Raw genomic sequence first — 144,179 nt, 5'->3', positions numbered from 1 at the left:
ACTCAGATTCCTTACTACCCGTTAAGTGATCATATTGGTGAAGCCATGCGTGGGCCCCCCATCTCATGTCCTTCTACTCTTCTGCCCTCAGTCACCACGCTTTGCCCCTAAGCTTTTTCTCAACTCTCTGAATAGTACAGGCTCACCTCAGCCTTGTGGCCTTTGCACTAGACCTTCCCTGATGTCGAGGTCTCTTCCTACGTAGCCTCCTACATCTGATTTCTTCTCATCATTCAGATCTCAGCTGAAAGATAAGCTTCTCAGGAAGAATTTCTCTGACCATGTCTCTACCACCACTCATCCTCTCTGTCACATTACACTGCTGTATATTCTCCCCAGGACTTCTCATTACTTGACATTATCATATACATACATTTGCATGTTATCTGCCTTCCATAAATACGAGTTCCATGGAAACAGAAAATGTAGCTGTCTGGTTCACTATTTCATTTCTGGAGAACAGAATATCACCTGTCACCCAGGAAGTACTCAATGAACATTTGTTAGATAAGAAAAACTCAGTAAGAGGCTACCAAAATCATACCATTCTAAGGCTTCCTCTGGACTACCTCAAAGCAACTGTAGGTACAGGATTCCAGATCTTTCTTTCATTGTCAAAATTCATAACATCTTATTACTTTGTAATTTACTATTACCGTACTCCAAGAGAAATATGCAGAATTTTATGGCATTCCTTGTAAAGAAAAAAAAAATCTAAGAACTTGGAATAATTAATACTTTCCTTTGCTGGGAGTTAAATTTATATCAATATGCTTTAAAAAACTGAACTCTTAAGTAACCCATGCCTTTATATAACTACAAAGGGCACTATGAAAAACAATGTAAGTTCATATATTAGGAAGAAGGATTGAGAGAGTCATTCAGAGAATAATTCAAACTACCTGCTATACTGGATTAAATTAATATATATTAGCTGTAATTGATAATGATAGTTTAAAAGCAGTGACACGAAATTCTCTCAGAAATAAAATTAATTGTGACAATCTCCTCATACTATTCTGATGATTTGGATCTTCAAATAAACCCCATAGTGCTCTAGCTGGACAGACACCAGCCACACCTCAAAAAATCATTATATACTGTGCTTCATTAACAGAACCATAGCAAATGTTTATATAGCATTTATTATATCCCAGTTTCTATTCTTATATGCACTTCACCTATATTAACAAATCTAGTCTTTATGATAGCCATTCAGAATAACTGTTCCTATTCCCATTTAATAGACAAGACTAAGTAACGTGCTCAAGATGAAACTTGTCAGAGCCAACATGTGAACATAAGCAGTCTGTCTAAAGGTCCACACTCTTGACCACTGTGTGATGCCATTTCTCATGCAATCCTCTTTTGGATGAAAAAGAATTACATGTGGGTCGAATAGAGTCCAATGTAGCTAGTGGAGCTGGAGAATTTTGAAGTCAGATGCAGAAAATCTAAACATTGAGAAATAGAGAACTTTTAAATGACTCAAAGAAATTTAATTGGATTCAAAGGGATTGTCTTAGCTCAGGTTGCTCTATAAAAACACCGTGGAGTGTGTGGATTATAGTCAACAGAAATGTGTTTCTCACAGCTCTGCAGGCTAAGAAGTCCGTGACCAAGGCAGCAACAGATTCTGCTGTCTGGTGGGGTGTCCTGTGTACTCACATAAAAGAAGGGAACAGGGAGCTCTCTGGAGTCTCTTTTGTAAGGGCACTAATCTCATTCATGAGGGTTCCACCTCAAAAGGCTCCACCTCCAAATACCATTGCACTGGGGATTAGGTTGCAACATATTTTTAAAAAATATTTTTATTTATTTATTTCACAGAGAGAGAGAGAGAGAGAGAGAGATCACAAGTAGGCAGGCAAAGAGAGAGGGGGAAGCAGGCTCCCTGATGAGCAGAGAGCCCGATGCGAGGCTTGATCCCAGGACCCTGAGACCATGACCTGAGCCAAAGGCAGAGGCTTAACCCACTGAGCCACCCAGGCACCCCAAATTTATACTGTCTTTGTCTCGCTCTCTTCGTCTTTCTCTTTGCTAAGAATTTTAATCTTTTGGAATGTACCCAGGGTAGGAGGGCAGCTGGAAATGAGGAACATTATGGAATAAGGTGTACCAGTCCTTGATCCTGTAATCTCTTAAATTGTGCTAATCTCCTATATTTACCAAAGATGGTTGATTCCTCCGTACTCTGATTTATACCACATCCTTTCAAAAAATCACTGTATGTATGTTCAGGTCAATAAGGTTATTCTGCAACTTACTATCAAGGAAACAGAATGATATCAGGGAGATAATTCCTGTTCTAACGATCTTCAGAACTGTTAGTCTAAGTCATGAATTGATAGTTGTGAAAAGGGTTAACTAGAAAATTCTACCTAAGCCATCTTTACAGGCTACCTAGATAATTTTGTGGTACCCAGTGCAAAATGAAAATGCAGGTGTCTTGTTCAGAATTATTTAGAGTTTCATATGATGACTGCTGTGCTATGAAGGTTTGCATTCCCCAAAATGCATATGTTAGATTATTAATGCCCAATAGAGTGGTATTAGGAGATGCGACTTTGGAAAGGGATCAGGGTTCTGCCCACATGAATGGGGTTAGTGCCGTTATAAAAGAGGTCCCAGAAAACTCTGTTGCCCCTTCCTCCCTGTAAGGGCATGAGAAGTCAACACCCTGAAAAACACCCTCACCCAATTTTGCTGGTTCCCTAATCTTGGAGTCTGAGACTCCAGAACTGTGAGAAATAAATATCTATTGTTTATAAACTACTCGGTCTCTGGTATGTTGTTATAGCAGCCTTAATTGAGCATTAAAAATGTGTAGGGTTCTTCCCACCTTGCATACCTGTGAAGCTGGCCCTTGCATATTTATTATAATGGACTTAAATTCAGGATATTCCTTAGACATTCTTATACTTTTTAAAATACAATGTCATTATTAATATCTCCCTTCTTTCTTTATTATTAACAAAGAAATAAATTAAAAGAAATGTAATTCTAGTAATCCCAGGACTGCCAGTGGTATTTACCATGGACAAACTATAATTCGACCAGAAAAAATTAATGTGTATTTTACTAACAATTAAGATAAGTGGAAATCTTCTAATTATTGGACTGAAGACAAATCTGTAGTAAAATCTATAAAATAGTTGTTAATATTTGTACCATGGAAATAATTTTATTTTTATAAAGTTTATCCATTAGACTAATTGGATGCATCTCATTTATAACTATGAAGTAATGAGAATGAATAGTGATAAAAGTATTTTTTTAATTTATGATTTCTCAATAAGTAATAGTATGATCCTGAAAATGTTAAAATATTTTTGTATGTCTTTTTAAAAAATATTTTGTTAATTAACTGATAGATTGAGAGAGAGGGCACAAGCAGTGGGAGGGCAGAGCCAAAGGGAGAAGCAGGTTCCCCGCTGAACAGGGAGCCCAATGTGGGACTCTATACAGGACCCCAGCATCATGAGCTGAGCTGAAGGCAGATGCTTAACCAACTGAGTCACTCAAGTGCCTCATTTTTGTATGTCTTCTTTCTCATTTCTTAAAGAGCTTCAATTTTTCTCCTTTTATCTCATGGGGCAGTGGTGAGGATAAAATGTGAATTCCGCGAAAATGTGAGAAACATCATACAAATAAAGTAATTGCAATACTATTGCTCTTACTAGTATTGTAGTTTTATTCTTATGTCACTTCCTAGCCCTTAAATACCCAAGATGGAGCCAGCAAACTAAACTTGTGCTATTTGAAGTTTTGCAAGGCACTTTTAACTAACTTAAAGAATCAGAGGGAAAAATTTTTTTTAACTGATTTCTAAATTCTAGTATATGTGACATACCTTTCTGACCAAGATAGTTTCAATCATGTGGCCCTGTCAGTGGTGCCTAGCATATTTTTAGGTGTGTAGTACAAAGTACAATCAGTACAACTTTGTCTTCTATTACCCCCATCATCGCCTTTTTTTTTTTTTTAAGATTTTACTTAATTATTTGAGAGAGAAAGAGAGTGAGAGAAAGAGAGAGCATGAGAGGGAGGAGGGTCAGAGGGAGAAGCAGACTACCCATCAAGCGGGGAGTTTGATGTGGGACTCGATCCCAGAACCCTGGGATCATGACTTGAGCAGAAGGCAGATACTTAACCAACTGAGCCACCCAGGTATGGCTCCCTGCCTCCCCTCCCCCCTCTCGCCCGCCGCCCTTATCTCACTAGAAGGTGATCCTTTGCCTAAGGGGATGGGGTAATTAATGTTCAAATATTTTTTTAATTGCTTTTGACATATTACTTTAATAATCAAAGTACTTAAGAACTTTGAGTTCCACTTACTGAGCATGCTTTCTATTGCTACATTTTGATTTGCCATGCCTTTGCCATTTCTGTGCCTGTATTCCTTGAAATGACAGTTTAAGCCTCCTAATTTTTCAAAGTATCGGTAGTTATAAAAGAGCATTGCAGGTTCAGATTTTTCATATGTTGAGTTAACACCATTAGATACTGCCATGAAAGCAGGTGAACCAGCATAAATCATACAATCATACAGCTGGAAGAAAACTCCAAAGGTCACATAGTTAATTCTCTTGACTCCACATAGACTGCCTTGAAATTAACCTAGACAAATAGGTGTCTGTCTAGGAACTTAAAGGTCAAATGGCATCATGAATGCATGAACACTTCTAGCCAACTGGCGTACAAGGTGATATTTTCGGTAATTTAAGTACAGAATCTTCATATTGGCTTAGTCATCTGAACATAGGAATATTTCCATTTTGACAGTAGTGTAGTTAGTAAAAGAAAGCAATTTGAAATCTAAAGATTTTGTTGAGACTGGGAAAAGGAACTACATATGAAATGCCTGTATCCATTATCTATTGCTATGTAACAAACCACCACGAAACTTAATGACTTAAAATAATAATAACAATTTATCACCTGCGATTACCAAATTAGGGCAGAGTTCAGTGGGAATGGATCATCTCTACTCCCTGTGGTGTTGACTGGAGCAGGTTGACTTGAATTGCAGGACCCAAAATGGCCTCACGAATATTTCTGGCACAACAGATAGGATTGCTAGAATTAGTGGAGTAAGCTGAAACTTTATGTCTTTCTGGCCTCTGCAGAAGAAGAATCCTAACTTTTTTACATGAAGACGTACTATCCAAAGGACAGAAACGGAAGATCCACACCTTTTAAGAACCAGGGATGCTTCTCGTGGACTGTCACAACTGCTGTATTTCATTGATCAAGCAAGTCACAAGGCCAATGGTCACTATTAAGAGAAGTAGAATATGTCTTCATGTGAGAAAGGCAAGGATGTACAGAGAAGGGTCGAATTTGTAAGAAGAAATTTCGGTAAAATCGACCATGATAAATCATGCCCCTCTCAGGTGAAAAATATACTCAGTCCCTTGAACACCTCCCCAAACACATCGCATCATAGCCTACGACTTGAAGTCTGGTATCTTCTGATCTGATCAGGACTGGCCCTGGATAGTGCTTCCTGGGTTCAAGTCCAGCTTCTCTGGAGGACTGAGAATTTAAAAGGCTGGTTATCTGCTCCTATTACTAATCATGAGATAGGGACAGGACAATAGAGACTCCCTTTTAAAGAGTAGAAGAATAGGAAACACATAGCAGTCTATGCTCAGTAACTCTTCTGAAATCAAGCTGTTGCTTGCTCTTAGAGCCCTCTGTGTCTGCAGACAGGGAATGTTCTCTGAATACAATCCAGTTCTGGCCTGTGATACATTGTTCCATGGATAGCCTTGACATGTGACTGCATCCTCTGAGCTATCAGCTTTGTTCTCTGAGATGTCATTCCTTTATCATAAGAAATAACTATGTGTGGGTCACCTGGGTGGCTCAATCAGCTGAGCATCCAACTCTTGATTTTGACTCAGATCATGATCTCAAGGTCATGAGATAGAGACCTGAGTCTGGCTCTGTGCTCAGCGGGGAGTCTGCTGGAGATTCTTCCTCTCTCCCTCTCCTCTTCCTGGCTCCCTTGAGAGAGAGAGAGATGAAAGAAAGAAAGAAAGAAAGAAAGAAAGAAAGAAAGAAAGAAAGAAAGAAAGAAAGAGAAAGAAAGAAAGAAAGAAGAGAAAGAAGAAAAAAGAGAAAGAAAAGAAAAAAATATTTGCTGTGAAGTAGGCTTTCTTCCTGATACTAAAACAGCCGTGGACAGAAGCCCCTTTTCATTATGACCTGTCTTAATCTCTATTAGTCCAAGCTTATACACTTTTCTAATAACTTTGTATTAAGTTAGTGTATGAAATTATAGTTCATCTTATTAGACAAAACCATACCCACAATGTCTTCAAGATAAGCCCTTCTCAACTTTTGACTACAAACCATGGCTCTATTGGACATTGCCCTGAATATTCATATATATATATATATATATATATATATAAAATGCTGGGAGAAAACAGGATAAAACTCAAGGCTTTCTGAGGTTTCAAAAAGAGGTCTTATAAAACACCTTTGATTTGATCTGTTTACTGGCAGTGCCCTGAATTTGATCTTTGCCTGAGGCTATTTTTAACTTTGAGGCTGGGCATTAGAAAAAAATAAATGATTTTGCAATCTAGGAAGTCCTCAGGTGGAAATATTTCCTCTTAATCTTGTTTCAAAACTGCATATTTTCTTTCTTAGCTCACCACTGTCCTATATTTTATCAGCCATGGTAAAGAAAGTCAATTGACACTTTAGACATTCTGTCTAGGTACCTTCTTTGTCAGATATATTTTCTACATTTTACGCTAAGTCAATCAGTAGTTTTGCCAATATTCTCATCAATACAGAGCGCTGGTTTTCTCTCCCTTGGCCTCTTAGTGCAGCCACTTTATGGTTTCTCCAGCCTCTATCAACAGTCTCCTCTGCTCATCCAGCCCAGAAACCCCTTGGTTCTAAGCTGATACCACGTATTTTAAGTTTCTGTTATGTAACACTCTATTTCCATGTATCAGTGTCTGTTCATTTACGTATTACAGAGTAAAGAACCAACGAATACTTAGCTACTTAAAACAACCTTTTTTTTTTTTTTTTTTTTTTAAGCAGGCTCTGCTCGGGGTTCGAGCACAGAGCCCTGTCACACGGGGTTCGATCTTACAACCCCCTGAGATCACGACCTGAGCTGAAGTCAGGAGTCGGCCACTTACCCAACTGAGCCACCCAGGCACCCCATTTCCCACAATTTTATAAGGAAGACTCTGAAATGGGCAGAACTTCTGCTCAATTTCACGTTAGCTGTTGTCACTTAGCTACTTAGTGACTGTTGCATTTAGCTGGAAACAAAGTTGACACTGGAACATGTAACATGTCTTTAGTCACATTTCAGTACTGCAGACAGGGTAGATAGAATGTCTGGTATTTGACTTGGCTTGTCTGTGGATGTTTCCTCACAACTCAGTTGTCTGATCTGAACTTCTTCGCACCGCAGCTAGATTTCCAAAAGTAAAAGCAGAGGCTATTAGTCTACTGGAGACAGAAGTGTAGATCTGCAGAATATCTTCACTACATTCTTTTGGTAAAAGATGGCTGCAAGGCTTGGGGTGCCTGGGTGGCTCAGTGGGTTAAAGCCTCTGCCTTTGGCTCAGGTGATGATACCAGGGTCCTGGGATCGAGCCCCATATCGGGCTCTCTGCTCCGTGGGGAGCCTGCTTCCTCCTCTCTCTCTCTGCCTGTCTCTCTGCCTAGTTGTGATTTCTCTCTGTCAAATAAATAAAAAATTAAAGAAAAAAAAGATGGCTATAAGGCTAGCTCAGATTCTAGAGGAAGATACCATAGCCATGTACCGATGGGACTATGGTATGTACACACAGAGATTGAAGAAATTCTTTGAAGTTATCTTTAAAGATAATCTATCACTTAATTTGCCAATAGGATTCTGGACATAGAGTGAGTGACCAATAAATGTCAGTTGTCTTTCTTCAACACCGATCAGATGATGTATATGTTAGTCCTTTATAATGAGCATATTTATTCATAATAATTTAAAAAATAAAATGAATTTTACTCTCTCAGTTACTTAGTACAGTAATCTGGTTTTCTGTTTTAAATTTCACGTTTTTTTTTTAAATTTTATTTATTTATTTGACAGAGAGAGAGACACAGAGAAAGAGGGAACCCAAGCAGGGAAAGCAGGAGAGGGAGAAGCAGGCTTCCTGATTAGCAGGGAACCTGATGTGGGCCTCGATCCCAGGACTATGGGATCAAGACCTGAGCGGAAGGCAGTCGCCTAATGACTGAGCCACCCAGGTACCCAAATTTCTACTTTTTAAATAAAGAAGGAAGGGGTGCCTGGGTGGCTCAGGTGGTTAAGCATCTGCCTTCTGCTCAGGTCATGATCCCAGGGTTCTGGGATAGAGTTGTGCCTTGGGCGTATTGCTCAGCAGGAAGTCTGCTTCTCTCTCTCCCTCTACCCCTCCCTCCCTTCTCAAGCTCTCTTTCTCTCTCTCAAATAAGTATATTTTTAAAAATCTTTTAAAAATTTCAAAAAATAAGGAAGGAATATTTTCAGTGACAAATGATTTTGAGAGATCAAGTAGTATGATTACAAAGATGATCCTCGATTTTACGATTCCACAATCATTAGTGCGCTCGTCCTTTTATATGTCCTAAAGCCTTTTCCATTACACTGAGGAATAAAGGAGGATATGAGATAGTAGAATCTGTGAATAACAGCTCCTCAAAATTTAGTGCTTAAAATATTACAGGATGTGGGGAAGAGAGAGATTGTGAAGAGGTGTGTTGCTGCTTATATGTAAGGAATTTAACTTCTGTGAGCTTCCCATTCTCCCTTTGTTCAATCTTTGATTATATTACTTGTTCTAGACAATAAGGGTATGCCCTGTGTAGATGAGATGCAGTCATCTAAGTAAGCATGTGGGTGTGATACAGTCACCATCTATATGTTATATAGCTTATAGGTAACACCCGCAGATAAAATGGGGTTTCAGACAAAGATCATATGGACTGATTTTTTACACTTTTTTTTTTTTAAACACAGAGATTTCTCTTTTTTTCCTTTTTTTTTTTCCTTCTGAACAGTTTATAGGACAAACAATTTCTAGTTAAGTGCATCCAGGAGTACTGACATCTTATTCTTTTGGTATCAGCCTTCAGAGGCGTTTCAAAGACTCTGGAAGCACTGATGGTTGGGAAACTCGAGGGAAATACCGACCACGTCAGCAGCAGCTCTGCGCGCAGCGTCAGTCGCCAAGGCCACCGTGGTTCTAGCCACGTAGTCTCTACCACTGGGCGAGGAGAAGGGGCCCTTTCATCTTCATGAGTTTCAGAAGCATTTCAGAGAGTACGCTCAAAGCTCTGTGTGGGCCATACTGAGAAAGAGAGCATTCGAATGTGTTTGCAGGAGTGAGGCGGAGAGACCCCTCTGGTCCCCAAACGCTCCGCAGGGAGCTGCAAGAGAGAGCGAGCCTTGTGTTTTTGTCATTTCCCCACATGCTTCGCTCAGGCTACACAATGTGTTCACAGAGCCGGGAGGAAAGACCAGGCACTGAAAAGGATCCGGGGGTAGGGACCAGCGTAGTCATCCTTGCCAACTCCAGTCTTCAGTGAATCCAACTCCGCGCATAGATCAGAAGCAGTTTAGAAAGATTACAACAGTTCAGTTCAGGTGACCGAAGAGCAAAGGCTGAACGACGTTCCTGGAGAGGGGAGGTGAGCCAGAGAATGCGGCTGGAGGTACAGCATTAGAGGGAAAGAAAATTTTTACGAACTGGCCTCTGGGTTTACATGAGCGACGCGCCAAACCCGAAAGGGGCGGATCAGTGCGGGATTGTTGTTGATAATCCGGTCTTATCTGTGGAGGCTTCACTCTGAGACAGATTTCTTTCCCGTTCATATTAAACATTTCTACCCTTATAAATAACTTACCTCCACCAGACCAGTGTTTTTTACTTCACATACAAATTTAATTCTGCTGTCCATACTCTTGAATCTTCCTCAAACTTCCCTCTCCATTCTTAGATCTAATTCAGAAATATATACAATCAAAGGCACAAAGGAAAGAACATGGGAAGTCACATAATTATAGCAATATTAGCATCCATATTTACTACATAACATGCAGACAAATTCATGGGAATCATAATGTCTAAAATTTCCAAGACCTTGCAGGTTCAATGCTTTTATTTTTTTAGTTTTTTGTATAAGGAATTGTGAGTTAGATGAAATAAAGCAACTTAACCAATGTTAAAAGTTCAAGAAGTGACATATTTAATTTAAAGAATTACACACTATGGGGCGCCTGGGTGGTTCAGTGGTTTAAGCCGCTGCCTTCGGCTCAGGTCATGATCGCAGGGTCCTGGGATCGAGTCCCGCATCAGGCTCTCTGCTCGGCAGGGAGCCTGCTTCCCTCTCACTCTCTCTGCCTGCCTCTCTGCCTACTTGTATCTCTCTCTGTCAAATAAATAAAAATCTTTAAAAAAAAAAAAAAGAATTACACACTATGTCATAAAATAGTATCTATTTTGCCAAGCTTAAATTTTGTCACATAACATCGAGAATATAAGAAAGGATTTTTGATGCTGTAAAGAACCATATTTGGATTGTGAGAAAAACAGACTTTAGAATGAATGCTTGGATCTCCAGTGGCAGCAGCATGATTTAGGTCAGTGAAGAGAAGTAGTTTGGCCTTCCAAACCAACACGTTTAGTTGAAGATAATAAGATCAATTCATTTAAAAATAAAAGTATATTTATGCCTCCAGGAATATGGAGCAAAGATGCTTTTTCCTATTTCTCTCTTCCTAAGTTATCTTTAGTTTTAGTCCAACTAAAAGCCTTGGACATTATATTTTTTAAAAATATATATATATAAAAAAAGAAGATTAGAGATAGGAAGAAAGGCCAGCTAGAAACCGTAGGACTTAAAGAACAGCATGGTGGTGGTGAGTTACCTGTGTTTTCTTTTTGTCTTATATCACACACTCGAAATTTAAAAAGCTGTCAACCTGGAAACACCAGTGGACACAGAAAATGCCCCAACAAAAGCTGCTCTCTAACCATGGGGCTAGGAAAGAATTTTTAGACTATAAAAGCGCAATTTTCATTGTACAGCACAGAAAAGTCTAGCCCCACTTTACAACGTCAGCAAGGACAGAATGTGTATCCTGGACTTGTAACTGTCAGACTTGAAGGAGGCCTTTGACCCCCACCCCGCTGGAGTCAGAGAAGGCCAGGTGGGTGGAGTCCCTGTCAGTGGAGTCCACATGGGGAAACTAGACTTCCATCTCAGCAAGCAGCAGCAAATTGCTCCTACCCCAAACACTGTGCCAGTGTAGACCACACGTGGAGACAAAACTCCCACCCTGCCCAGCAGAAATGGAGAACCATTCCCGCTTGAGTGTCATGGAAGTTGCATGGGAAATCTGGACTTCTGTCCACTAAACAATAACTCAGTGGCACCCCTACCTCTTTCCCTGCTAGGTCTATGGCAGAAACAGCCTGTGACAAAGATGGTGTTAACATTTCCCTCAGCATGACCAAACTTGTAACAGGTTTCTTCCTGCCTTTAGGTTCTTGACCGCCCTTTCCTTTGCATTTTCTTGAGAAAATTTTTAACTCCAAAATCTTCCTCTGTCCCTTGGAGACATAAATATTTTATTATTATTTTTATTTTATTTTTTTAATATTTTGTTTGTTTATTTGAGAGAGAGAGAGAGCACAAGTCGGCAGAGTGGCAGGCAGAGGGAGAGGGAGAGGCAGGTTTCCTGCCAAGCAGGGACCCTGATGTGGAGCTCGATCCCAGGACTCTGAGATCATCACCTAAGCTGAAGGCAGACACTTAGCCAACTGAGCCACCCAGGCACCCTGAGACATAGAAGCATCTTGCCAGTTTTATAACCCAAGCTAGTAATTCTCTACGACTTTGGGAGCCATCCCTTTGAAATCTGCTCATCAAGGAAGAGAGAGTTCCCATCCTCCAGTCTCTGTGGATGGATAGAAATGTAACTTTGTTGGGAGGGACTCCTGGGTGGTTCATCAGTTGAGCGCCTGACTCTTGATACCAGCTCAGATCTTGATCCCAGGGTGGCGATTTCAAGTCCCATGCTGTGTGTGGAGCCTACTTAAGGAAAGAAAAAAAAAAAAAAAAAAAGAAGGAAGAAAGAAAGAAAAACAAGCTTGATTTAATGGGGTGCCTTGGTAGCTCAGTTTGTTAAGTATCCAACTCTTGATTTCAGCATTTCAGCTCACGTCATAACCTCTCTCCCTCTCCTTCTGCTCCTCTGCCCCCCAGCCCCACGTGCTACATGCTCTCTCTCTCAAAACAAAGGGGAAAAAAAAGAGAGAAATACAATATAGGTGTATAGATTGGTAACTTGCTTCGAACTATAAAGCAAGTTCCTCTTAGAAAGAATCCAGAAAGTTTGCTTTACTTTTGGGTAAAGCTGATTAGAGAGTACACGTGGTCTAAGAGCCACTCCCACCCCCAGCTCTTGAAGACTCCCCAGTCCTTTCTTTCAGAGCAGTTGAGTTTAGACTGTATCTTAGTTTCTCTCCTCTGTTGCCTAACTTAGTGCAATTTCTGCTTTAACCCTGGCCGAAAACATGCTGTCCGTAACATAGTACAAAAATGTTTAGGTTTCAAGCAAAAATCACACATTAATATGAGAACCAGGTGGATTTGAAGTGAAAGTGAATGGAAGATAATGAATAAATACTGGCAGCAAGATGACAGAAATATTAGAAAATATCTGATAAATAATTTAAAATAACCATGGTAAGCAGAAAGAGTACTTCATTGGACAATTAAGAACACACTTGAAGGAGGAGTGCCTGGGTGGCTCAGTGGGTTAAAGCCTCTGCCTTCAGCTCAGGTCATGATCCCAGGGTCCTGGGATTGAGCCCCGCATCGCATGGGGCTCTCTGCTCAGCGGGGAGCCTGCTTCCTCTTCTCTCTCTGCCTGCTTCTCTGCCTACTTGTGATTTCCGTCTGTCAAATAAAAAAACAAAACAACAACAACAACAACAACAACAACGCTTGAAGCAAAGGAAAAAAAAAATGGAAAGTTTTACCAAAGAGTTGAAATTATCAGCCCCAAAATAGAATATATAAAGATTGACCAAAAGAAAATTTTAGAATTGAAAACAATAATCAAAATAAAAATCCCGTGGATGGTCTTCTCAGCAGAATGGAGGTGTAGTATTTTTATATATTTTAGAAACTTTGTGCTGTTCATCCTTATTTTACCAAATACTTGAAAGAGGAATACTATAACTGGCCTATGAAACTAATGAGGGAATTTGTTAAAATAAAAATGAATTGCTCTGGAAGTAGGCCCCACCTATATGAATTTGCTCCATTTAATTGGATTGATGAAGGTTTTTAATTTGGTAAAACTACCATTTTAGGTTTGTACAATTATCATAATGTATTGGCAGGTGCTGTGTTGTTTTATGTTTATCACTTTAATATTTCACAGAATATAGGACACATAAAATTGTTGGTACAGAAGATAATTAGATGGTCCATGGTCTTAACATTAAATAACACTGTATTATAGAGAGAAAAAGATATTTCTCTTTATTTTTATTTCTGGCTTCCTTAATTGCTCAGAAAAGATATCTCTGTTGAATATCACAATTTATAATCTTTCCCTCTTTTAACAAAGTAATGCTTCAGGCTCAGAATCTTCAGCTGGAACAATATTTAAATATTTAGGCAGGATTTTGTAGTACTGCTTTGTTTTCAAAGAGTTTACTTTTTGGGTTTCTGTTATTATGAAAAAAAAATCCTTGTTTTCCATTATGATGAGGATATAAAATTTCCTTTCAGAAAATACTTTTAATTTTTTTTAAAAATTCAATTTAAATAAAAATAATAAGCCAAAAGAATGCATATGAAATGAAACTCATGATGGCATTATGCTAATGCAGAATATTAATTATTATGCATTAGCTCATTGGGTCTCCCATTAATTATGAGATTAATGTCTCAGTTTCACAAGTGCAGGAACTGAAGCTAAGTGCTTTATTCCAGGTTTCACAGATAGATACAGATAGATCCTGTATCTTACACACTCAGCTCCTTGGCTAGGGCCCCTCCTTTAAAACGATGCCTCCACAGATGAAGAAGTCACTCTTCTCTATAGGAATTCTAGTTCAGATTATGTGGTTCGTTGTCTCCAACATTGATAAAATGATTGTGGGAATCTTACTTGTTTCCTCTAGCAAAAATATACAATTTTTAGTAGAAAACACTGAAGTGAGATTATTAAAAAAAAATCATAATCTCCTTAAAGGACACCTCAGATGAGCTTATTTTGTTGATCATTTTAGTGTGGATCATTTAATAAAAAGCAAGGCAGGCAAATAACATAAGGGATTCTCATGTTCTTTCTTATAAAGAAAATGAAGATGCTATTAAATTAAAAGAGAAGCCTTAAATAAATCTAAAGCTTTGCATTTAATAAATGACTCAATGAAATCTACAAGATTGAAAAGCATGGGCTGGATGGGTTAGGAGAGAAAGCAAAGGAATATATTTGCATAAGTTTTATTCCAGAATTGAATTAAATGTTACATCTTCTGAAGGCTCAGGGCAAAAATCACATATATACCTATGATCAGGGAATTGAAATGGATAGCTTTTATTATTCAAAGAAGACTGTGATATTAATCAAAAGAAACCAAAGAGGATGCATTTCAGTTATTTGATGAGCATATTTGGACAGATCTTAATGCACACAATGGAGATAACTATATAAAAATTTCAATTCCCTCTTTCCTGACTCTATTGATGCATAAATCATTTTTGTTTGAGATATTCATTTAAGATGTTAAAGCCTTTTAAATTGTCTTATAAAATTGTAGAATTACATGTAAAAGGATGTTTTTAATGGATTGGCAGTTACCAAAATTCCAAATCCTAACTTCTGAAAATAGTTTTTGGACTCTTTTATAGAAAGTCATAAAGACAAAAAAAAAAAAAAAAGATATCTGTAATTAATTGTAATTAATTTTTCACCAAAATTTATTTAGGTATGTTGCTTTAAAATGACAAAAAGCTCAGCCCACATGAAGAAAATAACTAGTCTATTGTGCAAAAAGGACAAGGAGAAAAGGAAAATTCATTATAAAATTTCAGTAACTAGAGTAAAAATTTCCTGAATCTTTACTCTTCTCAACTCAGTGGTATCCTTAGGATTCATGCTGTATTATTAACTTCCGAATACATGGTCTTAAACAGGCACGGGTATAGCTTTGGATAAGTTTAGTAAAAACAATATTGGTAAAATACCCATCTAGAAGGTACATACACTGGGCAGTACAGTGGATCCCCTTTACTTAGGAGTCCATATTAATAACTGCTTTGTTAAATACTGTGGTGCAATCCCATCTATATAATAGATGTGAGACTCTAAGACCTTAAAATCAAATTCATGTCATAAAGAAGTAAAACAAGAAAAATTAGCATAATATTAAAGCACTAAATTCTCCTTTATTCTATAGAATAAGTATATAAACTAGACTTGTTTAGTGTAAGTATAATTTAAACATAATATCGCCATTCTCTTAATTTTGTTCTGTTCATCTGCCTCCTACTCTGTAGCCTTGTGTCTCCAGTAGACCTTATGACTTTCTTCAGTTTTATACTTACCACTTTCTTTTTAAAAATATTATGATTACATATATATGAATCTTAAATAAAATATTATTTGTTTTTACTTGTCTTAGATCTTTATACAAATGACATCATCCTATAGTTTGTAATCTGTGACTTTTTCCCTCCATAGTATCTTTATAAGATTTTGTTATTGTTTTTGGTGGTAATTTCATTTTTCATGATAATATTCCATCAAATTACTTGCCATAATTTACCTTTAAATTTTGCTTCTAGTATTTAGGTTTGTTATTTAAAGTATTTGCTTTAGCAAACTGTGCTACTGAGAACTGTCCAGTGCATGTTCCTTGATGTTCATATGCTAGAATTTCTCTAAAATAAGTATATAAGACAATGATGGATTTATAGGATATTTTACTACCAATTTAACAAAATATTGTCAAATTACCTTTCAAAGTGTCCTGCTTATTTATCTATCATCCCCATTGTGAAAGAGTTCTCTTTGATTTACACTGTATAGTATTATTTTTTATTTTTTCATTTCCTTCATGGTGTACTGTGATGAAAATATGAATTTTAATATCATTGGATTTATCCAATGATATTTTTGTGATTAGCTTTATCCTCTATTGTTAAAGAAACAAATTGGTACCAATATTTATCAATGTGCACTTCCATTATTTCTTCTAAAATAATAAAATTATCATTTACATTTAAGTTTTTAATTCTTTTTTTTTTTTATTTTGCAAGGAGTCAGATAGGAACCCCAAATACTATTTTTCTCATGGAAATACATAATTTTCTCATTTTTATTTATTGAACATTTACTCAGTAATCTGAACTGTATCTATGCCTCTGTGTATCAAAATATTATTTCTGAATGAATAGATTAAATATTTTTCAGTAGTTCAATGCTGTGATTTTTCAGGCATTTAATTATAGTGACACACTAATATAAACACAAATTATACACAATAATATAGCAAGTTTCTTATATTACCTTTATCCATTATCACAATTTATTAAAAAAATTACATTTTAGTCTCTTATCGAACCCATTAGTGTCTTCATCATTATACCAGCCAATTTTTGAATAATAGTATTACAAAGTACATTCTATGTTCTTCCATTGGAGATGTTTGATATACTACACAGCAGTTTTCAAATTCATACATGATGCTGTCACATGAAAATTCATCTGAAATATCACAAATGCCCATTCACATGCCCTAAAACCATTATCTTCAAAAGTCTTGTATACATATGCATTATTTCCTGTTATCAGCAATCCACAGTAGGGTGATACATTTGTTAAAGTTGATGAGCCAACATTGGTACATTGTTATTAACTAAAGTCTATAGTTTGCATTAGGGTTCTCTCTTTATGTTGTACATTTTATGTTGTGACAAATGTATAACAACGTTTATCTGCCATTACAGCATCACAAAGGATAAATTCACTGTCCTAAAAGCCCCTATTGTCCACCTAGTGATCTCTCCCTCCCTCTTCTGAACTCTTGGCAACTACTGAACTTTTCACAGTGTCCATAGTTTTGCCTTTTCCAGAAGGTCTTATAGTTAGAATCATAGAATCACAGACTATACAACCTTTTCAAATTGATTCTTTCAGTCAGCAACATGGATTTGGGTCACTACCATAGATTTCATTGTACCATGTTCATTTTTTTAAATTGTTGAATAGTATTCCATTATAAGGATATACCACTGTTTATCTGGTCACCTACTGATGGACATCGTGGTTGCTTCTACGTTTTGGCAGCTATGAATAACACGGCTAAAAACACTAGAATGTAGGGGCGCCTGGGTGGCTCAGTGGATTAAAAAGCCTCTGGGCTTTTTTCCCAGGGTCCTGGGATCGAGCCCCGCGTCGGGCTCTCTGCTCCACAGGGAGCCTGCATCCCTTCCTCCCTCTCTGCCTGCCTCTGCCTGCTTGTGATCTCTGTCTGTCAAATAAATAAATAAAATCTTTAAAAAACAAAAAACACTAGAATGTAGGTTTTTGTGTATACATAGGTTTTTAACTAATTTAAGTAAACGTCAAGCAAGCATGATTGCTATGGGTGTTTATTTAGTTTCGTAAAAAAGTACCATGCTGTCATCTAAAATGCCTGAGCTATTTTGCGTTCCCACAATGAATGAGAGCTCTCCTTGTTTCACATACTTGCCAGCCTTTAGTGTTTTCAGTGTTCTGGATTCTAGCCATTCTAACAGTTGTGCAGTGGTATCTTGTTGTTTTAATTCGCAATTCCCTAATGATATATGATGTTGAGCTTTTTTTCATATGTGTATGCCATCTGTATGTCTTCTTTGATGAGGTGTCTATTTGGGTCTTTGGTGAATTTTTAATTTTTTAATTAGGTCTCTTGTTTACTTATTGTTGGGTTTTAAGACTTGTATATTTTTGGTACAAGTCCTCTATCAGATTTCTGTTTTGCTAATATATTCTCTCAGTCTGTGGCTTGTGTTTTACCTCTTTTAAAGTGTTGTGATTTTTTAATCACATAAATGAACTTTATCCTTGTTATCATTTTATACCAATCATTATTTTTGTCTGTGTTTACCTTTTTATTAACCATCCCTTCTTTCCCTTTGGACTGTCCTTCTGGGACTTTTTTTTTTTTCTTTTTCTCTTGAAATGAATTCTTTAAAATATATTGTCACAAAGCCAGTTTGTGGTAATCTAAGTTTTACCTTTCTAAAAATGACATTTTGCCAGAATTATCCTTTTAAAAAAGATTTTATTTATTTGAGAGGAGGGGAGAGAGAGAGGGAGAGAGTGAGTATAAGAGCTGGGGTGGCAGGGGTGGGGGGCAGTGGGGAGAGGAAAGCAGATTCCCTGCTGAGCAGGAGCAGGGAGCCCAACACGGGGCTTGATCACAGGACACTGGGATCATGACCTGAGCTGAAGAAACTTAACTGACTGAGCCAAGCAGGGGTTCCCAAATTTCTCCTTTTTAAACACATTGATTTGAAACCATTACTTACATGAAGGAGTTTTTCTGACTAATAAACAAATGTTTTTAAAGGTTAATGTCCCCTCTTTTTTCTGTCTTCTAAATCTCATGTGAGTTCTTCTCACTGGTAAAATCTAATCTAGAACCACCTGAGCAAGGTGACTCTTAAAAATACAGTTATTTGTTTCTCCTGTGCCATGCCAAGGATACTTAGAAGCAAATGATAAGATACCACGTAAGCTGGTACATGTAACGATAAGGCTCACAGAAAAGTGACATTTGAGCAAAGCTCTGAATGATTTAAAGAAAAAGAAATCATTAAGCTGTCTGGAGGAAGAACATACTGGCCATAGTGCAAGGATCCTGAGGTGAGAACATCCCTAATATGTTCTAACAAAAGCTAGGTAGTCATTGTGGTTACCACAGAGTAGGCAAGGGTGAGAGTAGTAGCAGACATATTCAGAGAGATCATGGGAACCAGATCTAGCTTTTATTTTGTTTCTTACCCTTAGTAAGGTGGGAATCCTTGGGAAGGTTTTGAGCAAAGGAGAGATATCACTGAAATAACAAAATTATTTTGCCTTAATTGGTAAACAAAAATTCGTCTTCACAAATGAGGAAAGTATAAGTGTCAGAAAACAATTCTACATCTCAGAACATGAGTTGACGTTTTTAATAAACAAAAGCATAAATGTTTACCATCTTTTTTTTTTTAAGATTTTATTTATTCATTTGACAGACAGAGATCACAAGGAGGCAGAGAGGCAGGCAGAGAGAGAGAGGATGGGAAGCAGGCTCCCTGCTGAGCAGAGAACCCAATGCGGGGCTCAATCCCAGGACCCTGAGATCATGACCTGAGCTGAAGGCAGAGGCTTTAACCCACTGAGCCACCCAGGTGCCCCATAAATGTTTACCATCTTGAAGTATATATATTTTGGTTATTTTTCCACTAGGTAAACAACATATAGGCTCATGTGTGACCTCAACACTGCCATGTGAACGTGTTGTAATAAATGATGATACTGATGAGAAAGATGATGATGATGATGCTGGTAATACCACCAAGTGTCCCTATTATCATATGATGCTGGTTACTGATTTCCTATTTTATGTATATATGAATATCTATATCTATATCCATCTATTTATTTCTGTCCATATCTATACATGAGTTCTGTTGGCTTTAATACAAAATACAAAATCAGTAACCAGACTACCATAGTAAATAATAACCTTTTACATCACAAACATACACATATTTAATTTTAAGAATATAAATATGACATAAACACTTTCAAATATGAAGTAATAAAGTAGCATATCCTATACATGTGGACTTAGTACAGTTTGCATCCTGCTTCCTGACTTACTTGTGATTACAATAAATTTCTCTCATTGACCTACTTCAACATGCTCCACATATCACTTTTCCCCTTGAGATTATGATGCTACATTATGTAGGCCAAATAAAAGATTCTTTTCAGAAACACTGGAAATCTCATCAGCATATTTACATACTTATCACAGAGGATATGCTACATTGCCTAAAGTTTTAAAAATAATAATGCAGACCACTTAGCTAATGAAGATACAGTCTGAAAGCTTTTTATTTCTATATAGTAAATTGCATTTTAATAGCATTCCATTTATTTAATAAGTTTTTTTTGTAACTTTCATCTAAGTATAAATTCTCTAAAAGTTCAAAATTAAAATATTATTTAAGGGAAATAGTATTTCAGTAACAATTTCAGTCATACTGAGCCATATTAAATCCAATTGCTAAAAAATTCTTCAGAGAAAATTTTTTGTAATGAGATAAAATTTTCTAATTCCTGTGCTCTCAAAAGAAGAAATTGCCTCTATGACATTTTAAGAAATATTATAACAATTTTACAATTTTCTATAATTAAATATAAAACTAAGAAATGAGAAGAGTAGCTAGAGAATTTTTTTTTACATCTAAGTATTTGATGACACGTAGTATTTAATAATATTATCTGCCACATTATTTACCCTTTATTTAATCACTCATGACTGACATAAATAATTTGTTCAGTATACATCATAATTTCTATTTAATTGGTAGATATAGACCATGATGAAAGAAAGACGATTTGTAAGTTTTGGTAACTGATTGTACTAGTTATGATACTAAGTCAATGGTTATGATATTAATTCAATTAGGAGACATAAATAGGAGCAGAACACAATTAGGTACTTTTTGAGGAAAACACATTCACTGTTTATTAGCTTACATTCACACATTTTGTTTGTTTGTTAGTTTGCTTTTAGGAGACTTTTGCACAAATGCCCCAAACTGGAAGGGCTCCACATGACCAAATGGTGAATGAATAAACAAGCTATGACACAACTATCCTGATATGGGCAACACCGGGGAGGAGTCTCAGATGTATTAAGTTACAAGTTGTATTATTCTATTCCTTTGACATTCTGGAAAGGCAATACTGTGTTAGTTCAATTGTTTCTAGTTGCTAGCCACAGAAACCCAAGATGAAATAACTTGAGAAAAATAGTTATATTATCAGGAAAGAACTATGGAAACAGGGGACTTTAAGAAGAGAAATTGATTGCATCTTAACACAACTTTTTCTGGGTACTAAGTTTGCTCATCTTTAGGTACATGTCAAGGGTTTGACTCACCAGGATCACTGGAGTAGAACAGACAAATGAATACTAGTTTGAACAAGCATATAAACTACACTCTTAATAGTTATGTTTCCATATGCATATCCATACAATGTACATCTACAAGAATGCTATCATTAAGTCCAAGATGAATTTGAATTAAATTTTTAACCATCAACATAACTATTACCATGAAAGCAACATTTGAATAAAAAAAAACAACTAATCTTATCAGAATTTGCTGAAGTGCCTAATATATTAGTAAAAGAAAGAAAAACAATGTAATTTAAATACAAGCACAAGAATTTCTCAACAAGTTATTGCGTATTATAAGGAGATTTACTATGCCTCAGCTTCATTCTCGAGTTAATTTGTAGACCACCTAAACTTAAAGATTTTGAATAGTTTAAAATAAACGATCCTTTATTTTATTAACATAGGCCAACCTTTATATGGTTTACGTAATTCTTTCAGAAAGGAGACTAGTGAAGGAATTGAGGTGATTCCTATTGTCTGTCAACCATCAGTGATTGAACTGGATGGCCATCAGTACCTAGGAGCAGCCAAAATTCCTCTGTTTCTGTGTTCCTCTGGTCATTAATTACAAATAGAAGAAAAGATGAGAAGAAATGAAATAGGTATATTATAAACAACAAATCATTATTTATCAAATATTAATTAAATTAAAATGCTATCCAAAACTAGCTGAAAGGGTAGGTTTTAGTTCTTAAGTTTATTGATGATTGTGTGGCTATGTATACATGGCACTAAGAAAAGTCTGCATTGATTCTCATGGACTCTTATAGGTGATTATTAGTCAGAATGAAATGTTTAAACATATTTAGCACTTCCAAGAGCCTCATAAAATGTAAGTTATAAATAAATATATGCTGAATGAAGAAACTTAAAGATACCAAGTTTGACTATCAATACTAATACTTTTGAAAAAATTTATAAGCATTTAGAGTACCAAACTTAATAAATAAGATTGATGTAGCTTTCGTATATTTATTGAAATTTTTATAATTTTCATAATTCCATGAGTGGGGTTTATTAATTCTGTATCTATAATTAAAGAAACTGAGATTTGGAGAATGAAAGAGATTTCACTTAAGGGTATTTAATATCTCCTCTTTGAAAATAGGTTGTTTATAAACCTGTATGATAGCCAGACTAGGGAAGTAACTTGCATTGGGACACATCTTTTTACTGTCAAGCCAGAAGATGGACTTTAAGGATATTTGGGTATTTTTGAAATACAAGTTCAACCTGCTAAATTTCTGAACATACCACATTACCAAAAATCAATTTATCTATTGCCTCTGATACCCTCTTTGTTTCTAAAACTCAGAGTAGAAAAATATCATGCATCATGAACATTTCTCATAAATCCTAGACATTTCCTCATGGCTTTCAAGTCAATCACAAACCTGGCCTAACCTTCTTAGTTACTGAACTTGAGAGATTATGACTCAAGGAAGCCTTGCTCTGTGCAGACATCAAAAAAAGAAGTTGTTGAAGAAAATTGGAATTTAGTTACTTGATCTTTGTGAGATTGAGATCTAATCCTTTCCTTTGCCAGAGTCAATGGACAGTTGTCTAAACTTCAACTTATTTTTAGAGTGATATATAGCAGAGATGTCAAACCCCATGAAAATATTTTTTATAAAAGACACAGAACAGAAACCACACATCCAAAAGGAATATGCTATGGCCATTTTCTCACTGGCTAAACTCAACTTTATAAAGGCAAAGAGGACAAAAGTAGACTATTATAGCATCAGGTATTGGAAACTATTTTCCCCTAATGATGCCAATAAAATTAAACCAAAATCATACATATAATAATCATTATCAAGCAAGTACATGACAGTTTAGTTTAAAACGACTTTGACTTTATAATAATACATATGTAGAAGACCTTGAATAGTACATTTAAAAGCACGAGAAATAATACAAGTAATTGGTGTAAGGAGAATTGCCTTTGAGACTTAATGGTTTTTGATAGTGATGAAAACATATTGGTTAATAATTTCAAGTCTTTATATACAAGGCTCTGTGAATCATGATTTCATATAAACCTCAGGCAAATCCCATATGGCAGGTATTGGCCATATGGCAGGTAATATTTCCATGCCCCGTGTATAAATGAATAAAATGAGGCTGCGGTTTTTGATTTTTTGTTTTTTGTTTTTTAAATAGCCCAAGTTTTCAGAGTATATGACACAAGTAGTGCTGGAACCAGATCTCACAGAAGGGCCAGAGTTCTTAACAAGTTGATATGAACAAGAATTCAGAAAAATGTACAAAAATGAATTATAAATCAACAGAGTGAGTTAAAGAAGATAAAAACTAATGAAACAGAGGACCAAACGCTATTAAAATAAAACATAATTCTTCTGAAAGTCACACAAGACAGAATGTACATGAGAAAAACCAAATTCTAACAAAGAGAAGTCTTTGGTCACAAGGAACTTGAATGACGACAAAAAGTGAAAAATACTAGAGAGAGAAGCTAATAGATATGGAAAAAAAGAAACTTGATTTTGGAAAGAAATAAAACAAACAGGAAAAGCATTCAAAACTAAAAAATATTTAAGATTTCCATATAGGAGAAGGGAGTTGGGGGAACTTGGAGGGGGAGATGAACCATGAGAGACTGTGGACTCTGAAAAACAATCTCAGGGTTTTGGAGGGGTGGGGAATGGGAGGTTGGGTGAGCCTGGTGGTGGGTATTATGGAGGGGACATATTGCATGGAGCACTGAGTGTGGTGCATAAACAATTCTGGAACACTGAAAAGAAATTAAAAAAAATAAAATTAAATTAAAAAAAAAAAGGAAAGCCAAAGGGGGGAAAAAAAAGATTTCCATATAGAGAAAAAACTGGGTAAACAGAGTGAGATTATATTTTGCTGCAGGAAAGTTGTGAACTGGGTGTGCTAAACTGAAATGAACCTGGAACCATGTTCCTGAATTTCTTGAGCTCCAGAATCCAAAGCAGAAAAGAAGAATAACCTCTGCACTTAAGCTAATTCAGAAAATTCATTATTTGTGACTATGCCCTAGAAAGAAGGGAGAGAATGAAGCATTTCTTAAGGAAATCCAGGCAATTCAGTCAAGAAAAACAAAAATCACAATGTAATGGCAATGATGACCAAAACATTTAAAAAATAAAATGTAGATTAAACAACTGTGGACATTGTACTTAGAACTTAGTACTTAGTAATCATTATATGTAAGAAAGGCAATAAATTGGCACCTGTGTGGCTCAGTTGGTTGGGCAACCAAGTCTTGATCTCAGCTTGGGTCTTCATCTTGGGGTCATGAGTCCAAGCCCCATGTTGGGCTCTACACTGGGTGTGGACCTACTTAGAAAAGAAAAAAAATTGAAAATTAAAAAAAAAAAGAACGACAGGGGCGTTCAGTGGGTTAAAGCCTCTGCCTTCGGCCCAGGTCATGATCCCAGGGTCCTGGGATCGAGCCCCGCATTGAGCTCTCTGCTCAGCAGGGAGCCTGCTTCCTTCTCTCTCTCTGCCTGCTTCTCTGCCTACTTGTGATCTCTGTCTGTCAAATAAATAATCAAAATCTTAAAAATAAAAAAAAGAATGGCAATAAGGAAAAATATGTACTCAGAAGATAAGTTGGTGACTCAGATAGTTTGATAATGTCTAAAATTGAAAAAAAAAACTACATGTAATATATAAATATAATTTTGTTTTTATTTAGAAAAATAGATTCTCATGGCACAAACAGTTTGAACAAAGGACATGATTTGTATCTAGCATGTAAAAAAATTATCTAAAAGGTAAAAAGTCATGGAAATATTAAATTCCTACCTATGTGAGTTTCCAAGAACTTGGAAAAATTCACAAATATTGTTTTAAAAGAAACTTCTTGAGTCCAACATTTTAAGAAGTTTAAAATAATTTCTCTGCACACTCTAAAAGAGATTCTTTAAAAAGCAGTTGTGTTGTTGAAGAAACAGTTGTTGAAATTAATGGATATTTTCAGATCTCATTTGTGTGATTTCAAATAAAATTAAATTCATCACTCTATGTTTATAAATTGAATGTCTGTCCATCTTTCTATTTGTATTTCAGTAGACTAATTGAAAGATGTTTGAGCAATATTTACCCAAAGATAATTATGCTGGTTCTTATCAGAGTTAGGGTGATTTCATTTTTACTTTTCTATACTACTTGAATTATCATGAATATATATTTCATCTATCTAAATAATTTACCATTTTGATATAAAATAAATAAAATGACATCGTTTTTTATTATAAAATGAGCCCATTATGATGAAATATTTATAAGGAAATTTGGGGTTTATCTGTTCCTAAAGTATTGAACCAATTATCCAGATATTTAGTACAAGAATGGCCTTGCCAAAACAAAGCAAAAATATTGTTCACAGTCAGCATAATGTATATTGATTATCTTCACAAAACATCAACTTGGGTTTTGTTATGTATACCAGCTGCTATAAACCATCAAGTCTCACTGTAAATAATATAGTCAACTCATCCATGTGTATGATGCTTGATCATGAAGCAAATCTACCACACTCTTTAAAGACTATGGACATTCGTTAGTTATGTTCTGACATAAGCGTTTTGCCAAAATGCCAAGTAGCTACTTTATTTAAGCATGAATTGAATGACTCTTTATCCACTCTAGACTCCACACTCAAAAGAGAAAGGACGCAAAGATTTTATCTCTTATTATAGACATTGTTCCACCATTGGTATCAGTTGTGGGGTCATTTATTCTATTAATGATACTACACGTTTCCATCAGAATCAATTGGATGAATAACTAACTACTGTTCAAACAAGGTCATTCTCCCATTACTGAATGCCTTAGCCTCATTAATGATAATGGGCGGGAGGGCTGCTGGCCCGCATCAGCATGAAATAGGCTTAGTGGGAAACATTCAAAGATCAACAAGAAAATTACAGCTTTTTAAAAGTTATTATTAAAGAATTCATTCTCTCGAAGAAGCAAAAGTCAAAGCAATTAAATGGCCTGTTTTTACTGGCGATCAAAATATACATAGTCACTGGATAGTACTACATTCAAAAGTTCAAAAGAAATAGTGTAGCTCTTTTATTTTTATAGCTGCCTATGTAATACAGGGGAAGGAGGAAATGGTTTCTTACCCTCCATCTTCCAACCCTATTTATGTTTTTGCTTTTTAATTCAAGGTTGTATATTTTGAGTCTTAAGATAGTACTAAACTTGGGTGTGCTTTGTTCCTGGCCTAAGGCTTTTCCACAGAAGTGTTTTATTTTTAAATGTAGATGTGAATTGAACCAGACACAGATGGGGGGTTAATGGATTGCAAGTCCTCATTGTGTGGAACTGAAAGCTTCTTTTAATAAGGTTCCTATTAAACATTTGCCAGTTGCTGCCTGTTTATGATAATTCAATTGAGCTGAATGTTAATTTTACCTTAGAAATTTAAAGCACTGGTTCTCAAACAAAATACATTAGGATCACCTGGGGTGATCCTTCTACTTCTAAGTCTCAAGCTCAGTGATTTTGATTTTTAGTGGGGCCTGAGATCAAGAAAATTTAAAGTACCTCAGAAGAGGGCCACATTTTGAGAAAGACTGGTTTAAACTTAGACGTATTAACCTTCCATGATGTATTTATTGAAACAAAAAATTACTAGTCCTTTGGCTTTTTAAGATCTAATTTCTTGTACCACCTTCCTTGTCCTTTCTCCCAAACTTCATTTTTGATCATATGTTTGCCAACAAAGCAGAAGTATTACTAAACTTAGCTAATATTTCCTAGGAGAAAAAAAATCATAGTACTGATTAAAAAAAATCAATGAAGTCATACATAATATTTTTGAAGGAAATAACTTAATGTTTACAGGTGTTTGCCTCATAAAGTTCAACCTCAAGCATCTTTTTTTTAACAAGAAGAAAATTTGGATTCTTACCGATCCAGATGGTCAATTTCATTTCCTGTATTATCATGAATATATAGATAGCTTCCTTTTATAATTTCTAATAAAAATTAATAATTTCTGATAATTAAAAAGTTTTTTTTTTTAAAGATTTTATTTATTTGACAGAGAGAGACAGATCACAAGTAAGCGGGGGGGTGGGGGGGGCAGGCTCCCCGCTGAGCAGAGAGCCCGATGCGGGGCTCGATCCCAGGACCCCGAGATCATGACCCGAGCCGAAGGCAGAGGCTCAACCCACTGAGCCACCCAGTTTTTAGGCAATTCCAGGAGTCACTTACTAACTGTGGAATATCCTGCTTATTAATTTAATGTTTAATCAATTCTTTCAAAAAATCGTTGATAACAACTCTTGTAGGACTGCTATTACTCTAGCTAAAATCACGTATGTAAAGCATTTAGCACAATTACCAGTATGTGTGAAATACTCCGTGAACACCACCTGGAATTAATATTATTTTCATCTTCCTAATTATTAATAAAATGTAATTTTGTGATTATAATGAAAATGTTTATACTTCATAGATTGTTTGAAGAAACTAAACATTTTTCTCTTACTATAAAAAGCTGACAATTTCTTTTTTACTTAATGATACATCTACTGTATAAAGGGTATATGCCCTGCTTCTCGATTCAAACTAGGACAAATAAGGCAATGGCAAATCAATGCATAAGTAAATGGCATTCTGACATGACAGATAAATAGGCTCAAGATAGAAACAATTTTGTGGTGTCATGGTTATCTTTACAGTAAATTTAAAAATGACTGTGAAAACAATGAATTCTGCATTTGTATTTCTTAAGCTGGAACACGATGGAGGCATCATAAGAATGAAAGAGAAGGTAGTGTCAAGGAATGATAAAATGTGGTAGAATGGTCTGTTCCTACTACAGTTTGTACCTCTAATAGCATGAAGGCTGCTGGACCATCTAGCTTAAGAAAGCACCACTTTAGTTTCCAGTGATACTTGTACCAATTTGAAAAGAAAATCAGAAGTGAATCAGAAATTACTGAAAACAAGAAGATTCAAACTATTCATTTTGAAAAAGATTAAAAACCAAGAGAACACTACCAGAAACCCCATTAACTAAAGTGAGATTTCCTATTATTCAACACAAATTAAACCAGAAACATAATCAAGTTAAGAGGATGTTTATGTTGAAACTTGCTATTTCAATTTTCTTCCTTGATCTTGTGGCTGATACAAGTACTCAAACTGATACACGGCATTTGTTGCTGTCCCTTTTCCTGAGTATCATTAAACACATGGACTTTTATGAATTCAATGTGCTGCAATCCCTTGCAGTTATTGTTTTTAAAAACTTTAGCCTGTGGGAAAAGTTGACAATGCATTATAGGCTCATCTTATATATTCTCACCCCAGACCTGTAATTCAGCTATTTCCCAAGAAGGTCTGGAGGAATAGCTGACTACTTCTCTCTACTATTTCAGAGAAATGTCAACATTTCAACTGACAGATGCATCTAGACAGGAGGCTGTCAGAGGCTAGTACCCAAAAGAATCTCCATGGGAGGGTCTTGAAAATAAAAAAATTCTAAGTTTGTGTGTCTGAATAGGCACCTGATAATTCAAAAATTTAACAAACATCCGCAGGTAATTCTGATGGTGATGATCCATACTTAGGAAAATATTTAGGAAATCTGTTGGAATGTTAATAATATCCAGGTAGTTCATAGACTAACGGACCCCATTCTGCTATCACTTCTCAAGCCTGTTGAGTTCACTATTCATGATTGCTGTCTGTGTACCTCTTCATGAACAGGCTACCACAGTCTTGTCAGTCATCTTCCCCACTTTACCATCTATTCTAGGTAATCTAGGCTTCAATAATCCTGTGGATCCAATCATCTCCTTCAACTCCCACATTGAGAATCTCAGTTATAGTAGCATAAGCATAATTTGCAGAAACAAATGTAAACTTAATATTGGCCCAATGATTAAAGAATTACTCTGCACTGCACTTATTAAGACATGTTGGGTTTGAGGTTGGAGATGGGCATGGGAGGAATGTCAGCAAATAAGGAGGAAAAGAAGAATCACCAAAATGCATTCATTGCAGATGTCTCAGTGCCTTAGTCTGTTAAGTGTCCGACTTCAGCTCAGGTCATGATTCCATGGTCCTGGGATCTATTCCCAAATTGGACTTTCTGTTCAGTAGGGAGTCTGCTTCTCCATTTCACCTTACTCCTCCCCCCTACTCATTCTCTCTCTCTCTCTCTCTCTATCTCTCTCTCAGATAAATAAGTAAAATCTTTAAAAACATTTTTTAAAAGTACAGATATTGTTTTCTAGGTAATACATTAAGATATTTATATAATTTCATCCTAAAAGAAAACCCTACTTGTCTTGCTCTCTCTCTCTCAATATAGTATTTTATATTATAATATTACAAGCAAAGATTTAAAGCTTAGACTGATAAAGTAATTTTATAGAGTAACAAGCGAAGATGTGGGAAAATAGGAATTTGAAGTCAGGTTAGTTTGATACAAGAGTGATTTTATAAAAAGTATGAGACTCTTAAGAGGATACATAAACTAAAAGAAATCTTGTCAAATCCTAAGGACATAGATTTTAGTCTCCACAACAGAGAAGTTGGTTGAACTATAGCACAGAGAATAAAATTGAAAAAGTATTATAGCAAAAAAGATTCAGCTCAAACATTAAAATAATATATTTTGGAACCTTGTACCTACAGACATGGTGATGGAAATCTAGAATAATGATACTCTTTGATATTTTACCTATACTTACTTACATATTTTGGAATTAGATATGACCCTACCAAAATCTTTATTGACAAGCATCTTTCACACTGTGTGATGAAATTTTACTTCCAAGTAAGAAAGTAGAAAAAGGTAGTGAAACTCAAAACTTATCTAACCACTGCTAAGAGCCTTCCATAAAGCCAGAAAAAGCAGGGTGGTTCCAAAGGTAAAGTAGAATTTCTCCATTATCTAGCTCAGAAGGGAGTTCAGCTTTATAGGAAATACTTTCAGAATCTCCTTGTGAATTTCCTTGTCAACTCCAAAACCCAACTTTATTGATATGTTTTCCTTCTTTTTCAAGGTCAGCTATTTTGAACTCAGTCAAACCCAAAACAGAAGATGAATGCATACAATATGTGATGTTTGCTAATTGAATCTTTTCTGATTTGATTGAAGTGTAATTTTACATAAAATGAATCGTTAAATAGTCCAATTTTAATCTACTTAAATTTAACAAAACTTACTTGGAATTTTTCCTAGCATCTCTAACAACCAAGGTTAAACATTAACAAAGTATTTCTTCTACCTTATACATATTGTGTTATACTGTTTAGTCGTACAGTGTGTTAGAAACTGAAAACCACCTACTGGTAGTGATGAATTGATTTTTAATTATCTTTTGTCAAAATGATGTTTCATTGTAGTTTAGGTAAGATAATGATGCTTTGTGTCTGATGATAGGCATAATCATAATGTGAACAAATGTAAAAACAAGAGAATTTGAATAACTTAAGTAATATTGTGTTAACATGTCAATAATTAGAATGATAATTGTAGGTATAAAATCCTTCTGTAGATTATCAATGTAGATAATTTATATATTAATACATTAATATTAATTCATTAATATATTACTGTAGATTAAGTCAAAGTGAAACTACCACTAATATCAATATACTAGTAAACACTAACAGAGAAGACTAAGCTTCGGTTTCAGTTACAATTTCTTACTATTGACTGATAATACCAGGTTCTCATTAATAGTCATGTCACAAACTGTCTGCAGTTCCAAGTTTTTAGAAGACATATTTGCTTGATTTTCCCTTTTAGCAAATAATTCTGTTACAACTTCCAGTCTTTCTAGTGCTTTCTCCTATACATGCTTAACTTTTTCTTTGTAAATAACTCACCTTTCCATTTTTTTTCTTCACTCAAGCTATTCAATAGTACTATCCTATGAAGCTTTCCTAAATTGAAGGAAAAAGATTTACTGTTAAGTCATGAAGGGGAAATCTCCATGATTTAATTCACAAACTAAAGCTTTGTTAGTAAACTAAGGTAGATCTGTGAATTATTTTTTTTCAAGATTTTATTTATTTGTCAGAGAGAGAGAAAGAGAGAGCACAAGCAGGGAAAGCAATAGGCATAGGGAGAAACAGACTCTCAGCTGAGCAAGAAGCCCAAAGCAGAACTCGATCTCCAGATCCTTGGATCATGACCTAAGCTGAAGGCAGATGCTTAACTGACTGAGCCACCCAGGCATCCCTAGATTTGTATATGTTAGTCTAGAATGTGATTTCTTCTGAAAATGATGAAATGGCAAATGTTTCAAAATACAGAAAAATGCAAGTTTACTATGACTTCCTAATGATCTTTAGATTTATACATGAGCACAATGGATTCATAGAGTAAGAGGGAAATAAAATGAGGTTTATTCAAATTTTTTAAAGATTTATTTATTTATCTTAAAGAGAGAGGAAGGGGCGGGGGCGGGGAGAATCCCAAGCAGACTCTACACAGAATGTAGAGCCTGACCTGGGGCTCGATCTCATGACCAAGAGATCACAACCTGAGCTGAAATCAAGAGTCAGATATTTAACCAACTGTACCACTCAGTCACCCCTTATTCAATTTTTTAAATGCATTTTCTTGTTCTTTAGAATAACACACAGAAAAATAAGTCATAAAACATCAAAACTTACAAATAATTAGACATATTCAAAAAAGAACCTAAAATTAAAAAATAAATCTAATGGATCTTATCATATATGGAGGGTTATAGATTTTTTTTTATACTAATTCAAAACCTATGCCTATTGAACAGACATTTAGTTTATTGTTTATGTTAGGAAGGAAAACTTTTCCTTTTCCTTTCTTCCCTTCTAGGTTCTTTGATCTAATAACTAAATTGACATAAGACAATTAACAGGAGACAAATTGAATTTCCTATGTATGGGAGCTCATAGAAATATGAGACTCAAAGAAGTGATGAAAGCAGGCAGCTTTTACACCTTTTAGACAAAGGAACAATAAATTTACAAAGACATGACAACACAAAATTTTGGACTTGGGTTAATATCTTACTGAAGAAGTAGCAAGTTTTGTTTATATAGTTGTCTCAGTTCTAAATTATCTATCTCTGGTGATAAGGATGTTTCTCTATCCCCTGGTACAGGGAGGATGCCCTTCACATGGAAGATTTATCCTCTGCCTTCATGGGGACAAAGGAGGGTCAGACTGACCGTCTTGAATGGGCTATTTCCTATGTAACTTTAATTCAAATAACCAGTAAACCAGAGTGGTGTATTTTCAGGTGGCATATTTATGCCCTCCCTCACTTAATATTTCTGCTTCTAATTTAAGAGGTATTTGGGAAAGATAGAGAGTTTACTGTGATAATGTGGAGGGGGTCCGTTTTGCATATAAATCATAAAAACTGAAAGACATAGAGAGGAAGGGATAATTGTCAGATTGGCTGGAGAATAGAGGAGCCATATTGATTTCCTCTTTGTCTAACTTGGATTCTTGGCAGGTAATTTGTTGTCAGAACTTTTGTACTGATACTTACAGACAGAACATAAATCTATGGAATTGTGTCATAAAGTACTTTGGTCATGCAAAACAGAATGGAGTCTGATACTTTTTATTCATAATCTTAAGTTTCTCAACAGTAGTGTATTTCCTGCCTAAAACAAATTTACCTAGCATAGAGCTTATGACTCATAATGGTTCTAAGCACCAGCCTGGCAGTGAGCTTGAAAGATTTGATATCTAACAGTGCCGACAGCTGTGTATCAGGTAATTTTTTAACTTGAGTTTCCCAAGACATTTAGATGTACTACTACTACTAATAATAATGATAAATGAAGTTATTCCTACATGAACCACCTCTTTATTGATAGTGGGAATTATTTCACCAAAAGACTTCAGAGATTTGATAAATCAATCACCTGGCCTAGGTATGCAAGTTTAACTCTGACTCTGGGTAATTAAAAGACATACAAAATTATGTATAAATTTAAAAAAATCAAGTCATGCTAACAAATACATCCTCATTTCACAGGGAAACTAGAAGAACTCTCCTGCCACAGCTTACCCGTAACTAAAATATTCAAATATCACCCTGTCTTTCTCTGGACTAATTTTATTACTATTGGAGAATTTTCTGCTGCAAATGGCTACTAGAAGGACATCCTGTTTAACAGATGTCAGTCATCCCTTTTCTGGTAGACTTTTGAGTTAAATCAGGCAGAAAGCATTTACAGAAAGCCTACAGTACCATTACTCTGAATATATCAATAAAACTAATGGAGACAATGCAGGGCAATAGGGAATGACACACAAATGAAAACAACGACCACAAAATAGGGACATTTTAAATACTAATGAAATACATATATTTATTTTGCTTAGAAATGGGACAGAAGAAAAGAATATGGTGCAAATTCAGTGAGCCTCTGTTCTAATGCTTAGTAAGCTAAAAATATGGGATGAGGAAATGTGATTTTGGCTATGAGATGGAACAGTAGAATAATTTTAGCTCTCTGGACACTGTCTGGTGAGGACAGGACTTCGTAAGTTCTGGGTATGTGTTTGCTTGAACCCCCATTTATTCACATTTAAATCCATATCACCTATCATGAAATGGACCTCGTTAGAATATGTCAGGAATTCATAGTAACCTTGGCTTTTGAATTTTCCTTGTCAAACACAGGACTGAAGGCTGACAGTCCTCTTCGGATGTTATTCTCTGAGCAACAAATCTAAATTACTGTAAACTGCTTTCTTTTTAACAATGGGGAAGTATACTTCTAGGGTTATCTATCTTTTGGGCCTTAGTTGCTTCAACATTTTGTCTCTTGAAAAGGTTGAAGTAAGGACAGTTTCATCTATCAAATGGAAAACTTAGGAAGATAAAGCAAATGATTCTCTCATGGTTGAATCACCTGGCTTTGTCAGACTTACAGAGGATCAAGTTTAGTTGGTACAGAAGTGGAAAGATGTCAGAGCAGAGAAAATACTACAAAATATGACACCCCGAGGTTTTCTCTGGTGACTATAATTGGTAAATATCAAGTTTCACTAAGAATAATAATAACAAAAATGCTATTTGTGTCCGTAGGGGAGGCAAAACTTTACCTCTACTCTCTTAGGGTCTCTGGCTGGGCTTGAGAATTAAATTGACATAAGAGAGATTAATAGGAGAAAGGCATACAGATTTTTACTTGTATGTGGGAACCCCTGTGGGAAGATGAAACCCAAAGAAGTGGCTAGACCCGTGTTTATGTATTAGGTTGAACAAAGGAAAAGTAACTAAAATATTTGGGGAAAAGAAAGGAAAATGAGTTATTTTAAGGTCTGTTTTGCAGATTTCACTTGGCGTTGACTCCTTGTCTTTGGTAATAAGGATGTATCTTTCCTTTGGTTACAGGGAGAGAATCTTTCACATGGGTGTTTCATCTCCTGCTTCCATGAAGAAAGGAAAGTAAGTGTAGCCTTGCAGTGGCTGTTTCTCAAGTGCCTTTAGTTCAAAATGCATATGCCAAATCTATATGCCACCTTTCCTGTCCTTTCTGCATACTGTTAGCTGGTTAAGCTCCAAGATGGCAGCAATCAGTGCTGAAGACTCTGTTTTTCACGAGTTACATTGTAAAGCCATCTCTTCCAACCCCTTTCTTAACCCGTCATATTGTGCAAATGAGTACATATGCTAATGGTGCAACTAAAAGTCCTTAAGACTGATGGGGACAGGAGCAGACCTCATCACACCTCCTCCTCCATAGGTGCCCCCAGGTGCAACCACATAATGCCCCTGCTCATAGGCTCCTTAGATCATGCAAACACCAAACAGTGAATAAAATGCTCAGTGGGCACGTGGACAGATGTGTCACATGTGCCGATATTCTGAAAGGACATTTTAGCTTAGGCTGTGAATCTACTACTAGAAATCGATGAAGTTAGATAGCTCTGGAAGAGTATCCTGAAAGGGAAGCATTAAAATATTCCATTGCAATGCATTCCATCCTGGATATCTTTTTTCAGAAATATAACACAGATGGGCATATTTCCTTAAACATGATAACCACTAAATATATATTATTATTTAATGAATCATATATATGACTCATGTACAATGACACAATGAGAGAGCCACCCACTGCTTACATTTTGGGGGGTCAAAAACTTGTTTAATAATGGTTTTCAAGCTGTGGATACTCTTTCCTTTAAAAATAAGCATAAGGTTTCATGATGCTACACATTTCTTTCTTTCTTTTTTTTTTTAAGATTTTATTTATTTTTTTGACAGAGATCACAAGCAGGCAGAGAGAGAGGAGAAAGCAGGCTCTCCGTGGAGCAGAGAGCCCGATGTGGGGCTCGATCCCAGGACCCTGGTATCATGACCCGGATGCTACACATTTCTTAGGAACTATTCATAGGCTATGGGCTCCAAGCTGAGGTCTCTTGCTTTGGTCAAACTCTTATTTCACAGAGGAGCAAACAGAGACCTTGGTACTTCACTTGGATGAAATAGCCAGTCTAGGGCAATGAACCCCAAATTCATGAGGTTCAGTTTATCATTCTTTCTACCATGCCATTCTCTCTCCCTCCCATTTATAGATGAAAGATGACTGAATAAAGAATTCTGAGATTGCCCTAATAACAGAAGAAGTCACTCAGGGATGCTATGCCCTAAAATAAGTAGCATTTTTTAACTGAGGGCTCATCTAATTTAATTGTCACATATCATTCTCCTGTAAGCAGAGCAATAACACACAACTCATCAGGATTTCCTGAACATCAGGCACTTCATTAGAAACTGTGTCTATCACTATCTCACACATTTAAAGGATACTTTTGCCAATAGCAGGAGATGGCAGGGCTATTTTGGGTTTTAATGGGCCTTATTTACTTGGTTTTTCAGTCTCAATCTATATCATATTAAACATATCAAAATTCATTCATATTGCACATGAAATAACATCAATGTATGACTGCATAAGAGTTTGTAGTAAAAATATCTAAGATATAATATTATATTTGGTAAACATATAATTATATATTTAGAAGGTTTAATATTGTAATGTTTTTCCTATTCTGAACCAATACTTTTTTTTCACATTTAAACATTTTTCTGAATCTGTAAAAAGCAACTAGGCCTAGGCATGTGCTCAAACAACCGATACATGAAGCCGTCATGACAGAGATGTCTGTTAACTGGAAGGAATCTCCAAAGACTTTGCAATTTAGCATAGACTGACATCCAAAATCATTGATCATGAATACATCAAGGGAGAAAGGAGTATTTCCTTCTCCTCAAACTTTGAATCCAAACCAGCTGATGTCTTCAAAGATCAGCCTACAAAGGCCAGGGAGATAAAGTTTGAGATAAGTTAGAGCTAAGGAGATATATTAATCTGGATTCTTCAGAGAAGCAGAACCCGTAGGATTTACAGAAGCTAAGAAGTCCCATGATCTGCTGTCTGCGCTGGGGAAACTTGGGAATGCTGGTGTTATAATTCAATCTGGGTATGAAGGCCAGGGAGACAAGAAAGCTGATGGTATAAATCCTCTTCTGAGGGAAAAGAGGAGATGTTGCAATTACGGAGACAGGCAGTAGACAGAAAAGGGGCAACTTCCTCCTTTCTCTGCCCCTTGTTCTATGCAGGACTTCGGTGGATTGGATGATGTCCGTCCACATTGGAGAGGGCAATTCACTTCACAAAGTCCACTTCAAATGCTGACTCCACTTGGAAACACCACATGCACACCCAGAAATAATGTTTAATCTGGATGCCTGGTGGCCAGTTGAGGCAGAAACACTCATTACAAGGAACAAATATAAAATGTAGATAAACTGAATATGCACCTAGTCTATTGGTTAAACACCCTCATCAGAGCATATGAAGGGCAGCGTCTGTGTGATGCTGTGTGTGAATACATCACTGTATTCATCGTTCCTGGTACTTAATAAATATGTTAGCAAATGTGATTCCCTTGATATCATGTTGATAGGAGTTTTAAAGCATGCAGTTCCAATCTCCATTCCATGCTACGGATATATGAGGATGACCGGGGTGACCCTATGCCTCAGGCTTGTTTCATTTAACATTTCTCCTGCTTTACACTAAGACCACTGGTATCATGCACCACCAGACTTAGAGAGAACATACATAAAACTATTGGAACCAGAAGAGGGCTGGGTGATCAGACATGCAATTAAGGATGGCCATTGTTGCTCTGTTTTGAGATGGGGAAATTGGGCTGTATGCAAGGTGACCCTCTTCCCTTAAACTGATTCTTTTATGCTTTCTTAATCTCTAGTCATCCAGATAAAGACACACTTCCCAGGTTCCCTTGCAGGTGGGTGTGTCCTTGTGACTGAGTCCCTGCCAATGAAAAATAGTATAACCTGTATGGGTAACTTTCAACTTAATCAAAATGAAATTACTTGCTGAAGGCATTCTCTCTTTATCCTTCCTAAAGCCTTAAAAACAAACCAGGAAAGAACCTAAGTCTGACCCTGTAGACACACACATTGTTCCAGAGAGGATGGAATGATATTAAACTAGGAAAACCAAGGTCCTGGGTGATGTTATGGAGCAAATCTTCTCCATCTGCCCAAATAAGGAAATGAAAAATATTTATTCTAAATGTACAAATTCCTTTTTTTAATGAAGTTATATTATTTTCTCATCAAAATCTTTAAAAAATGTATTATAAATTAATTTCTTAAGCATTTGTAAGAAGATTGATGTTGATATTTGTCCACTTTATCCCTTATTACTTTTTCTTTGGATAATAATTGCAAACAACATCAAAAATAGTAGGTGTAATTTTTGAATGTTATATCTGAGAAACTGTATTATATGTGTTAGCTTGTTTAATTTTCATAATCCTATGTGGGAGATACTATTACCATCTTCATTTTACATATGAGTAAATAAAGTCACAGTTTTTAATTTTATTTTGAGAGAGAGAGCATGTGCACAAGCCAGGTATGGGGAAGGGCAGAGGCAAACGGAAAGAGAGAATCTTAAGCAGACTCCTTGCTGAGTGCAGAGCCCAGTGTGGGGCTCTATCTCATGACCCTGAGATCATCACCTGAGTCAAAATCAAGAGCCGATTTCTTAAACACATTTTTTTTAAAGATTTTATTTATTTACTTGACAGAGATCACAAGTAGGCAGAGAAGCAGGCAGAGAGAGAGGGGGGAGGAAGCAGGCTCCCTGCTGAGCACAGAGCCCAATGCAGGGCGCAATCTGAGGACTCTGGGATCATGACCTGAGCTGAAGGCAGAGGCTTTAACCTGCTGAGCTACCCAGGCACCCCAAGAGTCAAATTCTTAATGGACTGAGCCACCCAGGTGCCCCAAGTCACAGAAAATTTTAATACATTTCCGTTAGTTGTTCAGTTTTGACAAGAATGGAGCTAGGAACCAGATTGCTAGATTCAAAATCCAAGCTTCTATATTTTTAAATTCCTTTATTTATGAATTGAATCACTGAGAGCTTGCTTAACCTCCCTGTCAAAGGAGCCATTCTGATTCAAAAGATTGGTATAAAATCACTTTATGCATTGGGTTTACATGCTCTGAAGACAAAACAAAACACCTATAAGGCATTGAGATAGCTAAATATCCATACTGATATGAAAGTAGAATTTCGTCGTGTCACTCTGGAAAACAGAGTATAACAAATAGTAAACTGAGTGGAATGAAGTTTAGTGATGAAATGCGCTAATAAATGGTGTTCCCAGGAACGGCATGCCTTGTCCCAAAGCTGTGTGTTACTCTTCACTGTACTTATTTAAAAATGATATCAATGTCTGGCAAAGACTTTGAATAGAGGATCATTAATCAAGGACAAAATAGGACTGAACTTTCATTATGTTGATTTCATAAACAATAACTTTCAGGGCGCCTGGGTGGCTCAGTGGGTTAGGCCGCTGCCTTCGGCTCAGGTCATGATCTCAGGGTCCTGGGATCGAGTCCCACATCGGGCTCTCTGCTCGGCAGGGAGCCTGCTTCCTTCTTTCTCTCTCTGCCTGCCTCTCTGTCTACTTGTGGTCTCTCTCTGTCATATAAATAAATAAAAAATCTTAAACAAAAACAAAAACAAAAACAATAACTTTCAATTCTTATCTGATCTTCTGTGAATGAACAGATATCATCAACCTATAAGTACACCCCACTCTCATCTTTGCACCAGATATAGGAAGCTCCATCTTGGCTGGTTCAGTGATGTTTTCTTCCCTGACCTGTATGTATGTATGTATGCATGTATGTATATGTGTGCATATATATATATATATATTTGGAATTGTTTCTTTTTGGCAGATGGATTTAGTTAAGGTTTCATATTTTCTTTATTTCCCTAATATCTGGGCTTTTTATTTAAAACTGTGTTTCTTTAATCTTCACTGTGTGTGTGTGAGAAAGAGAGAGAGAGAGAAATAGTGAGAGAGAGAGAATAATATATATTCCTGTATTAATGTATGCATGATTTCTTTAGATAATTCAGAATTTCTTAATTAAAACACCAATTGATCAGAATTTTTATCCTTGAATTTTCTATTTATTTGGAAAAAATGTTTGTTGCCAGCACTGCCCAATTTATCATACTACATTTTAATACAGAGGCATTTTCTACAATTCCATGTGTCTTGAATAAGGCAGATATCAGAAGAGCTTAAACTTATCATTGTGGAGCTTACACATGCACCAAAATGATTTTTTTTTTTTTTTTACAATCAGTCTAAAACCCAAGGTTTATTTCTGTTTATTCCTTTGACTGTTAAACATGTAGTTGCCTGTTTATCCATGTCCCCATATCAGGTCTCATTCCACTGTATATAAATGTGAGATAATTAAAGAATAAGTGCTGAAAACATATAAACTCATTATTCGTCTCATTTTGTAATATACAGCAATTGTTTTGTTCTGGCTCTGAATAGCATGTAGTCTCAGAGCACACAAAATGACAGTAAGGGATTTTATAATATTTTAAACCCATGGGAAGTCAGTGACACAAGAAGATAGCTTTTATTATCTTATTGAAAGTTTCCTAACAGCCAAAATAAATTTTATAAAATTATTTATTTATTTGTGAATGGGCATTTCTTTCACAGTCAGAAGATAAAGTGGAAACAATAACATAATTCACACATTTGTTTTCCAAAATGTCTCCCTTCCTGTTTCAAAAAATTATTAGCTTCCCATGAAAAATCTCATTAAATTACAACCTTAGAGTATAAAGAAAACACAATCAGTCAGCGAGGTCCTTTGAACTTGCCCTGATCTCCACCTGTATTACTGACCTCTCAAACCGCAGAAGTCTATTTTCCAATCAAAGGCTGAAGGCAAGTGAATGGAAGTAAAGATAAGGATCCAAGAGTACTGAAGACGAGTTCCACTTTCCCCTAGATCTTTTGCAACGTGAATTGTGTTCAAGTTTCACAGTTGGGTAGATGGGAACACTTGCCACAACAGCAGCACCCACAGGGCAACAGTAGCACATGATTGAATTGAATTTTCTGTTTCTCACTTGCAGGAAGATCAAGTTTTTTTGTTACAATCCTCATCATCATATTTATGATCATTTATGATAAATGTGATCATTTTTTATCATATTCCTCCCAGTCAGGAATTATGAAGCTTCAATGATTTTATTTCATTATTGAGAAAGATATCTAGTTTTCATATATTTTCTTATATTTCAAAAAGTTATACTTTTTTTTAATCTAAAATACTTTTTCACAAACTAAAATTTATTTCACTCTAATGTCTTTTGTCAGGTTGATGTGATCAATTAAAAAACAATTAGTAGCCCTGGGGCCCCTGGGTGGCTCAGTTGGTTAAGCAGCTGCCTTCAGCTTAGGTCATGATCTCCGGGTCCTGGGATCGAGCCCCATATCAGGCTCCCTGCTCAGTGGGGAAGTCTGCTTCTCCTTCTCCCTCTGCCTTCTGCTCTGCCTACTTGTGTTCTCTCTCCATCTCTCTAATAAATAAATAAAATCTTAAAAAAAAATTAGTAGCCCAAAATAATCAGTCTTTTTCAGGACTTCAATAGAAGTGCATATGAGTCATAACTATGTAGCTTCACTGCCTAGCTTTAACTCATGTAAATTCTTTATGAATTTTGATATAATTTTTGTGATGGCATTATTATGCCATCATAAATAAATGACTTATATAGTTTAAATCTAGATTATGTTCACTTAATAAAAAGAGAATTGATAACTTCTGGATGGCAGGTTTTCCTTTAAAATTTTTTAAATGTACATTTAAATTTTTTACAAATGGCTTTGTTTGTTCATGCTTCCTGCCTAATCATTTGTCATAATTCCTTCAGTGGAATTTAATAAATTTGTGATAAGCCTTATTGAGTGTGTAAAATTTTAGCTCTATTCATCAGACTAAGTCAGAGTGGAGTCTCAAGTAAGAAAAGTTTGTTGGGGGAGAAATTTCATTTTCAAAGAGATATTCCACAAATTGATTTAAAAGTACTTGCCATTATGCATAAACTGTTCATGTTTGTAATGATGTGAAAAATATCTGTCTACTTACAACCTGTTTTAATTTGATATTTTGATAAATGAACCAGGTACCTCATTTAGAACGTTGCTTTGAAAAACAGCCCTAAAAAACAAATCAGTCAAAGGGTACTAAGATTTAAGAACATTAGAAAGCAATGAGACTTCTCAGCCTGGTCATCACAAATAAATCATTAGTTTCATAGTACTGAGTAAGAAGTATATTGCAAAAGGGGTAAATTCCTCAATCCTACTTGGTGAGCCTGGAGATTCTCCCTAATATTTGTCCACAAAACCACAGTAGGAAATCTTTTCTTAGTTCTTTGGAAAATAATGTATGGTATTAAAACTATTCTATTAAACAGGTAAAATTTCTAGGGACATTCATAAGCACCTTTATTTTTATTTCCCATCATTCTTTAAAATCAGTTAGTGAGGCTGACTCTTCCCTTAACCTTAGATGTGAACTCAGGCAATCTCATTCAGATTTTGGACCATATTTATGTAACATTATTTTATTATACCTTTAATTACCAAATGCAGTTCCATGTAGTAATCAAATATCTGAAATATTCTTTTTTGCTCTCCTTCAACTGAGGCCTAATATAAATGGGAAGTCTGCTTTTTTACTGAAGTTTATAATTTGGAGGTGTGATAGGGAAGTGGTATGACTTGTATGTCTGCATTCAAAATTCATATATAGAATTCATACATAGAAAATTCATATATAGAAATCCTTGCCTGGGGTACCTGGGTGGCTCAGTGGGTTAAAGCCATGACGGTGCCTTCGGCTCGGGTCATGATAACAGGGTTCTGAGATCAAGCCCCGCATCGGGCTCTCTGCTCAGCAGGGAGCCTGCCTCCCCCTCTCTCTCTGTCTGCCTCTCTGCCTACTTGTGATCTCTGTCTGTCAAATAAAATCTTTAAAAAAAAAAAAAATGAAATGAAAAGAAATCCTAATGTCTAATATATTGGTATGAAGAGGTAGAATCTTCGGGGGTAATAAGGTATGAGGTTGGAACCCTTGAGAATGGCATTAATGCTCTTATGAAAGAGGTCCCACAGCCCTCCTAGCTCCTTTCACTGTATGAGGATGCAACAAGAAGGTGGCAAATATGAACCAGGAAGAGGACCTTCACTAGAAAGCAGCCATGCTGGAATCTTGATCTTAAATTTCCCAGCTTTCAGGCCTGTAAGAAATACATTTCTATGGTTTATAAGCTATCCAGTGTGTGGTATTTTGTTGTAGCAGCCTGAAGGGTAAACAGGATAGGTAACGAGAAGGAGAAGAAATTATTAACCATTATTTTGTATGAAAAGCTAGCTTTAGCATACTGCTCTCTGGGTATTTAATGCTGACTTTCCCTCTCAAGTCTTTCATGGTTTTTTCCAAGACTTCGTCATAGTTTAGGATCTGTAAATTCTCAGATGATTAGGGTAAATGAATCTCTGTTCCACCTTGCCACAATCTCCTCCTCTGGCCCAAGGTTTCCCTTGATGTTGCTTAGTTTTATGTGCCAATCCAGAGTCCTTCTTTGAGAAAGACTAAGATGGTACTAAAGCAAATGTATCTCTCACAAAGGTACATTTTTAAGTTTAATTTTATTTTTTCAGTGTTCCAGGATGCATTGTTTATGTACCACATGCAGTGCTCTGTGGGATACATGCCCTCCTTAATACCCACCAGCTGGCTCACCTAAACCCCCATTCCTCTCCCCTCCAAAACCCTCAGTTTGTTTCTCTGAGTCCATAATCTCTCATGGTTCCTCTCTCCCTCTGATTTCCCTCAATTCACTTTTCATTTCCTTCCCCTAATGTCCTCTGTGTTATTCCTTATGCTCCACAGGGAAGTAAAACCATATGATAATTGACTTTCTCTGCTTGACTGATACATTTTTTATCCATGAAAAACTGTTGCATCCTTGTCCCTAAGGCGTTGCTCAACGAAGAAGCAATCTTCCCTTTGTTCCACCAGTAGAGTATCTGGCCATCCAGTCCTTGTCCTTTGGTTTCCCAGTTGTCTCGATATCAATTAAAAATGTTGTACTGCTCTTTGAGTCATCTCATTGGATTTTAACAGAGTGAGTTTAGCAGGAAGGGTGGGATTCCATGGGGTGATAAGACTAAACACTAATAACTCCAAAGACTGAAAACATCCCTGTTCAGATCAAGACGTTTAAGAGTCTCATAATTTTTTTTATTTTTTATTTATTTATTTATTTTTTAAAGATTTTATTTATTTATTTGACAGAGAGAGAGATCACAAGTAGGCAGAGAGGCAGGCAGAGAGAGAGGAGGAAGCAGGCTCCCTGCGGAGCAGAGAGCCCGATGCGGGGCTCAATCCCAGGACCCTGAGATCATGACCTGAGCCGAAGGCAGCGGCTTAATCCACTGAGCCACCCAGGCGCCCCTAATTTTTTTTTTTAAACACTGTCTTTTCCATTCCTGTGTTTGGTCTAGCATCTACATTTGAGTGCCGTTATCTATTGTTTGTGATTCTTAAGCAATGCTTTCCTTTTATCATCATAGACATTGATGGTAAAGATGAATTCTTTCACTTTCTCCTTGCAATAGGTTGAATTGTGTTCTGCTAAAAGACATACTAAAGTTTTAACCCCTGGAATGGGTGAATGTAATCTTCTTTGGATTATATGTTATTGTGCATGTAATTGAGTTGAGATGATGTCATACTGGAATAGGTGGGTCCTTAATCCAATGAGTTCCCTATGAGAGAAGGAGGCACAGAGACAGACACACACACAGAGGAGACTACTACTGCCCAGAGGGAAGATAGCCATGTGGTAATCGAGTCAGAGACTAGAGCTTTGCACCTGCAAGCAACGAATGCCGAGAATTGCCAGTAATGTCAACTAGGAGAGAGAAGATGGCTCTGCCAAAATCTGCTTTTGATTTTGAACATCTAACTTTGAGAAGTATATTCTATCCCACCCAGTTTGTGGTAGCATGCTTTCACACACCAGGAAGCTCAAACACACTCCTCTTGACTAAACACTTAACATATACATACATCAGTGATGCCATCACCACAATCTCAGCTGTATGCCCATGCCCAAACTCATCAAGATGCACATGTGAAATGTGTGCAATTGCTTGTATATCTTTTATACCTCAATAAAGCTAAAAAAAAAAAAAAGGAAGGATATTAACATGTGTTTTTAGAGTTCCTCTAGAGTATGTGCTTCCGTATTGAAATTTTGTATTTAGCCATGTGTTGGCCAATCATGAGGAGTGAGACCTGAAAGAAAATTATGTCCTTCACTCTGATTTCTAGCTCAAAAGCAGGATATGCTAGTTGGTTGAGACTCTGAATAACTCTTTGGGTACAAAGTGAATTATTTATTTTATTTTATTCATTTTTTTTTTTTTTAGTGTGAGATGGTATACTATATGGGACATTGTTTTTGAAAAGTAAATGTAGATGAAGATAGGCTTCTGTAAATGTTTATGAGTTAGAGAATGGAAACTGAGATCATCCATTTTTGCCTGCCTGAGACTACTTCTCCTTTCTTCCAAGTAAAAGCATTCTAATTTTGGTTTAGGTAGCTTACCTGCCACTTTCACTCTATGTGTATCTTGTGTTGGACCCATTCTAGTTTGAGTTTCGAGGTTAGTAATATGACCTGAGATCCGGCTCATCAGAGAGCCATATCTCTGTGTCATAGGAATAGATTAAGAAATAATTATAGATCTGAAGTTGGACAGATTGCATACCTTCAGACAATACTGATGATATTGGCTGGAAGTAATATTCTCTCAATGCTTAAGTTGCTAAGCTGTTGGGATGTAAATAATGATGGCAAACTTTGCATTTCCATAAATGGAGTTAATATAGAAAATGGTATCACTGAGAAATAGTAAAGACAATATGCTGAAAGCAATGTTCAAACCTAAGACTCAACTACATCTGAAATCTCATATTTCTGAGTTATAAAGCCAAAGCCACATATGTTTTACTTTGCCTCTCCTTCTGTAACCGAGGGTGAGATATTTGTTTTCCTACCTCTGGTAAACCTCTACATACATACTCATCATGCGATGGGGTACAATGTCTTGTTTGTTGCTGGATAGACACTCTGAGTTAAGGCTACAGATGGCTTGGCTTTAAAGTCCAATGTACTGAGAGTCATAGTCTGTTATCAAGGGTCTGCTTGAGATTAGCAGGGAATCCTCTATAAACTTTCGGCAAGTTAGAATTAAGAGAATTTTGAGTTTTAAAGTTTAATAGAATTATTTTCTAAATGCGAGAAATATATGTCATATTTTTATATATGATTTTCATGTACATTTTCTCTAATAACTTTGAAAATTTGAAATATCTAAAATATTACCTCCATATTTTTGAAAAGATTTTATTTATTTATTTGAGAGAGAAAGAGAGCATGAACAGGGGGAGGGGTAGAGGGACTAGCAAACTCCCCACTGAGAAGGTAACCCTCTGCTGGGCTCCATCCCATCATTTTGGGATTAAGACTTTAGCTGAAGGCAAACACTAAAACTACTAAGTCTCTCAGGTGCCCCACCTCCGTCTTTTTAATGTAAAATTCATAATCTCTCTAAAAGTTTTAATTTGCTTTACACAATGTCCTAATTTCATTTTGTTCATGTACTAAAATACAGTAATAGTATCAGTTTATCTCAAAACATGAATTCATTCACATATTTTAACTGTTATTATATATATGAAAGTATTCATTTAAAAACAGAGAATTATTTAAGGAATAAATTTTAAAGAACTTCAGCCTCCAAAGGAATAGACTCATATATAAATAAGCCGATGTCAGAAAAATAATTATTTCTTCAGAATCACAGTTACATACACATGTGCCCTCACATAGTCAAACACAGAGGCCACTCATTCTACCTTTACCACTGAGAATTTCTTTTAAATCTTAAGCAAATGAATATTTCTGTTTCCCTTAAAACATGGACATAAAATTAACAGAATACAAATATTGCAACTAAAGAGCTCATAAGTTTATACACTAAAATTATAGACTTTTTTAACATAGTGTATTTGAACTTTAAAAAGACCTCTTACCAGAAAGTGAAGACATACCAACTATAGAAACACATTTATATATATATAATATATATTATATTATATATTTTATATATATATACATATATCAATATTTCAACAGCAGTCACACGAGATTTATTTAGAATTTTTAATTTTATCCTTTTAATTTTTCTTACTCTTATTGAAAACATTAGGCAGCAGGTGTCTGTATATCTTTTAATTATTTTTTGTAAGACATATTTATGCCTGCTTAATTGTACACATATTCCCAATGTCCAATTTTTTTTGGCTTTAGATATTTGCTTGCAAGAAAGTCAATAAAAGTTGTACAGTCAAATTATAATGTTTATAGTCTAGAATTAGAAAGTCAGACACGATAAAAATTATGCCAGAGTTTTGTTTTTTAAGATATAGATTTTTCTGATGCTTATAAGATATTTGGAGAATCTTGCTGCAAAATTAAATAAGCCATAGCAGGTCGATATTTAAGGTAAATAGCTTTAAATCATTTGGCATAATTGGGTTTTAAGAACAGTAAAAATAATTAGATTTAGAATGCTTAGGTACTTGGCTATTTAAAAGTCTGGCCCTAGTACAGTTAGGCATTTTACTTTAAAATCCAGTAAATGGACAGAATTTTAATTCTTTGCTTTTATTTAGCTTGGTACACTTCATTCAAATAATTGATTTGAGTATATGAGAAAAATTGGCTCAATCCGTTGACAAAATTAAGACATGTTTTGGGCATTTGAACCAAGAAGAGTGTATGAAACCAGCAGAAATGGTTGTGCTTTCGAAAGTTAAAGTATAAACTCAAAACTGCAGACAAGTACTCCTTAAACACTATGGTGGTTACCTCTAATACTAGAAGTTGGTAGCTCAACTAAGAAAACAGGTACTGAGTAAAATCAGTTAGTTCCAAAGTTCATGTTTGTTCTGAGGTGTAGTATGTTGCAATAACAGAACTCACTGAGTACTTACCGTATTTGCCTGCCATTTTGTTAAGGACTTTATGTATGTTCTTACTGTTCACATTATTTGGAGATGGACACACTATTATCTCACTCTGCAATGCATTTAGCCTTCACTGAAGTTTAGAAGACAGTGAATAGCTGAGGCAAGATTTGAAATCAGGAAAACCGTGTTCTTAATCACTATGTCTTTAGTCCCTATCCTATAATGCCGTTCACCTTTCAGGTGAAATTTAACATTTTAAGTAGTATAGAATGTTTTTCCCTCTCCTCAAGAAATAGGTATACATTTGAAGAATTTACAATAATATAGTGTTATGAGGGGGACTTGGCAAAAATCTGCTCTTTCATGATATGAAACAACTGGAGAATAGGGACCCTCCTCTCCACACGCTGATGTGCCCCAGAAGGTGCAATGAAGTCTTGCCTAGAATGACTCAGGAGCAGTGCGTTAGAACCTATTCTCTTGGTCAAGTACTTTGCCAAATTCACCTCTACAAGGAAGTTGAATGAAACTAGTTAAAGATTGGATCTCAATTCTTCCACATCATAGCACTTCCCTCTGCTTCTTTCCAACTCCTTTCTGCTTTAATAAAGCCAAAACTATAGTTCTAACTGGCATGGAGTTAATGGGAAAAAGTCATGGTAAACCTGAGATAGAAAGTAGAAAGGAAGAATAGAAAAGCCAGAGAGGTGGAAGCAGGTGTAGCAATGGTACGTTAGGAATCAAGCAATATTTCTGGTAAAACTATTCAACTTGACAGGTTTCCTTGTTTTCATACTACAGATTACTCTAGCAAAAAAGCCATTCCAAAGGATCTGAATGCTAGTTTTTGACTGAATACTCTTTGAGAGCCAACACTGAGAATTCCTTTTAAGTGTAGTTTTCTCATAAGAAAAATGTCCGGCTTTTTGAAGTCTTCTTATGCACATAGAAATTAAGTAACTAATTCCAGGCTCAATTACTCATTTTCATGGACAAGTGCCCAATTTTACAAGAAATAGTTGCTAGCAGGTGAAAAGAGTATTTTTTTAAGATAGTAGAGAGAAAATAATTTATTGGAAGTGTAAATTTATTAGAGGTATATTTTAGAGTTATATAGAGACTGGCCATCTTGAATATAAGCTGGATATTTAATGCCAAGTTGTTGTCATCAATTAATTTTTACCTATCACCAGAAAGTTCAGAAACTGACATTTTATACAACCATGTGGAAATGCCACAGAAATTTCAGCATATTTCAGAAGGTAAATGTTAGGATCTCAGTTTCAGCTATCACATGAAGGACAATGCTATCAAATGAACACCACCCACTTCCACCTAGATTCTTATGTTGAAGTCCTAACTACCACCTTTATGGTATTAGGAGGTGGAACCTGTTGTAGGTAATTGGGTTGAGAATGGGATCAGTAGACCCCATGTAAAGCAGACCCCAGAGAGTTCCCTTCCCTCTTCCTCCAGGTGAGGATATTTTGAGATGGCCTTCTATGAACCAGGGAACAAGCTCTCATCAGATACCAAATCTGCTGTTATCTTGATCTTAGACTAGCCACTCTCCAGAACTCTGAGAAATAAATTTTTGTTGTTTATAGGCCTCCCAATTTTTGCTATTTTGTTCTAGCAGCCGAAATGGATTAAGACAGTGACTTTGGCCTATGGTTTTCCACCATTAAATTCTAAGCCCCTGAGATAACTTGAATTTAATAAAAAGTTTTCACAAATCCATATGGTCTACCAGAGTTATCTTTTCATATTAAAATTTTAATTCTAGAAATGATGTATCAGCTTGTAAAAAATTAGGTGTATGTAACAAATTGACATTTGATAATTATTAAGTGAAAAATTCCTCAATCCTATTTAGTTTTTAGAATAAAATGCTAGTCTGTTTGCAGGTCTTCTAGAGCAATAAAAAGATCAATTCTCCTTTAAGAAAACACTCAGAAGACTCCACAAAGCATATAGTGTTATGCTTTTTGTAGCATCTGCGTAGTCTGCGTCAGCCTCAGTGTCCTCACTGTAAGTAATGGAAAATCAAGTGTGTGAACAAAACTTTGTAGGAAAAGGATATAAATCATGGTATGTCCATCAGGACAGTGGCTACCAGAAAGGTCTGTATTTTGTTGGCTAGACACTTTCCCCCAAATATATCTTAATTATTCCCCGTGAATCACTCTCTGTCACATTTAAGTCTGAACTATTAAGTTTATTTATATTTTTAAAGATTTATTTATTTATTTTAGATCAATAGAGCATAAGCAAGCTGAGGGAGGGGCAGAAGGGAAGAGAGAATACTGAAGTCAATTTCATGCTGAGCGCAGAGGCTGATGTGGGCTCCATCCTAGGACTCTGAGATCATGACCTAAGCCAAAAACTAGTCAGCCGCTCAACTGACCTTGCCACCCAGGTGCTCCTGAAATATTGTTTATTTTTTAAAATCAAATGATATATTAAGAGCTCAAAATACTGACCATTTTTATTTTTCTTATCCATGGTTTTCTCTACCTTGAACACTTCCTTGTTACACAAACTTTTTGTCATTTTAAATTAAAATTGTAATATTATTTATCATGAGAATTATGGTATGTCATAATTTTATGAGAGTCACAATGTCTTGAATGTACTGAGACCCATTTTTTTTAATTGGTTCTCAGTATCAATATATTTTTCTGGAACAACCTAAAACAATATTCTCCACAAACAAAATATTCCCTTCTGATTTTTCCCATTGAATAACATTTTCCACTTAATTCCAAAATCAAGTAAAGTATCTTATCTAACTTTTAAAAGGGATATGTAAAGTCTAAAATATTTTGTCAATCAGTAAATGACTCAGAATTTCAAGTGCAAAACTGGGACAGATGCTAATTCAAACACATTTGATATACTTGATGTACATTTCAAGTACTCCCAAAATATACTATTTTCTGTTATATTCACAATTATTACACTTAAAAAGAAATTCCCTTCTCTCACTCTCCATATATATGAAAAAGAGAGAGAGACAGAGAGAGAGAATTAATTAGGCCAAAACCTTGAAGAATGAGAAGAAAGAAAATATGAAACAAATACATTGAGCGCTACTAACTCCCAGGTGATTTTAACCTATATCCTATCATTTGCCTTCATAAGTACTCTGTGTATTAGACATTATCATACACACTTTGTGGGTTGAAAAAGGATACCAAAATAAGGGCAATTAATTAAGAAACAGACGTAGGATTCAAATTCTGGTTAAAGACGTGATCTTTCTACTTTAGAAGGTCAGATGACTAGAAATATTTCACTAAATGAATGAGCAGAGCTCCAGGTCCCAGCAGAGGGAAAAAAATAGTTCCACCTAGAAGATAAGAAAAAATAGCCCTTTGAAGAGCCAATATCTCACCTAAATTTTACAGGAAGAATATAATTTTGATAAGCAACATATACACAAAGAAGGCTTTGTAGATTAGGTGAATGGTATGGGAATAAAAAGAAGGCACAACACGTTTATTCTTTAGAGGAAGTCCAATATGGTAGATGTAACTTTGAGGTATAAGTAATAAGGCCAATAAAGCAGGTGAGGTGGGGCCATTTCATGGAACCCTACGCTGAGAAAGGATTTGAGGATTAGGAAAGAGAGTTCAAAATTACTGTGTAAGCAATCATGGAAGAATTCTAGTTAGAGGTGATCTAGACTTCTTCACAGAGAATCCTTTCATTTGGGTCTTTTTATGTTGGGGGGAGTTTTCTGGCACATTGCCCCATGGATAACAAATGTTTGATTTTTAGGAAGTCCACATGGGTGGCTTGTTGAAGCTGGTCTCTTAAGTTTGGAGATTGACTGTCTTGACCCCACCCCAGCCCATCCCCGAGCCCCCACCCTACTCTCGACCTTCAGAGTCCACAGCTACAGCAATTGTGTTTGCTCTACAGATTCAGACTTTCTATTAAGGGGCTATTCAAGGGGACTACATATCTATACTCTTTGAAAAATCATGTGAGTGCTGACATGGGCTTTCATATTGTCATTAGTCTCTCTTCTGTCTTTCAGTTTATTCCCAACCCTGGGAGAGAAGTTTCTTTTCTACTTCCCTTCCTTTCTCCAGTGATTGGAATTGCTTATCTTAGGATGTTGACCCTATCAGGAGAATAGAACATAGTTTAAAACACAAATAATGATGGACAGTGGGTTAATACAGAAGACTACTTCACTAAGTAACTGTGAAGCTACAGAGAAATTAAAAGTTATAAAACACAATAAGAAATTGAATCAACAAGCATGTATATAGGAAATCACATTTTTAAAAAGGAAGAACCAACTGCATTGAATTAAAAATATGACTTTATAATTTATAAAGGTGCCCCAAAGCCTTAACCAACGGGGCCTAAATCTATAGTTTCCTGAATCATTGACATGGGCTTCAATGAAAAAAACTATAAGGACAAGGAGTTTTTGTTATGTTTTGTTTTCCTTACAGGCAAAGACAGAAAAAGGTGCCCACCCAAACTATTGTTGCGATTTAAGTTTGAATATCAAGTATTAACACCATGTGGGCATGAGCTACCATTTGCCTGGTTAAATATTTTTATAAATAATTGGAATAATTTGCCCCAAACCATTTTGGTGGATAACTAAAAACTTAGCCCTTACACACATGTTATTCGATTATAGACATCAAGGAAACTAGAAAGGAGAATTAGATTAATTAACTAATTAGTTAATTAATTAATGCCTTACACTTTCATATACATTTCTCTCCTGAAATTGATATTATAAGTCTACTGTCTTTAGACACTCAGTGACGTTCATTGTTTCTGTTATATAGGTAGTATGTTATGAAAGTGTGATTAAACTGAGAGGTTCCAAACAGAAATGGAATTAAATTTTATTTGGTCTGTGGTGCTGGGACTTTCTTTGTGTTATTGCAGCTAATCACAAAATGAGGCATTATTATTGCCATATTAAAGGTAATAAAAGAAGCTAAGAGTTAATAAATGAATTGCCCAAGTTCACAAGCTACTCCCTATACAGACAGACACAAAGTACTGACTAGTAAGATGAGTGATCAGGTCAAATCAGGCATTTCATTTAATTTCTTTATTCCTCTCCTCTGTTAATATTGCATAACACTCAATTTCCTCTGAAACTTCCAGCAAATTGTGTCAGAAAGATGAGCCTGAAGATCTCTATCAACTTGCCTCAACTAGAATTATGGAGTACTATCATCTGCCTAGAATTTGAGGCCAATTTTCAGTGATAGTTCATAATCATAAGAACCACATTAGAGATAATTTATTTTTCTTATGCCAACAATATCCCTTCTTCTCTGAAATCATAAAATTTAGAGATGAAAAGGACATTATAGATTCTCTAAACCTACCCTAATCAAATATTTAACTTCCCCACAATATTCTTGTTCTTACCACCAGTGTCTGAAAATATAACCACCTCAAGGATCCAATCCAGATTTTTCAGTTAATGTCTTACTGAAACTCCTGCTGCAGCCTGATTCACATGTGTCTGTTTAATCTATCAGCCAGATAGGCCAGATGGGGCAATTCAGGACCAAAACTACAATCCGGAAGAAACTTCTGGCTGCTTGGAGACTGACAAGTTCACCGTGGAGGGTCCAGAAGGACGTTGACACAGGGAGGTACATACAGTATATATATCTGAAAGGCAAATCCATACCAGATCAGTTTCAGGAAAAGAAGAAAGGCAAAATGAAATAGATATCACCTGGCACTGAGACAGAATCCCATACAGCCAGTATAAGCCGAACTGGCTCCATAATTTGTGGGTTGCAACACAAAATGAAAATGCAGAGCCCCTTGTTCAAAAGCAAAAGTGATGTAAAGCGTACTAAAATATAAAGCTTTTCCTTTCTTGGGTGGTCTCTCTCTTGACTTATCAAGGTATTTTCATTTGCTGTTTAATGTCATTCTAGGTAAATAATTTTTAAAATTATTAGCATGAATTTTTCCATTATTCTTTACAATGTGCGGTGTTAGTTTTAAATACAAATATAAGAGTATTTAACTCATTCATGAAAACACTAAAATGACACAGTTTGTATTTTATAGCTCTTCCTGGAGCGTGCCTCTGACCAGCCAGAGGTAACACTTCCACATTACAGGCTAGGACGTTCAACGAAGGAAAAGAGGTTTGTGGTGAGGCACCGGGCCATCCCAAGGGGTGCTACCCTGGGTATGGCAGTACCAGGATATGAGGACCCTCACAGCCGTTCTGGATGCCCAACCCATGACTGAAGGCACCTGTAAGGACCTGGGACTCTCGTCACACCAAAGCATAGTCCTGGCTTAGTGGGGTGAAGGGTGGGAGTGCTCTAGAGAATTTAAGCCAGTTGTCTCCCTTCCCATGGCCCTGCCCACTACCAGCATATGGCTTCTGTCCCCCCACTGGATGTGGCAGGAAATGCCTGCTGTGGGTGCCGATCACTACCACCAGCCCCACCCAGAGACATTCCAGAGCACAGGATCCTGGCTCTGGATTCTGAACAAGGTCTTCTGAGTCATTCTTACAATCAGACCCCCACTGAGGTATGAAGAGTGGTGGTAGAATGTGGACTCCATCCCCCCATCACCCTAACTGCAATTGAGTTGTTGCTCCAGGGAGAGGGAAGCAACAAGAGCAATTGGGGGTCTGGGGTACCCAAGAGTAGGGGACTGGGCAACGGAAAATCTGCACTGAGTGGCTGGGATAGAGGTCTGTCCATGAATTGACTCCATGCCTCCTCTACCCCATTCAACCATGTTTAATTGTGCCATGGAGATTCACTTTCAAACACAAAGTCAAAGGTAATAAGCATTTCAAAACAGTGACAACAGGGCATTAGACCAAGCACTTGGTCCATCTGAGCCTGGAGCCCTGTGCCACTGCAGTGCTCACATGCCCTTGAATCCAGCCTTGGACACAATCACGTAGTGTTTGATGTATGAGAGAAAGTGAAGTCAAGGTGCTAGCAGGTGTCAGGGACCAAGGCTGAGAAATCAGACACCAGAAACTATTCATCTATGGCGACATCTACTTCTCTCACTATCTCTAAATACAGTTATTAGTATCTGAGCCAAATCACCTGTCTCATTTATACTTCCCTTTGTCTACTGTAAGTTTGGGTACCAGAATACTATTGCCAGAGCTAGGTTCAGATGTTATAAACATAATCACCTCTCCTGGTTTAAATACCCATCTCTGCCTATGTAGGGAGTGACTGCTTATCGGAACAGTTTGCTAAGTAAATTAATATTTTTATAAAGTTTTCACAAGGAATATTTAACCACTTTAACACATAGACTATCTGCAAGCTTGTGAATACAAATATAGTACAATGTGTAAGTTAGTTAAAATTATTTTTCATCATCTATGCATAGTAGTGGTTTTAATTGGCCACATTTAATTTTTTTTTCTTTTTTTTTTTCCATTTTATTTATTTTTTCAGCGTAACAGTATTCATTCTTTTTGCACAACACCCAGTGCTCCATGCAAAACGTGCCCTCCCCATTACCCACCACCTGTTCCCCCAACCTCTCACCCCTGACCCTTCAAAACCCTCAGGTTGTTTTTCAGAGTCCATAGTCTCTTATGGTTCGCCTCCCCTCCCCAATGTCCATAGCCCGCTCCCCCTCTCCCAATCCCACCTCTCCCCAGCAACCCCCAGTTTGTTTTGTGAGATTAAGAGTCATTTATGGTTTGTCTCCCTCCCAATCCCATCTTGTTTCAAGTGCTCCACGTCACTCGGCATCAGGGAAATACAAATCAAAACCACAATGAGATATCACCTCACACCAGTCAGAATGGCTAAAATTAACAAGTCAGGAAATGACAGATGCTGGCGAGGATGTGGAGAAAGGGGAACCCTCCTCCACTGTTGGTGGGAATGCAAGCTGGTCCAACCACTCTGGAAAACAGCATGGAGGTTCCTCAAAATGTTGAAAATAGAACTACCCTATGACCCAGCAATTGCACTACTGGGTATTTACCCTAAAGATACAAACGTAGTGATCCGAAGGGGCACGTGTACCCGAATGTTTATAGCAGCAATGTCTACAATAGCCAGACGATGGAAAGAACCTAGATGTCCATCAACAGATGAATGGATCAAGAAGATGTGGTATATATATACAATGGAATACTATGCAGCCATCAAAAGAAATGAAATCTTGCCATTTGCGACGACGTGGATGGAACTAGAGCGTATCATGCTTAGTGAAATAAGTCAATCGGAGAAAGACAACTATCATATGATCTCCCTGATATGAGGACAAGGAGAAGAGTAAATGAAACATTTAATTTTTTATACATATTTTTAAGCCTATGATTTAGAAAGTTTGTGAAAATGTAGATAACAATAGTATACTTTATTATTATTATGTTCATTATCTTGCATATAAATTCACAAAGTAAAAAAAAAATGCCTCAAATTTGATTATTTGCTCCTCACAAGGTAAATTATCTAATGTCAAATGAAACTAATAAACACAGGCCTCTGAGATCACAAAACCACATACAAATCTGAATTGCATTTCATACAAAAAGTTAATTATTTTCTGTTGGCATTGACAGTATATTCCCTCAGCTACTTCAAAGTATTTTTAAAAATGAGATGATGTCAAAAGGCATTCCACATTTGAAAAACAAAAGATGAGTGACTACAGATTCAAGAGAAGAGAATAAAGTCTGGTGTAGTAACTTGTATTTAACCCCCCGAGACAAATGACAGAGGCTTTGATCTTGTCTAGGCATGAATGAAGTTTTGAGGAAGTTAGCTCCTCCTGTCTAATGGGATGACAAAGGTCACTGCCACACTCAACAATGCTGCTATGCTGTCCCTCTTCTGTGCATGTTGACTCTTCTGTAGGAATAGCTTCGGTGCCTTTCCCAAAGGCAAGTTCCACCTTTTAGTGTGTTGAGTATTACTTTAGATGTCGCAAGGACTTAGGCTAAATTGCCTTTTTCTGTTTATCTCCATAATAGTTTTTCTGGTGTGATACCATTCATGTTATCTCTTAATTTCTTGGTGCCATGGGGTACAGGTTGTCTGTGATTGCCTGTGTCATGAATACCTCAGGCAGGAAAGATTGTGTCTCGGAACAAGGGACACAAAGAAACTTTCATTCCAACATCACTCTCTTTAACAGAGATGAGCATAAGGACTTAAAACTTTGGGGTATCGGGGTGCCTGGGTGGCTCAGTGGGTTAAAGCCTCTACCTTTGGCTCAGGTCATGATCCCAGGGTCTTGGGATCGAGCCCCACATCAGGCTCTCTGCTCAGCAGGGAGCCTGCTTCCTCCTCTCTCTCTCTCTGCCTGTCTCTCTGCCTACTTGTGATCTCTATCTGTCAAATAAATAAATAAAATATTAAAAAAAAAGAAACTTTGGGGTGTCATCTGAATTGGAAATGCAAACGACCATTTTCAGCTTCAGATCGATGAAAGGAAATATAAAATATGGGAAGGACCTTTCCTGGTGATGATGGGTCTTACAGAAATAAACAGTGAAAATGAATGTATCATTCCAAATGAACATTAAACCCTTGTGTGAAGTGAATTGATATGAGAAAAAGTGATGAGTGTTATATAGTCCCTTGTTCTATAATTCTGTAATGGAAAACAATGGGGAACTCAATTTGTTTTTACCTTCTTTTTAATTTACAAAAAGTATTGAATTCTCCTTAAAGTTAAAAAGAAAAGTATCCTCTTCTGGAAAATTCTTCAACAGTTTTAGAATCACAACATCTTATTGTTTTCTCTAAAAATATATATCCTAGTTTCAAAACCACTAATATCTTAATCTTACTATATTTAGATCTAAGCCATAGTTTTTATAAACCATTATAACAAAATATGTATGTCTGTAGATTATATTCTTCTACATTGAATGGGGCATTTTTACTAATATCCAGTAATGGATTTTCCTTGCAAACTTGCTGATAAATATTTGGGTTTTCAAATAGTCATTATAACATGTAATTCTCAAACAATTAAGAGTTTGCTAATTAGCTGTCACTTTGTGTAAGTTCTAAGAAAGCAGAATGACCTAAAACACAATTCATTCCTTAATAATGCTATAACCCAATCAGGAGACAGCACATGTATTTAAATTAAAAAATCATAAGTAATGGATATTTTACCTACTAATCGATAGTCACATTAAAGGTAATTATGATGATATCTCAAGAAATAAATTATTGAGGGTTGGAATAGTTGAAGAAGCATTCGAGGATGAGGTTATAATTTGAAATTTTAAGAAAGGACAGAATTTAATAGGCATTCCATGTGGGATTTACTTTATAACCAACAATCTGTAATACAAATGCAAATGCTAATTAAAGAATAAATAAGTATACTTATTTATTCGTTCAGTGAAATAAATAATATTATAAATCTCAAATTCAGGAAAGGAGATGATTGAAATAGTTAAGGTGGAGAAGACAAAGTGATTGCAGAGAAGCATGCAGAATTGGAGATTATGTTTCTTGTTTGAATGATACAATGCACACAGTTTCAAGGGCCTTGTGGGAATTTGGACCAAAGTCACTAAACTGAAATTATAACAGAATAAAATATGGGTGGTTGTAGAAAATCCTTTAGACTTTAAATTTGGGGAATTAATTTAAAAATATATATAAGCAATGCTAACCCCTTTACTGGGAAAGATTTTGCATGTAGCCCCTTGATTTGTAATTTCCCTTGTATCCGGTAAGTGAAAGAGGTATTTGTGTATACAACCACCACCCAGTCAAGATGTACAACTTTCCCATCACGCTAGAGAATTTCCTTGTAACTTTTGGAAAATTAGCATCACTCCCTTCATATAAGGATACAACTCTTCTGACTTACATCACTAATAATGGGCTTTGCCATGTTAGCAGGGTTGCTCTTTGTTTATTCTTACCCAGTACTATGTTGTGTAACTTCACAGTGACATATTTATCCATTTTTCTACTCATGAATATCAAGATTTTTATGAGTAGGAGATGGTATCTAGACAATTAATATCAAAATTCATATAAAAATAAACAAGAAGCATTTTTCATCGAAATCCTGTAATTGTAAAGCAACAAGGAGAGATTCATGCTGCCATGACATAAGTAAATATCAAGAAGCTCCATTAATTAAAAAGTATGTAATTAATGTGAACCAACACAGGTTAATGAATCAGAATATAAAGCTCAGGGAAGATCCTAGAACATAGAAAATTTAACTTATAATTTAGTCTGCTAATCAGTAAGAAAAGTTGGATTATTCCATAAATGATTTTGGAAGGAATGAATAGCCATAAATCTAGTAATAAATAAAGTTGATTGCAAAACTCATCCTTTGTAAAAGAGTAAGTTCCAAGTAGCACAAGATTGAAATTGTATGTTTAATGTATTTTCTAACCACAACAATAAATACTCTACAGCCAGGAAGACATAAATAGGCACTTCAAAGAAAGGAAATACAAATGCTTGATATCTATAGATCCCTATCTATCTATGATTAACTACTGTAGTAAGACAAATGCAAAGGTATCATCTTTCACCTATTGGATTTGCAGAAATCAAGGAGTTTCATACTACATTGAACTGGTAAGGGTATGGAAACAAGACATGATTAGAGGGCAAGTTTGATAATATCTATCAAAATCCAAAATGTATTTTACCCAGTAATTTTCTTTCCTAAATCCTAGAGATTTAAAAACCTGAAATGATAAAAGTAAAATATTTTTTTCTCCCTTCCTCTTTGTGATAGAAAAAAAAATTCTGAAAGCCCTAAACATTCTTTAATAGGACACTGGCTAAATAAGTTACAGTGTATCCATAAAGCAGAATACTGTACTGTTAGAGAACATAATGAGAAAGTTCTGCATGTACTAATTGGGAATGTTCTCTAAGATAAAGGATTAAATGCAAATATAAGGACAAATGTAGTATATCTAATATGTTGCCATTTGTGTAAAGGGGAAAATGATACAAATGTTATTTCATATGAGTAAATACTCTGGAAGAATACAAGAAATTTCAAATTTCTTATTTGAATATTTGAATATTTGAAATATTCAAATTTCAAATAACATTGACTAACTCTAGCAAAGGGGCCTGAGTTTTCACATATACTTTTGTATTCTTCACATTTTGAATCGTATGAATGAGTTACTTCAAAAAATTAAGTAATTATTTTTTATAAGTAGAAAGTCATGGGGCGCCTGAGTGGCACAGTGGGTTAAAGCCTTCGGCTTAGGTCATGATCCCAGGGTCCTGGGATCGAGCCCCACATCGGGCTCTCTGCTCGGTAGGGAGCCTGCGTCCCTTCCTCTCTATGTCTGCCTCTCTGCCTCCTGTGATCTCTCTCTCTCTCTGTCAAATAAATAAATAAATAAAATCTTAAAAAAAAAAGAAAGTCATGATAAAGCTTTGTAAACTATAAAACACTATGCAAATGTAGGAGTTTGTTTCATATTATATTGCCATTAGGCACTACCTAGCTATGAACATTTTTTTAATGATTAGGCAATAGAAATTTTAAATTACATTTATTATGGAAACTATAAATGCTCTTTGTAAGATGTGGGAAGACATAAGGCTAATAACTTTAGTATACAAAGAACTCTGCAAATTGCCAAAAAAGATTCAAACATATAAAAAGACAATTTATAAAGGAGGAAATGAAAATGAGTAATAAACATATGAACAGATACTCAACCCCACCAGTAGACTAGATAATAAATACCTCAGCAATGATAGAATCCTTTTTGCCCTTTAAAATGACAACAATTATAAAGATTAATAACATTGAGTGCTAATAATAAGTATGCAGTGAAACAGGTAGTCTCGTGAATTACTGGAGGAAATTTGAATTGCTATTACATATTAGGACACTGAATAAACTGGTCAGAAGGAAAGTTTCTCCCTTCCTTCTTCCCTCCCTCCCTGCATTCCTTCTTTCCTTCTTTCTTTCTTCCTTTCTTTTCTTTCTTTCTTTCTTTCTTTCTTTCTTTCTTTCTTTCTTTCTTTCTTTCTTTCTGCTGGAGAGGTAATATATTCATATAATTGACATACTTCAAAATTCCAAACATATAAAGGATGGATATTGAGATGTTTTCCTGGCAATACTGTCCCTTAGTATCCTCCCATTTCTCTGGCTTAAGGTAACTAATGTCATCATTGCCTTCTGAATTTTTCCAGAGGTATATGTATGTAAATGTATATGTATAATATATACATATGCATGTATGCATATCTATATCTATAATACATAATATCTATATATCTATAATACATAAATATCTATAATATATATATTATAAATATATAAATTTAATATTTATGTATCATATATTCATGTACATAGTATTAACTCCCTTTCTTATACTTATCATAGCATATTACACACATCATTTACAATTTTTATTTTTCACTTGTTGACGTTAGGTTGTTTTTTTTTTTTTTTGGTGGTGGTGGTGTGGGGGTGGCTGCATGTTCCAATGTGTGAAAGTGCCATAATTTATTTGCTATTGTCTTTTGTGAAAATTTGGGTTCTTTACAATCTGCTCCTGTTTTGAACAACATCACACTGAATAAATGTACACATATTTAATTTCAAAAAGGAAAAAGGGAGAAAGCAAAAATTTACATTAGAAAAGTGATCAGGGACATAAACACAGATAAATACAAAAAATAAGAATTATAGGATAATTCTTTGCTCAATTTACATTAATAGATTTTAATACTTTAAAAATTGATATACTGGAATAGGTAAAATGCTGAAACTGACCCAATATAGAAAAATCTATCCAATTACCAAAGGATAATCAAACTGATATTTTAACAATTTCCCATTATCTTCACTCACTACTTCAACTTTCAAATCCATCCTCTGCCAAAATAAATTTTTAAAAATGCCTGAAAGATTTCATGAGAGAATGCTTACAAGTTTTTCAGTGAATGGATAATTCTGAATTTACTTAATCTATTCCAAGGGTTGTCAGGAGAATCATAACTACACAACCTAAATTTAACAGTATGAAAAGATATGATATGAGAGCAAAATCATATACCATTCATCTGCTTATTAAACAATATTATAGGGTATTACATGTAAATACTGCACATATATATTGATTATATTAAAATATGCTCAGAAAGAGTTTCCCAGCAATTCATGATAATAGGTACCTACATTAAAGGAACTTAGAGGGGAAAGGGGGTGATGGTTTTACTTCCAATGTTTCATTTATTTAAAAATGATTTGAAATATACATATAGTTCAATTCCTAGATGCAAAGTGCCCCCAAATGTGCATTCATGTCCACTGTAAACATATTAAAAGAATAGTCATAGCAACCTCAGTGTTTAAAAAAAAAAACTTGAAAACAACCTGTCTACCAAAGGACAATGATTACACATTTTATTGCATTTAATATGGAATCATTATAATTGTTTATCATTAAATGAATGTATGCATTATTATACACAACATACATGAATTCCACAAACTTTTGTTTTTGTTTTTGTTTTGTTTTTTAGGTGGTTGACATCTTTATTGCTTTGGTGGTAGGGAGCAGGTGTTCAGGAGCTCTGGGTGGGACCCACCACTTCCTCTTAGCTTCACAGGCTTCTGGTTGGACAGGATGGCTCTGGCCATGTGCAGATCTGGACTGTTCTTGCTCTTGTGAGTCATGTCCTGGTTGCTGCAGAGGGTGGCCTGGGTGTTCTTGCCATTGTGGTCCACTTTTAAGAGGTGGCAGGCTTTGTATGGCCAGATCTCTGTTTCTTCACCACCACTACAACTTTGCCTTCCTTCCGCAGCAGGCTCCACACCCACAGTCTTGTGCTGGAGCAGCCTATTCTAGCAGAAAGAGTTTTGTGCCTTCAGGTTAGTGGGCTCTTTGCTCTATGTCTGCTTGTTCCTCTTGATCAGGAAATTGGAGCAGTGCCAGGGGACCATCCATTGTACATGGGTAGATATAGCTGCCGCTCCTCTTGCTTGGGTGGCTGGAGGCAGAAAGAGCCACAAATATATTTTTGATGAAAGAAGTCCAATAAAAAGTAATATGAAATGTAGGGTTCCATTTATATAAATGTTAAAATAGATAAAAATATCTCTGTTGTTAGTAGTCAGTTGTTAATCTCAGCTGGGAGTATCTTGATGGAAGCAGACAGAGGGGTTAATGTAGTATTGCTTGATTTATTTCTGGTTACACGCAAGTGAATATAATTTGTCAAAATTAATCAGGCTGTACTCATGCTTCATGTTCTAGTCTGTATGTGACTTACATTTAGTATAAAATATACCTTTGTTAGATTGATCTGAAGCAAATATGCAAACTAGATATTCAATGTGAGTTGTAGAATCCCAGGTGTGTATATGATTTTTAATAGTGCCTAATATTAAGTAAGTTACTTTTATTCTCATCTATGAAACATTGACTACTGCAGACATTTCCCTCTCACTGTAATCATGTAGCAAACAGAATAAAATATATGGAACAACTAGTTTCAGACATTGGATGATAGGCACTGAATTTCTATGATGCTTGGAATAAGGGAAGCCTTTAAGGTAAGTCCTGAAATTGTCCCAGCTTACCAAAGAGAATGAGTTTCCAGATCACATCACAGGGAGTGAGATTCCCCAAAGACTCCAGGTCTCAGTGACTTACAGAAGGTTGCCATTTAGGGAGGGAGAAGTGGATAGAATTCATGATGCTGAATACAGATGAATACAGAAAGATAGGAGCTTAAGAAAGAGAGAGAGAGAGAGAGAGAGAGACTAACCGATCTTCAGAGAACTCCCTTAAGTTTTTGGCAGAGTATTGAATAGCACATATAAGAAAGGAACATCCCCAAAGTAAGTTAAAAAAACAGTGGAAAGCAATAAACTGGACAATGTCCAGGGCTCACACAAGGGGAGAAACAGTTCATGTTTCTATCAACCAGATTAGATAAACTTCAAAACATATTAAATATGTATAAATATATAGATATATTAAATATACATAAAATAGTCAATATATCAGAGGATATAATCTTTAGAAGAGTTTCATTTTACTAGTGGGCCTATATTAGGATTGGAATGAAGGTTATTTTGGACATACCATAATAAGGCTTAAATACAAGTCTTAGAGTAATCAAACTGATCTTCAAGTAACTTAACGGTGTGTTAGAACAAAGGTCATCACTCTTTAAAGGACTATGACAACATAAACACTTAATGTAAATTTGTAATGTCCATTATTCAACTAGAAATTTCAAGCCATGCATAGAAACAGGGAACCATCATACATAATCAAGAGAAATATAAATCAACAGAAACAGACCAGAAATGAGAAAAATGATGGCACTAGAATGCTGTAACTTCATAATAGTTGTTTTAAGCCTTAGAGTATACTCAAGCATGAAAAGAAAAGCATGAACTTTATCAGAGAAAAAGAGCTATAAAACTGGAAATTAGACTGATAAAAAAGTTTATTTCTTAAGTGAAAAATATGCTAAAGAGAGTTAGCAAAAAATTGAAAGCCACATAAAAGATCAATATAATTGAAAATAATAATAAAATTATAAAAAATAAAACACAGAGAAAGATATTTAAGAATAATTAACAGGGAGCACCTGGGTGGCTCAGTCATTATGTGTCTGTCTTTGGTTCTGGTCGTGGTCTCAGGGCCCTGGGATGGAGCACTGCATCGGGCACCCTGCTCTGTGGGGAGCCTGCTTCTCTCTCTCCCACTCCCCTTGTTAGTGTTCCCTCTCTCGCTGTGTCTCTCTCTGTCAAATAAATAAATAAAATCTTTAAAGAAAAGAATAATTAATGGAATAAAGAGCTATAAAACATTTTTAACTCTAACAGTTGAATCATTTTGTTCCAGAAGGTATAAAAGGTGGAGAGAATATATAAGAAAATAATAACAGGAAGTTATCCAAATTTCTTTAAATTATATCCAAACCTCAAGCATAAAACACTACAGTAGAACACATTCTTATCAAACTGCTGAAAACCATCAATAAAAAGAAAGTTTATAACTAAGACCAAAAAGCCACTTGACATACAAGACTAATAAAAAAAAAATTAAAAAGCAAACAGAAGTTGATAAAAAACATAACCCAGATATAAAAGTCTTAAAAAATACATAGTTTTAGAAACAAACATAAGTTAATATTTTAAAAAAGCATTAAAATTAGTGAGTGAATTAAAACAGAAAACCACAAGAACTTGCATAAATACCACACAGATAATTTTACAAGCTTTTTTAGAAATAATTTTTAGAAATAATTGTTCCAATCTTATATAAGTTAGGCTAAATGATTTTGATCAAGCATAATCCACCCTCATCATTAAATAAAGGTAGTCAAATTTTGCCTACCAAGCAAAGTCAGGCAGGTTGTCTTTTATACCTCAGTACAAATGAGCTCCTATATGGGTTAAAGCACACAGACTGGCTGGAAAGCATGGACCAGCTTGGAAAAATATTATTATTTTAAAGAGATAAAAGTCCTGAAAGAATCTACTACCAACTATGACTTGAAGGGGTAAATCCTAAATTTGTGAGAGAAAGGGATATGAAGAAGAGAAAAAAGGAACATTTATTGAGGATCCAACATGTGCCACGAATTTTATATGCATTATTGCATTTTCCCATTCTTCATGATCAATTCTAATATTATTAACCCATTTTACAGTGAGGAAACTGAGGCTCAGGGAAGCTCCTACTTACTACCATAGAAGCAATTAGTTTAACAGATGGCGCTTGAGCCTGCATTTGATACATTGTACTCTTTTTTTTTTTTTTAAGATTTTATTTATTTATCCGACAGACAAAGATCACAAGTAGGCAGAGAGAGAGAGAGGAAGAGAAGCAGGCTTGCCGCTGAGCATTGAGCTCAATGTGGGGCTCGATTCCAGGACCCTGGGATCATGACCTGAGCCGAAGGCAGAGACCTTAACCCACTGAGCCACCGAGGCGCCCCAGATATATTGTACTCTTTTAATTCCTAATCCAGCTGACATTGTTACTAATTTTAAATTTGAAAGGGTTATTCGTTCGTGGGTTAACTTAACAGGAGTTTATAAATAACCCACTATCATAGCTCAGAATGGAATTTTCTACTTTAAATCAACACTTCGTTCAGTAAAAACAGACTTTTTTTTCTAAGACTCAAACATTGCTACTTTATGAGATTTTATATGTGTCTAAAGGAATAAAGCATCCCATTTCTAAGCAACCCATTAGTATATGCGATTAATTAGCATGAAGAATAATGAGGTGACTAAGACCAGAGGACCCTTGCCTTAATTGATTGCCTGAGTTCCTGGATTAATAAAATCCAATTATTTTCTTATGTAATTGGCACAAAGTTTATTTGTATTTCCTTTTTAATAAACTTGCTAATGGTCTAAGAAAGTAAACAAAACAAACTAATCGTAAATGAATACCAAGTTCAATTAAATCTCCAGGCCTGACCAAATATCCCTGTATACAGATTAGTTCAAAATCCTTATTTATCTGGAAAACACACACCAAGTTAATGGCCCCTGCTACTCTGGCTTGTGTGTTGAAGTGGGAGCAAGAAGGTATTACAGCTTTTTAAATAGCAGTGAAAGATCATAGCTCTCTGGAATTAGAGAAAGGCCAATCAGAGCGAAATCGCTAGTGTTTCAGAGACTGAACTTTAAAGGAGACTAGAATAGAGTTGTTTCCGTGAGACTGATTGTAAGATGTCTCTCAAGTGACTCTAATGGTGCCTTCTGGAATCCTTTGCCACATCAGTCCCTGTTCCTGCTGTGGCTCACTTGCCTTTGTTGTCAGATTTTGCATACCCCCAGTCCTGCCTGATTTGGGTTTCGAAGCTGTTGTAGGCAGACTCTAGACTCAAGTTTGACTATTTCCAGACCATTTAGGACTGGAATCATCTGAGTTGAGAGTGAGCCTTGGGCATGGCCACGCTCAGTAAGATTCATCCCTCAGCTCATCATTATCTTTTCTCAGCTCCTCTTACTTGGCTTCTATGCCTTTATCTTACTTAATCTTTATTTTCACAGTTTTACCAGAAATCCTTCCTTAACCCCAAGCTATTTGGATGAAGCTTCAAAAAAAAAAAAAAAAAATGAGTACCTTATACAATGTCTAAGAACTCTAAAATGGTATGCTAGATATTATAGAAACTCTGAGCCTAGCAGAAGCTTAAAAATAGTTGGTGAATAATATGTACTTGTTTATTTAAATTAAATGGATTCATATATTTTATTGGTATAATTGCATAAGAGAACCATGCTGTACATGACTATAGTTTTTTTTTTTTTCTTTTTTTAAAGATTTATTTATTTGACAGATAGAGATTACAAGTAGGCAGAGAGGCAGGCAGAGAGAGAGAGGAGGAAGCAGGCTCCCAGCCAAGCAGAGAGCCCGATGCGGGGCTCGATCCCAGGACCCTGGGATCATGACCTGAGCTGAAGGCAGAGGCCTCAACCCGCTGAGCCACCCAGGCGCCCCACATGACTATAGTTTTAAATGTCCTTCATGTTGATGACTTATCTACATATATCTTTAGTTTATACCACCCCCCAAAAAGTTTAGGTTTGTATGTATGGCTGTCTACTTGATGTCTACACTTTGATACACACCCTCAAGCAAGCTCCTGGTTATCACCAAAAGCCTATTTCCATAACCTTTCCATCTCTGCTAATGGTCATTTCTATGTCATAGTTGTTCAGACCAAAAATTTGGAAGGGAGCTCGTCCCCTCTCCTCTGTCATCCAATCTTTCAGTCAATACTAACAATTCTCTCTTAAAATAAATCCAGATTTGGGTGATCTCTTGCCATCTCCTCCACTATGGCCCTGGTCCAAGGTTCCATGTCACCATCTTATGTCATCTAAATTATTGCAGTGATCTCCCTGCCCCTTTACTCCTGCCTACATTCTATTTTTGACAAAACAGGTGGAATGAGCCTGTTAAAACTTAAATCTGGCCATGTCACAATAATCTGTAATTGCCTTTGCTTTCACTCAGTGTAAAAAGTCACCATCTTTACAGTGACTTATAAAACCAACATATAGTTTTTCCCTATCACTCTGATCTCTGATCTTGTTTTCTTTGCATAACTTAACTAGCTTCAGTTTTGTGTCTTTGCATTTCCTGCTTTCTCAAATAGCTGGAATCTTAATTTATCTGTATAAATAGCACCCTCACTTCCTTTAGGTTTTTAGTTGAATGTCCTCTCCTTGCGGTGTCTTTCTCTTATCATCCTATTTAAAATACTATCTCCGGGGCGCCTGCGTGGCTCAGTGGGTTAAAGCCTCTGCCTTCGGTTTAGGTCATGATCCCAGAGTCCTGGGATAGAGTCCGGCATCGGCATCGGGCTCTCTGCTCAGCAGGGAGCCTGCTTCCTCCTCTCTCTCTCTCTGCCTGCCTCTCTGCCTACTTGTGATCTCTGTCTGTCAAATAAATAAATCTAAAAAAAAAAAAAAAATTCCGTTTAAAAAAATAATAAAGTAAAATACTATCTCCTAAGGTTCCCCGTTCCCTTTCCCTGCTTTATTTTGTTTGCTACAGTATTTGTTGTGATTTAATGAGTGTGTTATGTATTTTATTTATAGATTTTAGTTTCTGTTTTTCTGCCTTAAAATATTACTCCTGAGAGGCTAGGGATTTTTACATTTTGTTTCCAGGTGAATCCCCTGCTCCTATGTAGATACTGTCATATATAAGTCACCAAAAAATTATCTGTTGAGGAAGTGGCTGGATAAGACTGTGGTGGACAGAATGACAGTTACTATTCTGTATTTCCTGATAGTGACAGGATTAGACATCCATACTTCCCCCATTTCATTTTTTTGTATCATGTTCTCCCACTTTGGGGGTGAGGTAAGAATTGCCATTTGTCAACTAAGAGCTCCACCATCTAATTTGCTTTGATCGTGGGCTTGTAGGAAACATAGTGTAAGTACAGTCTTGAAAAGCACCTGAAATCACGCGGGCATCTCTTGTACCTCTTCCATTATATGAGAATATACCCCAGACTAGGCAGCCAAACCCAGCTAAGATCAGCAACACTGTTCAGCTGAGCCTAGCTTACTTCTGACTATTTCTGGGAAACCCCCAGATACATGAGCTAAACAAACACATACTGTTTAAGATATTAAGCCACTAAGATTGGAGGTGTTTATCTTACGGCAATAGCAACTTAAACAATGGACCATAAAACAAAATTTTTTAGAGGTCAAAAATGGTATAGTGGCTTCCTAATGAACTAACATGCTATATTAAATTTAAAAAAAACCTGAATAATTCCTCTTTTATATTTTTACATGATTATTGGGAAGCTCATTAAGTTATAGTAATGTGCTTTAGCATAGATTTCAGAATATAATCATTCTCTTCTTTCATAAACTGTTCATTTATTACTTAGTTCTGTTTTTAATCTTTTTTTAATAGAGGTTTTTTTCTCTGCTTTACATTATTATTTCTCTGCTTTAAATTATTTCAAATCTTTGTTTTTATAAATAGGAGTTGTGTGAATTAACAATAATAGCAATTATTGTAATACTGTACTTAGTAGAATTTATATGTTGATGTTGCAACTTAAGACTTATTAATCTTTAATCTTATGGAGTCCACATTCTTGCCTATATATGATGAAGAGGGTAAGTTCTATCATCTGTTTTCTGTGTCTTCATAGCTTAGATCTGAGCTGAGTAGTAAAAGGTATAGGACCTCTGAAATGAAACTAAATATATTACCCTTTAGTCATTAATTTTCGAACCGGTTTCTATATCATGTTAGTTAAATTAGTTCCTATGATAATTCATATAATAAAACATAAAGTCACTGCCTGAAACAATAAATTCTGAAATGAATAATAAATTATCATATGAAGATTCTAAGTCACTTTATTTTTTTAAATTTTTTTATTGTGTTGTTAGTCACCATAGAGTACATCATTAGTTTTTGATGTAGTGTTCCATGATTCATTGTTCATGTATTAACACACAGTGCTATTCATTTATATGAAAGGAGATGCAAATTTTCCCAAAAATACTAGTTTAAAATAACAGGAAGTAAAGTGTTTCTAAAATGTTATATTACCCTTCAATTCCCATACTAATTCACAGCAAGAATTATGCTTTATATACAAACAGTTTGTCTATCCATCTATCTGTCTCTATCCATCTTTGTCTCTGTCTTCCTCTCTCACACAAAGACACACGTATGTGTGTACACAAATTCACTTAGCAGAATGTTAGTTTTTGAAATTTTCTCTTTTCCTGTCTGTTAAATTACTCCTAACTATCCTCTTAAGCACATATACAGAATCATTGTGAACTGCAAATAGATCCACCGTTTCATTGATTGTGCCAGCAGACGGGAACTGTGCTGCAAGTATAGTATGAAATTCATTCAGGAATTTATTTATTTTTTATTTTTTTAAAAGATTTTATTTATTTATTTGACAGAGAGAGACCGCAAGTAGGCAGAGAGGCAGGTAGAGAGAGAGAAAGAGGAGGAAGCAGGCTCCCCGCTGAGCAGAGAGCCCGATGCGGGACTCGATCCCAGGACCCCGAGATCATGACCTGAGCCGAAGGCAGCGGCTCAACCCACTGAGCCACCCAGGTGCCCCATTCAGGAATTTAAAATAAAGTTAAACCCAAGGATTAGGTAGAAAACAAAATAAGGAAGTGAGTTACAAATTATTATGTTGACTTTTTAAATCTTAGTAATAGAATTTATTGACTCATTAAGCTTTTTAATTTACTGTTTTGAACTTACCACTTGTAAATTCAATGGGCGTGTTGTAAAAGAAAAGTATAAAATTCACTTTGTTTCTAAAACTTAATACAGTTTGGACAGATCCTTTCAACTTATGCTGATCTATTTTCAGCACAGAGATTAAATGTACTTGAAATTTTGTATTATTCTTATCTGTATGAGTTCTGAGACCAATTTGTGAACTTTGGGGAAAGTAGAAATGAGACTGAATAAGATCAGAACTGAGGAATTGAACTGGAAACAGAATTAATCACCAAAGTACGGCAACCAGAAATAAAACACAGATATCTAGATAAATCAGGTGAACTAGACCTTGGTTCAGGTTGGTAGAAGATAAATGATGTTAAGAGTTTCAAAATATCATTTATAGCCAGATTTGAAGAGCTCTGCTTATGATTCCATGTAACTTGTCTTTGAAGCAGGATCTCTACCAATGGTTGAGGTTAAAGGGTACATGGCCTTTGTGTTCCACAGGATTTCAGTGCTCTACTATCTTTTCCTGGGTCTATGGAAGAAATGCAGTCTTGGTGGGAAACTGGGCACTAAAAGGAAAACAAGATCTTATGAGATGCAGAGGTCCGATTAGAGGGACAAGAGCAACATGATTTGGAAAGGACAGGTTGCTAGAGAATTGACATGAGTTGGCTCATATTCTTCGTCAGTGCTTCTCTTTAGCTTGTTTTGCCAGTGAATATTTAATGAGCACCATTACTGTGCTCAATTCTAGGATGCAATGTTGAACCCTGTGTCCACCCTAAGTGTAGTAGCTACTGGAGGAAGATAGTCAAATACTTTGGTAATTATAATAGAATGTGCTATGTACTGGTTCCTTTTTTTTTTTTTTTAAGATTTTTATTTCTTTATTTACTTGACAGAAAGAGAGAGAGGGAGAGAGATCACAAGTAGGCAGAGAGGCAGGCAGAAAAAGAGGGGGAAGCAGGCTCCCCCATATACTGGTTCTTGATAACAGCTGTGCCATCTGCATTAGATCCCTTCTACTGCCAGGAAGAAACTCCTAAAAGATTCTTCATATCCACAGCCAGAATCTTCTCAGAAACTAGTTAGAATAGAGCTAATCTTGTAATGGTTTTATTTACTAGCTTGGGTAAGTTGCTAATTGATTTGATCTTGAATTACCCCATTTATAAAATGGGTAACCGCATTAAGTCCCTGAACTTAGTGATACTAAGTAACACTGCATTGATAGAGATTAGTAGAGTGTCTGGCACATCTTAATTGTGCAATATTTATTAGGGTTACTATTTACAATACTACTATAATTAGATATAACTGAACAAAACTACAGAAAGAGGTGTTAGTGTACAATAGAAAGTACTGCGCATGAAGTGTATACAAAATCTGGAAGGTAAGAGTTAAAACCTCAAGAAGAGTTTACCATAATTCAAATGAATCTTTCATGCTGAAAAGCAAAACTAATATTCTTCATAACCTGATCACAAAAACATCAATAAGCATTTTACCATGGATTTGCAGCCTTTCTAGCCTTATTTAACTCTGGATTGAATGAACTAGGCAAGTTACCCCATCCTCTTTTCCTTCATGAATAAATTCATTCCCTATTTAACTTTGGTTCACATGATACAGCATATTACATTTTGGAAATATGAAGTTCCAGAAGTGTCACACAAATATAGAGCTCTAATGCTTTCTGATCACTCAAAACCCATGGTTAAAAAAAATAATAATCCTAAATAGAGATGGACTGATAGTATGCTAGGAGATATTGCTGCTGCTAAGTTTAATAAAATATGATTGACATGCTTAGATTTATCATGGGAAGGCTCACATTTTTATAACAATCCAAAATGACACGGAGCAAAATTTGCTGCCAGTGAGTGGAATGAGAAACACAATACTCTGTGTTCTGTAGCAGAGCATTAACGACCCAGCACTGGAAGAGACAATGCTTGTTTGTCACAGAGACCTCACTCCTTCCTTCTTGAGTGTGGTTCCCAGGACCTGTCTTTATTATCTACATTGCTTTGCACTGCCTCCCTCCCATTCAGGCTTTTACAACATTTGCTGGGAGGACGTTGGTTCTTATTCCTAAAAGCTTTCAACTTGACAAGTTGATTTTCAGAAAGATGACAGTTGAAATTCCCAAAGATTGGAAAACATTTTGATAGGATTTAGTTCAGAACAGAAAGGCAAGGTCTTCTTTTCCCCCTCTTTAGCCTCTATGTTTACTCAAGCATTATTGTCTTTGCCCAGAGAAAATGAGAATTTAAAAGGGAAACACACACACACACACACACACACATGTTTATAGAAGCGTTATTCATAATAGCCCCAAAGTGGGGGGAAAAAAACCCTAAATTTCCATCAACAGATGAATGGATGGATAAAATGTAGAATATCCATACAACGGGATATTATTAAGCAATAAAAATGAAATGAAGTATTGGTACATGCTACCACATGGATGAACCTTGAAAACATGCTAAGTGAAATAAAAGACCACATATTATTTAAATGCTATGTCCAAAATAAGCTAATGTATAGGGATAAGAATAGATTAATGGTAGCCTAAGACTGAAGCTGGGAGTGGAGTAAAAAACAGTGATTGCTAATGGGTATGAGTATTTGGGGGTGAGGAGTAATAAAAAAAAATTCTTAGATGGATTATGGTGATGGTGGTTCAACCCTATGACTATACTAAAACCATTGAATTATACACTTTAAATAGTTAAATATACGGTAAATGAATTATATCTCAAGAAAGCTGTTATTAGAAAAGACATTGTTAATGAGAGCTAGCTCATTGGGTTTCCCATGAGGATAAATAAGGGCATATAAAATGCATCACCCTGTCTAATAGATATATAGCAAACGATTTAGTATTTTTTCACTTCTTCCCTAACTTCCCAGGGTGCTTCCATAGAGAAGTCCAAGATTAGAAAGCAGTGGTTATATTTTCTTAAGGCCTGTAAACTCGAATTCAAGGCTTATGTTGAACTGTGTATGGTTATGCAACTAGCATGTAATGGAAATGAATCTTCAATTACTTCTTCTGACTATATGTTATTTGCTTTTTCCACCATATCCCAATGAACCAACTCCAACACAACTTGTTTTTCCCTTTCTTATGATTTTCTTAATGTCCTAAAGGCTTGTTCTTATACTAATAATAGTAATAATATTTTTATTTTCCTATATATCATATGCCATTTCTGAAAGTACACACATCATCTTTTATATTTTCTCCCATTTTGCCCTAATGAAATTTTACTCTAATAAATCAATTATAACTTCTATAATTTTACTATTTTATCTTCACATTACTCTTAAAATTCAGTTTCTTTAGTAAAGAGATTCAAGATTACTCTGTAGTCTTAAATTGAAATAATCATTTTCTACAGGTAGTATGGTGCTTTTTAAAAACATGCTAAATTTGGTGAGGCTTGATGGGAGATGGAAAGCTTTATGTGGTTACGTTAGTTTGATTGCATTATCCAGTTTCTTCTTTGCTTAAAATTCTTCAGTTTCATGCTGCTCAAATTATATGTTAGTATTAAATATTTTCCATTTTGAACTGTATCTGAAGATATCGATATTGTTTGGGATCAATTACTATGAAATTTGCATCTTTGATCTTTGTGTGTGTGTACGTGCCTATCATTAAGAGAATCTTCTTTTTGAGGCTAGTATCAGGCTTTGGCAAGAAGAAATCATAAAATTTAAATCAGTGTTCAAAAGTTAAAAGACACTAGGTCTTTGGAATCATGTAAAGTCAAAACTTGTTCAAGTTGATTCTTTAAGTAACAAGAAGATATGGCACTAAGCATTAGTTCATTTATGCCTCAACTTGATTTAGGGATAGACTCTCAATGTGAGCCCTTCAATATGGTAGCCACTAGTCACATGTGTCTATTAAAATTAAAATTAATTAAAATTGAAAATTCTGTTTCTCAGTCTGAGTCCTCTTTTCTTTTTTTTTCTTTTTTTTCCTGAGTCCTCTTTTCAAGTGCTAATAGTGATTGTGTTAAATACAAGTATAAAACACTTCTTTCATTATAAACAATTTTATTGGACTGCATGCCTTGGTTATCTAGAGTGGTGATTTTTTTTTCCCCTGGATTCAGTGTTCTTTTGGAAATGTAATGAAATCTGATTGAAAAGAATAAATAGATTAAGAGTCTGCCTTCTTCAAGCAATCACCCATAATATAGTTTGCTAAACTGAGCTTTGGAAATTGTTGTTTAAGTGTTCTTTTTCTTGAAGAATATTAGAAGTTCAACTACTTAATGTTGCAATCTAAAGGCAGAGTCATAAGCTCAATTTCATGTTGTGACTGACATCATCCTTAAAACCTAAGGAACTGCACAGAGGCTATTCAACTTCTACTGAAGAGTTGGTGATAGTAATTTAATTATAACAATAATAAAATTGAGAGTTAAAGTATCAAGTGCAAAAAAAAAATCAAGTGTGATCACATATATCAAGTCATTTAATGTTCAAAAATCCATGCTTCAGGCACTACTCTTGTACCAGTTTGAAAGAGAACAAGGTCAAGTAAATCACCAAAGATAATTCACAATTTGTAACAATTTGAATCAAGGATCATACTCACATCTGTTTGATTCAGTTCGGATTTGAGTTTTGTGAGATATGGAAAAATGGATGAGTGAAGCTCTATGTAATTCATAATTATAAAAATTTTATTATGAGAAAATGTTAAGGCAGATATAACCATACACCCAACTTGCCTGGTAAAAGAAAAATAAATATTTGCAAAGCACCTTTGCACAATTAAGTTGAAAATCTTTACCTTCCTAGAAGGTAAACAAACAAACAAACAAAAAAGTTACAAAGAGCAAACCTATGGGGTGCTTGGGTGGCTTAGCAGTCAAGTGTCTGCGTTTGGCTCAGGTCATGATCCCAGAGTCCTGGGATCTGGCCCCACATTGGGGTCCTTGCTCAGTGGAGATCCTGCTTCTCCCTCTCCCTCTGCCTGCTTCTCCCCTTACTTGTGCTCTCTCACTCTTTCTGTCCAATAAAGAAATGAAATCTTTTTTAAAAAGCAAACCTATATTACTAAATGATTGCCTAGAACATTTTGTGATTTTTTTCCCATTGAAACTATCAATTGCAAGTGATCAGTTTCCTGTGACTTTGCTTTTCAATATATTTGACCTGATAGCCTTTCTTTTTTACATAAATTGAGATACATAAACACATAATTTGACCTTTAATATCTCTGGGAATTAAAAAAAATATATATATCTAAATTCTCTACTTTAAATTCTTACCTATTAAATGGGGATTGTGGTGGTGGTTAGTGAATCTATCCTACCAATCTTTTAGATGTGTTGGGGATGGGGAGTTGAATCAGATGGCATGTACGAAGATGTTATGTAAGAATCTAAAGTATTATGTTTGAATTGGTATAATTTACAATTCTTGCTTTTCTTTCCAGTTCACTTTGTTTACCTGCCCAAAACGTAATCATGTTAGAAGCTGAAATAATGTATCTTAACAGTCTATCGATCATTCTTTTTTAAAGAGCCAAAATATCCTATAGTTCAAAAACAAATTCATGCAACACAGCACCAAACAGATCTATGCTAGCACACAATTCATCCACAAACGCATGCACACGCGCACACACACACGTGCAAACACATGCGTGCGTGCACACACACACTTCTACATAAAATTCAGCCAACAGCAAATCTAATTCTGACAATAGCACAATAGCTCTGAATCACTAAGAAGCTTATTCTTTTCCTGAATTTTATTACACTAAGAATTCAGGCTATATTTACTCATGAAGATGGAAGTTCAGTAACTTTTAGTGCTTTAAACATATCTTTTTCATTCTACAAAATACCTCAGTGGGGTCTTAGAACTCTCAGTATTTGGCTAAGTGTGTGTGTGTGTGTGTGTGTGTGTGTGTGTGTATATATATATATATAATGTTACAAAAAACAAGAGATTTTTATTTTCAATTACTGACATTCTTCTAGATCATTCCAAAATAATAAGCCTTACCATATGGGATTTTCTTCCTCTCTCAATATCTTAAAGACCCAATTTTCAGGTGGCTTGATGTAGTAGAAAAAGCACTGATGAAGGAGAGAGAAAACCTGAATTTAAGTACCATTTTGGCTCTAGATTTGTTTCAGAATGACTGTTTTCTCATCTATAATTGGGGCTATGACACCTTCCTGAAAAGGCTGTTTTGTGGTTGGAAGGAGATGAGGTATACAAAAGAGCTCTACAAATGTAATGAATAACAATGATCGTTTTCATTAATGTAATGTTTGGCAAAGAGAAATAGAAATAGCATAACTGATTAGCTTTTGAAAGGAACTCAGCACCCTCATAATCTCTAATTCTTCTTTTTTTTATTTTTAAAGATTCCAGAGCTCACTGTAATATGTCCTTTAGCTGCCACATATGTGGCATAATTTTCTTTCAAAATATAATGAAAAATTAGATTTTAGCCATCTCAGAAAATTGTCTTTAATTCTTGTTTTCTTTGTTCTTAATTAAGTGACGTTTGTGACTTTTGAGATTCTGGAATGCAAGGGAAGCCAAAATTAATACAGTTGAGGCTTCAAAACATGAATGAATTAATTAATTCCTCATGTGTGGAAACTCTATTTTGTCCTATTCTATAATCCTATTTGTCCTATTCTACAATGACTAACACACTGGACGTTCAATAAACACCATTCAGTAACAGCTCAGGTACAGATGATAGTGTGCAAAAGCACACATTTCAGTGAACGAGTTTTCCTCCTCTGAGTCTGAAAGTTAAGACTAATCCCAGAATGATAGGAAGTGATGTAATAGATAGAAGTTTAAACTAATTTCCAGAAAGCCTGGAAAAAAAATAGAGTAACCATGAGGGAAAATTTAAATGACATTTAACTATGTAAAATCACAATAATAATTTCCTGTGTGGTAAAAAGTAAAATAAGAATTAAAACATACGGCTACAGTTATTTACAAGGAGGGGAGTTTATGGAGGCATCTGCAGACTTCTTCAGTCCAGAGAGAGCGTAAAATGGTTACATTTATATTTTGATAAAGGAGCATGCACATTGTAATTTCTCAAATAACCAATAGAAATAAACTAAATATATTCTACTTGGAGGTAGGAAGAAAATGAACTTTAAAAATGTTTAATCAACACAAAAGAAGGCAAAATGGAGAGAAAAAGAAATATAGAACATGCAAGACATATTAAAAAAGGCATAATATATGATGATAGTTATCAAAATATATGAAAAATTCTATTAACTATAAAAAGATTAAATTCTATGATTAAACTACAAAGATTAGGGGTGCCTGGGTGGCTTGGTTGGTTAAGCATCTGCGTTTGGCTCAGGTTGTGATCTCAGGGTCCTGGGATTGGGCTCCTTGGTCAGTGGGGAGCTTCTTCTCCCTCTCCTGCTCCTCTTACTTGTCCTCTTTCAATCCATCAAATAAAGAAATAAATCTTTTGTTTTAAAAGTACAAAGATTACCAGGGGCGCCTGGGTGGCTCAGTGGATTAAGCCGCTGTCTTCGGCTCAGGTCATGATCTCAGGGTCCTGGGATCGAGCCCCGCATCGGGCTCTCTGCTCCGCAGGGAGCCTGCTTCCTCCTCTCTCTCTGCCTGCCTCTCTGCCTACTTGTGATCTCTCTCTCTGTCAAATAAATAAATAAAATCTTTAAAAAAAAAAAAAAGTACAAAGATTACCAGAAAGCAAAGTTCAACTATATGCTGTTTTCAAGAGACAAAGATAAAACACACACACACAGTTTAAGTTAAATAAAGTTACAACTTAAGCCAGGAAGTGATAAAATAATTTTGAAATTTCTTGATTAATGTTAAATAAAATAATATTCATAGAACATTATTATAAATAAAAAGGGTCACTGTATAGTGATAAGTTCAAATTTCCTAAAAACATATTATTTTAAAATGTGTATGCAGGGGTGCCTGGGTGGCTCAGTGGGTTAAAGCCTCTGCCTTTGGCTCAGGTCATGATCCCAGGGTCCTGGGATCAAGCCCCATGTTGCACTCTCTGCTCAGCAGGGGGCCTGCTTCCCCCTCTCTCTCTGCCTGCCTCTCTGCCTACTTGTGATCTCTGTCTGTCAAATAAATAAATAAAATGAAAAAAAAAAGTATGCATATGATGATATAGTATATGATTATTTTAAATAAAATTAAATGAATATATTTTTAAATTGACAAAATATATTCATAATAAGTGATTTTTCATGTTTATCTCTATAATTGACAGAACAAGCAATGAATGTAACTCTAAATCTATAATTGACTAAAAATAAGAAACCTACCCAAGATACAGAAGATTTCAACAGCATAACTAACAAATAATTTTACCACACACACACACACACACACACGCACACACACACACACACACAGTGCATCCAACAGATATGGACACTAGGGTGTTAAGCTAATAGATTTAGAATACTTGCTAAACTTTTTAGAAAATACTTTACATAAAATAAATCCTATCTATTATTGTTATGGTTTTAAAACCCTTCTATGAACTGTTCCCTTCCTACTTCTCTAAACTTTTCTCTTGCCAATTCATCTCTTGATTTAAATATTCAAGTAGATTTTTATAAAGCTTAAAGTTTCCTGCAATCACATTCAGTTTCATGCTCCTCTGATTTTGTCATTTCATATCCCTCTGCCTGGAATATTCTAGGTTATTCCTACTCTGGTGCATATTTTGTTATAATTCAGCTTTATAGAAATAACTTGTCTTTTTTTTTTTTCCTTTTAATCCGCATTCTTTATACCAATGCAAGTGACTTGGTAGAAATGCCCTTCCAATACTTAATTTACTTGATAACTCTGACTGTTACTTCAATAGTAATTGTTTCTTAGAGTTATTGCTCTGTTGCATAAAACTGTTTTTTTTTAATTTGATCTTCTCCCTGTGCTGAATTTCTATCTTTAATTTCAATTTTTATCTTTCCGTCCTGCTCTCAAATTTAGAAATCTTTGCTAATTCAACACATGAAATATAATTTCTGTGGCCTAGATTCTTCCTTCCCTTCATATTCAAACCCATCCTTCTCTTTTAACCAAACCCCTATGATTGTATTAGTCATCTATTAATCATGTATTCTTCTACCTTGCCTCCTAGAGCTCAACCAGTTAGCTTTCTTCCAAGATGCAAACAACTTCCCAAGTATGCCTCCTACTTGAAGTTAGCTCTGATGATTTGGAAGATTGGCCAAACTAACAATATTTTGCTTCTCATAAACATAGTGAAGACTGCGGGTATACATTCTTGCCAAATATGTGAAACTGTATTTAGTGTATATTTTTAACATGAATAAATTATATGACTTAGGTTGCAAATTCATAGAAAAAAAAAAGCAAAATCAAGCACGCTTTAAAGATTCCTTTAAATATTATCTACTACATATTAAATCATTCAGCAATGTTGGTGGATCTTATGTGCCAACTCTTTCTTCAGTCATAACAGCTTCTGTTTTCTCAAGAAAGAATGTGATAATCCCTAGTCTCTGCTGCTGATATTATTATTATTACACTACTTACCTTATACTCTTGTTATGCATATGTTCACTTCTGTAATTTTAAAACAAGGTGGAGGTGAGATTTCCATGAGGTTGAAGATGTTGCAAAGGTATCTTTGAATCTCTAAGATAAAAGAAACAGACTCATTTTGATCTATCAGTGATAATTACTTCTCTTCAGTTTAAGTGCATTGAAATAGTTGGGAACATTTTATTATTATCCTTAAGTAGGAAATTATACTCTTTGAAATGCCAAGTTTTAAATATTTAATTTTAGAAATAATGCCATCTCCTATGTCCCTGTTAACATTAGAACAGAGAAAATTGATAGCTCCTAACAGGGTGATGTGTCACCTGAGAAAGGTTATCTTTGCTGGGAAACTGTGCCAAATGTATTAACTAATTTTCCTATTATCCTAGACCAAAAACATAATTAGGTTCATGAACCTATGGCAATTGGTATGGTTTAAATTTACTGACCTTCAAATGGAAGTTGGGAGGACTACATATTGAGGTGATTTTGCTAAATATATAAAGCTAGAGTGGCTCCATTCATTTATATATTAACTTTTAAACTTCTTTTTCTCTTGAGTTCGCCATCACAGCAAAGATGAACTATGACCATCCTCTTGTTCAAACCAAAACCCAAGTGTCCCCTTTAATTTTTCATTTCCCCTCTCCTACCAAATTCAGTGCATTAGTAAGTGATTGGTTTTACCTCCTGATACATATTGTATTTTATAGTTCCTTTGCACATTCATAGCAGGCTACTGTCATCTTCTACCCTAATACGGTACTCTTCACTGCTCTTCCTTAGCTTTCTCTTGCCCTCATGTACTAGTTAACTTTGTATATAAATAAGTCACCAAATGCTTCAGACTACAGTTCTCTCATAGGTTCTTTTTTTTTTTTTAAAGATTTTATTTATTTATTTGACAGAGAGAAATTACAAGTAAACAGAGAGGCAGGCAGAGAGAGAGAGAGGGAAGCAGGCTCGCTGCTGAGCAGAGAGCCCGATGCGGGACTCGATCCCAGGACCCTGAGATCATGACCTGAGCTGAAGGCAGCGGCTTAACCCACTGAGCCACCCAGGTGCCCCTCTCATAGGTTCTTAATGCACTTAAGATATAATTAAAAACTCCTTATCTGGGGCACCTGGGTGGCTCAGTGGGTTAAAGCCTCTGCTTTCAGCTCAGGTCAGGATCCCAGGGTCGTGGGATTGAGCCCTGCATCTGGCTCTCTGCTCAGGGGGGAGCCTGCTTCCCTTCCTCTCTCTCTGGCTGCCTCTCTGCCTACCTGTGATCTCTCTCTGTCAAATAAATAAAAAATAAAATCTTTAAAACAACAACAACAACAACAAAAAAAAACTCCTTAACAAAGGCAACGAAAGACTTCATGTGGCCTAAGTCTTGCCCCCATACTTGACCACATCCTGTCAACTTCTCAACAACAATCAGGCCAGTCATGCTGGTGTTCTTTCTATTTCTTGAACATGTACAAACATCTCCTTCTCACTTTTGCCCTTTCTATTCCATCTAAAAAGAATGCTTTTCTCTCCAGATAGTCCCTTGCTTCCCCCTGCCTCAACCAAATGCTAATACTTCAGAGAATACTTTTCTGGTTACTTTTTTTAAAATAACCTTCCCAAACACAGAAAGAGTAAAGAACACATTTCTTTACTGTATCATCTTGTTTCATTTCATGTGTGACTATCTGAAATTAACCTCCCTGTTTATTGTGGACATACCTTCCACTAGAAATCTTGCTCGTCTCCTGTACTACTTTGTCTGGAAGCTGGGGATAATGGCTTGCCCGTGGCAGAAGAACATCAAACACTCCTTGAATAAATGAAACCCAGTATTTTTGATAAATTTAAAACCTAACTTGATTTGTAATAGAAAACATAGATACTACGTAAAAGCCATGATTCTGAAAAATGTGATATCTCAATTTAAACATCCCCAAAATGAAAATCTATAAACACTTGACTTTCTTAGCACAGGGATAATAATAAACCCTGAGATAATACTGCTGCCTTGGAACTTTGATTCCATTTCTGTTAGGTGGTGAAGAAAATGATCGTACAATGTAGAGCCTATCACTTTACTACATTTGAAAGTTGTTAATAAACCTAAAACTGACAGAAAGCCTAATTATGTAGAACATGGTGAAAACAGATGCTCACTAACATATAATAGATTGTGTAAACTGTCACAATTCATCACAGCCAAGAGCATTTGACTGACAAGACTTGGCTCTTTTGGAGGCCTGGCACATGAGGACAAACAGAATTGTAGGACGCATCTCTTAGAGTTATAGTGGGAGTGATTAGAGTCCAAAAGTTTTGGTTCCCGGTTTCTCATGCTGCTAACACTGAGTTCTTATGACGCTGGAATTGCTCAGTGTTGTAAAGGAAGAGCCAAAATTGCCAAAAGGAATCCCATATTTTCTAATAAATACTGTGGGGAAACACACACACACACACACACACACACACAACTGAGAGAAACCATGTAGAACAAGAAGACATTACGTGATCACCCAAACACTGACGACACTCAACTGAATTTTTTTTTTTTTTAAGATTTTATTTATTTATTTGACAGAGAGAGAGATCAAAAGTAGGCAGAGAGGCAGGCAGAGAGAGGTGGGGAAGCAGACTCTCCGCTGAGCAGAGAGCCCAATGCAGGGCTTGATCCCAGGACCCTGAGTTCATGACCTGACCTGAAGACAGAGGCTTAACCCACTGAGCCACCCAGGTGCCCCTCAACTGAGTTTGTAAAGCTCTATTGATATATTACTGAAATATAAAATGCACATATTTAATATACAGTTGACTCTTGAACAATATGGATTTGAAATGCATGGGTCTGATATTTTAAAATAAATAGAGTACAGTACTGTAAATATATTTTCCTTATTTTCTTGCAACATTTTCTTTTCTGTAGCTTACTTAATTGTAAGAACACAGTGTATACTCTATATGACAGGCAGAATATGCATTAATCAACTCTTTATGCTATTGGTAAGGCTTCAGGTCAATAGGCTATTATTAGTTAAGTTTTGGGGAGCCAAAAGTTATGCATGGATTTTTGACTGTCTGGAGAGCCTAAACCCCTAACTCCTGCATTTTTTCAAGGGAGAACTGTATACATATTGATGAATTTAGATATATGTAACAGCAATGATACCATCACCACAATCAAAGTACTAAACCTTCAAAAATTCCTTGTGTTCTTCTGTGTGTGTGTGTGTGTGTGTGTGTGTTTTGTGGCAAGAACACTTAACATGAGATATATCCTTAAATATTTTTCCAGCTTGATGGAGATATTATTAACATAACAGGAAAGTATAGATGTACAACATGATGACTAGATACATGAATACATTAAAAATGATGACCACAATAAGATTAGTTACCTCCATTCCCCCACACAATTATGCTTTTGATTTGTAGTGGTAACACTTAAGACTAACTCTATTAACTACTTTCAAGTCTATAATACAGTATAGTTAATTATAGTCATCTTACTATATTTTACATCCCCCAAATTTACTCATCTTATAGCTGAAAGTTTGTGTACCTTGACCATCATCTCCCCATTTTTCCCACCTCCCGCCCCTGGCAACCATCATTCTACTCTATTTCTGTCAGTTCAGTTTTTTAGATTCCACATATAAGTAACAAAACTGTATTTGCCTTTCCATGTCTGACTTATTTTACTTACCATGATATTCTCAAGGTCCATCTGTGTTGTTGCAAAAGGCAAACTGACTGAATAATATCCATATATATGATATATAATACTTATATATATTATATATCTATAGTATTTTTTTTCTATACACTCATCCTTTCATGGATATTTAGGTTGTTTCCATGCCTTGGCTATTGTAAATAATGCTGCAATGAACATGGGGGTGCAGATATCTCTTAAACATTCTGGTTTAATTTCCTCTGGGTATACACCTAGAAGTGGGATTGCTGGAGCATATGGCAATTCTTTTTTTTTAAATTTTGTTGAAGACCCTCCATACTCTTTCAATAGTAGCTCTACTTTTTTTTTTTTTTTAAGATTTTATTTATTTGACAGACGGAGATCACAAGTAGGCAGAGAGGCAGACAGAGAGAGAGGGGGAAGGAGGCTCCCCACCCAGCAGAGAGCCTGATGCGGGGCTCAATCCCAGGACCCTGAGATCATGACCTGAGCGGAAGGCAGAGGCTTTAACCCACTGAGCCATGCAGGCGCCCCATCAATCGTAGCTCTACTAATTTCCATTTTCACCAACACCACACAAGACTCTATACACAGATTAACGTGCACCGTGTTGTATTGTAACTATAGGTACTATGTGGTACAGCAGATCTGTAGACCTTATTCATCTTGTGTAACAGAAACTTGGCACCCATTGAGCAACAATTTACCATTTCCTGTTGTTCTCAGTCACTGCTAACCACTGTTGGATTCTGTGCTTCTATGAGTTTGACTATTGTAGAGACCTCATATAAGTATAATCATGCAGTATTTATTTTTCTGTTGACTAGGTTATTTAACTTAACAGAATGGAATATCTTCAAGGATCATCAATGTCACAAGTGGCAGGATTTCCCTTTTTTTAAAGGCTGAATTATAATCCATTGTATCTATATTATCATATTTTCTTTATCCATTCACCTGTCAATTGACATTTGTGTTGTTGTCATACCTTGTTTTTTGTGAAAATTGCTGTAATGAACATGGGGGTGTCGATATCTCTTTGAGATCCAGATTTCAGTTCTTTCAGATATATATCCAGAAATTGGATTACTGGATCATATGGTAGTTCTACTTTAAATTTTTTTTGAGGAAATTCCATGCTGTTTTCTGTACTGGCTACAGCATTTTAACATCATTCTAGTCCCATCAGCAGTATATAAAGATTCCCCTTTTCCCACGCCCATGCCAATATTTACTACCTTTTTAAAATAAAAGTCATTCTAATAGGTGTGAGTTGATATTTCAGTGTGGTTTTGATCTGTGTTTCACTGATGCTTAGTGATGTTGAACACCTTTTCATAAACCTGGTGTCCATTGATATGTGTTAGGAGAAAGGTCTATTTAAGTCCTTTGTCCATCAAATCAGGTTTTTTTTTTAAAGATTTTATTTATTTATGACAGAGAGATAGCAAGAGAAGGAACACAAGCACAGGGGAGCTGGAGAGGGCGAAGCAGACTCCTCACTGAGCAGGGAGCCCAGATAAGGCTCGATCCCAGGACTTTGGGATCATGAACTGAACTGAAGGCAGATGTTTAACTGACTGATCCACCCAGATGCCCCCATCAAATCAGTTTTAAGTTAAGCCAGAACTAGGTTCAGTTACCCAGTCCTCTCTGTTTTCTCTTTCCAATACTTCACATTCTGATTTCTTTGAAAGAACTTTAATTTTTAAAATTTGGCCACAAAATACTGAAAATAAATGATGTGATCCACATAGAATTCACTCATCATATATTACACTACTACTATAATAGAGGGGCTGTAAAAATGTCCTCTCATGTCCAAATTTGCATATAGTAAAATTGAATATGTGTATAGTAAAATAAGCCAACCATAATGTAAACTCACTATAATGTAAATTCCATCAGTGCTGATTTATTAATTGCCAAGACCAAAGATTTCTTTTTTTTTCTTTTTCCCCCTAAGGGACATTCCTCCGTCTTGGTGTGAGTAGGTGTTACGAAGAAAGCTATTTTTTGTAAAGGTAATTGAAGTCCAGAGAAGAGATTACATACTGGTGTGGAGGAGCTCGAGTATAATTAGTTATTAATCAGCAATTTCTGGTATTGATGGGAGTCAGAGCAACAAGATGTAGGTGTAACAGTCTGACTACTGTGAAGCTGTCAAGGGAAGTAACACTAAAGCCCCAAGAGCTAAAGAACCCTCTTGCTGTGTGGGATTTAAGCAAATGAGGGAGGAAAAGATCATACCACACGGGGTTATTTGCATATTCCCTTGAAGCCTGTATAACAGAGAATGGACAGTGAATAACTAGTGATCTATATTACTGAAAGATAACCCCATCAGCATTTTTAAAATTAGAAGTTACAGAATGTAAACCAAGCTAGCTTATTCAAAGAAAAAATATTGATTCACTACATGAAACAAGTCTGGAGTTAATCTAATATAAGGGAAGGCAGACTCCGAGGCCATTGATTATATTTTCTCTACCTCCGTTTTCTTCATCTGCAAAACAGAAAAGAAAACATTAGCATTTATTTCATAGGCCAGTGATAAAAATTAAGTGAATTGCCATATGTAATTAACTTTTAAAAGTGCCTATTACAAAGTAAGTGTTACCTATTTTTTTTACTAACCTATATTTTTTAATCTATATTTTATTACCTATATTTTTTTATTAACAAAGATATTTTTAAGACCTACAGAATAATTTGTGCATGCTCTGGTTTTCCTTCAGGAGAGATGCTATTAGGGAGGAAACTAAACATTTCAATGGAACTAAAATATAAAGACTTCACACAATTAAAAAGAAACATTTTTTTTTTAAAGATTTTATTTGTTTATTTGACAGAGAGAGGTCACAGGTAGGCAGAGAGGCAGCCAGAGAGAGAGGAAGGGAAGCAGGCTCCCTGCTGAGCAGAGAGCCAGATGCTGGGCTCCATCCCAGGACCCTGGGATCCTGACCTGAGCCGAAAGCAGAGGCTTTAACCCACTGAGCCACCCAGGTGCCCCCAAAAGAACCATTTTTGATGAAAAAAAAATCAATAATTTTTTTTTAAGATTTTATTTATTTATTAGACAGAGATCACAAGTAGGGAGAGAGGCAGGCAGAGAGAGAGGAAGGGAAGCAGGCTCCCTGCTGAGCAGAGAGCCAGATGCTGGGCTCCATCCCAGGACGCTGGGATCATGACCTGAGTGAAAGGCAGAGGCTTTAACCCACTGAGCCACCCAGGGGCCCCAAAATCAATAAAATTTTTATAATTATATTATCTTCCTGGGATAGGAACCTCCTCCTTTGGTCACTGTGTCAAGAAGAATTATAACTTGGGGCGCCTGTGTGGCTCAGTGGGTTAAAGCCTCTGCCTTCGGCTCAGGTCATGATCTCAGGGTCATGGGATCGAGCCTCGCATCGGGCTCTGTGCTTGGCGGGGAGCCTGCCTGTCTGACTACTTGTGATCTCTCTCTCTGTCAAATAAATAAATAAAATATTTAAAAAAAAAGAAATTCATATCTCCTTACTTTTTCATACACATATTTCTGAGAACAGCTACCCAGGCTGAGGCTACATTTAGTACACTTCGAGGATGACTTCGAACCAGTATTTTTCCCAAACATTATGAGCTAACATGATATGTGTGTGTGTGTGTGTTTCCTGGACTGGCATAATTAAGTAGATCAGCTTTCCATCACCCTCTCTCTCCCTTTTTATTGCTGTCTAGAAATTACCTGTTGAAAATAGCAGAGCTTGATTATGGGAGGTGCCTGGATTCTTGAATGACCTGGAACATCATCTGGCATATGCCAACACCTGGGAGTTGTGTAAAGGGGCAATAAACTCCTATTGTATTAAATCTACAGATATTGTTGGATGTGTCTGACTTACCATAACTAATACATCTCCTGACCTTTTTGTAAGAACATCCATGTTTTCATGAATTCGAGTGCAAGAAGGCTTCTCCCTTTAGGCAGTAAACATGACATTGATCTCTCTATCTCAATTGACCAATGTAACACAGAACCAACAGCTCTTAGGTGAATTATTGAGTTGTTCTTTAAAACTATACACCAATATTATATATACAATCTTAGATATTTAGACAGTTAAATCTTGATTTCTTTTAACTTTATTTTCTAGGAGATACTGAACTCATATTTTTTTTCTAAACAAGGCCACTGTTAAGTAGCAGAGACTGAGTGTTACTTTTAGAAGAACAAATGTGCTTTCTTGCAGCAGGAAATTGAAATGGTAGAAATCTGTTAGTCCACTGAAAACTCATCCAAACTGTCAAGGAGTGCAGTGAGTGTAAAGCAGCAGACCATAGATTGATTCATCGACTTCAGTTTTCTCCAGTATCTTCCTATTGGTTTTAGAAAGATGTCGTAAATCCCAATTAAAAAATGATGAGAAAATTACAAATGAATATCATTTCCAAAATAAGCAAATGCCAAATATAAGTTATGTGAGTGTGTATTTCATAGACTTATTGACTTTTTATGTTTGGTTATGCAATCAGGCAGAGAAAATAATATTTTTTGAAGTTGGGAGAATGGCATGATACTCCTACCCATATGTCATGTTATTTTTTCCTTTTCTTTTAATGTAGAAAATTTATTCATGTAATTGAACGTTGTCAATTTACTTTGGTGCCTCATATTTACTGGGTGATTACTATGTTAAAAAACAAGGAAGAGCTCTGTGCTTTTTGTACAGTAATGGGTTTTTCACAGAATGCTTTCTAGAATGGAAAGAAACAAATAGGTGAAAACAAAATAAAACTCATTTTATCCATAATGCTTTTGTTCACAGACTCTCTGCACCTAGGAAAAAGGGTTTCCCTGTATTCCATCTGGGTAATGCCTTCATGTGTCCTTTTCACTACCATTTTGAGTTTTTGTTTACAGTCTCATCATGTAGCAATCACCTTATTGTTTGCTAATTTTGATTTTTGCATGATTGGCAAGATTTTTACAGTAACTGTCCATGCATATGGTTGTTTTTCATATCTCAAAGACAGACATGCCTGGAAGTCATACAGAATGATTAGTTTATCAGCACAGTTTTAATAGGTGATATTTTGAAAAAGCTCATATGCCTATACAAATAAAAATGTTACCAAGCAGGGAGTAGAGGGATAATTTTGCTACAGTTTACATCGATATAGGACTCCCTATTGGTGAAATACCAAAAATAAAGTAGGACAAAATCGTATAAAGTAGAACAGAAAAAATAAAATGAGGAAACAAATAGCTATCACATTTATCATATATATTTATTATCAAACTGATATATATATATATACACATATATATGAAATCATGTATTTAGAGAATTTAAAAAAATAAATATGCAATATTATGGGAAGCAATGCTATACTTAAAGCTCAATTTTAAATGCGAAGGAGAAAGTGAAATTTTACATTTGATTTGCTCTTATTAAACTAAACTGAGTATTTAAAAAACACATTAACATATCCATCACTTTATTTGGATTAAAAGTGCTATATGTTCTGTGTTCATTAATTTCTTAAGCACCTTGATCCATTGATTGATGCATGTATTGAGGTCTTGCTACATTAAAGTTACAATGTAATTTTAAATCTAGCCTTTAGTGTAGAGAAAACATAGAAGAAAGGACAAGTCAAACAACATCTTCAAAACCAGTGAGACAGGGGCGCCTGGGTGACTCAGTGGGTTAAGCCTCTGCCTTCGGCTCAGGTCATGATCTCAGGGTCCTAGGATCAGGTCGCGCATCGGGCTCTCTGCTCAGCAGGGAGCCAGCTCCTTCTCTCTCTCTCTCTGCCTGCCTCTCTATCTACTTGTGATCTCTCTCTGTCAAATAAATAAATAAAATCTTAAAAAAAAAAGAGACAATTACAGAATATGGGACATTCTACAAACAATTAAGATGGTCTCTGAACAAGTCAATGTCACTTTTAAAAGTAGGAACTGAAAAAATAAAATAAAATAAAAGTAGGAACGGGTCTAGAGTAAGAAACAAAGAAATTATTTTGGGTGTCCTGATTGGGAAATGGTGGAAAAGAAAAGGTTTACAAAAGACACTTGAGATATAATTTGGAATATTTAAGTATTTCATTCTGCAACAGAAGCTGTTAGGGAATTATTGCTAATAATCTCCATCATGATAACATTATTTCATTTAGGTGAAATGACATTTTTATTTTTCAAAGACACATACTGAAGTACTTAAGAAAGAAGTGCTGTGTCCTCAAGTTTGAAGTGGCTCAGCAAAACACACACACAAACACAGACGTGTGTGTGTGATATGCATGTAATGGGAAAAATTATAGGAAGATATGCAATATTGTTGAATCTAGATCGTGGAAATCTGGGTATTTTAATCTACTATGGTTTTTTATCATATTTTTGAGAATTTTTATAAAAGCTTGAAAAAGGATAAAGCCACTGCTTCTGGGTTGAAACTAGAACATTGAAAAGGGGAAAGACTCTGTCAAGAAACTCGTAGAACAAATGCCAAATTGATGCTCATAGTGTTTGCAACAGTCATTCTTAACATTTAAGATCAGTTCAGAAATTCTACACTAGTAAAAAAATCATACCTGAACTTTTCAAGAGGCCTCCTTACCCATTGTCCAATGGTGAGCTAATCCATGTGACTGCCATTGACTCTCTAAAGGTCAGGAGCTCCCCAGACCCTTAAATTTTTAATGATCTTATTTCCATTTTTATTCATAGCTCTAGGTAAAACTATCAGAAGACATAGCTTTATGAACTTTTTACAACATGAACACAGTAATTCTTAAATCACCCTTAATTTGGGGTACCTTATTTACATTTTCATCAGCTTCATCTTGGGCCATTGATCCCTAGATGGATGCTACAAGAGGGATATTCTTACTGTAAAATATTTTACTATGCAAAAACCTGGATGCAAATGGAGGTGTCCTTTTTTTTTCTCTCCAAAGTTATTTATACACTGCCTTTTTTTTTTTTTAAAGATTTTTTATTTCTTTATTTAACAGAGAGAAAGATCACAAGTAGGGAGAGAGGCAGGCAGAAAGAAGAGGGAAACAGGCTCCCTGCTGGGCAGAGAGCCCAATGTGGGGCTCGATCCCAGGACCCTGAGATCATGACCTGAGCCGAAGACAGAGACTTAACCCACTGAGCCACCCAGGCGCCCCTATATACTGTCTTTTTTACAGCTCAAGTGCTAGAAACAAGACTGAAGATCAAGCAGGATATTGAAAACTAATCATAGATATAGAATCAAAAATGACAGTGAACCAAAAAGAAAATCATTATGAAAATATTTAAATATAAATTTAATTAATTTAGATATTTATAAATGATTAATTTATTAATTATTTATTATTTTTATTAGTAATTATTAATTTAGATATTTATAAGTATAATTAAAAGTACAACTTTATTGGTTAATGATAGTCTTATATGCTTATGATAAAAAGCAGAGATAAATAAATTCAAAATTATGTAATCTCAGAATACATGTAACAACTGTAATGTAATAAATGGAAAAGTAAGTAAAATCCATCCTAAAATAGCCATAACTACTAAAACGATGATGCCATTCATAGTCATGGATAAATTCCAAGATTCAATTTGTTTTTGTTTTTGTTTTTTGTTTTTTGTTTTTGTTATTGTTGTTCTTTGCAGTCTTTCAAAGCTTGACCATAATCAAATAGCTAATTGATTTTAAGGAGTTTTTTCCTACAGTTTTCACAACAGTTTATCAATATTAAATTATTCAACTAGTATTTCAGAAATACTTGGCGCATGTGGAACATATAGGAAGGAGAGTGTGAGCCTAATCCATTTTCTATTAGAATTTGCTGGAAAAGCTTCATTTGTTTTCACTCACATTTTCATAATGGAAATTGGTTCCTGTCCCTAATCGGACTTAATGGAAAGGAAGATCAAGTTCTTGACATATCTGATAGGATATCAACACAATTTGCTGGAACACTTGCCACTTGATGATGAAACTGTCAGAACTATACTAATGAGAAAGGGATGCTTTGATTAGAAGTCTTGTTGAATGTTAATTATGCAGTTAGGAAAATAGAGAGTTTATATTCTGACATGAAATTCCTAGTAGAATAAAATGGATTCATAAAGGTCCAGGAAGTCAAGCTAAAGCAAAGTACCATTTATCTTATGTATTGGCCAAATAAATAATCTTAAGTATGACCTTGAAATTTTATATAATTTGCTAGTATCAATAGACCATGTCCACCCAGATTTCCGGATTTAATGCTCAGGAGGGTAAGTTTTAGTAATGTTGGTTGCATATTCTAAGAGGAGATGTTGCAAGTTACTGTGGGGTCAGAGATAAGCCGTTAAGGTGAAATATCTAACAAGTATGTTACATAAAAATACTTAAGTACTGTGATAAGTTTTGCTTCAACACACTAATATATGTTAGCTACCTTCAAAGACTTGAAACTTTATCATGTAGAAGAGAGGCCAGGCTTATTCACTGCTGTGCTAAATTTACAAACATGACTTGTACCACGAATATACCTGTCCAACAATGGAGAGAATAGTGATGACTAAAGAAGAGATTCTAAAAGAATGAAATCTTGGCATTTGCAATGATGGGGATGGAACTAGAGGGTATTATACTAAGTGAAATAAGTCAGAGAAAGAAAAATACCATATGATTTCCCTCAATTGTGGAATCTAAGAAATAAAACTGATGGAACATAGGGAAAGGGAAGGAAAAATAAAATAGGATAAAAGTAGAGATGGAGCCAAATCATAGGAGACTCAACTATAGAGAAACAAACTGGGGGTTATTGGAGGGGAGGGGAGTAATAGGGTGTTGGTCGTTAAGGAGGGCACTTGAAGTAATGAACACTGAGTGTTATATGCAATTGACAAATCACTAAATCCTACCCCAAAATTAATAATACACTATATGTTAACTAACCTGAATTTAAATAACACCAAAAAAAAAGTTTCAAAAAAATAATAAAGTCTATTTTTGAAATTAGAAAAAAAAAAAGAGAGAGAGAGAGAGAGAGTGTCAATGTCAGGACAGCCTCCACTAAGTTAGGTCTGATTTCTTTGAATTTGATTTTCTATGATTTGCTTTGATTGATAATTACATTTTCTGTAAGTTACAATAAGATCAACATATGTACAAGTAAAGTCCCTTGGAAGTAAGTTAGTTGAGAGCTTCAAGGGACTATTATATATGTATCAGAAATGTTGTCTTTGATTCCAACCAGAAATTTCCCTTTGGCCCATTACAAGCATTTTATCCAATAGAAACTAAACCAGTTTCCTACTGGTTTCAGTACAACAAAGTGGGAGATGATAAGACCATTTTTTAGTTTTGTAATTATTCTGGGAGGACAATAAGATTTTATCTGCTGAAAGACAAAGATAATTTTCTAGTTAATTTAATTTGCAAGCCACTTTTACTTGACATTTCAGATAACTTGAGAGAAAGCTATTTTATTTTCAATTTCACATGTAGAAACATGAAGTCACTTGAATATTGCACCTTTACTTTGCTGCCGAAGCTTTAATCAACTTGGATAATTTGATAATGTTGTGCCTACATAGAGAGATTTTTGCATGCATGCCTGTGAGTGTTTTATGCTTGTTACTTTTGGTAATTTCTGAAATCTGAAGGGCTATGTAATAATCCCCATATAATATCTTCATATACACCTACTGCAGCCATTCCATTTACATATTCCACAAACACTAATTATTTTCATAGAATGCACTTAATTAACTCCATCCCACTGCAGAAATCTCATCTAGAGGAGATGAGGAAACTCAGTTAATTGCAGTCTGGGAGAGTATGTGCCTTAAGCAGGTGCAACCTCCTGCATCTATTTTGTGACTCTGTTTATGAATAAACATAAATTTTAGGATATCATGTTTAGTCTCGTTCCATCTTGCTCTATACACAAATGCTAATTTATGGGTGTTTTCATCCAAGTCTTTGGTTATTGGTGTCAGGTTATTATTAGAAAAATAGGTAGAATTAAATCATGTTACATAACCTACAAGATATATTTATAGGTATTTTAATTTAAGCAAATTCTCTGTCAGTGTCTGCTTTTAACTTAGAGTGAAAGAAATCAAATCAGTCTACTCTAAAGTCATGGCTGGTGAGTTGTTATTGCTTAATACGTTTGGCAAATGTTTCTAAATTCCTTGCAGTATAGGACATTGGAAGAAATTGAAATCATTCTTCCATAGGGAGTTGGAAGCATTTAAAATGCTTTTCAACATCTATAAACTCTATAACTTATCAATTTTATAGTGTATTCAATATTTTGACCTTACAAAGTGTGCCTTCTAGAGCAAAGCATATCAACAACTTTATTTAATTTTGTGCATAAGTGAAAAAAAGAAGGAAAATGATACATAATATATTTTGTAATGTCATGAATAAATAATTTAGTTACTGGTCCTGCAAGGGTCTCAGAAATTACAGTGTTACCTGTGTCCTCCATATATAATTTAAAAAATAACCAAACACCCAAGCAAAGGCAAAACAAGTTAAAACAAAAGCAAAGTGAACCAACACATACAGACACAGACACACATATACACACAATTATAAGTAAGGACAGCAAAGTCCAATAAAATCTTGGTATTTCCCATAGAGATAAATTAGGATATTTTTGAAATTTCAAACTTTTCTAAATATTAGTTTTGATGATATGGCTTTGTTGACTCCATGGCCTGTACTCGTCTACATGGTATATAGGATTCTAAAATAGCTCACAAGTTTCCTTGCCTTTGCTGTCCATGTCACACCAAAATGATGGCTTTTATTTCTATGATTAGATTATGTTATAAGACACAGATAAAGAAGAGTATCCAGGGGCCCCTGGGTGGCTCAGTGGGTTAATCCTCTGCCTTCGGCTCAGGTCATGATCTTAGGGTCCTGGGATTGAGCCCTGCATTGGGCTCTCTGCTCAGCAGGGAGCCTGCTTCCCACCCCCCCGCCCCCCCTTGCCTGCCTCTCTGCCTACTTGTCATCTCTGTCTGTCAAATAAATAAATAAAATCTTAAAAAAAGAAGAAGAAGAAGAAGAGTATCCAGATAGGGTAAAATAATCTCAAGTCTTTTAGTAAGCAGGAGTTTTTCCCCAACCTTCATACTAAATCTAAACCTAATCCTGTGGAGAAGTCTCTGAACTACAGAATACCAGGCACATATTCTCACCTGGGCCTAATCCCTCGCCATAACCCTAACCTTAACCCTAGATCTGAGAAGAAAAAAGATGTGAGATACACACACACACACACATATACATGCATGCGTATGTGTGGGTATTTGTGTGTGTGGGAGGGTGGATAGTATTCAGCTACAAAAAAAGATCGAAATATTGCTATTTGCAATCACATGGATGGTGCTAGAGAGAAAGTATTCTATTAAGCAAAAGAATTCAGTCAGAGAAAGACAAATACCATACGATTTCACCGTTATGTGCAGTTAAAGAAACAGAACAAATGAGCAAAGGGGGAAAAGGAGGCGAATCAAGAAGCAGACTTTTAACTACAGAGAGCAAACTGATGGTGACCAAGGGGAGGTCGGTGGGGGTATTAGTCAGGTAGATGATGAGGTTTAAGAAGGGCACTTGTTGTAAGGAGCACTGGGTATTCTGTGGAAATGTGAATGACTTTATTGTACACCTGAAAATAAGTATTACATTATATGTCAACTCACTGGAATTTAAATAGAAACTTAAGAAAAAGGAAAGAAAGCAGGGCGTTTTCTCTGGCATTTAGAAGCAGAATAAGAAGTTGGAGATTCACAAACTGAGGGTTTTTTGGGGGGGGGATGGGTTAGTCCCTTCATGGGTATTGATGGAGCACTCCATCAAAAACTAATGATGTACCTACCGCATGTGACTAACATAACATAAAAATTAAAAAAGAGAGAGAAGTTGGAGATTTAACACATGTGTTTTATTCAATGCATGTCATCGCTGGTTGATGTAGTGGGGTCCCATAAGAGGGAATGCGGTGGCTTCTGGAGCTGACAGCATCCCCTGGCCAGCAGTCAGTAATTAAATGGAGGTCTCAGTCCTATAGCTGCAAGGAGCTAAGTTCTTCCAACATCAAGAGTGAGCTTAGGAGCAGATTTTCCCCGGAGCCTCCAGGTGAGAAGTCAGGTTAGCCAGCACCTTGATTTGAGCCCACGATTCTACGTATTGAACCCAGTCGAGCCCACTAGACTTCTGACCTACAGAACTGTGAGCCAAACTACAGACATAGTTTTTAAAAGACACTAAGTTTGTGCCAGCAAAAAAGTAATAGCTATAAAATTCACAGGATAACAAACAAACAAACAAAAAACAAATACAGCCAATATTACCAAACTTCAGAATGTCTCTTGCTATGGGCCCAGGCATTCGTTTTCCAACTTCTTTTATTAACATTATTCACTCTTTTTTTAAGATTTTTTTTTTTAATTTATTTGACAGAGAGAAAGAGATCAAAAGTCGGCAGAGAGGCAGACAGAGAGAGGTGGGGGAGGCAGGCTCCCTGAGGAGCAGAGAGCCTGATGCGGGGCTTGATCCCAGGACTCTGGGATCATGACCTGAGCTGAAGGCAGAGGCTTTAACCAGCTGAGCCACCCCTAGCATTATTCACTTTTGATATGAAAATCTGACATGGATTATCAATATATATAATAAATAAATGTTAATCATTATAGTTGAATTGAGATGAGTTTGCTTGGATTAAGGCAGGTTCTGTTTGATATCAATGTAACACAAATATTTCACTAATATTACAGGCCAAGTCATATTGTATTCCATATTCTCAATACTTGGTATTTCTGTATAATAGTCCCAAGAGTAAAGACAATAAATGTTACCCCCAAAATTAAATAAATAAAGCAATGTGATAAAGAGTAATTAGCATTTCACTTATATGAGTCACCTAAAAAATCAAATGAATAAGTAAACAAACAAAAAGCAGAATCACACCTATGAATAAAGAGGACAAACTACTGATGGCAAGTGAATAAAGCATGAGAATAAAAGGTACAGCATAGGGAATATAATCAATGGCATTGTAATAGCATTGTATGGGTCAGAGGGCCGCCACACTTGTGAACATAGCCTAACATATCGAGTTGTTGGATCACTATGTTGTGTACCTGAAACTAATGTAACATTGTGTGTCAGATATACTCAGATAGATCTTAAAACAGAAGAAGAGGAGGAGGAGGAGGGGGAGGGGGAGGAGGAGGAGGAGAGAAATGATTAGCATTTAGAGGGACCACTTTTGATGAGATGGTTTAGGAAAGCCTGGGCCTGGGAGAGAAAGTAATATTTAAGCTGAAATCTAAGTGTTGAGATGAAGCAATCAGGCAAATCTGGTGATAGCACATTCCAGGTAACATTTTGTAGGAGAAGCCTACTACAAATACTTACCCCTTAAAATATCTTCGAAAACCACTGGCTCAAGACAAGAAATAATTATAGCCAATAGTGATGAACGGTATGTTTTCTCTGGAGGACAGTTCACAACTGGAAATGTGGTTATGGTGAGCATATAATTTTCCATTGCTCAATATGGAGTATGGACAAGTAGAGTTCCACTGAGGAACTCTAAATTGGGTAATATAGACAAAATGACAGCTCTAATAAGGCTAATACAAAAAGGGGAGTACCGTCTTACTGAATGCACCATAAAAATGTTTATTCCTGTGCCTCGTATTTTACATGAGAAAAAGTAAATCATGCTTATTATTGTGAGATTTAGTGTGATTTCATCAGTTTTTGAGAAAAGAGGTTGGACTCTTATCCTATTCACTTAGCTCCTTCAATCTAGTTGGGACTCACATCATCCTAAAGGGGAAACATATTTTCCTGTAGAAAATTCAATAACATATTATGCCAGAGGATAGAGAAAGAAGGTCAGATAGAATTTCCCCTTTGACTTTCCTTTGCAGAGTTTACTCTCTGTGACTCTCTGTATAAATGCATATTTTATAATTTTTACTATAGTCACTGGTTTATGCAACTGACCCCTTCCCTTACATGACTGTGCATGTTTCCAAGGCAAAAATAGTATCAGTTGCATTTGCATCAGGATCCAGGATAGCAATTTAACATGTTTGTTAAATGAATAAACCTAATCTGTGCTGTAATATTATTAGCTGATGACAGTTCCTTATGTTAATGCTTTCAGAGCAATGGGGACTGACATAAAGTTGCCCTTTAATACAAGTGTGTAGAGTGAATGAAGGTAATGTGGACAGATACGAATATTCTGGATTTTTTTTCCTATCAAGTTTTTCTAGAAAATATAAATATGTGTAAGTAGGGAAGGATGATACAGGGAATTATTAGTAAGCCAGAAATAGGAATTGAAAGAACTTATCATGCGGTATTTGATGTACAAACATGCTATATATACACAATTTTCTATGCATGGTTATATGTAAATAAACATGTCTCTGTGTATATTTGTAAAAAGAAATACTAGATTTCATTTCTAATCCCAAAGCATGTACACTGAGCTGCATTTACTCTAGTTCATAATGGAGCCCTTTTTTTTTTTTAAGGATTTTATTTATTTGACAGACAGAGATCACAAGCAGGCAGAGAGGCAGGCAGAGAGAGAGAGAGGGAAGCAGGCTCCCTGCTGAGCAGAGAGCCCAATGCGGGGCTGGATCCCAGGACCCTGGGATCATGACCTGAGCCGAAGGCAGAGTCTTTAACCCATTAAGCCACCCAGGCACCCCAATAATGGAGCCTTTTGTTTTGTTTTTTGTTTTTTGTTTTTTTGTTTGTTTGTTTTAAAGATTTTATTTATTTATTTGACAGAGAGAAATCACAAGAGAGGCAGGCAGAGAGAGAGGAAGGGCTCTCCATTGAGCAGAGAGCCCGATGTGGGACTCGATCCCAGGACCCTGAGATCATGACCTGAGCGGAAGGCAGCGGCTTAACCCACTGAGCCACCCAGGTGCCCCTAATGGAGCCTTTTTTAACTAATCTTCGATTGGAGCTGGAAAGGAGGGGATGGAGCAATTCAGAAATGGAGAACCATTTCAAATCCGTTTAGAACAAGTTGTGTGTAGAAATATTAGAAAGTGGTCAGGGATTCTATGTCTTATTCCTAGGCAGCGTAGGGCCAATCTCAAGTGCCCTTGCTGAGAAACAGAAAAGAGGAGCTGAATGCATTCTAAAGAGCAGATGTAAATCATAAACTCTGCAATGTTTTCCATTAAAGCATTTATTTTCCATATAAATAAAGCATAGTGCATTTCTTTCTTGTTTCTCATTTTTATTTGAAATTTCCCTGATTTCCACTGTTTGCCAAATGTTAGCTTCTCAAAACTGCAGTGCTTGATAGTCCCTCAAAGGGAATTTCTTGCAGAATAATCCACTAATACTAATGCCAAGGGAAAAGTAATGCCCATGCCAAAGCTATAGAGCAAAATACAATTAAGTGAGACAGTCTGTATATTATAAAATGAGAAATAGATTTTTTCATTATTTTAAACCTTCTCTATGTCAAAGCAGGATTTATTAGCCATTGCTTTATTTTCTGTGAGGTCTACAGACTGCCATGGATCAATGAGAAAATACACATTGGCCTCAGTATCATCAATTTCACCTACATGTTGATATTCTAAAATTCCCATTGGTAATAGATTGTTTTAATTAAAAACAAACAAACAAACAAACAAAAAAACAGGGCATCACATGTAATGGATTTTTCTCTTAGAAGTGCTTTTTTTTTTGGTTCCTCCAAAATAATACATGGACATACTAGAAAACGTGGAACATACAAAACAGTGTGATGAGATACAGAATAGAAAAATAAGTGTCAGTACACAAACTTGGATGAGAAGTGTGTCATTTCTTTATGTATTGTAAAGCAATGTCTATCTCCACAACTCAGCACACTGACTAAAAACTTATCCTTTCCCCTAGGAGACTTAACATAAAATGAAATGGGGAGTGGTTCTGGCAAGTTGCAATCTGTCCACATAAGTTACCACTGAGGCATACATTGTCCCATGAGGAGGATCATGTTAAGTCGGCACTGTGGTACTGATTCTTGGTACGCATTTATATGACTGCTTCTGGCCCTCTCTTACTGAGAGCAGCCTTCTCTCCAGGAGGCTGACCTCTCACTGCAAGGCAGCCAACTAACCAGTCCTGCTACCCGCCATATTCTCTCTTCACCACTTCTCATGCTCAGATCTTTTCAATTGTCCTCTTCAACTTGGGCGAGACTTTCTTCTCTCTTCTTCAGGTCTCTTTCTGATCACCTTAGAAAACCCACTTCACTTTCTTCTTCTTCTTCTTCTTTCTTTTTTTTTTAAGATTTTATTTATTTATTTGACAGAGAGAGAGAGAGAGAGAGATCACAAGTAGGCAGAGAGGCAGGCAGAGAGAGAGGGGGAAGCAGGCTTCCTGCTGAGCAGAGAGCCCGATGTGGGGCTCGATTCCAGGACCTGAGATCACGACCGGAGCCGAAGGCGAGGCTTAACCCACTGAGCCACCCAGGCGCCCCTTCTTCTTCTTTTATTAATTATTATTATTTTTTATAATGTTATGTTAGTCACTATACAGTATGTCATTAGTTTTTGATGTCTGCATAAACAATGAATCTTGGAAATTTTTATTCTTCAACAAGAGATTCCAATGGCTCATTTGACTCCAAATCCAAATTAATAAAAACATTTCTGGTTGTTTTCCTTCCAGATTTAGGAAAAACTTAACCTGTAACCATTAACTACTTCAACGAAGGAAAAAAAAAAAAGTGAAACCATTATGTTTGCATATTAAAATAGATGGACCATTCAGGTCCTATAATGGTGCCTGTTTTGTGTGTCAACAAGAACATTTTTCTTCCATTCCAATATTTGCTGCCTCAATCACGTCATGAAGCAGGACCTTCATGAAGTAGGGACCTGCTCTGTGAATCACACGGTCTCCTTTAGGATGGACAAAGTGCCCATAGAAAGTGGCACATGTCTTTGTCAAGAGTATTCTCCCTGGCCTCCTGGGGTCTTTTATTTTTATCCTGAGTTCTGCATGGACTTTTTGCCTCCATCTTCTGGAGTATTGATTCCTCTGTGTGATTTTTCTCCCTCTCCTTTCTGGCTCCATTTCCTAGGAAGTTAAAAGGTTAGCACAAGCAGAACATACCATAGTTGTGGAAACAGCTTCAATCTGTGTTACATGAAGTAAGAATTTTATTTGGGGCGTGTCACATGGGCTGGTTCCAAAGTTTCCTGTTGCAACTTCTTCATGCTTGGAGTCATTTTCTTCTCTCAAACTTTGATATACACAGACATCTCTGCTTATATTTGGCCGAAGAGAGAGAAGACTAGTGGGCTGTTGTTACGTCCCTGTTCAGTTTCCTTCAGGTAGGTCACAGCTTCCTAGTTCCACAATTTTGTGGCTTTCAGCTGTCAGATGTTAAAAAACACCATGGTGTCAGCATAGTTTAGGTTTTTGTGAAAGCTGAGGGATTCCTCTCTTTCGCCTATTGCTGCTTCCTAAATACCTAACTTCTCTGTCACCCACACCGATATTTGTGTGTTCTCTCCATGAAATTGTCATAAAGCCTCAATTATCAATAGAAGAAATATGTTAGCAATTATTATTCTTGTTATGAAAGTAATAACTACCCAGTGGGTATTACTGGGTATAACAGTGATAAACACTGTTATATTCTTCTAGTATTTGTGTGTTTTGCATAACTCAGGTAAAAATTACAAATTTATGTGAAATTTTGTATTTATTTTATAACTTAATAGTGTAACAGAGGGTGTGAAACAAAAAAGATTGGTTAGCAAGGTATTTAAAAAAATAAATTAGTTCTCAGTATTTAAAATAATAGAGTTTCACATGTATGTTTTTTCTTGAAAAAAGGAATTAGCAATATTAGATCTGAGTTTGAGTCTTGGAATACTTGTCAATTATAATGTAGGGACAGCAGCCCCTTCTAGTTGGATCACATGTCATGAGTTCCCTAATTTAGCACAGTTTCAGTGGGTGATTTCCCTTCACTTACGTTAGCTGTCTGTCCCATAGAATTATTTGTGATTCCTGTTACTCACAGTTTTCTATAAAATGAAAGATTCTTTATGAAAATAATATATAATGTACTATAAAGTCCCCAATCATTCTCTATTTTTGTATATATAATGCAGTAGTTTCCAGTGTATGTTGGAGGACTTTGCCTTGCCAGGGGACATCTGACAATGTTTAGAGATATTGTTCTTTGCGTAGCTGTTGGGGTTTGGTGGATGATTATATTAGTATCTGGAGGATAAAAGCCAGGGCTTCTGTTGAACATTCTCTGAAATATGGGCAACCCCCACAACAAGGGATAATCCAACTCAAACAGTTGTACTATTGTTGAAAATCCAAAATGTAGAGATTGTACGTATAATGATTGAACCATTTAAAGTACTAAAGTAGATTTCTATAAGGGTCAAAGGATAAGGGCAGATTTTATGTAACTGGTAGATACTGTCACATTTCTCTCAAGAGCAATTTTTCTGATAGACACTGTTTTAAACTTATGTTCATGTATTTAATAAGAAAGCTCATAAATAAATACAAGATAGAGTATAATAGAATTTGAGAAAAAAAATCTTGGGTATATACTCTTGCCTTGATGTACTTCTGAACATAAGAATGTCTTTGAGGTAGAAACTTTTCTTGTACCTTCTTTACAGTGTTGAGGACACACTTCAAGTTCAATAAATATTTAATCACGATAATGGGACATTTTGAGGCTGCCTGCTAGAAAAACATTGTAGTAAGCAGTTCAGTGTTAATTAGCATTCATGGGCATTAACAATGCCTGGGGACTACACATAAGCTGAGGAGTTATGACATATTTTAAAAAGTAATTTCAAAATAATATTAAAAGGCTTCCTTTTCCGTTAGCTTTTTTTTACCCTCCCGTTTAAAAAATATTTTAATTTTTTCCCCTAATAATGAAGTTTTGAATGTTCTGAAATGAGATTCAGGAATTAAAATTATCACAGACAAAATTTCAAGAATATGTACTTTACATAACCAAGGAAATTGAGGGCTAGAAAGAGACATTTCAACTATACTCATTACTATAGCCCAAACTCTGACATGGACTCAAATAAATATCAATTAACCTCAAATGGGGTGAGGTGTGACCCAGCATGGGAGACATTGCATGATGCAACAGCCTGGCCCAAGGAGTCAGAGCCTGAGCGAAGTGAGGAGGATGTAGGGAAGGGGGTAGGCAGGGGGCACTGCCTGGCATACTGAAGCTCAAAGAGGTTGCGGGGGTGGGGGGAGCTTCTGGGAAGGGGGGTGGAGTTGGAAAGACCCCATGTAAGTGCAGAATAGTGGTGCTGGTGGTCTGGTAACAGGTGTCATAGCTAAGGTGATGTGAGGTGGGTATTGTGTCTGGGGTCAGTGGTTGCAGCTAGCTAGCACAGATTTGCAGTTCTATCAGAGCTGGGGCACCCCTGTCTGGGTGAGTTGTAGTGATAGCAGCAACCCAGCGTAGAGAGTCATTGTGTGGATTGGTGTGAAATGCTGGAGCTTGAGCAGGTGTAGAGGGCTCCCTGTGGTGAAGGAGTTGGTGGATGATCAGAAGATCATGCATGGGATGTGATGGCAGATTGTGCACCTATGGGAGATTATCTAAATAAGTAAATATGCTAAGGGTAATAGAAGCTGTCATTTATGGCTTTTATGGATTTTATGGATTTATGTCATTTATGGATTTATGGCTGTCATGGAGGGAATTTGCAAATATGCGAAGGGAGAAATGTACAACAAATCCTGTATGGAAGATTGAAATAGAAAGTATTAGTGTAGCTCAAAGGTTTCAGTATATGTAGATAGATAATTAACTGAATTCAGATGCTTGCGTGTGATGCATGTTCACTGAGAGAGTCTTAGAGTCGCAACACCTCAGTAGTTGTGAGCAAACCTATCACTCAGATCTCAGGTTCTAATTTTGTTTCTCCCCTGAAAGAAATGAATGTATTTGAAGACATGGTAAATTACAGAGCTGGTTTGCAAAATATACAAGATGAGCCTTAAATAACTGAGTCATGCCTAAGAAGAAGAAAATACTGAGAGAATGATTGGTATAGGTAAAGAGTTACTCACTGGCCTTACTGGAGACAAGCAAAGATACTGTTAAGTAATAATGGTAACTAATTATATTGAATAAAATAGGAATTCATGTGTCCATGCTGATAAAAATACATAAATGAATAAATGAGAAAACATAGAGAAGAGAGTTTTCCTTAGGGTAAAATACCATCTAATAAAATACCATCTAATAAAGTTGACAGGTATCACAGTAATAATGTACCATCAATGGATACTAAAATAAGGGGACAGAAGTTTGATACAGTATTGAGTATTTACATAATGATAAAATACCTCCCCACAAAATACCAATTACAATACTGAAAAGAGTAATTTTTTTAAGGGGAAACACTAAAAGGATTTCTTATTCAAGTAATAATAAGTAATACAGGAAAGGAATCTAAAGGAATTTGGAACAAATCAAAATCATATGCCACATGGCAACAAACAATGATACTAACCTGAATGTCATCATGGGAAAACATTAGACAAACCAAATTTATTGAGGTTTTACAAAATAACTAGTCTATAATTTTACAAATAAGTCCTGAAAAGCAAGGAAAATTAAGGTATTCCAGATTGAAATATATCAAAAGTATATGATAGCTAAATGTGACAAATATAGGAAATATAGACTGCTAGGCTATAATAGATATTATTGAGAGAGTGGGTAAACTTGAAATAATTCTGTGAATTATTCGATATCACTTTAGTTTCCACATTATAGCAGTTGCACATTATAATTATAGACGAGATATTATTGATGCTATATATGGCGTGTTGGCAATTTACCTTCAAAAAGCTCAGGACAAATAGTTATTGTATTATCCTTGCAACTTTTTGTAGGTTTAAGATTGTTTTAAAATATAAAATAATTAACTCTTTCTAAATAAAATTCATATTTCTTTAGTGTGTCATGTTAAGAAATATGACTGACATAAATAATGCCTTTTATGATTATGTTCTTTCACTTAATAATATGCATTTAAGGTTACTCCATGTCTTTTCATGGCTTGATAGTTCATTTCTTTTTAGTGACAAATAATTTTCTGTTGTCTTCGATATACCACAGTTTGTTTATCCATTCACTGCAGGACATCTTGGTTGCTTCTAACTTTGGGCAATTAGGCAGAAAGTTGCTATGACCATCCATATGCAGATTTTTGTGTGGACATAAAAAGGTTCCTAGATCATAAGCTAAGAGTATGTTTAGTTTTGTAAGAAATTGCCAATCCGTCTTCCAAAGTGGCTGCACCATTTTGCATTCCTAGCAGCAAAGAATGAGAGTTCCTGCTGCCCCACATTCTTGTCAGAATTTGATATTCTCAGTTTTCTGCACTTTAGACAATCTAATGGGTACGTAGTAATATTTCATTGTATTTCTTGTTTTGAAAAACGCATTAGTAGATACTTAAAGCACCACAAGTGATTTGCAAAGTTTTCCAAGAAAAGCAAAACAAGGTCAAAAGTGATTAAATATAAATATCAAAATGTATAGCAGTATAAAGAGATGCTATATGCTAGTTATAGATTTTTAGAAAATACTAACAAAATATATGAAAATATTTAGCAACAGGAAAAAACTAAAGGATTTAAACACAAGTGTACATGTTGTAATCGTGCTAAAACCAGGATGAACCCCTACCCAAAATTTGGTTCAACTGTTGAGACTAATTGTTAAGGAATGAAAACCAGCAACAGTCCCCCAAGCTCTGTCCTATGTGGTGGTGACAGTGCCTTCCATTAAGTATATGAACTCCACTGTTTTTGACTCACTTGATCCTAAGGAGCTCCCAGATGACCAAGGAAGTTGGAAGAAGGCTGAGCTTCTCCAGGACTATGGCATCTGGCAAGAGACTAAGGGCGGGAGAGGCCTTCCCCTCCAGCAAGTGGTAAATACCAGAGGGCCTATTTAGGGTCCTTTAGGTAGCAAGAAGGTCTTGAACATCTTGCTGCATCTGTAGGGTTCTTCTTTCATGAACTAAGCAAGGCCATAAGCAGCTGAGCACATTGTCACAGGCCCAGGGCTTAAGATAGTCTCTGTTTCCAGAAGAACCTAGTTTTGTGGTTTTGTGGCTACTTTAATGGTGTGTAGCACAGGGCCAAGGAAGGCAGTTTCTTGCATCAGAAATTCACGGACAACTTAAGGATATCATGGATGATCCAGAGATTCCAGGAGACATGAAATGATGTTGCTAAAACACCTACAGAGTGATGGTCTCTTAGGCCATTAATGTAATACCTGTTGTATTTTAATTGGGGTTCCAGAAGACTTTTGTTAAAGGAAGACCCACTCAAAATGGATCAATTTGCAAGTAACAGTGCAAATAAGATTAGGTCAAATTTGTAAATGAGGAATATGTTGCTTTCCAAATCAGAAAGGGTCTTTAAAAAAATGTTGTGGTGTTGAGAAAGTTAATAGCTGTTTTTTGGCAATGTCAAGGATGGAATAGGCCACAGTTTACCAAGTAATTTACACGAATTTAACTAAGGTGGAAGGGTCTTGCATGATGTACGGGGTGATGGCTTCTTCATCAGTAAGTTTATGTCCTTTTTTTTTTTGAGCTTCCTCATCAGTAAGTTTATGTCCTTAATGAACAATGTCAGATGAATAAAGACACATTTGTCTTCAGAGGAGAATAGAACCAATGTAATGTCACACCTGGCTCTGGGAGAAAGTTGTATGCCATTAAGATCTTGCCTACAAGTACTGTGTGCAACACTGTTGAGGGACCCATAAGTAGATAGGTGAAGGCATATTATATCCCTTTGGAGAGGAAGGCAAACTAGCTAAGAAGTTTTTTGAAATAGGCATGAAATAGAACATATTAGCCAAATCTATAATGGAAAATATGTATCAGTTTCTGATTGGATGGAGTCAGTAATTTCAATGTATTGTTCAGGGAGAACTTAATAGGTAGAACTATAGCATTAGATCTGCTAAAATGAACGAACTGACAACCTTCATGTTCTTAATTAATACTGGGGCTCAAATTGAAGTTATAATTTGGAATTCCACTAAATTTTTCTGTTCAAACATTTTATTACTGCTTTCATAGATTTGAAGTTTAAAAGGAAAAAGTACTTTTTTTTTAACCTAAGTATATTCAGAAAGCTAAAGAATTAATTTGATTCTCTTTAAGTAGCCCACTTGAATTGTGGATTTGATGCCAAGCCTGATAACACCACACACATACCAAGACAATATTAAAAGGTTTGTTACTTATGTAATTGAAAGTTCCCAGGGAGAGCAAGACAGGTTTCCAAAGATATTCCAAAACAATGTGAAAAGAGCAGGCATAGGTGATTGGCTTGGTGCTGTTACTGCATTGTGCGAATTCTCATACAGGCAGGTATTTGCAGTTTGAATCTCTTGCCAATGCCAAAGTCTTTCTTACCAGCTTGCCTAGATGTGGGACAGAATCGTAAGAAAGAGGGGTGAGGCTCAAAGCTGACAGCATCAATTACCCAAAAATGGAGTTGATCTCTTTAATATAGTAAAATAAATGAATTTCTTTCTTTTTTTTTTAAGATTTTATTTATTTATTTATTTATTAAGATTTTATTTATTTATTTGACAGACAGAGATCACAAGTAGGAAGAGAAGCAGGCAGAGAGAGAGAGGAGGAAGCAGGCTCCCTGCTGAGCAGAGAGCCCGATGCGGGGCTCAATCCCAGGACCCTGGGATCATGACCTGAGCTGAAGGCAGAGGCTCAACCCACTGAGCCATCCAGGTGCCGGTAAAATGAATTACTATTTAATATTTTCTTTAAAACCATAGTTCACTATTTTTGTCATGAATTCATCAAATCACAAGAACAATATAATGAGTTAATTGTCACATTATAGGAAAAGGCAATGCTCTCAACCATTTGAAATGAACTTCAAATTTTATGGATGGGTGTTAAATATTTTTCTCAAAGGGCAAGTTTGTTGAACATTTCACAGAGAGTACTGGTCAATGTATCTAGGCAGGAGTCTAGGTGCTTTTGTTGAACACAATTGTTGCCTTCAGGTACTTATAATCTAGAAAAAGAGACCAAAAAACAAAACAAAATAAAGGAGTTCCAACAGAAAGAGATATAATGAAGTCATATACCCTTGCCATGTAAGCAGAGAAGAGAGAATTCTGTATCAGCGAAGATGGTCAAAATATGCTTCATAGGGAAAGAAGGACATAACTTTCATAATGAGTAGAAGCCTTTAAGCAAAGATAGCTACCTTTGAGAGAGGTTACATTATATATAAATAGTCCTTCATTATCAATATTAGAGAAGGAAGGGGATAATAAATATTTCTCAGGCAAGGATGCAAAGTCTGTTCTCAATGATCTCTTTTGTCTCTTTTCTCTGAAATTCTTCTGTAGTATAGCCAGCCATGAAAAATGGTAGTTTTAAATCTTCTGACTTGAATTCTCATATATGATTATTCTCTATTGAAATCTATCTATATGAAAACCACAACAACATTAAGTCAATCTATATACCCTTCTTATATTAAGAAGAGTCTTTATTTCCTTGTATTTGCATAATAGGTATGCTAAATTTAATATTATTTAATATATTTTTTTTTAAGATTGTATTTATTTGAGAGAAGAGAGAGAGCATGCGCAGGAGTATGGAGTAGGGGCAGAGGGAGAGGGAGAAGCAGACTCCCCACTGAACAGGGAGCCTGATGCAGGGCTCAATCCCAGGACCCCAAGATCATGACCTGAGCCAAAGGCAGACACCTAATTGACTGAGCCACCCAGGTGCCCCTTTATGATTTAAGATTTAAAAAATATTCCATGTACATGTCTGTGCACTAAAGTTATAACATATAACTAGGGGGAAATAATATTTATATGATTCATAAACAAGGGAACATTTCATAAAATCACTAATGATGTTGGATTTTTGTGGGTTTTTTTGGTTACGTTTCCATATAAGGAACATGTGGTGGGATTTTAATCTGGTACTATGAGCTACCTCTACTATTTCCTACCAAGCTATTGAGAAAAAAGTTCTCAGTGTCAGAATTTTATCAACTGTCTTCCTATATAATCCTTTATTAATTTACTAATAAGCAATAGTAATAGCAGGTATAGAAGATAATTCAAAGACATTTATCACTTTTTATGTGCTGAAAAATATCCTACAAAGTGAAAATGAGCTGGAGTACAAGACACTCTTGATCCCTTTTCCTCTTAGAGCTTCTATAGAATACAGAAACACAAAAGAATACAAAGAAAAGAAAAGTTGAAGTTGTTTGGTTATAAATCAAAATAGACTTAAATTAACACTTTTATTTTCTCACTAAAACTGAAATTGGTTTTGGGTCTTTCAAATTTTTAGTTGATACTTAAAATTTATTAAAGAAAATTTCAGTTGCAAAAAAAACTTGATTGAAGGATAGATTATTTCTAATACAAAGAACATTTTTACAATACAACTACTAATTGAAAGACCCATAAGGAAATTACTTACTCCTCATTAAAATTTTTTGAGTATCCTTCTTATTTCCTAAACACATTTTGCAGATTAAGTGTCTGTACTTGGGCTTGAAACCTGGAGAGGGAGTCAACGTAGAAGTGTGTACTTGTTATCTATGGCTCCATAAAAAAAACAAAAACAAAAACAAAAAACAACACCCCAAGGTTTATTGCCTTAAAACACCAAACTTGATTATCTCACAGATTCTGGGGGTGTAGAATCCAATTGTTCTTCACTGAGTGTTTCTTACTTAATTCTCTTATTAAATTATGGTCAACTTGTTGGCTTGGACATTAGTTATCTGAAGGCTTAACTGGGAATAAAAAAATATGCTTCCAGGCTCCTTCACACGCCTTTGGCAAACAGCAGAAGATATGCTTCCAAACTCATTAATTTCATGGTTCCATGGGCTCTCTCACAACATGGCAGCTAGTTTCCTGCAGAGCTAGTGATCTGGGAAAGAACAAGATTAGGGTGGCCAGCACGGAAGCTACAGTCTTTTTATAGACTAACCTCAGAAGTAGCATACTCTCTCATCTCCCATATTATATTCATTAAAAGCAAGTCAATAAGTTCAACCTATGTTCAAGGGAAGGGAATTACATATACACATAAATACAAGGAAGTGGAGATCATTCAGGATTAATTATAGACTGCCTACTGCGATCTGCCCTCTCACCCCCAATAATTCATGTCTAGCCCACATGCAACATACACTTACCTCCTAAGTTCCCCAAAGTCTCATACTATAATGGCTCAAAGCCTACAATGTCATCTTCCAAATTAGGGTTAGGCATGGATGAGATTCCTCAGCTATTGTTCTTTAAGCATAGCTCCTCATGTGAGAACTCACTTGAATTGTGTATCTGGGATAATACATAGACAATTATTTACTTCATAAACCCCTAATATCCAATGGCCAGATAGCACAGAAAAACTGCTGTAGATATTCCTGTTCAAAAAGGGTAAAAGGGAACTATTTTAGGGATACCTGGGATTTGTTTTAACCAGGAATATGGTTAAAATATGGAAATGGGTATCATGAAGAAAAAAGATTATAGTCACAGTTCCCTATAAAATGGAGGCACAATACAACTTACCAGGAAGCACTGCAGTCAGTCAAGAGGCAGAGGGGACAAAGGAATCAGTGAGCTAAAGCCTTTTTGTGGTTTCTGTGGGAATAAAGAGGTGAGGTAGGGTATGTAGGCTTAGTGGCTAGTTTGAACAATTTTAGCAAATTCTGAGTTGAATGGACTGTTCCTAGTTGTATGGTAACTGGTCCTGCAGTGATTGCAAAGGGATAGTGTGGCCCAGAGTATAAGAGCCTATAATCAAAGTGTTTGCTGTTTGAGCTCTGCATTGGTTCCTTTGTACTTGAGAGGTGCATTCAGGGACAAGTTGTTTATTATCTGTAGGAAATGGCTAACCCCAGTGACAATCCTTCAGGCTGAGCAAGGCCCCTGATGTCAAAGCTTCAGAACATAGAAAATAAAAAGATATGTTAATAGTGAGATAAAGTTGAGTCACTGATCCATAGCAGTTCTGAAATCCAGTTTGGTGATCATGGGAACTTTGTGTATTAACTATTAATGACTGAGAACAATACTTCATGGCTCTTGGCAATCCCTTCTTTGGTATTCATTTTTACCTCAGTATTCACTTTCCTTTTTCATACAAAGTAACACATGTTTGCAGCCCAGCAAATTTGTCAGCCTCAGTTCTGCCGGAGGTATTCTGGGATCAAAGGCCTCTTCTCAATGGGTATCACTTCCATGCTTCTCAGTTAAAGCAGGTGGTGTTTCTGCTTTAGACAAAGCCCATACCCATAAATCTCTGGGAGAGCACTGATCTATTTGGCAATCCTCCTGAGAGAGCCCAGAAACAATGTCCTTATGCTTTCTAATTCTCAGTTGTTTGACAAGAAGATCCTAGAGGCATACCTTTAATCTTTTTGAAGGGCCTTTTGTGTGACTGAATATACAGAGGCACCACTTTTGATCTTTCTGAAGTATTATAAAACGTTTACAGTAATACCCTTGGCTTTATCTTTTTTTTCCCCCATTTTATTTATTTTTTCAGCGTAACAGTATTCATTCTTTTTGCACAACACCCAGTGCTCCATGCAAAACGTGCCCTCCCCATTACCCACCACCTGTTCCCCCAACCTCCCACCCCTGACCCTTCAAAACCCTCAGGTTGCCCCAACCTCCCACCCCTGACCCTTCAAAACCCTCAGGTTGTTTTTCAGAGTCCATAGTCTCTTATGGTTCGCCTCCCCTCCCCAATGTCCATAGCCCGCTCCCCCTCTCCCAATCCCACCTCCCCCCAGCAACCCCCAGTTTGTTTTGTGAGATTAAGAGTCATTTATGGTTTGTCTCCCTCCCAATCCCATCTTGTTTCATTTATTCCTCTCCTATCCCTCTACCCCCCCATGTTGCTTCTCCATGTCCTCATATCAGGGAGATCATATGATAGTTGTCTTTCTCCGATTGACTTATTTCACTAAGCATGATACGCTCTAGTTCCATCCACGTTGTCGCAAATGGCAAGATTTCATTTCTTTTGATGGCTGCATAGTATTCCATTGTGTATATATACCACATCTTCTTTATCCATTCATCTGTTGATGGACATCTAGGTTCTTTCCATAGTCTGGCTATTGTAGACATTGCTGCTATAAATATTCGGGTACACGTGCCCCTTCGGATCACTATGTTTGTATCTTTAGGGTAAATACCCAGTAGTGCAATTGCTGGGTCATAGGGTAGTTCTATTTTCAACATTTTGAGGAACCTCCATGCTGTTTTCCAGCGTGGTTGCACCAGCTTGCATTCCCACCAACAGTGGAGGAGGGTTCCCCTTTCTCCACATCCTCGCCAGCATCTGTCATTTCCTGACTTGTTAATTTTAGCCATTCTGACTGGTGTGAGGTGATATCTCATTGTGGTTTTGATTTGTATTTCCCTGATGCCAAGTGACGTGGAGCACTTTTTCATGTGTCTGTTGGCCATCTGGATGTCTTCTTTGCAAGATCAAAAGCTTTTGCACAGCAAAGGAAACAGTTAACAAAACCAAAAGACAACTGACAGAATGGGAGAAGATATTTGCAAACGACATATCAGATAAAGGGCTAGTATCCAAAATCTATAAGGAACTTAGCAAACTCAACACCCAAAGAACAAACAATCCAATCAAGAAATGGGCAGAGGACATGAACAGACATTTCTGCAAAGAAGACATCCAGATGGCCCTTGGCTTTATCTTTTGACCAAGTTTTCCTGGCAGTGGACTGGATTTTATGTCTGCTTAAAAGATATTTCTATTGCTGGTCATCTGGAAAAGTTGAGGATTTATAAAACCATCAAATCTTGGCTCCTTTTTGTTTAATAGTCCTTATTTCCATTTATCCATTTTTCTTGCATTTTACTATAGCAGCTAAAAGAAACATGGTGGCTCCTTCGATACTTTGCTTAGAAATCTCCTTAATTAAATCACCTTCTTTGGGCATATTCTCTACCCTTTACATAACTGCAGGCAATATTGTTGCTAAATTTCTTTTTTTTATATAACAATTGCCTACTTTTTGCTTGCTTTAGAAACTTTACATTCACCACCTTCAAAGTGCAGATTCCTACTAAAAATCTGCTTAATGCAAGTTAGCTTTAGTTAACAAGTTAGCTGAAATCTTCTCACATCTTTCTACTTCCTGGTTCCAAAGTTATTTTCACATTTTAAAAATATTTGTTATAATGACACCCCTCTCCTGGAACCCAAATCTATATTAGTTATCTATTTCTGTGTAACAAATTACTCCCATACTTAGTGGCTTAAAATAGCAAATATTTATTATCTCACAGTTTCTGTGGTTAAGAATCTGGGTGCAGGTTTCTGAGTATCTGTGGCTCAAACTTTCTGCTCTGGTTGCAAGCAAGCTGTTGGCTGAGGTACCATTACCTCAAGACACAACTGGGTCTTAAGGATCTGTCTCCAACTCTCCCATTAGGCTATTGGCAGTCTTCAGAAGATCTGCACTGATTCATGTGGACCTCTACACAGGGCTGCCTAGTGACATGACAGCTGGCCTCCCAGAATAATCAAAGAGAGAGAGAGAGAGGGATCAAGAAGAAAGTCATTATACCAGAAGAGGCATCCAATCAATCATTTTTTCCCTGGTCTATTTATCAGATAAGACTAAGTACAGGCAAGGGAAAGTCATTACAAATGTAATATGAACACTAGGAAGCAGGGATCACTGAAGATCACCATAAGGGTTCCCAACTAATGCAAATCTTACTAATAATAAATATGCAGATCTAGACCTTATCTTGAACAAAATCTACCAATCTATCTGTGGACTGTTTTAGAATTTCTGAAGATCTGGGAGAACTGTCACTCAGAATGGACATTTACATATTGGTCAATATGAGTATGTGAGGTAATTGTTTCTCCAAGGACCTGGTTAAGTCAAAAGGAAAGATTAGGCTTTGCTGCTGCTCTTACCACCTTAATTGATGTCAAAAGCTGTATTCAAACAAGGAATGAGATATCTTAGGCTTCACTAAAATGAAAGAGAATGTAAGACAGTCAAATATCTTGTCTCTCTCTGCAGAGAATCCTCTTTATTATCTTTTTGATAAACAGTAGTCCCCTCCTTACCTGTGATCTTGCTTTCCAGAATTTTAGTTACCAGAGGCCAACTGTGGTCCAGAAGCAGATGATCCTTCTTTTACCAAATCATCAGAAAGTCAAGACTAGCCTAACACTACATCATGACACCCATGTAATTCACCCCACTTCATCTCACGACATGGACATTTTATCATCCCACATTATCACAAGAAGAAGAGTTAGTACAGTACAGTAAGATATTGAGACAGAGAGAGAGAGAGAACTCATTTCACATAACTTTTATTACCATATATTGTGACAATTTTTCTATTTTATTATTATTGTTGTTAATCTTCTACTATGCCTAAATTATAAATTAAACTTTATCATAGGTATGTTTGCATAGAAAAAAAAAACATTGAATGTATAAAATTCAGTACTACCTATGGTTTCAGGCATCTACTGGGAGATCTTGGAATATAATCCCTGTGGATAGGTTGAAGGGTGAGGACTACTATACATCCACTTAGTAAATAGGAAAGAAACAGGTGAGTAAACGATGGAGGACATTCAGATGGGCAGTTGCCAAATATGTGGGTCATGTTAGGGTTATAGGAGGCAAAACAATGGAAGCAAGATTTCCTGACTAGTATAACAATTTTTGCACAAAGTATAAGCATATCAGTCAAGAATTAGAACCGCTAGAACCTGTGGAGATATATGAAAGTAATGAACTGCTCTCAAATATGTTCTGATGTTCAATACCCTTAAGATGATTTTTCAAATCACAACTGCAAGCATATTAGCATGGTACACTATGCATAAGACACTTTGAAATATGCCTAACACAGATTTTTGAGAGATTGGTGTCCTATTTTGGTAAAAACAGTATTGTTTTAATGACAAGTCAAATAATGGTTTAAATTTCAGCTTTGTCATTTATTTTAAATAATAAATATGATTGTCTATCTTATAAGATGTGCTTGATGATTATAAGAAAAAATAATATTAAAGTTCTAAATATGGCTTATTACATTAAAAAATCCTTAAAAATAACATTTTAATTATCCTTCCTATTTAGAAATGAGAAAGTGAGAAAAGCTGCTTGCCTGTGTTCCTTCTCTAGATGCCAGATTTTTATTCATTTGTCTTTTAAGTTCAGTCAGGTTAAGCATGTGCAATAATTCTTGAGAAAGATTTACCATTTAACTTATTTTTTTAAAGATTTTATTTACTTATTTGACAGAGAGGGAGAGATCACGAGTAGGCAGAGAGGCAGGCAGAGAGAGTGGTGGAAGCAGACTCCCTGCTGAGCAGAGAGCCTGATGTAGGGCTTGAATCCAGGACCCTGAGATCATGACCTGAACTGAAGGCAGACGCTTAACCCACTGAAACACCCAGGCGCCCCATATCATTTAACATATTATGTTCATTTTTGTATACAATGTAAAGACTGAAGAATTTTGGGTGTCATGGCATTGACTTAGTTTAATTTCTAAAGAAAGAGCAAGCTGGTAGGTTTGATTGGTGTGCACTGTCAGGGCTGAAAAAAAATTGTAATTTTAGGATGTGGGGCACTCACTTGCAAAGTAGCAAGAGAGCACAGATGAGTATGAAGAACTTATTTATATATATTTACATAGTAAATTAAATTTGAACTTGGATTTGATATAACGTTAAATTTTAATCTACTCTAGGTCAAATAGGTAAGAAGGTTTTCCTAGAACTTTTAAACACAATGAATTTGATAAAGCATAAGAGAAAAATGGAAAGTTGACATATCAATAAATGAAAAAGGGAATAGGTATAACACACTCCCTAGTGCTTAAATCAGTGATTCATAAGCCTATTTATATCATGTAAGTTACAACTGATTGAAGTAAATCATACAAGGTATGTATCTAAATTAGTAAGAACCATGCTTATATGTGTCGTTTAAATAGGTGTATATCATTTTATGATCTCATACGAAAATGTGTTTTGTTGTAAATTCAATTATAACATCTAAATGGCTTAGTCAAAGAACTTCTTGTCTGAGAAATTCTAAGGATTAATGATATCATTCCCATAGTCCATAATATATGTAACCGTTTTTTCAATAAGCAAACTAAGCCATTCCATTATTTCCTTAGATCTTTCTGAGAGAGACTGTTGGTCCAAATCGTTGGCATTATAAAACCTCATTCACTTATTAATAGGCTGCTTTACTGGAACTGTCTACAGCTTAAACTGTTGAGCAGACCAATGGAAAAGTACACAATGGGAGTGGATGAGATTGCAGATGATCATGCTGTTCAGGATACATAGAAGGCATTTTATATCCTATCCCCTTAGAGTGTTCAGAATCATCTGTTTCTAGAACTGCATGGATCTAATATTCTTGAGTTGAAACTCAGCTTGAAGTGTATTCTTTAGATCATTATGTCTCTGTTGGACATATTCTTTTATGCCAACAAAATGCTTGGGAATAATCCTTCCACTCTCCCATTGAATTTTTCCGTCTCTGTTTTTCAACTCCATCACATTTTGTGGACAGGCACAAAATTATCTTCCAGTTCTTTTTGGACAAGTTCCAAAAGCTCTTCCAAAGTATTTTCTCCTTCACTTGCTCTTGGCGCAACATAAAATGCCTCAGAGTCCCTAATGGCTTTAGTGTTCACAGGAAGTCTTTATTTTCTTTCCCTGTTTTGACAGCAATTTATATTAGTATCTTCATTCTTCAAAATTTTTCCGAGTTATTTTCAACTGGATTTTTCCCCCCATCTCATTTAGTCTTCTTTTTTTCTTATAAAGGTATGTTATAAAACTGATCCTTTTTCATGCAAACCATTAGAATAAAAGTTTACTGTTTCCACAGCCTCATTTATTATTATTATTACAGTAATTTATAATTTATTAACATATAAATATCTAGAAATATAAATATAATATATAATATGTAATATCTATATAATATAAATATATAAATATTTATATAAATATATATTTATTTATATATAAATATATAAAAATATATATTTATATAAATATAAATATATATAAATTATATTATACAATAATTTATTATTATTGTACTGTAATTATCTAGCAAAACATGAAATCAGATCAAGACTTAAACATATTAAGAGGAAATTTCTAATTTTGAAGAGGTTTGTATTGCATCTATTTGAACTTAAGCAACTCAAATATAATTCACAATCCTAATCAAGAAATTAATGTTCTAGTAAATGGTTATAAGAATGGACAGTATATTCCACTTTATCTTAGTGTCTTTAGTAATGTTTCCATCAATGGTAGGTTATTCTGGAAAAATTCCAGTAAAGAATGTACAAATTGTGATTCACTCATTTTGACATGGGACCTTTCTTATAATTGAAGTTTGGGAGACTATACATTTTAAAAAGAGCAATAAATCTATAATTTTAGACATGAAAGGGACTTGAGAGACAGACAATGTGATTTATCAGTTTATTTTACGAATGAGGAAGTGCAGTGCAGAGAGGTTGGGTGATGGTAAAAGACTATTGAGTAACACAGCGGAGCCCATAACCTTCTGTGGATTTTTCCTCTATGACCCTTTGTCATCAATGTTTTGCTGAGATTACTCTTAGAGTTTCAAGTGCGGCCATTATGGCAGCTTATCTGTATCACTCATCTGGAAAACTTAACTCTTTTAATTTGTGTGGAGCCAAAAACAGAAAGGTTCCCTGACAGACAGGCAGTTGAGGTTCACAGGCCTCCGGGAGCTAAGGAAAAAGGGGCAGTGGTCTTGGGCTCCAAAAGGGAGGAAGACAATACAGGGGAGGAGCAAATGTTTCGTAAACAAATGTTAATAGGCTATGAGAAGAAGTCTTTCTTATGTAAAAAAAAAAGAAAAAGTTGTCCTTGATAGTAACTTTCTTCCAGGTAGTCTCCCTATCTAAATTCTTTTTGGCAGTTAAGAGGGAGATTTAAAAATAAAACAAAAAACAAAAAACCTCTTCCTAAATCCCTTGGACCTTAACCATCTTCAGCTGGAAATAATCCACATTCCAAAGTGGCACATTCTGGGGCGCCCTGCCCTGAACCCCATGAGTAAAGTGTATATTGCTGGTGGATGCATGAAAGTACAAAAATAGAAAATAATGCATACAGAAAAATGTTTAACAATCTGTCATCGTTGCAACTTCCAAGGGTATCATCAGAGGACTCTTGTTGTCGAACAGAATACTGAGTAATTCAATTGTTGTCCAACTTACCTGGTGAGGCATAAGTGGTACTCATGTGTCGTTGGACAATTTTTTGGTCCATTAAAGGTACGGTACTTTTTTAAGTGGTTCTTTACTGCATAGTTTGAGCAGTGCTTCTCTAGAGGAATGAGAATATAAGGTTTGGTAGCTTATGTTGCACTGACTGCTTAAATATTTAGTTGGTTTCAATTCCCCATAGCCTGTCTTCCCAAGGTAGCACACAGTTCAGACATCTCTGCAATTATGGAAATAATTGCCTAGAGGACAGCAAATGCCAGTAACTATGGTCTTAATTTACGGGTGAGTCCAGCAGAAGTTACTTATTATTAATGGGTCCATTGGGTGGGAAGCTAGAAAACTGTAACACAACCCGAGAGTCTTGTTTTGACTTTCTTCCTCCCCTGGAGGAAAGGAAAACAACGGGAATATAGGTATTCATTCACTGATTCCTAGAGGAAAACATACCCTTGTCATAGAAGAGGAACATTCTGAAGAATTTACAGATTCTTTTTTTTTTTTTTAAGAATTTGCAGATTCTTGGCAGTGTAGTTTTTCTCAGGGGAGAAAAGAATGAGGAGAGGAAGACAGAAAGGATTCCCCTCAGTGACACATTTTGAGATGACCCGGGAAATTAGAGCATTGAAATGTGCAAGCAATACCATCCATTTCTAAAAACATGTAGAGCTATAGAAATTGTGTATTTCAAGATATGCTCTTGAAAATTAGGAAAATAAAAAAATAAAATATCTTAACATCAAAAAATATTCTATAATTACTGTAAAATTCAGCAGGGAGGGTCAGGGGAAGTGATGGAAACATCTGTGTTGGGGCTGAGGGAGCTGAAAACAATTTTTTTGCTTGGGCAGCAAGCACTTTCGGTGAGGTTGTTAGAGCTGTCTGAGCTCGTTCTATGTGTGCACTCTAAGAATAGGACCTCAGAGTGGAAGTGTTAAGGGAAGAATGCAGGAAAGACCCCTTAAAGGATTTAAAGTTTTCCTAAGCTCTGTAAGAATAAATAGAAAATTTTTAATAATAAATTTCATTTCTATGCCTCATTACAGTTTGGAATAGTGTTCACCTTGATTGTTCTCATTTTATACAACAGGTAAATAAGAGAGTTATTATTTCCATTTCACAGGTGAGGAAGTTGGAGTATCAATATGGATCAGGGGATCAGGACTCCACATTCTGAATTTTGGGTTGTTTTGTTTGTTCCTATAGGAGTCTCTAAGAGAACATAGAATATGTGTTATATTTTCCTTAACTTCTCTCCTTTTAAATTCAGGACACATGCTAGGTATTGGTGAATAACAATTTCACTATTCCAAACTATGTAGACTAACCTTGACTTTTATTTTCTGCATTCTTACTTTTTTTTTTTTTTTGGTCAAGGTGTCCTGCTTTCAGTTAGAGAATATTCCTTCTAAAGACATTCTAAATTTATTTGGTCAATCTAAAGATGTTCTGTCAGTCAGAGAACTGTGACAGACAAAATTACATCTCATGTTTCACTTTTTAGGTTGCTGTTATTGTTTTGATGTCTTTGTTTCATGACTTGGAAAATGGTAACCCGCATAAGTTCGGGGATGTTTCAAGATTGTTTGAAAATCAAAGAAATATTATTTTGGAGATATGTAGGAATTTACTGAAAATATGTAGAGGAGTAAAATCTAACCTTTCCTCCTGATTAATAATAGGGTACAATAACTGTTTTATTTAAAGGTTAATTGGGAAGTCATAAAAGTTGTATAATGGAAATTAGAAACATTTTATTACAGAAGAATTCATAAAACTGTGACTTATTTTCTGCTTTCAGTTATATCACTTTTGGATGCATTTTGAAATATGTATTGAATGTGTTCAAAAAATAACCCAGAAGCATAAATAATTGAAGTCAATAAAATCTAAATGATGCTTTTGAAATTCTCTATGAAAATTTTTGCTTTCGTTTAATGATCTCATGATTTGTGATATTTTTGATAGCCATTGATTGTGTTACATTTTTAAAATTTTGCTGTTAGCTCTAATCATTTCCCTTGCTTACTAAATCTATCACTTCAATGTCATTCTTTCTCTCCTAACTATACTAATATGATGAAATGCTTTGAAATCAGCATTACCAACATGCAAGCTATCCACAGCCATAAAAATCTATTGTATATTTTATGATTAATATATCAACCCTCAAGATACATTTCCAACAAGTAGAAAATATATGGTGGGAGTTTCATGTATAAAATCAGTGGATATCTTTTCCCAGTGAAACAGAGCGAATCAACTCAGATTCTTGCCCTCATCCCATCCACGTGGAAAGACTACATTAAGCACATTCTCTAATTCCCAAGTAGTTTATCTGAAGTCTCCTTCTATAGAGTCTTGCCTGTGACTGTGACCCATGTGTATTTTACAGAATCAGGAGCAAAACACTGGTAAGAGCAGGAAAGAGAGAAACAATAGTATGTTAATAGGAAATGAAAGTTGAAGAGGAGTTGACAGAAATCTTTTATATTTAAGTTGGCAAAGGAGAGGGAGGTGGGGGAATGAGGAAGAATTGCAAGAAATTTTCTTCTTCCATTTGGAAATCACAACTCATTCTTCCTACAACATATATTGACAGTCTATTCTGTGCTAAGTTATGTCAGATGAAGGAGGTCCATATTTAATACAGCACTCTTCTTCAGCTCCTACATCTAATTGTGCATGCACTTATATCCATCTTATCTTTGTGCATAATTTCAGTCATTGTCCAGTACCTCATCATCTCTTGTGTAGGTCACTGGAGCTCCTCCTTTTTAAAAATTCTCCAATATCCTCTCCCTTTTAGTCTCTCCATCATCTAAGGTAATTTTACTAAAAGACAAATATAGTCATATTTAGGAATTTCACCTAAATATTTAGATATGCACATCTTTTTTCTTTCTTCTTTTTTTTTTCAAGAGAAAGATTATGGGGGTGTGGGAGGGGCAGAGGCAGAGAGAGAGAAAGAATCTCAAACAGACTCTGCACTTAGCATGGAGTCTGAAATGAGGCTCAATGGGGGGTCTTGATCTCACCACGCTGAGATCATGACCTGAGCCAAAATTAAGAGTTGCAAACTTAAATGACTGAGCCACCCAGGCACCCCAAGATGTACACATCTTTTTGTAAGATCAAGATCACCTTCCTCAGTACTGCATCTGAAGTCCTTTAAAAACAAACTATACATGTTTTTTCTATACCTCTGCAGCTTCATCCTGGCTATTTTCTCCTGCTTCTCTCATGCACCAGTGATAGGTAACTTGGTATCAGTGCCTTAGGTAACACATACGGCATTCTTTTTCTGTTTTTATGACTTTGATAATATTGTTCCCTTTGCTAAAAACAACAACAACAACAACAGCAACAACAACAAAAACCCTGCCCCTCCCCAAATCAGGCTTTCCAATCAGAAAGTGTCCTCTTTTCAGTGAATCTTTTCTGATTTCCACACAGACTTAACTGCTTTAATTTTTGGATTCCATAGTAATCCTGCTTATCTGCACTATAACAGAATACATTGTATTGCATTTATACTGCCTAACTACTGTGAATTCTTCTAGGTTGGAAACTCCTTCTTTTCTTATATTTGTATGTATCTAACTTATTGACTGGTCTATAGCAGTTACCTAATAAATATACAATAAGTGAATAACCTTTCCTTAACAGTAGCTTTAGCTTTTGTGTCTACATAAGTCATCATCCCAGAAACTTTCTTGTTTTTATAAAGTTTTTATAAATTTACCATTTTTATAAAGCACATAATTGACTATAAGATCCAGCTCTAAAAAAAAAAAAAAAAAAAAAAAAAAAAAAAAAAAAAAAAAAAAAAGATCCAGCGGTTATTCTGGGTAGAGAGTCAAAAACAAAACAAAACAAAAAACAATACCAGGTACATCTTTCCATGGGGCTTACCCTACACACACACACACACACACTCTTTCTCTCTCGTTCTCTCTCATAAAGGGAAGCACCATTTGGAGGAAGTAATCTCCCCAGGTTAAACTCTATCAATTCCTAGGTCTCAGAAGCTGAGACTGTGAAGTGTCTGTCTTGGGGAGACCAGTCAGCCCCACAACAGTGTCCTTCAGGTCCTCCCCCAGAAGGCTTTTGTGTTGTTCTGATAACATTTTGTCATTGTCAGGAAAGCCATTGAGCTATTGCTGGTGATATCCCTGAAGAAGAAGCATGCAGTGACTGTTCCAAAGAAGCAGAGGCAAGAACAAATCATTGCAATTTTCTTTCAATTCATCTCTTTTCCCTCCAGCCTCCACCTGCTCTGAGTGGTAGCATCACCCACCTGCACCCACCTATCCGACACGCCATCACATTCAAGACAGACTACTATCAGTTCAATCCTGGAATCTGTAATTCTATTTCTCTTCTCTAATTTCTGCAGGGATGCATGCCACGGGGGTAGACAACAGCCCATGCCAGATTAAAATCTTGAAAGAAGGGGTGCCTGGATGGCTCAGTGGGTTAAAGTCTTTGACTTTGGCTCAGGTTATGATCTCAGGGTCCTGGGATTGAGCCTCACATAGGGCTCTCTGCTCAGCAGGGAGCCTGCTTCCTTCTCTCTCTCTCTCTCTCTCTCTCTGCCTGCCTCTCTGCCTACTTGTGATCTCTGTCTGTCAAATAAATAAATAATTTTTTTTTAATTTTAAAAATTAAATCTTGAAAGAAAAGAAAAAAACCCGGAGCACCTGGGTGGCTCAGTGGTTTAAGCCTCTGCCTTTGGCTCAGGTCAAGATCTGTGTCCTGGGATCTAGCCCCGCATCAGGCTCTCTGTTCATCAGGGAGCCTGCTTCCTCCTCTCTCTGCCTGCCTCTCTGCCTACTTGTGATCTCTCTCTCTCTGTCAAATAAATGAATACAATCTTTAAAAAAAATTTAAAAAACCCCAAAATGTTAATAGGGATGAGGTATGGGTGGAAGGGTCTTCAAGGAAGATATTCTTTTTTATATTCATGCATTTGATTTTAAATAGCTGTTGTATTAAGACAAGTCATTAACTTGCATTTTCATATTCTGAGCTAAAATGTTCTCTAAGGATAATGGAGTACAATATTTCACTTTGTCTAAACTAAGCTGCAGGTCAAAGAGATAACATTATATGCTTGAAAAAGGTTATAGAGCTCGTTGATTGCAGGGCTTGAGCTTGATTTCAGTTCTTTTTCACTGGCAAAGAGCACCTTTCACTGCACCATATTGCTTTCATCAAAATAAGATTCTTAGAAACACTAATTTAACTCAGGGGAATAAGTAAAGTGAATTAAGTAAAAGTGTGCTATTTGACATCTTTGAGCAACCCTGTGTGACCAACATTAGGAAGATACAAGCTGTCTTGGACTGTTCTTTAATGAAATCCTTAGGCTGAAAGGGACCTCTTAATTTCAATTACTTCAAATACAGAAGATTATTTATTCTCTTTAACCTGTTTTAATGAGATATGAACAGTAAAATATTAGAACCACTCAGAAATCATGATAAAAACAGCTTTGTTCTTATAAATTTAACAGTTTAAAGTGACAGTATCATCAGATGATGAATAAGCATACGTTGTTCAGTACAATTACCATCTATTTGGTTTAATAAAGTGTTTATATGGGCTTCATTGTGGGGTAAAGCACAATTAGAAATCTTGAAGTTATTCCAGTCCATCCTCCGGGGTTTTCTTTCTTTCTTTTTTTTTTTCTTTCTTTCTTTCTTTCTGAGGAGAGGGGGGTGTTGAGGGTAATAGGAAATTATAAACCAACTCTTTTTTAGGTGCATGACCTCCAGGTTTGGGTTCATTGACACTGATTATGTTTTATACAAATTACTGTGCAAAGTGATTCTTTGATATGTGATTGCAATCAGGATGATAACACATAATTTTGATTAATCAAGGGAGTTTGAGTAATTTTAGTGTTGATCATAGCATAACCCCATGTTAGAATGAAATGCTGTTTACTGTCATTTGGGGTGAGTGATATCCAACAGCGAAATGAGCACTTGAAATTCTCCAAACTTTGAGCTGAAGTTATCTAACATCTCTAGTTATTTCTACTGATCCATATAAATAATGTTTCGATGTTTTCAAAAGTATAAATCCCCAAACTCATTATGATATATAAAAGCACACCAAGAAATATGTTGCCAAAAAAGACCATTTTGTTTCCTTCTTTCTCCTATGCATCCCCAAAGGATTTCTCACTTCCTATGGATATGATCAAGTTTTCACTGTTATGTTTAACGAATATACTACTTTTTATCCAAACTTCCATTGAGATTTATATCTTAGTGGAGTTCATACGTGACTTTTGTCTCTTGAGATGTGCAAGTTAGATATTGACAAATGAACTTTGATTTTGGTCCACCCTCATCTTTGGTAGACAATTCTCTTATTGATTCTGGATATAACTGGGTCAGTCACTGCGGTGTCTATTTCATCATTCTTTATATTCTGTCACCAGATTCTCAACTAATGACTCCATTTCCCTAGTTTATTCAAAGTAGCTCCATCCTGGTCCTGGGTCTTCTCCAAATCAGATCTTTTTCAGGTCAAAAATTTTGTTTGTTTGTTTGTTTATGGTAACTATTTAATTGTTTATTATCAGTAACTCTAGGACAAGTTTTCCTGAAAGAGAAGCAGAATCCAGCTACTCAAATGTTCATGAGGTGTAGAGGTTACTGGGGAGACTCCCAAAGTCACTGAGTCCAACTCCATATACCTTGTGACCCAATAGAATGAGAGAATGTGAAGCGAGAAAAGGAAGGCAGGATGGGGGAAGTACAGGTCTTAGCCTGTGCCTTTGTGAAAAGAGCACAGGAAACATTCCCTGTCCAGAAGGGCTAGAACGTCCCATTCAAGACCTTTGCCTCATTATGGCAGAAGAAACAGATGAGTCTTTCTCCTTCTCTCTGTATTAGGAGCCCTACCCCAAGAGATCTTCTATCACTTCTGTTCTATCTTCCCAGTTCTGTATTCCACATTCTGCAATTAAAACCCAAGTTCTGTCCTCCGTCATTTTTTATCTACAGCATTGCTTCTCCTCCACTTATCAACATCCTAGCATGCTGTTATACCTCCGTGACAGCATTTATCATTTTCCAAAATTTCCATAATTTTCTTAATTTTGTATTTATTTGTATTGGACTTCTCCACCTAAATATAAACTCTGGGAGTAAGGAACATTTTCCTTTTTGCTGTTGTATTTCCAGTGCAAAGGATAAGATTTCACTATAATAGATACTAAAAAAGAAATGTTGAATGAATGAATGTTCTAATGTTCCCTTATTAACCCTCATTTTCACTTTCATCATTCTATTAAAGATTATCTGCTTTTTACTTCTAGTAGTACCTGAAGATTCATTTGATCTGAGTTCAATGTACACAATAAATCTGAGTCTCCTAAGGTTGCTGTCTTACATTTAATGTTTCCTCTTCTTTATGTTCTTAAAGCTCTCCATTTCAATTTTTTAAAAAATATTTTATTTATTTATTTGACACAGAGAGAGAGAGAGAGAGATCACAAGTAGAGCAGCAGGCAGAGAGGGGGAAGCAGGCTCCCTGCAGAGCAGAGAGCCCGATGTGGGGCTCGATCCCAGGACCCTGAGACCATGATCTGAGCCGAAGGCAGCAGCTTAACCCACTGAGCCACCCAGGCGCCCCTCCATTTCAATTTTTTAAAGCACCATTTGTAACATGGGTGCTGGAATTAGACTGCTTGGTGTCATAGTTACCATTCTGCCAGTTACTAGTTGGTGCCCTTGGGCAAATCTCTCAAGCTTCCAACACCTCCATTTCCCATCGTCTATGTCGATGTTAAGAATACTAACTCTTTGGTTTAGTCTAGGTATTAACTGAGTTCTGATAGGGAGGTGCTCAGAACACTACCTGGCTTATAATATATTCACATTAAATGTGAGAATTTTCATCGTAATTCTTATTTGCCTTTTCTCAGCAGAAAGGTAAGCGAGAGAATTGGAGAAAGTATTTAGATGATTTTCTTTTCCATGGTGTTAGTATTGTCCTATGACCCCTCTGTGTTCCTCCTTTTTGGGTATATATATATATTTTTTCCCTTTGTGATCACTTTATTCTTTTATTTATTTGCTAGAAAAATAGTATATTTTTTCAAGAAATTGCAATTATAAATGCCCCAACAGAACCACAGCAACTGGACTTTGTTCATAGACCTATCTTTTTAGTTTTTCATTTGAACAGCCTACACTATCAGTTCTACTTCCTTGCTAAAGTTTTCACTCTTACTTCTCACACCTGACTTCTTTACCCATCAAATAAATTACTATGACAAGAGTGTCATAAATGGCTTCCCCAAAAGCCCATATAAAATTTCTTTATTTTTTATGGATATAAACCATGAAACCATGGGAGAAGAAGTGATACTTGTTGCCAGTTCCAAGGCTGGCAAAGAATCACAAGACAGGATACACAGGTGAGGTCCAGATACAGAAGTCCTATTGAATTTCATAGGTTAGATGCTATTCAAATGATTTCCTACTCCAAATGTATATGAAAGATATATTCTTAGAAACACATGTAATAAATTCAGAGTCAACATAAAGCACTGTATGGTTTTCATACAATACTATGGAATTAATAAATTAAAAGGCAAAGGAAAAAGAAAATGTTTGGTGTGCAGAACAACAGTACCAAGAGACCACATTGTAAAGTAAAATATAGTTGCATGAGAAAATTATCCCCAGTTCAGCATGGTGATTTTAGTAGGACAGTACCAGCATCTGCTCTCAGAAGTTAACACATTGGGTTTGGAGTACAACTTAAGCCAAGAACTATTATGCAAGAGGAAAATTGGTGACCAGTTTTGAACAAAATCAATACACTGAATGGAACATGAAATTCAGAGAGAGGATTGGTGTCAGAATGTCCTTGGATTTGGTTGATAGAGGCTGAACTTCATGTAATATTTTGTTTTACCTGTAACACTTCTCTATCCTCCTCATGCATACTCCTCTATCCTGACAGGGCTTAACAGGTTGCTATGTTTCTCTCTTCCTTCTGTCTCATAATGTTACCTGGTCCTTTTCCTTTGTCTCCCATTTTCCCTTCAACTAAATAGACAGATTTCTGAGACCCATGACATAATCATTTATTCCTCTCTTTGAAAATTAACCTCTTGTTTCCATTGGCACAACTGAAGAATGGGTACCACACTTAAATTTCTGACTCTGATCAAGGCAATGATCTAATTGTGTTTGGTATATTGTTGAGAATCTATTTCTTGCACAACAATGAAATACAACGAATGGTTTCTTCTCATAAAATCATTTCCTATGTCTCCACTTCTTTCTGCTAATAGCCATACAATTTTTGTTCTTTCAAATTCTAATTCATTGACTCAATTGTCTTCTCATTCTTTTTCCTTAACTTGCTACTCATAGTTAATCTCATCAAATCATTTTTTTGATGATTTTTTGAGTTTTTCTTTTCCTCTTTATTTTTACTGTTATGTCTTCAAGTTTGAAATGTCCTTCCTTCTTCCATACCCAATAAATTCTTGAAATTTCAGTCCATGTTCCATCCTGCTTAAATATCTTTTTAAACTGCTTCCTAATTATCTGATTACTTTCTCTAATTCCTTTTGACTTATTAATCTTATTAACTTATTCACATGCATGATCTTGCTGTCCATACACTGTGCGTCAAAAAGAGCAAAACTTTATTGTGGGTAATTCCTTTATTGTTACTCAATTCTTTGATCTTTCTTTTTATATTGACTAACATTTGAAAATTACAATGATTTTTAAAATGAAAAAAACAGGTAAAATTTTACTTAATGGCAATAATCTCAGTATAAAACTAGTCAAATGGGCAGAAGATATGAACAGACACTTCTCCAATGAAGACATACAAATGGCTATCAGACACATGAAAAAATGCTCATCATCACTAGCCATCAGGGAGATTCAAATTAAAACCACATTGAGATATCACCTTACACCAGTTAGAATGGCCAAAATTAGCAAGGCAGGAAACAACATGTGTTGGAGAGGATGTGGAGAAAGGGGACCCCTCTTACACTGTGGGTTGGAATGCAAGTTGGTGCAGCCACTTTGGAGAACAGTGTGGAGATTCCTCAAGAAATTAAAAATAGAGCTTCCCTTTGACCCTGCAATTGCACTACTGGGTATTTACCCCAAAGATACAGATGTAGTGAAAAGAAGAGCGATCTGTACCCCAATGTTTATAGCAGCAATGGCCACGGTTGCCAAACTGTGGAAAGAACCAAGATGCCCTTCAACGGGCGAATGGATAAGGAAGATGTGGTCCATATACACGATGGAGAATTATGCCTCCCTCAGAAAGGATGAATACCCAACTTTTGTAGCAACATGGACGGGACTGGAAGAGATTCTGCTGAGTGAAATAAGTCAAGCAGAGAGAGTCAAGTATCATATGGTTTCACTTATTTGTGGAGCATAACAAATAACATGGAGGACATGGGGAGATGGAGAGGAGAAGGGAGTTGAGGGAAATTAGAAGGGGAGATGAGCCATGAGAGACTATGGACTCTGAAAAACAACCTGAGGGTTTTGAAGAGGCGGGGGGTGGGAGGTTGGGGAACCAGGTGGTGGGTAATAGGGAGGGCACGTATTGCATGGAGCACTGGGTGTGGTGCAAAAACAATGAATACTGTTACACTGAAAAGAAATAAAAATAAAAACTAGTCAAATGCATTAATTTGATTAGTCCTTAATTAATATACATTTATCCATTTAATGAATCATTCATTTTTAAAAAGCACATTTACCTTGAGCACTGTATCTCAAGCATGATGTTGGTGCTTTGGATACTAAAAAAAAAAATAAAATAAAATAAAGGAGAGAGAGAGAGAGAGAGATAATCCCTGACCATATGAACTTCAATATCTAGGAGGAAAACAGTAATTTAAAAGAATTATTTTATGAGGCCTCTGGGTGGTGCATTCTGTATTCTGTTAAGCGCCCAACTCTTGCCTTCTAACACCGTCATGATTTCAGGGAAGTGAGACCAATCCCCATGTTGGGCTCTGAGCTCATCAAGGAGTCTGCTAAAGTTTCTCCCACTCCTTCTGCTCCTCCCTGTTCTTGCTCGCTCTCTTTCTCTCTAAAATAAATAAATCTTTAAAACATTATTTTATACTGTATCATAACTGATATAATTCAGTTAACAACAGGTTGTTCCGTTAGCAACAGAATGCAGAGGAAAATACTAAAACTTCAGTTAAATGTTATTTTATATAACTTTTGATAATCTTTAATTAAAGTAACATTAATAAAGGATCGTCATTATTTTCATCATAAAAAGTGCATGTCAGCTGTAAATATGGTTTCTGACGCTAATTGATATCAATACATATTTGTTTTAATATTATATACTGAAACTTTTATAGATAAAATGAGGAAATTAATAAATTAACTAAAGAATTAACACTTAAAATATTACCATGTAAACTGTTGAGATTACTATTTGGAAGCTTTGCTTTATGTTTATATAACTTGTCAATAATCAATTACAAGTCAGAGACTTGTATAATCTACTCTAAATATTTAAGAATTTTGCTATTATTACTTTTCAAAGTTTCTATTAAACTGCTTTATTAATGTAATGATCAGTTGAATTAATTTATTTTTCCAGTAGAGAATTTCACTAATAAATTATAGAAATTTTTATAATGGAAAACAACAGGACTTGAATTTCCAATTATTTATTTTTTATTGACATATAATGTATTATTTTCCCCAAGGGTACAGGTCTGTGAATCATCAGGCTTACACGTTTCACAGCACTCACCATAGGACATACCTTCCCCAATGTCCATAACTCAACCCTATCCCTACCCTGCCATCCCCCAGCAACCCTCAGTTTGTTTTGTGAGATTAAGAGTCTCTTATGGTTTGTCTCCCTCCCGATCCCATCTTGTTTCATTTATTCCTTCCCTATTTTTATTTCTCTTTAAATAACAATACATTATAATCATGCTTTCCATCTCCAAAACCTTTCTCGGATTTTGCACTTATCTGTATGTTGACTTTTATTAAAGAAGATAAAGGAATTGAGGCATGTGTTATGTTTTCACTCCAGTAATGATGCAATTCCAAGAAGCTCTAAATAAATGGATTTGTATCCATTTTTCATCTTTGATAGAACCAATTTGCAGAACATTTTTCTCCATCATTTATCTTTTTAGACTCTTAATCTCTTTTTAAAAGTGTTTTATCTTATGGTTTCTAGTATGTCCGGCATGTTACTTTCTAAAGATTTATCCTTGTAAAAAATCACTAAAAAAATTTCTCTTTTACTCATTTATGTTCATTTTGTGTGGTACTAAATCAAATAAGATCTATTGCTAAATAAAACAAATGGCACCTTTTGATCTTCATCATATTTTTCTTTTATTATGTTCATGTCAAAGGCTATGTTGAAGAAAGGGAAGTGGATCCTATATTAAAATTGTTTGTATGATGCCTAATTAAAAAATGAGAAAAAATGAAGATTTGTCAAGAAAATAGCTTATTGTAAACAAAAAAAATATTTAGACAGAAAAATACTTTTAGAATATGAAAGTGACTTTCTTGGACATCCAGATATAAAACTTGAAGGTAACAGTGACTCCATATTTTATGGTTCTCTTGTATATTTTACACTGAATTGAACTACTGTCCTCCCATCTACAAGGTTTTTCTCTTCTTTTTCTTTAATTGATGAGTGTTGATTAATCAGAACATAAGATTGTGAACATGAAGCAACTCTGTGTCTCAAGTTCAAGTTTTCCTTTATTCAATGAATCCTAGAGATATTGAAATTCATTTTATTTGTTGGTGAACCTTTTATGTCCAGCAATGAAATCATCTAGCTAGAAATATCCTTATATCTGAGAATGGATTATTTGAAGAAATACCAGAAAAAACTTTCCTTTGAGCAAAATGTTATAGAAGGCAAGTTTACTTTGAACCCCTTAAAAGGCATGGAGTTTGTTTTCTAAAATATCAGATAAATTATCAGATAATATCAGATAAAATATCAGATAAAATTATTCTAGGCCAGCTTTATTTTTGGCATGTTCCAAAGGCAGTAAATGTTACAATACAGTAAATTTCTACTTTACTCTTACAATGAGAATCCAGCAGAATGAAAGTGTTTGGTTGAATGTCACTTAATTACATCTCGAAGGAGATGAAATGCTGTATTAAAAATAAATACCACTATCTGAAAGACACATTATTTTCAGTTGAGAAATTTGGTTTTTGATATAAGAAAGATGAAAAGGAGACATAATATTACTATTAAAACAACTAAAATAAGGATGTTAGGATCACACACAAATGGATATATCTTTTTACACATGTTCTATTTTAGTTTGGAGCTGCTCTTTCTTTGAACAGGTGCTTGTCAAGCAAGAAAAATGATTTAAATGGATATTTTACAATTTAAAAAACAAATTTAATTGCCTTCTCAATGTCATAGTTCTGTGGACGCTGTATATATTACCTTAAAAGATAGAATATAACTGAACACAGAAAAAATAGTCTTTATGACTAAATTATAACTAGAAAAATTGGCATATAATTGTGTTAAAACAAATTTAAAACATCGAGAACTGTTTCTCTCCCTCTACACTGTGAAATTCATAATTTTAGTTGAAAAGTACAATGTCCCAGCATTTAATTTACAGACAGTTTTCACTAGAAAAATGTAAAGAATACGCCACTAGAATTAAACGTTTAAGGGATTTTTTCTCAGATATAGTCACTAATATTATTAAAGTGCCGTACAGTGACAGATGGTAGCTACACCAGTGGTGAGCACAGCATAATGTTACAAACTTGACGAATCACTGTGCTGTACGCCTGAAACTAATGTGACACCTATCCTTTAATAAATAAATGAATAAGTAGCACTTCTCTAATCACTGTCTTAGTAGGATCATTTTCACCATTGCAGTAAATCCTCCATTGAAGGAAATAATTTTACAGTCGTGAACTCAGAAATAGGAGTTGGTTCCCACTAGGCTAAAATAAAAGTCAGCCCGGGTCCCTTCTGGAGGCTCTAGGAGAGAATTCATTTTCCTTCCAGCTATGGGTTCTAGAGGCCACCCATATTCCTTGGTTTCCGATCCTCTCCTTTATCTTCAAACTCAGCAGTGTGGCTTCTTAGATCTCTCTCTGACCCTCCTTGACCCTCTTCTGTCATCATATTTCCCCCCTCCATCCCCGACGCCCCTGCCTTTCTCTTTCCCTTATTAGGACCCCTGTGATTACTTCGGCCCACCTGGACAATCCAGGATAATTTCCCATCACAAGAACCTCAGTTTAACAACATATATGCAATGTCCGTCTGTCATATAAATGAATATACTCACAGATTCTGGGGAAGGAGGACATCTTTGGGGAGGAGTCGTTATTCTGCCTACTGCAGTTACATATGTAGAAACACTACTTAAGAATCCCAGTCTGCTTCATTTATGTAATTTTCTTGTATGACAATACAATATGTTCGTTGTTGTCAACTTGTGACCCCCACAGAACAATGAATTTCAGCGGTTATTTGAAGGGTCTTGTAAATTTCAGACAACTAAGATAAGGGAGACTTTTTAAGAAAAGGAGATAAAATAGTATTAACAGCAATTGTTGGAACTGGAACTGTTTTAAATATTTGAAAGAACCAACAAGGATTGGTGTTGACATTTTGCATTATTCTCCCTATTTTATGGATGACAAAACTGAGGCTTTGAGAGATTAAGTAATTTACTTAAAAACTATATGGCTAACGGGGCGCCTAGGTGGCTCAGTGAGTTAAAGTCTCTGCCTTCGGCTCAGGTCATGATCCCAGGGTCCTGGGATCGAGCCCCGCATCAGGCTCTCTGCTCAGCAGGGAGCTTGCTTCCCCCTCTCTCTGCCTGCCTCTCTGCCTACTTGTGATCTCTGTCTGTCAAATGAATAAATTAAAAAACAAAAAAACAAAAAAACATGGCTAATAAGTATCAGACCTCTGTCTATTGAATCTGAGTTTTGAACAATGGCAACATTACTATCTGTTAATTTGATACATATCTTTCCTTTGAATTTATTATGTGAGTAAGAAATCTTAAACACCTCCGCAATTTTGAAGAAATATTCACTGTTAAGATTCATTGAACTCGACCTTTTTGCTGTGTTACATAGGAAGTTAGGTGGGAAGAGGGCCTCATGTAGAGTGTGTGGAAAGACAAGAGAATAGAGAAGAAAATGAGAAAGAAACTGAAGGAAATGTCATGAACTAGACGTTTCTTTCCTTCTACTCAAACACATCTTTAACTTGCCATGGAAATTGGTATCATTTTTAATCTTTTTTTTTTAAGATTTTATTTATTTATTTGACAGAGAGAGAGGTCACAAGTAGGCAGAGAGGCAGGCAGAGAGAGAGGAGGAAGCAGGCTCCCTGTGGAGCAGAGAGCCTGATGCGGGGCTCGATCCCAGGACCCTGAGATCATGACCTGAGCCGAAGGCAGCGGCTTAATCCACTGAGCCACCCAGGAGCCCCTGAATTAACAATTTTCTAATGTCAAGTGATGTCAACCATCTTTTCACATGATTATCACATGCTTATTTGTCATATGTACATCTTTTTGCACCCCATATGTACATCTTTTTAATTGAGGATCTTTTCAGATGTTTTGCTTCCTTTTTAATTGGTTTGTTTTCTGAGAGTAAGCAAACGGGGGGGAGGGACAGAGGGAGAGAGAGAATCCTAAAGCAGACTCCCCACTGAGTGCAGAGCCAAATGCAGGGCTCTATCCCAGGAACCTGAGATCTTGACCTGAACTGAAACCAAGAGTTTACTGCTCAGGATCCTGGGATCAGCACTCTCTTCCCATCAGGCTTTGAGAGGAATCTGCTTGAGATTTCTCTCCCACCCCTAAAATAAAATTTTCTCTCTCTAAAATAAATATGTAACTTTAAAAAAGAGTCAGCTGCTTAATCGTCTGAGCCACCCAGGTACCCCTCTCCTCCTCCTCCTCATATCCATCTCATTGTTGTGTTTTAAAAGCACTTTTATGCAAATGCTTTATCATGTGCTTTGTAAATATTTTCTCCTACTGTGGTTCTTTTTTTCCTCCCCCCCCCACTTCCTCCTCCTCTCCATCCTCTTTTTCTTCATATTTTGTCTTTTCACTCTTTTAACAGCATCTTTCACAGAAGAAAAAAAATAGTTTTATTAAATCCCAAATTGTAGATTTTTTTAAACTTAATGTATCATGTCTTGGGGGGGGTTCCCTGACTCATTTTGATTTTTAGAATTTATTATCTTCTGTAATGTTAAATAGATATTTGTTTCTTTGCTTTCTCTTTCATTAAAATGAAAACTCCTTGAGAGTAAGTACATTATTCTGTTCTTACTGTGTTCCTATTTTGGCTGTGATGTTGCACAGGTGTATTCAAGAAGTAGCTGATGAATACTCAAATAATTACATGAATATAAGAATATATTATATATAAATATATAAATCTATATAAATAAATGTATAAATATGAAGCCATGTTGTAAACCAGTATTTTAGACATAGACTTCTATCAATAAAAGAATTAGCTCTCATACCCAAAATGTGTATATCTATATACATATCATAATTTCTATTTTTAATTTATATATGTACTATTATCATAATAGAAACCATAAAAGCATTAAAAATTGTATAATTATAAATATCTCACAGACTTTGCAAATATTTTCTTCTGAAATACCAACTTAGGAAACCCTTACCTAAAACCATTATGTTCTACTGTTTCCCATTTTATATAGAAACGGTGCTATTACAACCTTAATCCAGATCTTTTAAGGTTACAATTACAGATATCACAGGAGTAGTTATTACCAGCTGAAGGAGAGATGAGGAGCATATTCCTAAATCTTTTCTAGTTAATCTGTCTCTAATTCCACACCTTTTATTTTGACCCCATGGGTTTCTCTTCAGTTGATCAGATCAGCTATTAATCTCATCTGAGATCCTTTTGATATTCTAGGTCACTCTACACAGGAATGGCAGAGGTCAACCTAGTACAGGAGAAGAGAAAAAAAATTAAAATTTGATCAGAGACCCATAAATTCTTTTTCATAAGTCTTTTTTGTTTTTGTTTTTGTTTTTTAGATTTTTTTTTCTTCAAATTTTTATTTAAATTCTAGTTAGTCAACATGCAGTGCAATATTGGTTTCAGGAGTGGAATTCAGTGACTTGTCACTTACATACAACACCCAGTGCTCATCATAACAAGTGTCCTCTTTAATATCTCTCCCCTATCTAGCCCATCTTCCACCTGCTTCCCTCCATCAAACCTCAGTTTGTTCTCTATTTTTTTTTTTTTTTTTAGATTTTTAAAGATTTTTATTTAACAGAGAAAGCACAAGCAGGGAGAGCAGCAGCCAGAGGGAGAGGGAGAAGCAGGCTTACTGTTCAGCAGGGAGCCCAAGGTGGGGCTTGATCCCAGCCCCTGGGATCATGACCTGAGCCAGAGGCAGAGGCTTAATGACTGAGCCACCCAGGTGCCCCACTTTTCCATAAGTCTTAAGTCACTTCAGTGTTGCTGCTCAGATGTCTTTGATTCACAGAAGGTTCTAGTGTCCCCCTAAAATTCATTTCCACCAACAACCTGTGAATGCGACCTTATTTAGAATTAAAGTATTGAAGATAAGATAAGATAATACTGGATTGAGGAAGGTCCCAAATCCAATGTTACTGATGTTCTTTTAAGAGGGAAATTTGAGCACAGAAACACAGACCTTCAGGGGAGAAGTTCAACTAGACAGAGGAAGAGAGGTTTGATTAAGTCTTCAGAGGAAACATGGCCCTGGTAACACTTAGATTTTGGACTTCTGTGAAACATTAATTAAAAAAAAAAATTGCTACTACTGGTGTGCCTGGGTGGCTCAGTGGGTTAAAGCCTTTGCCTTTGGCTCAGGTCATGATCCCAGGGTCCTGGGATTGAGCCCCACATCGGGCTCCATGCATAGCAGGGACCCCGTGTCCCTTCCTCTCTCTGCCTACTTGTGATCTGTCTGTCAAATAAATAAATAAAATCTTACAAAACAATTACTACTACTAATTGACAATACCAATTAACAGTTAATAAGTATTAAATACACCAGGTGTTTTTTTATTTTTATTTTTTTGCCAAGTGCTTTTACATGTGAATGTTATTTGACGGTAACACTGTCAACTAAGGAAGAAGCAATCGTTTTAATTTTTCGAGTTGTCTTGTCGCTGACCGAAGTGAGAAGGTAGTTAAAGTAATTTTAGAAAACCAGCAAGTGGGAGAGCAAAGACTTTCATTTTGGTCTCTGTTACTCCAAAACTCAGGTTCCCAATAGAAGTACAATATTCGAAATAAGATTTTTCAAGATACAGTTAAATATTCATTGTACTGCAGCATGTCTAAATATATGGCCACACTTAATTTTTAGCAAAAATTGGGTACATGTAGGCAGTCTATAAATACTTACTGAATGAATGAACACATGCAGCATTGTGGCAATTTTTATATGATAATATTTCTTAAGAATTTTTTTTTTTTGGCTGTGATGTGTAGAAGTACATTTTAAAATGAGAAGAAAAACTGATTTTATATCATAGTATCTGTTACCCAAAAACTGAACTCCTTTTTCTAATGAAAGAAGCTGCCTCCAAAAGTACAGAAATCAACACAAACATTTATAGGGGCCTCTAAGACCCATAAACTACTCACCAAGCATGAAGAGCTTTTCTTCTAAGAATGCTCAAATGGATTATAAAACAATACATTACTTTTATGTTCTCATGGTCCATTAAATCTTTTTTAATGCAGTATTCTTTTGAATCAGTAAGTTTTGAGTACGCCAAAACACCGGCACTTGCTCTGGTTTCCATTGCAGTGGGGCTATTAGTCAATTGCTTCTATCTTTTATTGTTACCTCCATAAGCAGTATTAATTCATCAGCTTAAAAACATTGAAATAAGAATATCTATTTTTACTAAAGCAAAGAAAGATTTGTAGTCTTGTTCCTTTGAAAGGAATGTGTAATCTTACTGCATACCTAAAGCCTTCCTGTTCAAACACCGCAAGTGGCAGATCAAATGCTGGAGTTCCCGAGGTCGTGGATTTAAGAAGACAAGTGTCTCACTTGAGAATTTTGCATATAAAGGATCCATCTGATGTGTGTTGAATCATGTCCTCCAAAAAGATATGCTGAAGTCTTAACCCCCAGTAGCTATGAATGTGACCTTATTAGGAAATGGGGTTTTTGCCGATGTAATCAAGTTACATCAATAAGGTTGCATTCCACCAAAGTGGGCCCTAATCCGAAGTGTTCTTGTAAGAGGAGAAGGCAGAGATACATGGGACTGAATGCCATCTGAAGGCACACAGAAAGAGAGGAAAGACAACGGTATGAAGACAGAGGCAGAGACTGACGTTATGCTCGCAGAAACCAAAGAATGCTTGGGACTACCAAAGAACGGAAGAGACAAAGAAGGATCCTCCTGTAGATCCAAAGAAGCATCATCCTGCCAACACCTTAATATGTTTTTTAAAATTTTATTTATTTGAGAGAGAGAGAGGGAAAGAGCTTGTATGCGTGCTTGAGAGAGAGAGCACGAGTGGAGAGGACAAGCAGACTCCCCATTGAGTGTGGAGTCCTATTCTGGGCTCCATCTCACCACACTGAATCAGGACCTGATCTGAAGTCAGAAGCTTAACCAACTGAGCCATTCAGGCACCTCAGTACCTTGATATTGAACTTCTAGTGTCTAGAACTATTAGAGAATACATTTCTATTGTCTTAAGCCATTCAGTTTGTGGTATTTTGTTATAGTAATTCTAGAAAACTAAAACAGCCTCTAAAATTTTCATACTATTTCCAGACTGAGATGATTATATGTGTCAAGAATCTTAGTGCATATATCCTTCCTTGTTAGGAAGTTACTAAGGAATGTGGGACCTTAAATCTAAAGAAGAAGATTGGTAGTTTCTGAACAATTCTTAGGTTTCAACCAATAAGGAAATATTTATTACATATTAGCGCCTCTCTATTGCCTTAGCTGCTATGAGAAAAGAGATATCGGTCATAGGACATTTTCCTCAAATATTTATGAAAAGCATACATGAAACATTTGAAATTTTCTTTTTTTAAAAAAATTGAGTTCTCCCAGGGAGTAGGTTTTCTGACATTTTGTATGCATGAAACATTTGAAATTTCCTCTTTTTTAAAAAATTCAGTTCTCCTAGGGAGTAGGTTTTCTGACATTTTGCATGCATACTGCATGTAGCATACTTTTCTCTTCCTGCAATCTGGGCACTATTTGACATATTGGACATGGATTATTCCAGTTCAGTTAGCATATTGCATTCAATTGCATATTGAGGCATATTGCAGTTGTATCAATCATACTGTTTTAATGTTGCAATAGACCTTTACAGCACACATCAAGGTAACTGTAGCTTGCTAATTCAGGTTATTGTTGTCCAATGAAGACAAATTGTATACAAATTTCAGTTTCTGATTAGCTAAGCTAAAAACATCATCCAGAGAATGTGTTCCCTCCTTATTTTCATATGGCATCTAGAAAGGAGGCAGAATATACCCAGATTTTGCAATATTTTGATTTATTTATTTATTTATTTTTCTGCAAATGCTGCCACTAATTTCCTAGAGTTTTCACTATGGTCTCTTTTGTTTGACACACCAGCCAAGGAGTCATCATAGATTCTTAAGTAGGCTTTCTATTCAGAGACCCTGTTGCAAAGACTTTGGTGATTGTAGTAAACTCATGTTTGATTGAATACTGAGCTTTCTAAGATATTTTCTGGGAAATGATGATTTTTTTAATTGAGGTAATTGTTTAATTGTTTAATTTTTAACCTATAACATCATATTAGTTTCCGGTGTATAACATAATGTTTCAAAATTTGCAAATATTACAAAATGACTTTCTTAAATGCTTTTTTTTTTTCCCCCTTTAAAGTAGCCGTTTCCTGGCACTCACATAATATAACCCTGTCTCCAGATCATAGTCTGGTCTAGGGAAAAGTACCAGTGTTCTCATAACTCTTTCATTCACCAGGCATTTGGAACTAGGAAACTTAAGGTTGTTGTTTTTTTTTCCTTTGTCATACAGTTTTTGAAACAGAAAAATAGATCTGCTTGAAAAATTAGAAGGAAGACAACATATATGAAAGGGTAGAAATAGGTGAACATAAAATATTTTCTGAGGCTTAGGGGTTTTATCTTGGTCAATCATTGTAGCATATAACAACTTCGGCAGTGGGTTAAAGCCTCTTCCTTCGGCTCGGGTCATGATCTCAGGGTCCTGGGATCGAGCCCCACATCGGGCTCTCTGCTCTGCAGGGAGCCTGCTTCCTCCTCTCTCTCTGCCTGCCTCTCTGCCTACTTGTGATCTCTCTCTGTCAAATAAATAAATAAAATCTTTAAAAAAAAAAGTCTTAAAAAAAAAAAAACTGACTTGTAAAAATAAGGCCTAAATCTTATACAAATTGTGCACAGTCCTTACAAATCTACAGGGCTTAAGTAAAGAGGCATGGACCTCAACAAAATCAAAGGCTGGGGTTCTCATTAGAGGTAAGGCCCAGAGAAAGTAAATGCTAGGGTGTCCTTTACAAAGTCTGTAAGATATGTGGCCTCAACATAAACTGACTATAAAAAGGTCTAGCTACCTTAATTATGCACTGCTGTTTAAAGAAAAGGCATACTTTTGGTTTTAATGTGGTTTACCCTTAGGGCACCTGGGTAGCTCAGTGGGTTAAAGCCTCTGCCTTCGGCTCAGGTCTTGATCTCAGGATCCTGGGATCAAGCCCCACATCGGGCTCTCTGCTCAGCAGGGAGCCTGCTTCCTCCTCCCTTTCTGCCTGCCTCTTTGCCTACTTGTGATCTCTGTCAAATAAAATAAATAAATAAATAAATAAGCACAAATGTTTAATGTGGGTTACCCTGAACTACGTGGGGATTAGGTGTACCAGATTCCTATTCAGTGTGAAATTCACATATGACTTTTTACTCCCTCCAAATTACCTAATAGCCCACTGTTGACCAGTTTACTGCCTCCAAATTACCTAATAGCCCACTGTTGACCAGAGTTTTGCCACAAACATGAATAAGCAAGTAACATGTATTTTGTATGCTATCTGTATTGTATGCTGTATTTGTACAATAAAGTAAGCTAGAGAAAAGAAATGTTATTAAGAACATCTCAAGGAAAGGAAAATACATTTATAATACTGTGCTGTATTTATTGGGAAAAAATCCTGATATGGTATAAGTAGACAGTCATAGTCCAAAACCCATGCCGTTCAATGACCAACTATAGTTGCAAGCTGAATATGCTTGACTTTAGACTATAAAAGATAAGGTTTTGCTACGCAGATATGGGTCAGTTAATAACTTTGACCATCATGGAAATTACCTTTGCAGAGACAGGTCTTTAATACAATAACTACTAAAACAATTCTTTCCACTGTTAACATGCAAGCCAGCTGAGTCCTGGGTGTTCTACAGAACACATGGAATTCTAGCAAAATTTTAAGTTTAAATTTTATGACTGGCCAAGTTAGGTAGCACTAGCTCAGCTAATCCAAATTTAATTCTGCATTTAGGATCATACTGGAAATATTCTGGAGATGAATTTTGTATTCAGGTTAAAGAGGCAACTTCGCAACCCGATTTTAAGTTAGGTCTGAATTTTTTAACTGCTGGAAGGGAAAAATCATTGTCAGGATGTAAGCTTCTTAGTCCTAAAAATTTCTGTAAGAAGCAGCAATAGAAACACTCCCTGTGGCATGGGATAGGAAACCCCCCCCACACAATCCAACAGTGGTCCAAGGACAGTGCAATTGGCAAATGTGACGATGTAATGGATTTCAGCCTTTAAACATTAATATGAAGTTGGCTCTGAATTTGCCTTAGCTTGTTGGGTGCTTATTTTTTGTGTTGTTTTGTCTTGCTTTGTTTTATGAAAGGATTTTAGATCTTGTCAAATGCTTTTTCTGCATCTGTTGAGACGGTTGTGTGGTTTTGTACTTTTTAAATTTTTCTGTTGGGGTGCCTGCGTGGCTCAGTTGGTTAAACATCTGCCTTTGACTTAGAATCTCAGGATCCTGGGATCAAGGCCATCATCAGCCTCCCTGGTCAGTGGCGATTCTGTTTCTCCCTCTTCCTTTGCATTCTCTCTCTTCTCTCACTCTCTCTCAAGTAAATAAATAGAAAAATCTTAAAATAAATAAATAAGTAAAATTTTCTGTTAATACTGAGATGTCTTACATTGATGGATTTTTTTTTTATTTAAACCAACTTTGCATTCCAGGGATAAATAATATATAATCCTGGATAAAAAATGATTTAACTGATTAGTGTGCAATTGTTTTTCTACGTTGCTGAGTTTGATAGCTCTTATGTTGAGTTTTACATCTGTATTCGTAAGAGATATTAATCTGAAGTTTACATGTCTTAGATCTCCTGATTTTAGTATAAAGTTAATACTGGCTTTTTACAGTGAATTGGAAGTGCTCTAGTTTTGTAAAGATTTTTGAAGGATTTATATAATTCTCTTTTTAATATATGGTAAAATTCACCAGTAAAGCTACATGAGCCAGGAATTTATTAATTTATTTATTTATTTATTTATTTATTTATTTTATTTTTTTCCAAGACAACTGCAGAAAAAGTTGAGACATTTAACTCACTAATGCAATTTCTGTAGCTCTTACAGATCAATTCAGATTTTCTATTTCTTCTTGAGTCCGGTTAAGCAATTTGTTTATTTCTAAGTACCCATGCATTTTTGTCTAAATTATCTAATTTTGGGGGTGAAAATTCCCTTATAACATTTTTTAATTCCCTATGGTCCAATATTCTCTCTTTCATTCTTGGTTTTAGTATTTGATCCATCTCTTTCTCTTGGCTCATCTGGCAAAAGGTTTGTCAATTTTGTTAATTTATTCAAAAAACTAATTTTTCACAACGATTCTTCTTCTATTATTTCTCTATACACCATTTTACTATGTCCACCCTAGTCTTTCTTTTTTTTAGTTCTTTCTCTGAGTTTCTTATTCTCTTCTCTCTCTCTCTCTTTTTTTTTTTTTTTTTTTTTCAGTTTCTTAAGGTAGAAGTCGAGGTTCTTTAGGGATGCCTGGGTGGCTCAGTTGGTTACACAATTACCTTTGGCTCAGATCTTAATCCCAGGGTCCTGGGATTGAGCCTGGCATCTGGCTCCCAGTTTAGTGAGGAGTCTGCTTCTCCCTCTCCCTCTGCCCTTTCATGCTGCTCATGCTCTCTCAAATTTAAAAAAAAAAAAAAAAATCTTTTGTTTAATTTGCAATTATTTGTGAATTTCCTAAATTTTCTTCTGTTTTCCACTTCTAACGTAATTCCATTGTGGTACATACACTTTTTATGATTTCAATAATTATTAAATTGGAGGCTTGTTTTATAGCCCAATATATGATCCATCCTAGAAAAAATTCATGTACACTTGAGAAGAATATAAGCTGTGCTGTCACTGAGAGAAGTATTCTATATGTATTTGGTATGTTCAGGGGCTTATACCGTTAAGTCCTTTATTTCCTTACTGATCTTCTGCCTAGTTGTTTTTATCCATTGCAACTACCGTATTGATGCCTCCATTATTTTTGAATTGTTTATTTTTCCCTTCAGTTCTGTCCACTTATGCTTCCTGTATTTGGGGGCTCTTTGTTATGTACATAAATCATTATGAATTGCTATATCTACCTGTTGGATTGATCCCTTAATACTACGAGATTCCTTTTTTATCTCTGGTAACCATGTTTGTCTTAAAATCTGCTTTTTCTGGCATTAATATAGCAACTCCATTTCTTTGGTTTGCTATTTTATAGTAAACAATTTTCCACCCTTTTATTTTCAATCTATTTGTATCTATGGATATAAAATGTGTCTGTTGTAAATATCATATAGTTGGGTCATTTTTAAAATCTTTTGTGTCATTTTCTTTTTTTCCATTGGAGTTTTTAAAACATTTATATTTAATGCAATTACTAACAAGATATGATTTACATTTGCCATTTGAATATTTGTTTTCTATAAGTCTTAATGTCCTTATTGTTCCTGTGTTCTTTTATTCTTGTTTTTTTTTTCTAACATACATATATTTCTGATATACCATTTAAACTCCCTTCTTGTTTAACGTACTATATTTTTAAAAAATTTGGGGGGATTGCCTTGGGGTTTCAATTAATATTTAACTTAATACAATTTATTTCAATTTAATAGTAACTAAATTTCAGTAGTATGCAAAATTGGCTGCAATGTAACTGTCCCCATGTTTTCTGCTATTATTGTCAAACAAGTTTCATCTTTATAAATTATACACTCATTAGCACATTTTTATAGTTATTGTTTTACACAGCTATGTTTATATCATGGAGGAGGAAAAAAAAAAAGAGTTACAAACCACCCACTCTTTATATTTACAAGTGTATTTAACATTACCAGAACTTTCTACTTCTTATAGATCCTAATTACAATATAGTCTCCTTTAAATTTAGCCTGAAATATTTCTTTTAGTACTTCTGGTAGAACAGACCAGCTGGTGACAATTTCTCTCTGTTTTTGCTTATCTAGGAATGTTCTTAATTCTCTTTCATTCATTGTTGTGCTGGATATAAAATTATTATTGACAGACATTTTTCTTTTAAAACTTTGTGTATGCCTTTCTACTGCCCTTGGTCTTCACAAAGTTTGAAAAGAAATTAAATATTAATCTATTTGAAGATCTATTAGATATGAGTCATTTTTCTCTTGATGCTTTCAACATTCTTTTTTCTTTTTTTTTTTTTTTTTAATTTGGTCTGTGACAATTTGAATAAGATGTATCTAGTGCAGATCTTCTTCACCTAAACCTACATGGATTTTCTTGAGGATCTTTGAATTTTACATCGATTTTTAAAAATAATTTGGGAAATTTTAAGACAGTATTCAAAATTCTTTCTATTCTTTTC

At 35.8% G+C, this 144,179-nt stretch overlaps 1 pseudogene; it reads right to left on the bottom strand.

Annotated features, from left to right (window-relative positions):
* Positions 1-62,463: 62,463 nt before the first annotated feature.
* On the bottom strand, positions 62,464-118,195 carry LOC123948672 (annotated as a pseudogene).
* Positions 118,196-144,179: the final 25,984 nt, after the last annotated feature.

The sequence above is a fragment of the Meles meles genome, chromosome 8, assembly GCF_922984935.1.
Source record: "Meles meles chromosome 8, mMelMel3.1 paternal haplotype, whole genome shotgun sequence".
Taxonomy (NCBI): domain Eukaryota; kingdom Metazoa; phylum Chordata; class Mammalia; order Carnivora; family Mustelidae; genus Meles; species Meles meles.
The sequence above is the reverse complement of the archived record's forward strand: the minus strand, read 5'-3'. Positions and strand labels throughout refer to the sequence as shown.